Source organism: Andrographis paniculata, unplaced genomic scaffold (genome assembly GCF_009805555.1).
Source record: "Andrographis paniculata isolate CXL003 unplaced genomic scaffold, ASM980555v1 Contig58END, whole genome shotgun sequence".
In the NCBI taxonomy this organism is placed as follows: domain Eukaryota; kingdom Viridiplantae; phylum Streptophyta; class Magnoliopsida; order Lamiales; family Acanthaceae; genus Andrographis; species Andrographis paniculata.
Genome location: NW_026137593.1, coordinates 945,042 through 1,076,391, shown reverse-complemented (window position 1 = coordinate 1,076,391; position 131,350 = coordinate 945,042). Strand labels below are relative to the sequence as shown.

General features: G+C 35.6%; 8 protein-coding genes, 1 long non-coding RNA gene and 1 other non-coding gene across 15 annotated transcripts; 3 read left to right on the top strand and 7 right to left on the bottom strand.

Annotated features, from left to right (window-relative positions):
* Positions 1-36,632: 36,632 nt before the first annotated feature.
* LOC127257732 (uncharacterized) lies at positions 36,633-40,131 on the bottom strand. The gene is made up of 4 exons (XM_051284193.1): positions 39,976-40,131; positions 39,346-39,886; positions 37,007-39,081; positions 36,633-36,928 (listed from the first exon to the last, which is right to left on the bottom strand). The coding sequence occupies exons 2-3, from the start codon at positions 39,881-39,883 to the stop codon at positions 38,957-38,959; spliced, it is 663 nt and encodes a 220-aa protein (XP_051140150.1). The 5' UTR covers positions 39,884-39,886; positions 39,976-40,131; the 3' UTR covers positions 36,633-36,928; positions 37,007-38,956.
* Positions 40,132-44,370: 4,239 nt separating this feature from the next.
* On the bottom strand, positions 44,371-46,568 carry LOC127257751 (uncharacterized). 3 transcript variants are annotated; one of them, XR_007840078.1, is made up of 2 exons: positions 46,243-46,568; positions 44,371-46,127 (listed from the first exon to the last, which is right to left on the bottom strand). XR_007840078.1 is itself a non-coding variant. In XM_051284214.1 (2 exons), the coding sequence occupies exons 1-2, from the start codon at positions 45,798-45,800 to the stop codon at positions 44,623-44,625; spliced, it is 405 nt and encodes a 134-aa protein (XP_051140171.1). In that variant the 5' UTR covers positions 45,801-46,559; the 3' UTR covers positions 44,371-44,622. The 3 variants fall into 3 exon arrangements, 1 of the variants encoding a protein (XP_051140171.1); XR_007840077.1 differs by having other exon boundaries at positions 44,371-44,905; XM_051284214.1 differs by having other exon boundaries at positions 44,371-44,905; positions 45,679-46,559.
* A 7,693-nt stretch (positions 46,569-54,261) lies between these two features.
* Positions 54,262-55,202, bottom strand: LOC127257630 (uncharacterized). Its single transcript, XM_051284065.1, has 3 exons — positions 54,954-55,202; positions 54,764-54,845; positions 54,262-54,425 (listed from the first exon to the last, which is right to left on the bottom strand). The coding sequence occupies exons 1-3, from the start codon at positions 55,200-55,202 to the stop codon at positions 54,262-54,264; spliced, it is 495 nt and encodes a 164-aa protein (XP_051140022.1).
* Positions 55,203-56,985: 1,783 nt separating this feature from the next.
* Positions 56,986-57,092, top strand: LOC127257766 (small nucleolar RNA R71). The gene has a single exon (XR_007840111.1). It is a non-coding gene; the product is annotated as a small nucleolar RNA R71 (small nucleolar RNA).
* A 20,467-nt stretch (positions 57,093-77,559) lies between these two features.
* On the bottom strand, positions 77,560-81,061 carry LOC127257682 (uncharacterized). Of its 2 annotated transcripts, XR_007840059.1 has the most exons (5): positions 79,297-81,058; positions 79,057-79,199; positions 78,922-78,996; positions 78,773-78,850; positions 77,560-78,708 (listed from the first exon to the last, which is right to left on the bottom strand). XR_007840059.1 is itself a non-coding variant. In XM_051284144.1 (4 exons), the coding sequence occupies exons 2-4, from the start codon at positions 79,006-79,008 to the stop codon at positions 78,448-78,450; spliced, it is 426 nt and encodes a 141-aa protein (XP_051140101.1). In that variant the 5' UTR covers positions 79,009-79,199; positions 80,621-81,061; the 3' UTR covers positions 77,560-78,447. The 2 variants fall into 2 exon arrangements, 1 of the variants encoding a protein (XP_051140101.1); XM_051284144.1 differs by having other exon boundaries at positions 78,922-79,199; positions 80,621-81,061.
* A 4,186-nt stretch (positions 81,062-85,247) lies between these two features.
* On the top strand, positions 85,248-87,903 carry LOC127257629 (uncharacterized). The gene is made up of 6 exons (XM_051284064.1): positions 85,248-85,480; positions 85,584-86,784; positions 86,867-87,000; positions 87,082-87,157; positions 87,252-87,748; positions 87,886-87,903. The coding sequence occupies exons 2-6, from the start codon at positions 85,731-85,733 to the stop codon at positions 87,901-87,903; spliced, it is 1,779 nt and encodes a 592-aa protein (XP_051140021.1). The 5' UTR covers positions 85,248-85,480; positions 85,584-85,730.
* Positions 87,901-88,728, top strand: LOC127257734 (stress protein DDR48-like). The gene is made up of 2 exons (XM_051284194.1): positions 87,901-88,519; positions 88,612-88,728. Exon 1 carries the CDS (start codon positions 87,920-87,922, stop codon positions 88,514-88,516), a length of 597 nt encoding a protein of 198 aa, XP_051140151.1. The 5' UTR covers positions 87,901-87,919; the 3' UTR covers positions 88,517-88,519; positions 88,612-88,728.
* A 1,167-nt stretch (positions 88,729-89,895) lies between these two features.
* Positions 89,896-99,243, bottom strand: LOC127257666 (nuclear pore complex protein NUP133). 2 transcript variants are annotated; one of them, XM_051284126.1, is made up of 8 exons: positions 98,953-99,243; positions 97,246-97,370; positions 95,398-97,155; positions 94,436-95,151; positions 93,946-94,098; positions 93,432-93,762; positions 93,187-93,254; positions 89,896-90,584 (listed from the first exon to the last, which is right to left on the bottom strand). In XM_051284126.1, the coding sequence occupies exons 1-8, from the start codon at positions 99,105-99,107 to the stop codon at positions 90,045-90,047; spliced, it is 3,846 nt and encodes a 1,281-aa protein (XP_051140083.1). In that variant the 5' UTR covers positions 99,108-99,243; the 3' UTR covers positions 89,896-90,044. The 2 variants fall into 2 exon arrangements, with proteins under 2 accessions (XP_051140083.1, XP_051140084.1); XM_051284127.1 differs by lacking the exons at positions 97,246-97,370; positions 98,953-99,243 and having other exon boundaries at positions 95,398-96,665; positions 96,751-96,854.
* A 12,424-nt stretch (positions 99,244-111,667) lies between these two features.
* Positions 111,668-115,905, bottom strand: LOC127257684 (uncharacterized). The gene is made up of 4 exons (XM_051284149.1): positions 113,185-115,905; positions 112,538-113,112; positions 112,333-112,458; positions 111,668-112,258 (listed from the first exon to the last, which is right to left on the bottom strand). The coding sequence occupies exons 1-4, from the start codon at positions 113,447-113,449 to the stop codon at positions 112,190-112,192; spliced, it is 1,035 nt and encodes a 344-aa protein (XP_051140106.1). The 5' UTR covers positions 113,450-115,905; the 3' UTR covers positions 111,668-112,189.
* Positions 115,906-118,713: 2,808 nt separating this feature from the next.
* LOC127257752 (uncharacterized) lies at positions 118,714-122,834 on the bottom strand. 2 transcript variants are annotated; one of them, XR_007840079.1, is made up of 2 exons: positions 122,514-122,834; positions 118,714-122,436 (listed from the first exon to the last, which is right to left on the bottom strand). It is a non-coding gene; the product is annotated as an uncharacterized LOC127257752 (long non-coding RNA). The 2 variants fall into 2 exon arrangements; XR_007840080.1 differs by having other exon boundaries at positions 122,519-122,834.
* Between the last annotated feature and the right edge of the window lie 8,516 nt (positions 122,835-131,350).

Below are 131,350 nucleotides of genomic sequence, written 5' to 3'. Positions count from 1 at the left end.
TTGCTCGCAAGGCATCCATTTCCTCATGCATGGCGTTCACCTAATGAGGAATTTTAAGAGCAGATTTGATTCTCCGAGGTTCAGAGATGGCAGTGAGAGCCGAATATAGAGGATTGGAATCAACAAGAGCAATGCCGGTAGGATAACGAGGTTTGAATATACCTGACTAAACCCATGTTCGCATCGGGTGAGTACGGATAGGAGGGACAATATTAGCCATGGTAAGTGGAGCCAAAGGTAGCGGCGGAGAAGGAGGCGGATCAGCTGGAGTCGACGTTGGAGAAAAAAGCTCTTGGTGGTGCGTAGGCAACCGAGGAGCAAGCGGCTCTGGCAACTCAGGTAGGCAAACATGACACGGCTCAGTTGGCAGATGATGTGGCAGTGGCAAGTGAACCGAGACAGATGGGCCATCTGAAAATTCGGACATGGATAGACGAGAGATATTTTTGAAGATGCTGGATTTTGAGAATGGAAAGCAGGATACATCGAATTTTGCATGGCGAGTGATGAAAATTCAAGTGGAGGTAGGATCAAAACATTGAAAACCTTTATGGCTTGTGTTGTATTAAAAAAAATACATGAAAAACTTCGCGGTTCAAACTTTTTCTTGGCATAGTCCCGGAGACAAGGATAAACACGACAACCAAAAATATGAAAGGAAGCATAAGAGGGAGGACGCCCAAAAATAATCTCAAAGGGATACCGAGCCAAGAATGATAGTAGGAAGACGATTAATAGTGTAAACAACCGTACTAAAAGCTTCCACCCAGAAATGCAACGGAACAAAAGAATGAAAGAGCAAAGCAAGACCTATCTCAGTGATATGCCGGTGTTTACATTCAGCTCTGCCATTTTGAGAGAGGGTGTAAGGAGAAGACATAAGGTGATGAATGCCACATCTTACAAAGTGAGATTGTAGGCGATGGTTTTCAAACTCTGTGCCACCATCACTCTGAAACTTTTTAATCCGACGAGATAATTGATTTTCAACAAAAGATTGAAAACGTAAAAACACATCAACAAATTCAGACTTTGTGCGTAAAGGGTAGAGCCAAGAAAATCGGGAATGGTCATCCACAAAAACAACATAGTATCAAAAACCAGAAAGTGAAGTGATGGGTGCAGGACCCCATAAATTACAATGGATCAAGTCCAGAACAGCAGCCCGACTGCTATTTGTAGGAAAGGGTAACCGGGAACTTTTAGCTAATTGGCACGAGTCACATAATCCAGGCGTAGGAAATAAAGAAGTAACATAAAATCTAATTACAGAAGGTGCCACATGGCCAAGACGAGAATGCCATAGTTCAAAGCTAGCATGCAACTTTTTATTATGAATTATCGCAGAAAATGCAGCAGCTTGTGAATCCAGCCAATAAAGTCCATGGTCATGGTTTCCTGTCGCGAGGAGTTGACCTGTATCCTGATTCTGAATTTGAAATGTGGAGTCAGTGAAAAGTACTTGAACTGGACTGTCTCGAGTTAGCTTGCTAACAGACAATAAATTTTTAGTGATGCCAGGCACGACAAGAACATGATGCAAATTAAGATCGGGAGAAAGATGTAAGGAGTCAGTATGACAAATGGAGAGACTTGCACCATTACCAACAGTTACGCAATCAGTTCCAAAATAGGGGAATGCGGTGTCAAGTTGGGTGACATCGGAGGTAATGTGAGCTGACGCCCCGGTATCCAGATACCAGTCCGAAACAGCCGGTGCAGAGAGAGAACATCCAACCGAGAAGGCTTCAGTAAGGTTTTCTGCGGAGGACGGCCTGCAGGAGCCATCAAAGAGCTTAGGACAATCAAAAACATCACTACCAATGTGCCTTGAAGTTTCTCAACAAAAGTAACGCCATTATCCGAAGTTGCGACGACCCCGACCACTACCGATCCGTCTGCCACGACCCCGACTGTTAGACGATCGACCTCGTCCACCATTGGTGGTAGTAGTAGCGTGCCTCTATCCTTGATTAATTATAGAGAAGGCAGAAGCCTGCAAGGAGGATGAATCATCAATAGATCACTGAAAAAGTTCATGGCTTTGTACCCGAGCCAAAAGAGTTGTAAAATCAGGAAGTGGATCTTGAGCAACCTGGGCGGTGGTAAAGCGGGAGAAGGTTGCGCCGAGACCCCGCAGAAACCAGTGAGACTTGTCAAACCCGTCAATTGGTCGCCCTATAGCCGCGAGTTGATCACACAGGGATTTAAAGTGTCGACCATATTTGGCCACCGTAAAACTGCCGCGCTTTGCAGACCAAAGATCATCTTTGAGGCTGATTTCACGAGCCTTAGAGTCGTAACTATACGCCCGAGAAAGGGCCTCCCAAACATCCCTAGACGTTTTGCATCCGATCACGATGGCCATCGAGTCCTCGGTAAGTGTGGAGATGAGAAACAACTTCAAGAGTTGATCACGGTAGTGCCAATGTGTGTACGCAGGATTGGGTTGTTGGCCATTAGCGGTGGTGATATTGGCGGAAGGTGGTGAAGAAAAGCCATTGACGAGAGACAAAAAATTTTGACTGGCGAGGAGGGGCTCGATCTGGGCATGGCAGAGTAAATAATTGGTAGAGGTTAATTTGATAGTTACCATGTGAATCATAGTAGAGAGGGGAAGAGTAGGAGGATCTTGTTTTGCCATAGAAAATGAGGAAGGGATGCAACAGCAAGACGGTGGTGAACAAAGAGAAATGAAGGTTTCACACATAATTAGCTGATACCATGTGAAGGTTGGAATAATATGATTTATTTCCGATTGAAGAGAATTACATCATAGGATTATATAGAATGATAAGAGTAATCTATAAAATAGACTAGGGAAGGTAAGTAATGACAAGAGTAATCTATGAAAGACAATTAAGAAGTTAAGTATAGAAGATGTATAATTAATTTGCATAATTATCGCTAACACATTCTACATTAATTCAGTTCCTTGCTTTTTGTTAATCGGATAACCTAGTTTTTTGTTTTTTAAATTTTTTAATAAAAATATAAATAATTAAATCCTTAATTTGTAGTAGACGTTTGATAATTAAAAAAAATCATATAGAAGAATGAGAAATATGAAAAATGTGTTGAACAAATAATTTGTTAGTAGATCTGAGAAGTGACGAAATTTAAAACAAAACCAAAAAAATAAATTGTTATCACCTAAAATTAATCACGGATAGCAAGCTCAACATAAAGTTACAGCCCACGCAAGACTCACAGGCGTAATGAATAGTTGGAACCACCCGAGCGTAGTAAGCTTAGATGTGCTCCCAAACAGAATGCGTAGGCCCCCAGACATATGCGGATAGTGTTCTCACCAATGCAGAAGTCGTTCGAACTGATGCAAAAGTCGCAAGCTAATGCAAAAGTTGTTTGAACGGATACATAAATTGCCCGGACTGATGCATAAATTGCCCGGACGTGACGTAAAGTCGTCTAGACTAATGCAGAAATTGTCTTGAATGTTGCAGGAGTTGTCTAAACTGATGCAGAAAACGCCCGGACTGATGCAAAAATTGTCAGAATTGATGTAGAGGTCGCCAAAACAGATACAGAAGGCACCTGGGCTGATGGAGAAATCACCCGAACAAATGCAGGTGGCGCTTGGATCGATGCAGAAGTTGTTTAGAGTATTGCAAAAGTCCTTTTCACCGATGCTAAAATTGTCCGGGCTGATGCAGAAGCTTTCGGGATAGACGGAGTGGCGCCGGGATAGGTGTACATGCAGTGTCAGTTGATTGCAGAATGATGGACGTATGTTTCAAGAGGTTTGGGTGCGTATTTCAGGAGATTTGGGCATAATCAGAAATATTTACGAAGATCTAGGCGTATTTTAAGAAGGTGGGGCATTGCCGGATATATTTTAGATAGTCCGGCGCTATCAGATTTAATAGTAATTTAAATAATTTAACTTGTATTTATTTATGTATCGAAGAGTTGCATCTATTCGCATTGTTAATAGAGTAGAGGGTTGCATTGATTTGCACGCATCGTTTAGATTTTATAAATAGAAATTGTAATCATTGTAAAAACTCAGAAATATCTCAATCAAATTTATTATTTCCTTTTATTTTTTGCAATTTATTTTTTATTTCTCGCATTTTCTTCTTTTTCCCTAGTTCTCTACTATCAAACGTTTGGACACTGCATTTTGGTATATTTAATCACTCTATCTTCAAGAAAAAAGCTCTTGGTTATCATCATATTTAAATGAAATCTGAACCTCATGTAGACGCAATTTTTTTGGTAGCAGTTCGGCCCGCCACCGATTGCCAAGAAGTAGAAATTTTAGAGAAATTTCATAGAAGAATTTTTTAGAAAAAATTTTTGTAGCAGAAAAATTACGTATGTGAGAAATTTTCGATATCAATTGAAAAGAATTCGAATTAAAATTTAATGAGGAGGTTGTTTTGTATATGTAAATTATTTGAGGAAGAAGTTAAATTTAAGATAACTTAAATTTGATAACCGGCTCCACTTTATTTTATGCACTTTGCATTCCTTTGCAACTATTTTCATGAAATTACTTGAATTTCAATGTTATTGAGCTCAACTCACGAGTCCAAAGCCCATGTTTTGATTAATAATTATGAGCTAGCCCAACTTAATACCACACTAAGCCCAAACCAAACTCAATCCAATTTATATCTTATTTGGTCCATTTATTGTTATTGAGATCAAAACATAAGGGTAAGTTTGTTCGTATTTTTCTGGTTGACACAATTTTTCATATTATTATTTTCTTCCCCTTTCACATATTAATCTAACAAAACGTAAATTGAATAAATGAAAAGTATAAATTTATAAAAACTTGTATTTATCTTAGTTTTTTACAATGATTACATACTTATTTATATAATATAAACGAATTGTCAATCAATGCAATTCTATACTCTACTGATAATGCAAAAACGTGCAACACTTTCAATAAAAAAAATAAGATAATTATTTTTTAAGTTATTTTTTAATTATATCTAAATTTGGAAATCAATTAAATCATGTACAATATTGAAATCTATACTCACGTTCTCCAATAAATTTATCTTGCCACATCATTTTATTGATTTATTAAAAAAAATAATAATTTCATCAATACATAATATAAATAAATTATATAAAAATGAGAGTGTGTTTCTTTAGGCCGGTTTGGAAAAAATTGGATTTGAGTTTGGTTTTTATTTGAATTTTAAGATAATTTTGAATTTCTTTGTTTCTTTTCTGTTTAGGTTTGATTTGGGTTTTGGAAATTTTGATATGTATTAATTTGATAGGTAATGAATATAATAATATAAATGTGTATTAAATTTAATTGATAAAATTAATAATTGTATGATTTGATTATGAATTTATATTATATTCAACATATATATTTTAAAATTTTTATTTATTTGTATTATAAAAAATTTTATTCTCTATAAAATCATATATATATATTTTAAACTATAATTATTATAAATATTAAACAAATTATTATTAATTTTTTTTTTTTAGAAAAAACAAACAAACCCAAACAATCAACTAATGGTGTGTTGGTTTGTAGGATTTAAACAAAATCCAACTATTAATCCAAAATTTTCCCCCGAAAACATCAAATCAAACATTTATTTTTTATTTTTTATATTATATTAAAAATCAATTTTACATTCAAAACATCAGCACCTATTTATATCACATCATACAACTATTCAAATTCAAAATTTTTACTGTTCAAATCCCAACTCAAAATGCAAGCCCCAAACAAACACATCCTTAACTAGCTGACGCCCTATTTGTCAGAAGCTGTAGGAGAAAACTGGGTTTGGCACAATTTCTTGGACTAACAGTACACGTATAGTAAAATTATCCGAATCCAGACAACGATTCCTGCAGAAAGACTGTTCTTATTTTATTTTATTTTTTAATGTGTTTTTGCTTGATATATAAATACACCTAGGATTAGGCGCATATTTCCAGACCTAATAACTCACCATTGAATTTGCTCTCAATTTTCTAAATAAGATTTATATAATAATTTTAATATGGAGAAAACAACAGTCTCTTTTAATAAAATACGTTTGGATTCATTTCTAAAATATTTGTTATAGTCATCTTCCTTATTATTTTTATAATTTACTTTTTTCACTTTTTCCTTTTACAATACCGTATGTTTCATAAAAAATAATGCAGTTATTATATATTTATTATATTTTATAAGAACTCAATAGCTTCGAGAAAAAAGATTACTATCTTAATTAGTTAACTATTATTCAAAATTTTAAAAATTAAAAATTTATCAACAACTTATTTATACAAATACAATGCAAATTTATTTCAAAATATTATATTTATCTACATACTTTTTAATAATTTAGTTTTATCTAATTATATATATATATATGATTTTAATATATAGATTTTTTTTAAAAAAATTATATAAAAATTCAACGAAATGACCAATGAACACATAGTTTCTTTCAATCATTTAATTTTTCAAATGCCCCATTAATTTCAAAAATTCAAATAATTTTAATAATTCAAAATTACTAAAAAAATTATATAACATTATCACAATTTATATAAATATGTTGGAATTAGAATATATTATTAATAATAAATAGTAGTATTATTTATATATTAGATAATATAAATATCGTATATATATAATATTTAGCGACGAAAGTGTCTCGTATTTTGGATTTTTTTTTTTTAATACTTGGATGTGGGACTCACATCCAATAATATATAATTAAATTTTATTTTATTTGATTTAATTTTTTTAGCTTCATTTATTTTATTAATTTTTTATGTAGAGGGTCCCACCATTTAATAATAATATTTATAATTTATTTATAATTTAATTTAATTTTTTGATATGATTATGTTTAATTAGTTAATAATAATACGGTCCTGGCTACGGTGTTTTCTTCTTCTGTAAACACGAGAATTTACGTAGACACGGATATAAATAATAAATAATTAAAAATGTATTAATAAAAATAATTATTCTATAATAAAAATAATTTATTATATTTCTATTGATAATGTAGACACAGGTATAATTAGTAAATAATAAAAATATATTCGTGGAAATAATTATAGTATAATAAAAATAATTTAAAATTAAAATTAAAATAAGTATTTAGTCTAATTAAAATTTAAGAAAAATGATAAATTATAAATTTTAAAATGACATTAAAATATATAATTCTTTTCCGAAAAAAATAAAATGACAGAATAAGTAGGACAATCGAAATTAAAGTGCACAAGGTAAATGAGACAAAAAGAGTATTATTTTATTATATTTTTTATATAAGAAATATTATTAGTAGTTTAAATTAGAAATTAAATATAATTAGAAATATAGAATATGTATTTGAATATTTTAAATATTATAACTCAATAAAAATATACTATACTATCATTTTATAATAAAATTCATATAGTACAAATGAATAAATATAAATAATTAATAAAAACTAATTTTTATTAAAGATAAATGGTTTTAATTGTAAAATATTTATTTATTTATATGTAGAATAGAAATAAAAGAATTTTAAGAAGATTCCATGATACAAGATGTTATATATTATAACGTCAATTAAATTGATTTATATTTGTTAAATATATATTAAATTAGTAAATAAATATAGAAAAATTTCATTTGTTATAAAATAGATAAAATAGAAATGATATTATTTGTATATAGCAGATATAATAAAATTTAATTTTTTTTGTATAGGATCCACTTTTCATCCTTCTTTTTTTTTTTATTATTATGGTGTGGGACTAAATTTTCATTTTAATTATTTTATATGTCTATTTAAAAAAAAAAAATTGCATGTGGATCTTATATCATTTTTCATTCTAATCATTTAATGATATTTCACTTTTAATACTATGTGATACTCGAGGCGGTGAAAATCACATCAAAGAAAAAAAAATCATATTATTTTTTAAAATGTGGGTCGCGATAGTATTTATTATATTCATTTCGTCCTATAAATGATAGTTTGTTTAGGCATTGAGACTAAGAAATAATGAAATTTTAATATTAAAGTGATGTATGTAAAAAATAAAGTGATAGTAATATGATAAATTTATTAAAATGATTGATAAAAAATAGTTGAATAATTTTTTAAACAATAACAATTTAGTTATTATTTGTTAAAATAAGGATAATAAAATTATTTATTATAAATGGATTGTATATAAGTTTCGCAGACAAAAAAAATAAAATAAAAATGAATGGTCATATAATTTTGACGGACAAATAGAGTATTGTGTTATATATTATTTGTTTGATATTCTTTTGTATATCAAATTTTAAATTAAAATAATTATTAAATTTGATATGAATAAAATACAAGTGATATTTTGAAATGAAAAATATATATATTATATAAAAATAAATTTATATTTTTTTTGAAAAAATTTCTTTTATATTTTAATATTGTCTCTGTCTGTTATAATGTTATAATAAGTGTAAAAATGAGAATATATGAGATGTGAGGCATAAATAAATGAAATGTGTGATATTTATATGTGAGACGAAAGAAATAGTAATTTTTTATACTTTTATATATATATATATATATTATTTTGTCACCATATTTCTTTTTATCGAAATTGCTATAATATTTTAATGTATTGATGTAAATAAAAACAAATTTTCTAATATTTGCAATATGTAATAAAGTTACACTTAGTAAAAGAATTTTATATTTTATACTTGACCGTTGAATTAATTATAAAATTGTTAGCTTTCAAAGCAATAAGATGAGTATGTGTTATTCTTAACGAACAATAAAAATAGATTGTTGAAAATAAAATAAACAAATATTCCATAATTTTGATACATTGTTATTTATTTCTATCATTTAAATAAAAATTTAGAAAAATATAAAAAATAAAAATATTATTGTCAAAATTTTTTTTTTATTGCAATTATAAATTGTAAAAAAAAATTAAAATTTTATATGCAATCAAATTTAGATAGATTGCTACTATATACTATTCAATTAAAAATATAAATAATTTATTTTATTTTAATAATTTAATTGCAAAGGAATAATATACATACAAATTATTTATTTGAATTTTGAATATTATTTTTAACATCAATTAATTTACACGTTATTATTATTTTTATCCATCTTCTTAATATATTTGTCTATTTAAGATTTTCTTTTATATATACTTGCAAAACAAAAAAAAGTAAAAAATAAATATAATTTTATATATGTTAATGCTATCATATATATCAACATTTATTATTATTATTATTAAAATTTATATTTTATGATAAAATTTATTAACTTTTACTCCGTTCATCTCAGCTAATTTGTTCACTTTAATTGGGCACAAAATTTTAAATATTGAGTAATTAAGAAGTGTATTAGTAAAAATAGTTATAAATTAAAATTAAGATAATTAAATAATTTAATTATAAATTATTATTTTAAAATATGCTTAAAATATATAATTATATATATTTTTTAAAAAAGACAAATTAGATAGAAGAGACCAAAATAAAAATGATGTACAATTTCTATGAAAACGAGAAATATTTTAATAACAATAATTAATTTAACAATTTAATAAAATCTATAATCACGCTGTGCATAACGCGGCACTCCACTAGTATATAAATAAATTGGAATGAATTTAATAAAATAGTAAAAGTAAGGTAATGATTACAACATATGTTAAAAGAAATAACTTAAATATTGATGTGGATATGATATAGATGAAAAAGATAAATGAGATAATGAGATAAAAGTAATCACTACAATTGTAATACCCCCGAAGTTAAATAGTGATATGAGTCGGGGAGGATGAAATACCCCCGAGATCGAATAAGAGGTTAAATGGATTGAATAAACTATTTATGTCAACAATGTTTACATTGTTTTTCGAAAGCGCTACAGAAAGAATTTTAGAGTTAAGCATGCTTACTCTAAGGTAATTTGAAGATAGGTGACCCCCTGAGAAGTCTATCAAGTGCGCGTGAGTGAGGACAGAAGTGCACTGGAAGAACTTGTGTTGAGGATAGGTGACCCCCTGGGAAGTCTCTCAGGTGCGCGTGAGTGAGGACAGAAGCGCACTGTAAGAACTTGTGTTGACCTATAGAGCTAATCTTGTCTAGGCGCCTTCTGCATCAGTTTGGGCTCCATCTATCTGGGTGTCTTCTGCATCTGTTGGGCGCCTCACCCTGGATTCTATCCGGACACCCCTACATCCAGTCTAGGCACCCTTGCATTTTGAGTCGTGCTAAGTCGTGATTAATTTTAGGTGATAACATAGGACCCTCTCTTGTCCTATGGTTGAACCTGTTGCAGTTATGAGAAAAAATCCTAAAATCTCAGAAGTCATCGCAAGTTATGGTTTTGACCATAGAAGAAAAATTATTGTTAGACCATTACTTGACCGTGGCCTCAATTTAGTATGTAGCAATCCAAATAATGGATGGGGATACAAATTTGATAGTGTCATCCAGCCTTTCATATAAATTCTGGATTGCTATCGATATGTTAGCTTTTATTTATTGGGGTCGGCCCCATGTCAGGCCGAACATCTCATTTTGTTGGTTTGATTTTGCATCTTCTGTTATGTAATTTTGGATAAATTTCTTAAATGGGTACTACCCCTAATCTCTAGTTTTTGTATCTTTTAGCTGCAGAAATTTTTGAATACCTTGTAAAACTGGAAATCATCTTATCTATCATGCATGATTATGGGCTTCAATATCTCACTGTTCATTTGCAAACATCTAAATTGTTGAATAAACTAACTATATATTGTATAATGTATTTTATCCCTGTATCTTAGACTTAATTAAAGCCACGACCAGTTAGGATATAGTTTAGATGACAAACACGATAATGATGATTTTAAACTTACAAAACACCTAAAATCAATGCGGAAATAGATACATCAAAGCTGATTGTGATCTCGAGTCTAAATAAACAGTTGGTGTGAGATCCGACACATATTCTATGTAGTAGTACATCCTTGTCGGTTTCATAAGAAAGATTTGCGACTAATGAAAAGTATTTGGCCATGTTTTAGATACTTGTTACTCTTGTTAGGGAGGTACACAACGTCGGTTTTCCCCTTATATTGTAAAGATTTTGTGTTAGTTATGAATACAAAATATGTGTCTTGCATAGACATAAATGTCATTTGTTTCTAAACAATGTGAATAATCTTATTCTTCTTCTAAAACGAAGTATACCCGTGGAAATAATATGCATAATGGTTTTTTTATTGTGTGTTAATTTCACATAGTGTTGATCCTAGAATTTATAGTGTCAACAGAAATCACTTATGATAAATTAATGAAGGAACTAATTCAAAGGCTTATGCTGCAGTTTCAGTCCCTTCATCAGCATATAATACTAAAAGTGATATATATGGATATTGTGAACTAGTGCGTGTTTAACTTTTGTAGTAGTTTGTGTTATTTTTACTGAAAATTAGTGCATATTTAACTTGTGATTTTTTTTATATAGGATACTAAATTGTAGAGACAAAGGCGTGCAGTGTGAATTCAGGATAAATAGACTTGAGTTAACGGAAGGTCTGATTCATTTTTAATGCATTTTCACTGTGCAAAGCTTCTAAGTAGTCTATGTTTTATCGGGTGGTGGTGCAGTTAAGTGTTGTGTGCATTCCCGCAAATCTGAAATATTTTGTGGACATCAAATTTGAGGATTTTTCATATTCGTATAAAAGGGTAAGGAAAAATTTAGAATAGTTAGAAATTTTCCTTGACACAAGTAGGGTATGGATAACTCTTGTTGCTCTAGTGTTTAGAGATGACGGATCAAAATTTTTGGCGTAGCGTAGAAATCATTCAATTCTCATTAAATTGCATCCATAAAAGGTTTTGAAGTGGAGATGATAGCCGATTTTAAACCATGAGGCTTAATGTTTTGATGAATTTTATGTTTTACTTATACTTGTAGTACATGGGAAAATTGAAAAAACTATCCCTCATTATCAATTTTGTCCTATATTTATCTTGCTGGCAAAATATATCCCACATGTTTGCAAAAGTTGCTATTATATCCTTTGGCTGCGCGTACCCGTGCGTGACCGCACATGGTGTGAACGCCACGCGCGACTAAAGGACATAAATAGCGACTTTTGCAAATATGTAAGATATATTTTGCCAGCGAGATAAATACAGGACAAAAGTGATAATGGGGTATACATGAGAGATATTTTTTGCAATTTTCTCTGTAGTAAATGGAATTGTAGAGACATAAATGCGGTTTTTTAAAGCCGATGCTATAACTTTCTTCTTTTAAATTGAGGGTGCACGCCCGTATCAAGACTTAAACATTAGGTGTTTGAATGCATGTTTATGTTGATGGAATTACATGTATATTGCCTTTTTAGATGGATAGGAGTTGGATAGACGATGCAAACCATATCTCGGCTCAATATTTGGATGGGGTCAGGGCTTTCTTAGATTTTGCATTCAAAGATAGGAATTCTGATGCTTCCATCTATTGTCCCTGTAGGTCTTGTGGAAATCGCATAACAAAATCTCATAGGGATATCTTGCTCCCTTTGTATTTGCTATGGATTTGACCAATCCTACAAGGTCTGGACTTGTCATGGGGAAGGAGAGGCGAACTATGCGGCTGCAAAAGACAATGTTCCAATGCGTTGGGAGGATGAACTAGAACTTTTGTTGCGAGAGAGCGCAACTACAGAGCACACTGGGCCCGGGGCCCAGTAACAACAAACCTCTTAATGATGAGGAAGATTAACATATACATCATGGAAGTAAGGGGTACATACAAATGTTAGAAGATGTACAGAAAGAGCTTATACCATGGTGCAAGAAAATGAGCAGACTCTTGTTTATCACTTGACTTTTGCACTTGAAGGTTTTGAGCTGCTGGTCTAATAACTCTATTGACTTTATGTTAGAGTTGTTAAGGGATGCATTGCCAGATGATATTGTCCTCCTGAAGAACTTCTACGAGGCTAACAAGATCACGAAGGACTTGGGTTCACATGCAAGACTATCCATGCATGCATCAACAATTGCATGTTGTTTATCGGGGAAGATGTTCACCGTAATGCCTGTGTTGTGTGTGGGGAAAAGAGATTCACACAGGGTAAAGATAGATCCCCCGTGAAGAGGTTGAGGTACTTTCCGTTGATTCCCCGATTGCAGATATGGTTCTTATCTTCCAAAACTGCATCTTCTATGCGATGGCATGCCGAAGGGCGTGTTGATGATGACAAGATGCGTCACCCAACAGATAGTCCTGTGTGGAAGGGGTTTGATCATTGGTACCCCACGTTTGATGAGGATATTCACAACGTATGCCTGGGGTTGGCCACTGACGGTTTCAACCCCTTCGGAAAATATGAGCGTCAGCTACAGTATTTGGCCCGTAGTATTTGTGATATATAATCTACCTCCATAGCTATGCATGAATCAACCATCGTTCATCTTTTCTAGAATTATAGATGGTCCGTATGGCCTGGGAGATCGGATTGACATCTTCCTTCAACCTTTGATAGGTGAGTTGAAGGAGCTTTGGTATGACGGTGTTCGGACATACGATGCGAGGAGCAAGGAAGACTTCCAGATGCGAGCTGCATTGTTGTGTACCATCAATGATTTTCTTAGTTATGGGATGTTTTCAGGGTGGCCGACTCATGGGGCGAATGCATGTCCTGTTTGTGGTTTGAAAACTCATTCAAGGTATCTAAAAAATGGCCACAAATATAGCTATTTTGAGCATCGAAGGTTCCTACCGAGTGGGCATAGAATGTGCTATGATAAGCATGCATTCGACGGTATGATTGGACTTTGAGACAAAGCCGTCTCGCTTGACTTCCAATGAACTGCTCCAGCAGCTTCAGGATGTGTGAACTGAGTACCGTAAGGTTGATCTGATTCAGAAGGTTGTTGCACAGAGATCCTGAAAGCGTCGCCAGGAGGTAGATGTGTACCAACGTAGATGGAAAAAAAAGTGCATTATGTTCAAGCTCTCTTATTGGGCTGAGAATGAAGTACGTCACAACCTCGACTTGATGCACATTGAAAAGAATATGTGTGAGAATATATTGTATACATCTTTGAGGACTAAAGGATAATCTCAACACGAGGAAAGACTTGAAGTTACTGAAAATGCGCAATTCTTTGCACCTGGTCTACGGCCTGATGGGTTCTATATACTTGCTTGCTTCTATGTACACTTTGAGTAACTCGGAAAAACAAATCTTCCTATATGTGCTGAAGGATCTACGACCACCTCATGGATTCAGTTCAAACTTATCGCGTCGTATTAGGGTACAACAACTACTATGGGGTCTTAAGAGCCACGACTGCCACATTCTTATGCAATGAATTCTGCCTATTGCTGCCCGACGGTATACCCTTGTAACGCAATTATATTACTTAAACCGAGTCATGCTTCCTCTGAACATAATTAAAGGTGCCACTTTATCACTTCTTACAAGTGTCTTCCCAAAAATGTTGTGCTCGTGTTGATTGAACTTTGTAACTTTTTCAATTTTGTGTGCTCAACTAGCAACACAGTTCGTGAGGTGGAGTGAATCCAGGAAAGAATTTCATTGACACTATGCCACCTTGAAAAGCTATTCCCACTTTTATTCTTCGATATGATGGAGCATCTGCCAATCCACTTGGCTGATGAGGCAATGGTCAATGGTCCTGTGCAGAACCGGTGGATGTATCCCATTGAGAGGTACCTTGGTACTCTGAAGAGGTACGTACGGAATCGGGCACAACCTGAGGGTTCTATTGCACGTGGATACCTTATGAAAGAGTGTGTGACCTTCTGCTCAAGATATCTCGGGGATATAGAGACCAAAGAGAACTGGGGTGTTCAAGGTGATGAAGAAGGGACACAACACAGGAAATGATTATTTAGTTCTAGGTCTAACCTTGATTAAAATACGATGTGTCAGATTCATGATTATATCCTAGGAAATGTAGATGCAATAAGTCCAATATGAAGGTTATTTCACTTCAATTTCACAATATTTGTATGCATTTTTTATTAATGTTCAATATATTCCACTTTTCTTTTTGCACCGTACGATTCACGTTGATAGTATTAGGTGCAGTCGAGTTCGCACACCTCCATATGAGGTGCAACGGCAACACAAAAAACAATTTGTGTTATGGTTTCAATCATATGTGAGTATTTTTTACCAGTTACCCTATATAGGAACACCTCAAAAACGATATCGAAACCATGAGTGTTCATGAACTACTTTACGTCAAATGTAGGAGATGACCCAACGCATAATGATGTGTGCCCAATCTCGAATTGGATACGTGCATTGGCCCATGGACCATCATGTAGTGCAACACGGTACTCCTCGTGCATTATTTCTGGAATACGCTATCGGGATGCGGTAAAGAAAAAACAATGTGCATATGTTATGGTTACGGCAGATACAGTGAGTTACGCCTCCGCTAGGGAACATAACCCACGAGAAGGTTTTGTGGCATATTACGGGATTGTTACAGACATTGTGGAGGTGTACTATCGCAATCTACAAAAGTACCTCATTTTAAAATGTGACTGGGTGGATCCGGAGAGAGGTGTTAAAGAAGACGAGTTCAAGTACAAGCTTGTGAACTTCAAGCATCTGATGTACCCTAAGAACTTGCCCACGGATGAGCCATTTGCCTTGGCAACCCAAGCCAATCAAGTTTGGTACATTGCAAACCCGGTTCAGGAGGACTGGAGTGTTGTTGTTCCGGTGACTCGGAGAGACACGTATGATGTATATAGTACAATCGATTAAAGATTCAGTACTAGGTTCGCTTTAGATGACGGAGGCAATGTCAAAGGAGCTGCCGACTATTGGCTAAAGGAAGACGTTGAGGGTCAGCTAGTAGATGGAATGACACAGATTGATAATGCAGAGACTTCAGCTCGGCATTCGGAGGAAACCTCTGAAGATGAATATGCTTAGTGGTGAAGGAAGAAAGCATGCATTTTTAATTGTATATAAATATTGCTTAGTGAACGGGCATTTTGATGGTGTGACAACCACACTTCCTTTTTGAGTTCCAGCATCATAATAAATTTCGCATCTCAACAGATGATGCTTTTTCGTAAGGGTGTATGATTGAAGTACGTATTTGGTAACAACTGTGAGTCAATCATCTCATTTAATCAACTATGTTTTCTATTGTTGTATGTTCTTGCACTTTACATGCATTACTGGTGTTAGTATGTTGTGACTTCTTTCTTGTTTCGCACAGCTCCCTAATGTTTATATGTTGCAGGTTATGGCAAATTCTCAACGAGGTGCCATAGGAGGGTCCCAGGATCCGGCTGGCTTGCCCGTAAGACGTGTTACCCGGGCATCTGCATGCAACATCCCCGTAGATGGAACTCATGCAGCTAGCAGGAACCCATCATCTATGCGGAAAACTGCGAATAAAATGACAAAACAAAAGAGAACGCGGGTCTCACCATTGCTCCGGCAAGTTCGCTCCATCACATTAGAGTGGGAGAAATGGGGCAATATACATGGTCACACCAAATCAATGAAATCATCCACTCGACAGACAGTGCTTCAAGATTCGCAAGGGCCTGCAGAGGTAACGTTGCTCTTTTGCGTAGATTGGTTCTTAATTGTCATTGACGTAAGTCCTTAATGTGCTGACAATATTAAACCCAATAGGAACATAATGCTAGGGATATCCCCGCTTCCCTTGAACCAAATGCACCCATGCAGGATGAGGATGATACAATACCCCCTACACAAGTAGATAACGAAACAATCCTACCAACGCAAGACATGGAGACTGCAAATAGTGATATGCCGTTCTTGCGTGAGGAATTAGGGCCCGACATTGCAACCATGGAAGACACAGAGGCGGGCGATATGGCACACTTGTATGGGATAACATCAGATAGCGATTCGGAAATCATCCTTCAAAGATTATGTCTTGCATTAAGTAATTACGAAGGTGCCACACACGCTCCTTATAATAACATGTAATCTCTTTTTTGTATTAGTTGGTTCCTCAAAGAAGAAATAGGGAAGGGGGCAGCGAGAATGCCACATGGATGGGGAAAAGCATTGTTAGACCTGATGGCAAAAGCATTGTTAGACCCGACATAAATGAGTACAAGACCGCTATTGGGGTCATTGCGCGCAATAGAGCTCGACTTCCTCTGCATTACCCGACATCTGCTGAAATACCGGAGACAAAGAGACAGGGTGCATGGATGGAGGTTCAGGTGATGCAACTTCAAGCTAACCTTCTTATCCAATTTGTATGCTTTCAACTCTTCTGCAAACTCTGTTGTATGTTGGCACCCGTGTGCTTATATTATCTCGTACCGGAGAGAAGAAAGTTATTTCTAAGGTACTTCTACTCTACCCCCGCACCAGGTTCGTGGCATCGTGCCTTAAATTTTTTCTTTTAAATTTTTCAATATGATGTTCATACCGCATTGTCGATGTTGTGACCGTACAAGTCTCATAGTGCAGATGATTATGGTTTTATTGAGTATGGGCATATTTAATTTGACATATGTGGCAGTTAGAATATTATGTATATGTAGGCTTTTAATGTAGGGACAATGGCTATGTTGGTGTTATGCCGATTCTGTGCTGATCTTATATTTTTTATCATTCACATGACATTGTTTATGGCTATACTGTTATTATATTATTTAGGTGCACACTACAGTCCCAAAACTGATGAATGGTTGCTTTATTTATTGAGTATTTTTGTAGCCCCGACCTGCCTACAATAGGTTTTTATGTGATGAGGATCACTAACATATAATTTGATTTATCAGTGGTCGATACTTTGAACTTGAACTCATCTGCGGGGGGTCTGCTCATATTTAGTGCATAAATGATAATTAATCTCCAATGGCATGATACTACGACACATGCATGGAGCAGTCCTATTTGGGGGTAACCATAAGGATTTATTAATTATTGAAATTATTATTTCAATATTGTACATGATCTACTGCTTTCCGTAGGTTTTATTGCTAGATGACTGGTTTATAGTTCGATTCATGGGTCAAATACCAGGTATTGTAATACATGTCCGAATGTACATACTCGTGGTATATGAGTTGGGAAATATACACTTCAAATGAGTTATGACATGTTATACATACAATTTGATCATGTGTTGGTATATATGGTGAACTAAATGCTTTTAAATTGCTCTTGTGAATGTTGTAGGTGACACATTTTCCCTAGTCAAGGCGTTCGTTACATCCGCCTCAGTCCCGGACACACCCCTTATTTTGCCAACAATTGCTGGGGCGACTACCTTTCGCGAGGTTGTCGGTGAAGATCCTATTGAGTGAAACTACAAGGGCGTATGGATCTACTTTCACGGATTGACTTTCAAAATTAAAAGAAATATTACTTAAACTAAACCTTCTTCTGTTGGTAATTGCAACTCATGCGCCACCCCTGAAGCATATCGACCAATTCCTTTATGTTTTGCCTCTATTTGCCTTATCAATTGCATAGACATTTGGAGTTATCAATTACTAACCTCCTTCTGTAGGTTGTTATGGCTATGTAAAATACCTATGGAATAGATGCATAGAAATTTGGATTTATCTTTTATGTGGTGAGAATTGTTGCTATGGATTGATGGATTTACACACTTGCTTATTACTATGTTGGATGTTTGAAATGTTTGCGTTTTACGGAACATAATGTCGAAGTGGAGATGTTGCTAGGCTTGTTTGATGGGTTACTTTATTTTGTTGTTGGGTCATGGACATCGACTAGTAAATACTGTTAAGTTAATATCCTATGCTGGGATTTCCTTATAGAGTTTATTGTTTGCAATTATGGCCGATCGTGGTATTTATAGCATGGTTGTATACAAAATTTCCTTTGGTATAAGAAAGATCACAACAGATTAATTTGTTACGCACAATTTCAACTGTACCAAAACTACTATTTTTTATGAGACGCTATTTTTTCGTAACAAAAGGAAGAAATGACGTAACAAAATGTTGTTTTGGATGTTTGTTGTTATGACCAGTTCTGTAACCATAAGAATGGATAGTTTTGTTAAGGTTTCAATGACGTAACAAAAAAATGAAATGACGTAAGAAAAAATGGTTTTTGGACGTAACAAATATAAATGGATAATTTTGTTACGGCCGGTTTCGTGACCATAAGAAAATATATTGTTTATTACAGAAAGTGTACTCTGACAAGCGGTCATAGTAAATTTTTTGGTAACGCGAGGAACTTTTGTAACAAATATCATGGCTAAAAGTCCTGCCACACCCATGGAAAGCTCGACTTTTTATTACGAGAGAATATTCGTAAAAAATATCGTAACAAAACCCTTGCCATAAGAAGCATTGACTGAGAGTAATAGTTACGAAAATGTGCGTGGAAAATACGTAGATTGCACGAAAATTGACTTTTTGTTACGAATTTCCGGCCGTAGCAGAAAACTCTTTTTCTGGTAGTGCAAACGTCTTCTGAATTTGTCAGGCGCCTGTTGCATCTATCTGGGCGCCGTTGCATTCTATCCAGGCGTCCCTGCAACCAATTCGTGTGCCCCAACCTTCTAATATGGAACAACATTGTCTGTATGCTTGAACAAACTTCCCAGTGGATCACCCATCTCGGGTATCACACCACTCTTGGGAGGGGAACCCCACTAGGTATGCTCAAATATTTATTATTTAATTGTCTCAAAGCTCATTACGCCCAGGTGGTTTAAATCATTCTCGTGCGAGGCTTTGACTTTGTGTTGAGTCGTGCTATGTCGGAATTAATTTTAGGTGATAACACTTTCCAAATTATTCTCCATTCCAACAATTTAGTTTCCTTCATTTGTTGCGTTCTATTTCTTTTTAATTTCACCCTGTCACTTCGCATTAGTTCGGCATGGTTCCAGATTATTTCTTGAGAAATCTGATGAATCTGTTGATTTTTTATCGGCTCGACTTTCTAAGTTGTCGAAAAATAATTCGAATGACAACAATAAATAAATTTATATTTCATATTTTAAATTTATTATTTATAATTACTATATTAAATAAATTCATATTGATTTATTTACCAAAATTTCTAAGTTTATTACTATTATATATAATACTCTCTCCCTCTTACCTACCGTGTCCATGTTACCATTTTCGTCCATCCCACTTATTTTGTCACTTTCTATTTTTGGCAAAAAAACTACACACTTTAAACATTAATTAAAAATCCTAGTTTAAACATAATTATACCTATTTACTATACCTACCCATATTTTTCATTTCTCTTACTACTACGTACTCACTTATAGACTCTCATCCCGATCTATTCTTTCTCTTTCTCTAATTGAGAAAACCTTACCATCGACTTCCATGCCCTTGTCTGCCGATGTTGTCACACCATTGTGTGCCATCGATCTTTGTTCTGATTCCGAGGGATCGACACCCTATCCCCACCATGGTTTTTCGCAGCTCTAATTATGGGGGCATTGTGTTGTCACACCATTGTGTGCCATCGATCTTTGTTCTGATTCCGAGGGATCGACACCCTATCCCCACCATGGTTTTTCGCAGCTCTAATTGTGGGGGCATTGAGTGTACCACCCCCAGTTGGCTCATGCTGGAAATGCGACCGCCACACTGCATCATGAGGTCGTCACCTCCTACTTCGAGCCCCACAATACAGTATTAAGGCTAAAATTAACCATAAAAGCGCATTATTATATAACAAAATCTGATTTATGAATATTTACAAAAATACACTCCTAAACAAGAGGTTTTTTCGGTTAAAAATTTACATATAATACAATAGATGTAAGTTCACTCACTCAGTCCGTCTTTCTATATCCTAAGACATCCCCTGTCCCGGAGATGCCATGCATACCTGAACCAAATAATTTTCTTAAAAGCATTCTCGAATTAAATACATTTTAAAAACTAACGTGAAATATGTCATGTCATACCTTTTAAAATAAAGTCTAATTTCCGTCAATCATAAAATACGTGTCATGTCATGCCAATAGTGAAATGATGCAACAAATATCAAACTCGACAACAATGCACATGCACATATATATATACATCCGCCGAAGTGAGCACCCGACATAGCCTCGGCTTCATAATAATAGGCTCACTGTGTCTGTCTAAGTGAGCAGCCGGAATAACCTCGGCCCCGTAATAACAAACTCACTAGACCATCATCAATAAATAGCCGAAAAGTCATCGGCTCAAGGAAGGACTTGATAAACCCATAATAATATAACGGTAATCCGGTCACTTTCATATACCCACCATACGACTCCCACAATCAATACATGGATAGCCGAACGTTGTCGTCATTAACCACAAGACGCCCCCTAGTATGTGATAGCAAAGATAGGACCCCCTCTGACTAGTCCTATCCCGTTTAGTGTAGTAGAATCCGTGCAACCTGGAATCACCCAAGAGAAAACCCGGAAACTCTACTCCTCCTCGCGCGCCCTTAAGGGATCACATTTGGAGTTTGGCATATGATCCTAAAATACCGGTAGACCTCACTAGTAGCTACTCCAATGAGTGAAACAACACCAAACACGAATGATTAGACCAAATACGTCTCAATAAACAGGCAGGTGGATTAGACTGCCATTTTCAATTCAGGTCGGATCGATACAAAATTCTCAGAGTATAATGCTAGGACTACGAATAGACTATTAGCTAAAGCAGCTAGTCGAATAAATAGCCAAATATTCAGTTATGAATTTTTGAAGAATTTCTAATTTAATATTCCCAATATCTAAATTCATATTAAAATTCATAATTAAACTCTACGTATACAAATAATACAATACCCAACTCAGAATCGAAATCGAACAACTAAATCTTTTTCTATCCTTTTTTCCTTTTTTTTCTTTTCTTTCCTCCCTGACGTTGCTTCTGCCTTTCCTTCGCAAATGGGTTTGCTTTGTTGTTTTCTTTTATATATAATTATATTATTATGATTATATATTATATTATTATCATTAATTGCTTCTGCCTTTCCTTCGCAAATGGGTTTGCTTTGTTGTTTTCTTTTATATATAATTATATTATTATTATATATTATATTATTATTATTAACGGTATTGTTATTATTATTATAAGAATTATCTTCGTCATCATCACCTTTAATATTATTATTATATTATTATATTTAATATATTTTATATTTATCTTTATCGATATTTATTCGTTTAACAGTCTCTATAATGATAATTAATATACAAAATAGGAATAAAATTTATTTCAGAATACTAATTTCTTGATCCCAAAATATTATAAAAATATTTATTTGCTCTGATAATATTATTATATATACTTTGAAATCGGGGCATTACATTGGGGTTTACGATTTAGGGTTTAAGGTCCAACAACGCCCTATTTTCTGGTCCTTATTTTGTAGACAACAATTCGGTAATTTTCTCCGGCTAGAAGCTTGGTGCATGTGAAGGGGACAGATGGTGGGTGCTGAACACGAAAAATCCCTTTAATCTTAGATTAGATCTCGATGTTGGTCCTCCAATTTTTGAAATCATGCCTGCAACTGGTCCCCGTCCTCGGAGTTCGCCGGTAAAAGAAGGGGGCCTGAAAGGCGGCGTCAATGTCCCTACCGGAGCTGGCGATATTTGTTTTGTGCTTGACTTTGTCCCTGACTTAGAGGATGAGGGCAAGCACGATTACAATGTGGAACCTACCACTTACCTATTCTGATCGCCCTTATGAACACGTCCCTTTAGAGGACATTAGTGAGATCTAAACCAAACTTTTCTCATATTTGTGGGTTGTTGGATTAAAATTTGAGTATATTGAAATTCTTGCCTGATTGTTAGGGCTTGGTTTTGTTCTCAATTGGCTTTGATTAGAATTTTCGATTTTTTCACATGTTCATTAATGCCTTAACTGCCCTGTTATTGTCAATTGCCCTGATTTCGAACATTCTACGTGTTTTGTTACTATCGGATTGGATTGTGGACAGTAATTCTTTTACATATACTCAAACTAAATATGTTCATTTATGAACTCGATTTCTTAAGCATGAACTCGAGTTAAATTGTGACAACAAACATTTCGTGGCTTGCATTTCATCATATAACATTCACGTTATGTGGCTAAGTACATATTGGATTATCATTTCAAAAATCATTCTTACCAAACATTTACAAAAGAACTTGCTTTGATCTATTTTCACAGGTGTACAAACCTTTAGGTATTTACAAAAAGTTTTTTCATTCATATATTGTTATATCTAATAACCTAGGTCATAAATAACCTTTTTTCAATTCCATTTATAGTAATTTTCAATTAAATATTGAATGCATTCGTGCATTAATTGCATTAGAACAATTAGTTGATTTAGGAGATTCCCAACTCTCAACAAGCTCGCTTTTTTCATATATGGGAGCTTGTATGAGTTTTTGTAACACCCCCAGTTGGCTCATACTGGAAATGCTGCCGCCACACTGCATCATGAGGTCGTCACCTCCTATTTCGGGCCCCACAATACAGTGTTAAGGCTAAAATTTATCATAAAAGTGCATTATTATATAACAAAATCTGATTTATGAATATTTACAAAATACACTCCTAAACAAGAGGTTTTTCAGGTTAAAAATTTACATATAATACAATAGATGTAAGTTCACTCACTCAGCCCGTCTTTCTATATCCCGAGACGTTCCCTATCCCGGAGGTGCCATGCATACCTGAACCAAATATTTTTCTTAAAAGCAGTCTAGAATTAAATCTATTTTAAGAACTAACGTGAAATATATCATGTAATGTCTTTTAAAATAAAGTCTAATTTCCGTCAATCATAAAATACGTGTCATGTCATGCCAATAGTGAAATGATGCAACAAAGATATCAAACTCGACAACAATGCACATACACATATATATACATCTGCCGAAGTGAGCAGCCGGAATAACCTCAGCTCCATAATAATAGGCTCACTACATCTGTCTAAGTGAGCAGCCGAAATAACCTCGGCCCCGTAATAACAAGCTTACTAGACCATCATCAATAAATAGCCGGAAAATCCTCGGCTCAAGGAATGACCTGATAAACCCATAATAATATAACGGTCATCCGGTCACTTCCATATACCCACCATACGACTCCCACAATCAATACATGGATAGCTGAACGTTGTCGCCATTAACCACAAGACGCCCCATAGTTTGTGATATCGAAGATAGGACCCCCACTGACTAGCCCTATCCCGTGTAATGTAGTAGAATCCGTGCAACCTGGAATCACCCAAGGGAAACCCGAAAACTCTACTCCTCCTCGCGCGCCCTAACGGGATCACGTTTAGAGTTTGTCATATGATCCTAAACTACATGTAGACCTCATCAGTGATCAGTACAATGAGTGGAACAACACCTAACACAAATTATTAGACCAAATACGTCTCAACTACCATGGGTGTAATCCCTGAATGACCGTGCGACTAAGTCACCCAGTTGTCTGACTACTATCGTCCACTATCGCGAAAGTGTTACGGTACATCGGGGTCGAATATCCTAACCCCAGATGATGCCCTCGCCTAGCACTACCGCACACGGCGACTAAACGATAGATCCATAAAACATATCCGATAAACCGTGCAATATGTGTGCAACATGTCAAATAAGTGAATTTACCGAAAAGGGCTGGTGAGACAACTCACCTCTCCTCATTTTCATAAATTCACAAAACACGATCAAATACGTATATTAAATATCATAAAATGCGAAGTCTTACACATGCATACACACACATATATAGATATACATTCACTGACAAAATGATTCACATAATATCACATTAGCATATTAATCATAATCACATGCAACATGCATACCTAATTTCTTAAAATTAGATTTAATTTCCTAATGCTGCTTACCTCTTATCGACACTCCCTAACTTTTGCAATCTCATCCAAATCTCCTTCAACCTATACTTGTCCCATTATTTACTCAAATCAAGTGAGCTATATGCTTATTCATAGGAGCTACCCGTTTATTCAAAAGTTAATTTCTATAATTAGCTCGTTGGGTTTCAAACTTTTATATTGAGTAGAATACGATATTCTAGTTATAAAACTCTTATACCTCAAAATATTTATATTGCCTGATTATTAAAAAAAAATACTTAAATATATGAATAAACAGGCAGGTGCAGTACACTACCATTTTCAATTCAGCTCGAATCGATATAAAATTCTCAGAATATAACGCTAGTACTACGAATAGGTTATTAGCTAAAAAAATTAGTCGATTTAATTTGTTTGGTTGTTTATTTGTTTTTATTTTAATTATATTTATACATTCGCTTTTATAAAATTTTAAAGTAATAAAATATAATTTGAATTTATTTATTTGATAGAATCTACTTCTACTGTATATATTTACACTAGAATTGGATCAGCCATGTCTCCAGCTTGATTTTCTTTGTTTTTCTTTTTTTTTTTAATCCAATTTTTTATGTGGGCCCCACCAATTAAAGTAATAATAATAATAATAATAATAATAATAATAATAATAATAATAAAAGAATGGGAAGGAAGGTGCCTACTTTTATATTTAAGACAAAATTGTCCATAACTCTCTTGTGGTTTCGAAACTCAACGTAAATTTCCTCTCTACTTTAAAAATTGTATGACGCCCCCTTATAATTTAGAAAATGTTGCATAAAACTACTTTGTGGTTTCAAAACTCAGCATAAATTCTCATTTTACTTTAAAAAATTGCATGACGCTCCCTTATACTTTCAAAAATATTGCATAAAACCCCCCTGCCATGCAAAACATATAGATAGGAAATCATCTTCTTATCACACGAGGAAAGTTTCATGGTGATGGAGTTTCATGCAACATTTTTTAAAGTACAAGGAGGTACCATGCAATTTGTAAAGTACAGGGAGATTTTACGCTGAATTTTGAAACCACAGGTGAGTTATAAGCAATTTTACCTATATTTAATTGACAAAATTGTTGATAACTCGTTATGATTTCGAAATTTAGCATAAATTTCTCTTTTTACTTTAAAAATTGCATGGCGCCCCTTTATACTTTAAAAAATATTGCATTTAACTCATGTATGTTTCAAAATTCAGCGTAAATCTCCACTTTATTTTAAATAATTGCATAGTGCCCTCTTATACTTTCAAAAATATTATCTCTGTCATGCAAAATATATAGATAGAAAATCATCTTTTTATCACACAAGAAATATTACATGGTGGCGGGATTTCATGCAACGTTTTTGAAAATGTAAGAGGATGGCATGCAATTTTCAAAGTAGAGAGAAATTTTACACTGAATTTCAAAACCATAAGAGAGTTATAAGAAATTTTACCTATTTAATTTTATAAATCTAATTTATTATTATATAATTTTTTTTATTTATATTTAATTTAAATATAATTATTTATTATATATATTATACCAATTCTCTTTCATTCTAACAAAAATTAGGGTGTATTTATTTTGTAAAATAATTTGAAGAAAATACTTTTTTTATATAAATTATAAAGAATTATGTAAAATAATAATAATAATGAATGTGTCTAATATATTATTTTTTAAAAATATATGTATAATAAAAAAGTAAAAAAAAAAATACATCCTTAATCATTATATTCAACATAAATAGATAATATATAACTTTAAGAAATAATAATAATAAAAAATACTTAACATAATTTTAATAGAAAAAAACAAATTATTAAAAAAAAAATGGAAAGATAGAAATAATAAGTTAGAATATTTTTTTATATAAATAGTAACGTTGGTATTTTAAAATTTTTAAAATTTTATCTCAATAAAAGATCAAATTATAGATAATAAAATTTTATAATTAATTTAAAATTAATTTTATAACAAATGAAAAGTTTTAAATATAAATAAAAATATTTGTTTATTAAGAAGAGATAGAAAGTTTTGAAATGAGACATAAATGTAGAATCATGGTCACAAGTCCAACCCTTACACCACCCGGTCATCCGTTACGGAACATAATATTTTGGTTTTGTATTTTAATTTTGATATATATTAACTACTTGAGCTAAAATATTTGGTAAAATAGTTATTCGATATTAGTTATTTATACTTAAAATGACAATTAAGACTATTTTATATTTTATTTTTAAAATGATTAGTTGCATTCTTTTGGTGTATAAAATTGTTATTATTAGTTATTAAAAATTATAATTTTTTTTAATCAAAATATTTATTTTTACTATTTTTAAAATATTTTTAGAGAAAATAAATGTATTTTTATTTAAAAAATATGATTAATTTTTTCATTAAAAATAGTGTAAAATATAAAAGAACAATTTGTTCGTATATTTATTTTGTTATTAGGGTAATAGTTATTATTTTTTTATTAAAATTATAATTTAAATAAATTATTTTAATATAATCATCTTTAATATAAAAATATATATAAATAAAAAATAATAATTTTATTTTAACACACTTAGAAATTTTATAAATAATATTAAAAATAATAATATTAATTAGTGTAAACTTATAGAGCTAAATTTTAAGTCATAGGAAAAAATAATTAATAAATACTATAATATAATTAATATGCGTTAAATTAAATGAATGTTTAATTATTAAAGAAAAAAAATAAAAATAAAAAAATTATAAAAAATAAGTTCTTTAGGTTCAAAAATTTACTTTTTTCGAAATATTAATTTATCAAACATTTAAATTAATTCTTAGACAAGTCAAATAACTAAAATTTTTCAAAAAGTTTAAAAGTTAATTGAAAAATTATTTTCAAACACTTATATGCATTGAATATTATTTTATTATCAATTAATGTAAATATTACTCGAATTTTGTATAATTGGTACACATAATACTCCCTCTATCCTAGAAAAATAGTTGTATCGGGGTTACACAATTTAAGAAATATCGATATTATATTGGTAGTTGGTAAAAGTTACGAATAAAAACCTTTTTGTAATTGTGAGTGTAGTTATATAAAAGACAATGAAATTTATGTAATAATAACGAAAATGTAACGAAGGTTTTATTATAATATGTTTATTTATAGAAATAAGACTATTGTTTTAAGACAAACGAAAATAGAAAAGTAAGACTAATATTTTATGACGGAATAAAATTTAAATGGTATAAATATATATCGAAATATATATGTGATTCTTACAATTTTTAATTATAACAACATTTTATTAAACAACTTTTACAAATTTTAATTATACAAAATTTAATTAAAATTGATTTGAAATTTTCAAATTTTATTTGAGTGCCAAATAAATAATATTATTTTAAATGAAAGTGAAACATATATATATATATAATAAGTTACGTGGATATATAATAAAAACTTCCATTCCAATATTGTAAAAATTAATGAATAAGTTAAAAATAATAAAAAATAATTATTGTGTGTTGAAATAAAAATAATAACAATATTAATAGATTTTTTTTTATTACAAATAGATTATATATATATAAATTTAGTAAATAATAATAGAAAATTTAACATAATTTTTTTTTAAAAAATCATATTATTAAAAAATGACATCGGATTAATTGGGTCATATCAATATAAACATATATTATACACAATATAATATATTTATAATATTTTATTATAACACAACATATATTTTATTATAATACAATATATATTGTGATATGTAAAAATATATTATATAATATTTTATTACATATGTTGATTGGATAAAATCTGTAATTCAATCAGCATTGGATCCTACAAATTTTAGTAAATAATATTTCATCTGTCTTACTTTTTTAGTCAAGTATTTCTATTTTCGCATGTCTCATTTTATTTGTCTTTTTTTATAGTAAATATAATTATACACTTTAATCATATTTTATAATTTTTTAAATTTTAATGATACTATTTAATTATTTTAATTTTAATTTATAATTATTTTTATTATACCATAATTATTTTTATTAGTATACTTCTTAATTTATTACTAATTATATTTTACACCTAAATTCATATATTTACAGTAAATCGTATAAAAAAGTGGAACAAAGAAAGTATTATATAAAGAGCCAAAAATGTATATAATTGAATTAAAATTAAAATAGTACTCCCTCCGTCCCAGATACCGTGTATGCTACACTGTAGATACGGTATTTTAGGAGGGGTGTAACTAGTAGATAATTAAGAATGTATTAGTGAAAATAATTATCTTATAATATAAATAATTATAAATTAAGATTAAGATAACTAATTAGTTTAATTAAAATTAAAAAAATAAAATTTAAAAATTTAAAATGAGATTAAAGTGTGTAATCATTTTTAAAAAAAGAAAGTGACATGATATGTGGGACGGACAGAAACGGCAACGTGGACATGGTATTTGGGACGGAGGGAGTAATAACAAAATAGGAGTAACATGCTAACAAATTTTGGGTTTAGAATAAAAAACAAATCAATTGATTTGTTTATCCAATCGAAATTTTATACATAAATATGACATGAATTTTTAGCAAAATTATTCGATTAAAACAAGAAATGAGTTGCACGTAGAAGAATATAATTGAAACATAAATATTGATTTGAAAAGTATTAAGAGAAAAAGGAACGCTACCGACTTTATGAATTGTTCAAACAATTAAATTTATATTTCAATAATATTTTTTTAATATATTAATTTATTTATACCATTTTTATATTTAAAATTTATATACTTGTTATTTTAAATAATAACATTTAATATTAACAATTCTATAATTGTATAAATATTTTTTAAAAATATATATTAATACAATATTTTGTAAAAAAAAATAATAAAATAATTAATTTATGCTTTGGGTTGTGCAGATTGCACAGCTCCCACTAGTAAAATAATAAAATATTTATAAAATATACTTGAACGGATACTAATACTCCATTTGTCAGCTAATTTTAGCAACTTTGACCGGAGTTGGCACATAAATTAAGAAAAATATTAAAAAAAATGATAAAAGTATAAAAATAGGTGATGATATTTTATGAAAATTTAAAAAAAATGAAGAGATAATGTGAATAATAATACTTCTTCCGTTTACTTACATAGTTTATTTTTACTGTTGGCGCGGTGTTTAAAAAATAATAGTATTTTAATTATAGTGAGTAGTTAAAAGTAGTGTAATGACATTTTTGCCCTTACTTTTTGTGTAAAAGTAATGATGTGATGTAAAGTAAGGGTATTTGTGGAAAAAAGTAGGATATTTAATGAAATGTTAACTTTGTAATTGGACGTCCCAAAATAGAAATATGTAAACATTGTAAGTGGACTGAAGAAGTATGTAATAATAATAGTGACATATTTTATAAATAATGGTTGAATAGATATTAATATAATTAAATATTACTCCCTCCGTCCCACATACCATAGTATGTCCTTGTTGCCGTTTCTGTCCGTCCCACATTTCATGTCACTTTTCTTTTTTGAAAAATGATTACACACTTTAATCTTATTTTAAACTTTTTATTTTTTTATTAATTTTAATTAAACTAATTAGTTATCTTAATCTTAATTTATAATTATTTATATTATAAATAATTATTTTCCCTAATAAATTTTTAATTATCTACTAATTACACTCATCCTAAAATATCGTGTCTACAATCTAGCAGACACTGTATATGAGACGGAAGGAGTAATATTTTGACTTTGTTAAAATTAATAATAAGATAAATTTATTTAGTTGGGGATTTGAATTATAAAATTATTAATTCAAATGGTTGTTTTATATGATATAATTAATATAATATTTTTAATAAAAAAGTAATTTTTAATATAATATAAAAATAAAAAATATGTATATTATTTGAGGTTTTTGAAAAAAAAGTTTTATAAATAGCATAAATAAAACAACAACACCTACATTTTAGCTTTCAAGTATTATTTAATATTATAAAATATATATTTAAATATCATTTACTCATTTGCATATCTTTCAAGTATTATTTAATATTATAAAATATATATTTAAATATCATTTACTCATTTGTATATAATTGAACATTGCATTATTATTGTTACGCACAAAAAATAATAATAATAATAATAATAATAATAATAATAAGGTATCCAGAGTCAGTCGGTGGGTTCTCAGTCGGTTGGTTCTCAATCAGATAAGCAAGTCAGATGGTCCGCGGTCGGGCAAGCAGGTCGGATTATCCGCAGTCGGATAAATGGGTCGGTTGATACAAAGGTTGGCTGCTATGGGGGTCGGTCGAAAAAGGAAGTCGGGCGAAGAAAGGTCTGTTGATAGGTCAGACGATTGAAGAGACCAAATAGTGGTCGTTTGATGGGGCGACCAGTGAGTCTTTTGATCTGGCGACCAATTATGTATCTAGATTGGTCGGTTGGTCGGTCGTTGGGTTATGCGGTTGGCGAGGCGGTTAGAGGCAGTTCTGAGTTCTGTAACTGGTGGGAACGGTTGGTGAAACAGTGCGACGGTTCTGAACGTTTTCTTCAAAGAATATTTAAGGATTTGGATCATCATTTGGCAAGACATCTTCAATCAACTTCAACAAAGCAAAGTCAGATTTGGGGATCACCACTTTAAATTTCAGTCTTTTATTTTCTATATCTTTGAATTTTACTTTATTTTTGTTGAAAAATTACATCAACAAATTGGCGACCACAGTGGGAGAAAATTGCTGATCCATATGGCAAATTTTCAATTCCACAGTACAGCCGTTGGCTTTATCACGGCAGAAGAAGCTTCCCAACTACGGGCCGAATTGACAGCAGGTTTTCGGCAAATGTATGACCAGCAGATAGCAAATCTGCAGGCAATACATGACGCAATGCAAAACTTGATGGAGCAATCAAAATTCATGTTGAATTCGGTTCCTGCACCGCCAGAAATGTCATGCCCCCAAACGGACAACGCCATTCCTGAGCATATACCCAGTCAGACAGACTGGAGACAGGACCAAACAGGAGGACAGGCCCGACCAGGGACGACTGAATGGACGGAGACAGGTCGGCAGGATCACGACGCCTGGACGGACCATGGTCGGAAAGACCACACCGACTGGACGGACCATGGTCGGGAAGACCACACCGACTGGACGGACCATGGTCGGGAGGACCACACCGAATGGACGGACCGTAGTCGGGACAACCACACCGACTGGATGGACAAAGGTCGGGAGGACCACGCCGACTGGACGAATACAGATCGGGAAGACCACGTCGACTGGACGGACAAAAATCGGGAGGACTACGTAACCTGGACGGATACAGGTCAGGAGGACCCCGCCGAATGGACGGATACAGGTCAGGAGGACCCCGCCGAATGGACGGACACGGGTCAGGTCGCCGACCATAACTTTTCAGGCGAGCAAAAGAATGACAGAACAACAGTGGCCGAAAGGAGGAATAAGTCGGACGGGAGTCTGAATACAATGGTAGTGCAAGATCGACCAACGTCCAGGCCAGCACCAGTCCGCGATAAATGGAGGTCGGGTCCAACGTAGCCTCAAAGGATGGAGGTCGGATCTGAGGCTGACGTAGCCTCGGATGCTAACCTACTAACTCCTAAAACATCATAAGAAATGATGCTTAGGAGTCTTGAGGAGGAGGCATGTTGTTACGCACAAAAAATAATAATAATAATAATAATAATAATAATAATAATAATAATAATAATAATAATAATAATAAGGTATCCAGAGTCAGTCGGTGGGTTCTCAGTCGGTTGGTTCTCAATCAGATAAGCAAGTCAGATGGTCCGCGGTCGGGCAAGCAGGTCGGATTATCCGCAGTCGGATAAATGGGTCGGTTGATACAAAGGTTGGCTGCTATGGGGGTCGGTCGAAAAAGGAAGTCGGGCGAAGAAAGGTCTGTTGATAGGTCAGACGATTGAAGAGACCAAATAGTGGTCGTTTGATGGGGCGACCAGTGAGTCTTTCGATCTGGCGACCAATTATGTATCTAGATTGGTCGGTTGGTCGGTCGTTGGGTTATGCGGTTGGCGAGGCGGTTAGAGGCAGTTCTGAGTTCTGTAACTAGTGGGAACGGTTGGTGAAACAGTGCGACGGTTCTGAACGTTTTCTTCAAAGAATATTTAAGGATTTGGATCATCATTTGGCAAGACATCTTCAATCAACTTCAACAAAGCAAAGTCAGATTTGGGGATCACCACTTTAAATTTCAGTCTTTTATTTTCTATATCTTTGAATTTTACTTTATTTTTGTTGAAAAATTACATCAACAATTATATATACATGTATCACAATAATTGCTTAATCATTATTTAAAACCCCATTAAACTTCTAACCGTTCATTTAGATCCAAACCATATATATTATAATTCCAAACAAAACAACCATCTCTTCACAAAGTTTCATAAGTAACAAAAGGTTAGTAAATTGTTTCATATTACATTATTTTGTAATACTAAATTTTCTTGAAAATTTTATGTCAAAATTATTAGCTTACAGTAATAATAATAATAACACTTGCACCAATAATGATATTCGTTAACGAACTATCTTAAATTAATTAATAAGTTGTACAAAATAGAACTCATTAGAAATCATTGAACAAATGGCTTCAAATGACATTTTTTGGTTGATTTAGCCGTAAATAAATAATGTAATTGTATATGATAATAAAATAAATAAAATGGCTTATTAGCTCAATTGGTCAGAGCGTTGGTCTTGTAAGTCAAAGATTTTGTATCATGTCCACGATATTTATTTTATTATATTGATAAAGAAATTGGATTAGCTAAATAATGTGATATATTATTTTGAATTAAGTAATAGTATTGTTTTGTCAAAATATTTTGTAATTTTTATATTGCATTCTATATAGTGTTCGAAAGATTCAACTATTTACTCTCTTTTTTTCATTTCAAAATATTTTTTTTTTCACTTTTTATTTTTTTATAATACATGCGCTCTGAATAAATTTTTGGCCGAAAATAATAGGCCGAAAAGTAGACAAACGCTTGTTATTATTCATTGTTGACAACTTATTTATACATACTTTGAGTGCTGGACAAATTAAACGGTAATTCTATTTATTACATTCATTTCATGGAATAGACAATGGTGATTTAATGTGATTGATTTTCTAGAATTCTATACTGAGTTGTGTGTGTGTATATATATATATATATGCATAGTATGTTCTACTAATATATATCCAGTTATAGATATTTATACTTATTTATTGAAAGATATAATTATTTTATTTTGTTTTAGAATATTGCATTAGATATGTGTCAAGAATGGTTTTAGACCTCGGGGTTATGTGTTTAATTTGTGGATCAGGTGTTGATTGCACTTTATTGGTAAACACAACAAGGATAGATAAAATTGTAAAATTATAATAATTGTAGATGTAAGGGTGCAAATCCAAGTCCCATATTGGAAGTTGTGAAGAAAAATTACACACCTTATAAGTCTCAAGTGAACTCCACTAGTACGAGGTATTTTGGAGAATATCCAAAAACAAATCCGTGCGAGCTCAACCCAAAGTGGACAATATCATACTAGTGTTAAGCTGACCCAGTCCCAACACTAATAAATAATATTTCCTGGTTGTTAGCAAGAAAAATTAATTTTGAGTTTTAAATTATCGTCCAACTGATTTAAAAGGATTTTGGTATAATTTGATACAAAATCCCGGCCGTATATGACAAATTAAGGGAAAGTAAGCTGAAAAAATTAATTTTATGAGAAAATAACTGAAATGAGATAGATTGTCTTCAATTGGCTATTATAAAAAAATTATAGAAAAAATCATAATTCGTTCAATTCAAATTCACGTTTTTCATTTTTGATCCTACTAAAAAACTATTACTATCAAACTTAATCTCATACAAAATATAAATTATCATTTTTGATCCCACCATTCAAATCTCAATGAACTTTGTTGTTGTGACTGTAATGGACGATGACAATGGCGTCTGAATCAAATCGAACATGACCGTGTTATAGAAAATACGGTTGTGTTCGATCCTACAACATACCCATAAGTCAACATGGGCGTGTTCCAATAAACAAACCGTGTTCGACTTCAACACACATCTGTTTGCAGGGTCGTGTTCTAAACACGGGCGTGTGTTGTGCACATACGCTCATGTTCCACCTCATATAACCTCATAACTTGAAAACACATCCGTTTTCAGTGGGTGTGTTTCGAACATGGGTGTTTTACATGTGAACACACCGTCCTTGAAGATGCAGACCCATCTAAAACACTCTGGTTTTGAGTAAAAACAACTTAATGGTTTATAATTAGGTTTTAATTATATGTTCATTATATATTTTAAATTACAACAACATATCAAATACAAATAACAAACATATATTGTATTTAATTAAAAAGTCGGTTTACATCGACTACATATTTTATATAGTTTTCAATTATTTGTTTTTATATCTAATCGATGTAAACTAACTTTTTATTTAACTACAATGTGTTTATTATTCATATTTAATGTTTTTTTTTTTTGTAATTGAAAATATATAATGATCATATAATTATAATTTAATTAAATTGTTTTTACTTAAAATCAGAGTGTTTAGATGAATTTGCATCTTTGAACACGGGCGTGCTCACTTGTAAAATGCCCGTGTTCGAACACACCACTGAAAATGGGTGTGTTGTCAGGTCTTGTGGCCGTATGAGGTCGAACACGGGCGTGTGCGCACAAAATATGCCCATGTTTAGAACACGATCCCAAAACTGGTGTGTTTTGAGGTTGAACAGGGCGTGTTTTATTGGAACACGCCCATATTGACTTGTGGATGTGTTGTACGATCGAACACGGTTGTATTTTCTGTAACACACGCGTGTTCGATCTGACTCAGAAGCCACCATCAGTGTCCATTACAACCACGTCGGTAAAATCCGTTGAAATTTGAACGATAGGATTAAAACTGATAAGTTATATTTTGTATGGGGCTAAGTTTGATAATATTTTTTGAGTGAGATCAAAAATTAAAAAAAGTGATTTTGAATGGGACTAATTATATTTTTGTTCAAAAAATTAAAATCCTATGGTATTGTTGGTGTACAAAAATTATTTTGGCGGACAATTGCCTTCAATTATCGGATTTGTCTGCTTTGAAATAACGTGTTATTTAAATTTTTATTTAAATAATATTTTGATGTGATATTTTTCTTAAAAAATGTATTTTTATTAAAACCTATATAAAATGAGTATGTTGGATTGTTTGTGATTCAAAGGGCCAAAAGAAGATAAAGCCCATATTTTTAAGTTTGGTGGAATGCTTTTATTTGGTAGAAGAAAGTTGAGCAATTATAAAGTGATTAAACTATGATGATGATTGATTATTACGATGGAGTTTGAAGGAAGGATTGATCAAATTGAATACACATATCCGATCAAACAAAAAATTTTGTTGATTTATTTTTCTTTCCTTTTTGCTTTAATATGATTTTTGTTTTATTTACATTTTGCAAAATAAAATTAGTGTTTGAATATTTACGGAAAATAGAAATGATATATTTATCAAAAAAAAAAAAAGTTTCAATGTGCATATATATGGACATATATATATGTGTGTGGACCTAAAATGACAATATATAAAAAATATGCTAACATCCCCCTCTAACTCAAGATGGTAAAGTAAAAACCAACTTGAGTTTGCTCAACAATGTGGAGAACCAGCCTGGGAAGAGGGACTTGGTGAAGATATCCGTAGTCTGATCCTCGGAAGAGACAGAAGATAGATAAACAGTGCCTGCAAGAACATGCTGACGAACAAAGTGACAATCAATCTCATTATGCTTGGTGCGCTCGTGAAAGACATCATTATGAGAGATCTGAATTGCGCTCGTGCTGTCACAATGGAGGGAAGTGGAAGAAGGCTGAGGAACCCTGAGATTAGAAAGAAGCCGACGAAGCCAAAGGAGCTCTAAAGTCGAATCCACAAGAGCACGATACTCAGACTCTGCACTGGAGCGAAAAACGAGAGTTTGTTTCTTACTGCCCCAATAAATAAGGGAACTCCCAAGGAAAAAACAATAACCTGTGATAGAGTGATGATTAGTCGGATCACTTGCCCAATCAGCATCAGAGAAACCTACAAAACCAATGGAGAGTCAGCAGAAAAATGAAGATCATGTAGGAGCGTTCCCTTGATATAATGAAGGATGCGCAATACAACAACATAGTGAACTGTCCGGGGATTAGTCATGAACTGAGCAACAGCATGAACCGCATGAGCTATGTCAGGGCGAGTGACCGTCAAGTATATCAGGGATCCTACTAACTGCCGATAGCGGGACGGATCCTCTAGTGGAGTGCCGTCGAAAGGAGCAAGTCGGCAGTTCCCCTCGAGAGGGGTGGATGCAATCTGGCTATCAGTCAGACCTGAATGAGATATGAGATTAGATGCATATTTTTCCTGATATATATATATGCCATCTGGAGCGTCAGAAATCTCAAGTCCGAGAAAATAGCGGAGCTGACCAAGACTCTTCATGTCAAAGTGTTGATGAAGGTAGGTCTATAGATCAGATATACCAGAAGTTTCATCGACGGTAATAACCATGTCATCCACATACAACAAGAGAATGATGATCCCGGCAAGAGAACAACAAATAAAGAGAGCAGAGTCATAGGGAGATGCAGAAAAACCATACTGAAGGAACGTAGCACTAAACTTGGCGAACAAGCTCGGGGCGCCTGCTTTAGTCTATAAAGGATACGGCACAGTTGACATACCTTCCTTGAAAAATCTGAGCCAGGTGGAGGGGTCTTGTAGACTTCCTCAGGCAAATCTTCATGAAGAAACGCATTCTTCACATCCAACTGTAATAATTGCCTACGTCGAACAACGGCAACAGCAAGAAGACAATGGACAGATGCCAAACGAGAAACTAGAGCAAATTTCTCCTCATAATCAATACCATACTCCTACAAAAAACTCCTGGCTACAAGCCTTGAGCGCTACACCCACTTGCAGCTAATAGGTTTCTTACCAAGAGCGAGATCAACGATATCCCACGTGCCGGTCTTCTTAAGAGCCTGCAATTCCTCAGACATAGCGTCGCGCCACAAGGGATCACAGTTCGCCTCCAGAAAGGTCCTGGGCTCATGGTGAGATAAAATGACAGAAAAACAATGATAATCAAGTAGATGAGAGGGAGGACGACTTACATGGGTGGATCCCCAATCAGTGGCGGTAGGAACTGAAATTTCCGGAGGATCGGGCACATGCTCAGGAGGGTCAGCTGGTGAGGAAGGATCAACATCAGACAGACCAGCAGGAATGGATGGGGGTTCGGGACTTACAGAAGGAGGAGATGAATCCATAACAAAGAACGGGGACTCTGACTCAAAGGGAATGGAAAATTTAGACTCAAAGGAAAAGAACTTGTGCTCCCAAAAGGTAACATCCCGAGAGATACACAGACGATTCAACACAGGATCCCAACATCGATAACCTTTATGTTCTATCCTATACCCAAGAAAACAACACAGGCGGGTGCGTGGTTCTAATTTGTTACATTCATGAGGAGGAAAATGAACAAAGCTGACTTAACCAAAATGATGAAGATGAGAGTAATTAGGTACCTGGCGGAAGAGCCTCTCAAAAGGTGTGGTATCCTAAAGGACAAATGAGGGTAAGAAGTTAATATTATAAACAGCAATAAAAACAGCCTCACCCTAAAACCGATATGGACAACTGACAGATAACAACATAGCTCGAACTGTGTCTAAAATATGACGATGCTTGCACTCTGCCCTACCATTTTGTTGAGATGTATAGGGACAGGAACGTTGGACAAGAGTACCTTGGGTGGACAGAAAACTAAAAGAGGCAGAATTATTATATTCGAGGGCATTGTCAGTGTGAAGAGTCTTAATAGGAAACGAGAACTGAGTTTGCACCATTTTAGCGAATGCAGAGTAAATGGAGGCAAGTTCAGACCGCTTACGCATAAAGTAAATCCAAGTAAAGCGAGAGTAATCATCAATAAAAAACACAAGTAGCAAAACCCAGTAAGAGTAGCAACAAGAGAGGGCCCCCAAATGTCAGAATAGGCGGCCTATCTTGCGACCCGTCCCAAGTATCTAACCCGTCTGCGTGTCTTGAACCTGCACACCAAAAGAAGAAAAAATTACAGTAAAATTCTGCTCAACCAACTGACCGACAGACGCAAGGTTTAGGGCTAATTTGGAATGACATAAACATCATCGAGGTAGGGGGGACAATATATGGCTAGTATGGGTAATGCACATTGAGGTGCCATCAGGAAAGTATATGAGGGGATGAGGTGTCGGGTTGGGAGGAATGTAAAAGGTGAGGGTCAGGTGTCATGCGGTTACAACAGACAAAATCAATATGCCATGTGTTATTACCTGATGTCGAGGCTAATGAAGGATGAATTGATAAAACCGGAGTGGGCATGTGACGTAGGTCCTCAAGAGTGGGAGGCCGTTGAGGTGACTGTGATACGCTAGTGGCAGCAGCAATGACAGAGGAAAAACTGGAAGAGGACTGACCAGTCTTGGGATTCGTAGGACAATGCGAACGGATGTGGCCTTTCTGATGATAGAAGTGACACTCAACTTTAGGGCAATAGATATAAAGATGATCAGCATTCGGGCAACTGCGACATTTATCAGACTGAGGTGGTCGGGCATCCTTGCAATTATCTCTGCGATGAGGAGTAGAAGAGGGAACTGCTAAGGCCGAATCAATGGTAAGAGCCTTGAGCATCTTGAGGCAGGTGTCCTCAAACAAAATCTCCTTTATCGTTGTCTCGAAGGAAGGCAAGGGATGACGATGAAGCAAGGAAGCACGCATAGACTCATATTCTGCACCAAACTTCATCAAGAGCTGAATCAACCAAAAGTGCTTAATCTGTATGTCTGCCTCATCAATGCAATCCCACATAGACTGTATAGTAAAGAGGAACTCATTCATATCTTGGAGCGAGTCATGTATCAATGCATTCAATGACCCTATAAGCTGATAATAATGCATACCTCCAGTGGCCTGATATCGATGCTGCAAATAATCCCAAGCTTTCTTGGCAGTGTCCATGCGGCAAAGTTGAATCTGAATGGGCTTGGAAGAGGTATTCCGAATCCAAGTAAGAATAATGTTGTTCTTACTATCCCACTAATCCAAGGAATTCCGATAGTCCGTGAGATCCTTATTGTTGAGGGGCTCCGTAGAAGTGACAACAGGAGCAATCAGTGCAGAAAAGTCGCCAGTAACATTGCGCCATAATCTTTTACCAATCAAGAAACTCTTCATGGATTCAGCCTACAAATCATAATTATCATCAAAAAGAATAACAGTAATCCCGGATGCGTCTATGCGATCCATATTAAGAGCCATACTATGAAGCGAGAAAATCAAGAATAGTATAGCGCACGCAAAAGAATCGTGTAGAAAATCAGACTGGGCAAGACAACTTAGTAATAGTCGCAAAATAAATTCAAGTTAGATGGAAAACCCGACCATACCAGGATATCGGGGACCGAAGTAGGAGACGGCGGCCGGAAACCGCCGGACGGGGCAGGAAGGCGGAGGTTGTGGAGGGATACGACGTCGATTTGCATTGGAGGTGCGTGCGGCTGCCATGCGCCGGCATTGGCGGCGAAAGCAATGAGGATTAGTAGCTATGTCTATCCTAGAAGAAAAATAGGCTCTAGTACCATATTTGAATATTTGCGAAAAATAAAAATTGTATATTTACCAAAAAAGAGAGTTTCAATGTGCATATATATGTGGGCTCCAAATGACAATATATAAAAACTATGCTAACAATTAGAATTTAGGTTTCTTGTAATTGACATATTTTACCCACTACAATTTTTTAGCATGCATTATTCCTTCAATTGATTTATATTATTTTTTTTAAAAAAATAGTTGTATACTACCGGAGACTTTTATCTAGTTGCCTAAGCATCTACCATTCCTCCCGAACAATAAAAATTAATTTTGAGACCAATACAATTGACACATTAGACCTAATGGGACTCAACAACATATGCAATTATTGTCGGAGAAAGTGATCAAAATTGGTGAATGGAGAAAAGAACGGCGACAAGCTGCTGGATGCCCTACAAGAGCTGTCCCTTCTAAACAATCTACATTAAGAAGGCGTCAGTTTATATAGAGAGAGCAGCCTTCTTCCTAGCAGATGGCGACTGTCGAAGATATCATCGAGATGCAAGCCGACCTTCAAGACTCATGTATTACATCTGTGTCAGTTGGCTGTCATCTTTCGGATGATCATCCATAATGAAATATCCATTGGTATAAGAAGTCAAGACAATATCAAGCGCAAAATGTGAATCTGTGGCAGCCTTAAGTGATGTCCATTCCATTGCATCATTTGAATGTCAAATCCAATGCCATTAAACCCTTTTCTTTTTTCAATCACCAGCATCTTCGGAACGACAACATTACACTTTGAACAAGTAAAAATGCTTCAGCAGAATTTTTGAATGGTTTAGCAATTTTTTTGTCTCATAAAAACCACCACATAATGGACTCGGGGGCAAGCAATAAATACAGTCTCGTATAGCACCAACCCTTATCGTTGACAGGTGTGGTATTTAGTTGGTATTCAGAACTACCACTGAACTCTATACAATCATGAAAAGATATGAAGAAGGCATTTCTTGATCGATTTTAAACCCCTCCATTTGAAGTTATGCTTTATGTAATGAATGTAATGCAAAATTTGATAAATTGGCAGCCGAGTACATTGAGTGCTTTCAAGAAATGAAGAGTCTAGCTGCAATGTTTAAGACTCGGATACTCAAGCAACGCATATAGAAGTGGAAACATGCACCCGCAACTCACAAAAAGTTGGCCTTTCCGGAGTTTAGTGATTTTCAACAATTGGTGGTTTGTGTTGTTCGCACCGAGTATGATTAAGGGACGGCAGACTGCTTAAGCTAATCGATTGAGGCTAGTGAATCAATCAATTTTTATAAATAATGATGATAATTCCTCTGAAATAGCTGTTGAAGACACTAAATAGCCCGAGTTGTGTTCTGCCGAGCTATTGCAAAGTAAAATATATGTGCCTGGCCAGTCGCGTGGTCCATCAAATAATTCACCTACTCTGTGATAATAAATTAATGTAATATAGAGGAGACTATCATCTCCACAGGGATTGTGTGATTCACTCTTTTATATTCTAATGCAATGAATGAAAATGGAGAATTTTCTCTTATTATCTAATAAAGACAAAATAAAAACACAATTAAATTAACAGAGAACTGACTATCAAGGGGATGGCTGACTCAAGAGGTGATGCAGTTATGACACTTTTATTTTTATCATCAATTCAATAAAGTTAATTCTTACTATTAAATTATCAATAAATTGGTTATATTTATCAACAAGCTCTGACAACCAGTTTTTTCTTACAGTGTAAGTAGTTAAGGTACGCCCGTAAACTACCCCGAATTAAGCTAATAAACCTAGGTAGGCCCATTGAAAATATTTTTTAATCGCATTATAATCTAGTAAAACCCAATTCAAAATAATTACTACCTAAGAGCAGCAATTATATTTGATTGCCTAACCCCCGGAAAGGAACTATCCGACCTGGTTGACACCTATTCAAGTGCGACTACAATTACGGATATCCTACCTAAATTGACTTTAGATTATCAAACCAATTTAAATATCGTACCAAAATACCCAATCAATCTAACAATCACAAACACTATTATCAGAATTAGATCAATATTAATAATAAAAAAGAACTTTTATAAAGAAAGTCAAGAATCTCCAAAACACAAGAACCAAAACATTATCATCCCTCAAACTAGAACGGTATCTACTCCATAATCAAATAGAAAATAACAATGAAGAAAGATAAAGTCATAGTTTGAAGGGAAATCTTCTCTATCGATTTGCTCATGCGCGATCTATAAATCTCTCAGTCTCATGCTCCTGCACATGTCTGCATTGCTTTTGGCCGTCCTACCTTTGTCTACGTGTAACTCCCTCTTTTTTCTTTTAATTTTGCCATATTTTTGTAGTAGTTGAGCTTTTAGGCCTTCAATTAAATTCTCATGTCAGAAGGGTGGGGTCAGTTATAGTTATGACTAACTTGATTGTCCAAGGTGATTTGTTTTCCCCAAAATTCACCAATTTTGCATTTTCTCTCCTGCATGTTGAAAGTGAACAATACTCACAAAAATTAGGTAGAATCCAATCAAAACAAACCAAATAACGGATATGATATGAACATAAAACATATGTGATTTCAAGCTATCAATTCTCCCCTCACCTAAATCATACTTTCCCTCAAGCATACTATCAAGCAAAAAAACTCAAGTATATAACATTCTCGCAAACGTCATATCCATCATATTTCAAACAGAGCACCACCGAATTCGAAGTTCACCAAAGTTAAGCACCCTCACCAAATGATATATATGAATGTGTATATGCTCACTCGCAAGTGTTTCCGTTATCAACTCTCAATGCACATTGAAACAAGAATAATCCCATAGGCTTGCTCAAAAACCACACCTTGCTCACTAAGAATGAAAATTCCAACACCTATAATCAAAGGGTCTTTATTCAATGTTGTAACGGAGCCATGGTTGGGGTAGGAAAAATGTATGAAAAAGCTAATGGAATCGAGGGAATTCACTACGAATCACTGTATGAATTAATTAAGCAAACAAACATACCTTCAAAAATAACTACTATACTCAAAACTCAGAACGACAACCGACAATTCAACTTCAATGGACTATCAATGCAAAATAAAAACCAAAACCTCATAATCCACCCCCTTATATATATTATTATTTTCTTTTGAGGCTGTTTTTCTTTTGAATTTTTTCTATTTTTTAGGCCGTTTTTTTTAGGAAGGTGGCAAATAATAAATAAAATAATATATATACAAAACAAGACTGCAACTTCGTACACTTCTCAAATTTCTCTCTAGTTATTCCCAAGTGCAACAAAATTAATTAATATAGTCAAACATAGAAATAATTCCCTAACTACCATAGGTTTCAAAATAATGTTTGGTTTAAGAAATAAAAGGGTTAACTGGCTAAGGATTTATCGTGATTAAAGAACAAAATAAGTCAATAAGCTCAATCACGGTTCACTAATGGTTAATTTTTTTTTGGTAGTAGGTTAAAACTTAAGGCCAAACGGTTCACCTAATTCCCTTATCCTTTTATTCGCATCGAAATCCCACAAAAAACAAACTCAGCATGCATTAGAGAACAAATTTTAGAATTTTAAGTATAACATGCTTCACATATCGAAAAAAAGCTGAGCATATTCTAAATTGTATGACTATGTAAAAATAGGCTCAAAAGCTCATGCAAGGGTTATTTGGTGGTCAACCTAGTTTAATAAAATGATGCTAAGGACAACATAGGTCATTCCAAATACAAAAACGTCACATAAGAAGGATCATAAAGCAAGACAGCAAATGTAAGATAGAGTTAAGGAAGCATCAAAGAGATAATAAGAAACTATCAAAAAAATGTAATCCCCCCTCCCCACACCTAGTTCATGCATTGTCCCTAATGCAATAAAAAAATAAAGAGAAATGGATTACAATGCTTCTCCGGTTTGAAGTACCGAAGTCAAGCGGTGCGAAAAATGAGGGAATGTAGCAATAGCTTCATCTAAGAAAGGGTTGTAGTCACTTCAGTGCGAAAGGCGGCATACTTAGCCAGAAAGGCCGCAATTTCTGTTTGTTGGTGCTCGAGCGCATCTTGCAATTGATCAAATTGCACTTGGAAGTAGTGATGAGAGAATGCAGGTGGATTGGGATCAAAAAAAGGGAGGTCTAGAGAAGCTTGAGATTCGTGGACTAGTGTGCCAACTAAGAACCGATTCCCGTTATGGTTTGTAACCAGTTTCATTGCCTTGAGACAAGGAAAGTCCAAGGGCGTCATCGTGTAGGACCTGTGAAGAGAAAAAGAACTAAGATAGTCAATATAAACATCTGAATAAGAACAAGGTTAAGGGTGAGGTGTGTCATGTAAGATCCGTGAATGAGGTTGCCGCTTTTAGTATGAAACACACGAGAAAATATGTCGTCTAGCCAAAAGCAAAGATTGATACGGATCCCTCGACTCATGGCCCATAACATATATAATTCAACCTTAAAAATCACACCTGCACTATCCTGTCTACCAAGTAAGTTATAGGCAATAAAATTTATGCATGAGCTGTAAGGTAGGAAGTTTGATAGATGAGGAACGAGCATCTCGTGGATGAAAATGGGAGGCGTGGCAACTAATTTCATGCCAAAAGTCATACAACTACTAGAAAATGGTTCAGCATAATCACACAAACTACGGGAGTACTCGGCACTTTGAGAATCTAGTTCAGAAACAACTCCTAATGCTATACCAAATTCAGTTATAGACTGATGAAAACTCGTCCCCATTAAGCGAAACTGGATGACATTATGGGTAAAAAGATAAAATGCATCAGGCAAAGTGAATTGGAATGTAGAAAAGAACTTATAGACTAACTCAGTGATTGCTGGTAAATGTAAAGTAGCAAAAAAGGTCCAACCAATATTGGAAAGATACGCGTTTACCCCTGGTCGTGACCTGAAGTTCATCTAAGGTCGGTTTGTGAAAGAATTTACCAATAATAATCTTCTGACATGGTTCTAAGCATTGGTCATTACGATGGCAGTCCTGGGGGGTCAGTGAAATCCAAATTACCTTATATAACTGAAATGGAGGTGAGTTGAGTGGTTGTGCGTTGTGCACGATGGCCCGTCGAAGAGGTGCCACCCATTGGAATACGTGGCACAACAGGACGTGGAATGAAAGGTTGCCTGCATTTCTTTTTGCTAATACCTTTTTGATTGAGTAGCCTTGATGCAGCTTGTAGTAGGAACTCGAACTTTACCCATGAATTTTGCAAACAAAATAGCTAACCGCACAATAGACTATAACCAAACCGAGGAAATATCTAAACACCCAAAATCGGAAAGTATCCAGATGTATCACACAGAAAATATCAATTTCAGAGCATCAAGAACACGAGTATAACATTCCATCCCAAAAATTGAACCAAGATTGCGCATACTACGTCTAACACCTCAATATCGCCATCACGGAAGGAAAAATTGACGCCAAGTTCACACCAAATTCCTAGATTCGAATGACTGAAGTTCAACAATGAAAATTGTAATGGAAAATTTCAGAATAGTAATAACCCAATTATCAATATATAATACCAAAATTGAAAGTATTGGGAATGTAGGAATGAAGAAATACTACCGAACCGGAGAGGTGAAGATTGTGAAGGAGGTGTGGCGACTTTCGCAGCCATTCAACCCTACCCATATCGTGCAGGAGCGGTGGCTAGAGGCGGCGGCAAAATTTTTGGCGGTTGATGCAGGCTGGCGGATGACTGGAGGAGAAAGAGAAGAAAAAGAAGAAGAAGGAAGATGGCGACGGTTGGAGGAGCGGCGGTTGTCGTTTGAATGCGCAGAGGCCGCAGACCTAGGCAGAGGTGAACCGGTCTAGTGCGAAGAGAAAATGAGAGAGAGTAGAAAGAGTGAGAAAGGGGGAGGAAGGTGGGTCTAGGTAGGGTTAAATTGGAAATTGAAATTTAATTTGGATTAAAGAGGGGAGGAAAATCAGTATGCAACATGGTATTTAGTCATGAGTATGATTAAATACTATGTATTATTCTAGAATTGGGTAGGGTTTGGGATGGTGGGGTGAAAAAAAAAAAAAACAGTATGGGAGGTGTCAATAGTCATGACCATGACTGAAAGTTACCTCTTGATCTGAATTTTTTTGGAGGAAGAAAATCATAAAGATTGATCAGAAGACCTTATCTCCATCACGCTATATCAAGAGCTAGTAATATTTCCTAAAAAACCTTCACAAAATTAAACAAAATAATCAAAATCAGTATGCAACATGGCATTTAGTCATGATTATGACTAAATACTATGTGTTATTTTGGAATTGGGTAGGGTTTGGGATGGTTAGGTGAAAAAAAAACATTATGGGAGGTGTTTAGGGTTTAGGGTCAATTAATCATGACTATAAATGGCTTAATACAATATCCATTGACCACAAACTTTTTCTTCATCTTTAAACTCTGAATATCCACTGCACCAGAAGAAAAGATTTTAGTAACGATAAATGGCCCTGTCCACCTAGAGCGCAGTTTTTTACGGAAAAGCTTGAGACAAGAATGATATAACAAGACGTTTTGCCCAATTATAAATTTTTTTTCTAGAAATATGATGATCATGAAAGGTTTTGATCTTCTCATTATAGAGCATCGAGTTCTCGTACACTTCCTGTCGAATTTCCTCTACCTCTTGAATTTGCATCTTCCGATGGAATCCGACTTCTTGAAGATGCATATTGCACTTTTTCACTGCCCAAAATGCCTTGAATTGAATTTCCATAGGTAAGTGGCAAGGCTTTCCATACAACAATCGAAATGGTGACATCCTTATTGGTGTCTTGTACGTTGTTGGGTATGCCCACGAAGTATCATTGTGTTTCAAACTCCAATATTTTATGTTCGGTTGAACTATTTTTTTCAAGATAGACTTGATTTCATTATTGAAAATTTTTTCTTGTCCATTCTTCTGAGGATGGTACGAGGTTGATACCTTATAAAGTATGCGATACTTTCTAAATAATGCAACCATGGTTTTGTTGCAGAAGTGAGTCCTCTGTCACTCACAATTGCTTTCAGCATTCAAAAATGAGAGAAGATATTGGACTTAATAAATTATGCAACTACCTTAGAATCATTAGTTTGGGTGGCACTCGCTTCCACCCATTTCGAAAAATAATCAACGGCGAAAACAATAGAAGCAACCATATGAATTAGAAAAAGGCCCCCATAAAATCTATACCCTAAACATCAAATACTTTAACAAAAATCATCGGCAATTGAGGCACACTACCAAAAAAATGATCTTTCACCACGGCTCGAGGGTTCGTAACAATAACGTCGTAACAAATAGTGATTTTAGTTATGACAATATCCATGGCAAAAAATCATCCTCCTGGTCAATGTTTTAGGTTCAGTAATTACGCAGAAAATTACATAACAAATACAGAGTTCGTGAACTTTGTTCAAAATAACATTAGTTATGATTTTTTTTGTAACAACTAGTATTTAATTTTTTTTTAATTTAAACTAAATATTTACAGTACAAAAAAATAAGGGTAAAAATGCAATTGTGCTTTGACCCAAGAGAACACGCCAGAGCCAGGGTATTATACATCTCTTCCAACACTTAGAGAAATTAGACGAAATTAGGGCATTATATTTTCCTCCCCTCCAATGCCGTGATCCACTTTCTTTTTTCTTACGCCGACGTGACGCGCTTATGGTGGGATCGATGAGGTAGTCCGGCGCCGGAGTCCAGGTATTGATTTTAAGTTTTCTCCAGTAGTATTTCATGTCGATCGATGGTTCTTCATATCTTCCTCTGTATGGAGAAATCGAATTGAGAAGTCCTAATATTCAGCTTCTTCCTCAGGTTGATACGGAGCTCTGATTTGGGGAGCATCTTCAGGCACGGACAAATTTCTTCTGCATCGTTCCGCATCGTTACATTTTGTGTGTTACATAGCTATTGAGCCCGATTTCGGTTGTTCTTTTTGGGTAAACATCGCTCTTTCATGATATCTTGTGCAACTCTCACATTTCACAAGGGTGTGGGGTAGGTTTTCAAATATATGAAATTTTAGTTTTCATATTAGCAATTCCAGTGCGGGCTGCCCTCCCTTTTGTGCAACTTACTTTTTTATTCTAAATTTTATATGGGTCTGTTATGAAAATGATTTTCAATGTGTGACTTTATGAATAAATGAATTTTAGAACATAGATAACTCAGCATTTTCATCACCACATTCTTGAATTATGATTTTGCAAATCGTTGATAAGAATTATGTGTATGTACTAAATCTGTGATTGAAGTGGTAGTGCAATACCGTTCCAATGGAGTGTATGTGATTGAAGTAGCAGTGCAATTCCGTTCCAATGGAGTGTATTTGTGATTCAGGCATTTATGAATTTGATTTTGTACATTGTAAACAATTCACATTATCTATTTGGGGCTGTGTAACAATGTCGGCGATCATAAACGAAACCATAGTTTGATGTAAGTGTTGCTCTACACTTAAAAAATTTTTGAAACAGTGTTTGAGTACTCACAGCAGAAAAGAAAACCATGAGGAAACTTATTATTAGTATTTTCATGGTCTTTTCTTTCATTAGATACTCCTGCGAATTTCTTCACAGTTTTGTGAAGATAATAATATTTTAGCTGATGCATTGCTCTATATATTATAAATCTTTGACAGGTTTTATATCTTTTGTTATCGTAAAGTTTTTCTTGTGCATCTGTGGCTATTTTTTCCTGTACATGTCATGTAAGAAATATTGAATTACTTAGTATAGAGGAATAATAATACATAAGCACAAGGAAAGAACATAAAGCTGTATGTGTTTGAGGGCAAGAATATGGATTTTTTCCTTTCTTGCCTTAAAAACAAAACATATTCTGAATATACATATCTTTAAAAAGGCATCTTCTTAATATATATGAGTGTGTGTGTGTTTTTCCGCCTGTCTTTCTGTTTGTCTTTCTCCCTGTCGTGAGTTAGTTTGTTCAATATTTATTGTAATTTGACTTATTACTCATCTTATCTTCAAGTGAATTTTAGTTAGAATGGACAGCTGGTACATCAACTTTATATTATCTGAGGGGAAAGTAAAAGTTATATGTGAAAAGAGAATACATGCACATGTGTAGATACAATATGTTAAAAATCATACACTGATTTGTGAAACTGAATGGCAGCTTATGTTGGGAAAATGTCCAACTCCCTAACAGCTTTGCATATATTATAATATTAATATATAACTTTATAACGATGATATATAAGAATTTAATCTTATTTATGCCTTGTTGTGCAATTTCAGCCCCTCCATCATTATATAATACAAAAGTGATAATATGGTTTTTGTTCAATCCCAAAAGTGAGACTGCATATTGTGACTTAGTGTATGTTTATAGTATTGTTGTAGTTAATATAGAAATCACATTTTGGTTGCCGTAGCTTAAATTAAAGATGACCACAAAAAATAGAAAGCCATAGGTATGCAATTAAGGAGACAAACATTAAGATTTCAATTATTTATAGTAATGGTTTGAATGTGAACATATATATATGTATGTATAAATATTAATTAGATGATGATGAATAGTTATAATTAATCGTTTGTGGATATATTCAAAAACAGAGGTTGAGGTTGAGGTTGAGGTTGAGGTTGAGTTTAAGATAGGATTATTTATTTGTTTATTTATGCAATAGGAGAATTTTATAAGCAATCAGCTGCATCCCATCACGTCCTGGAGCAAGAAGTAGGCCATGTTGTGGAAATGTGAAAGAGATCGAGGTAATTTTATCTATCTCAGACTTCAGCCTCAATCTCAGCTTTAATTATTATTATTATTATTATTATTATTATTATTATTATTATTATTATTATTATTATTATTCCAAGTAGCCAATTTTGTATTACTTGTTTGCATCCCTGTAAATTGTGACATCAATCCCTTTTTTTTATTTTCAATCCTCAACTAAGTGTATTTTTCATATTATAGTAAACTCATAAAATATGAGTATGTTGCAAAAATAAAAGTGCAACTTGTAATATAAGTTGTTTCTTGCGGCATTCCATTAAAATTTTTCATGTTGCATACCTTTTTTTTTTTTTTTTTGTCTTTTTACTTTAATTTGAAGTTCACAGTTTGTTCATTGTAAAGAGAGATCAACATGATTTGTTATACTTTCCTTCTGGATCGTATGTTACTGATAAATAATCAAAGTTGCCAACATCTAGAATTTTTGCACATTTTTAAGTCCAATGTCAAATTTCTGAATGTTCTTCATGCTATTGATGTATTGATCCATATGCTAAAATTTATTATCTACCAAAGCTATAGCAAGTGAAGAATGGAAAATCTGATGGATTGCACCTTTACGCATTGGACTTGGTCTCTACTCATTATCAACTATTTGTGTCTGATTTTACTTGTTTCTACAGGTCTTTAATCAATGTCTATAAGGATAGGTCTCTAATTTTTTATTAGGTTTGCCATCTAAAGATCTTCCTTGTCTTCAAGCTAGCTATGTGAAAATTTTATGCTTTTTGAGTTTAATTTCAACTATCAATTATCATGTGATCAAATTTTGATGGTGTATTACAATACATGTGATTCAAATCCATCAAGGCTGATGTGTATGCATTCATGTACAAAAACTTCGGAGCAGTTATTGGCCTATCTGTAATTAGTCGTAATTTATGTACTTTTCACAATTGAATTCCAATGCTTTTGATGGCTAACGAATTCACTATGATCTGCATATTCTTGATAGGCCATAGCTCGTATTGATATGGGCTCTGAGATTCTCAGGCCTGTGTCTGAATCACCTTTTACGGTACGATGTCGTCAAACCCTAAATTTAACTAGTAATCAATGAAGTGTCAACTTTAGGCTAATCTTCTTGGCCAACTATGTTTTCAACTCTTCTGCAATCTCTATTTTAGGTCGGCACCTGTGTGCTTATATTATCTCGCACTAGAGAGAAGAAAGTTGTTGCTGAGGGACTTCTGCTCTGCCCCCCTACACCAGGTTTGTGGCATTGTGCCTTGAGTTTTTTCTTTTAAATCCTTCAATATGATGTTCATACTGCATCATCGATATTGTGACAGTTCAGATCTTATGGTTTTATTAATCATGGTTTTATTTAGTCTGGGCATATTCAACTTGACATATGTGGCAGTTAGAATATTAATGAAATTATTATTTTAATATTGTACATGATATATTGTTTTACTTAGGTTTGATTGGTGGATGGTTGGTTTATAGTTCGAGTTGCAATCACATTGGAAATTAGAAAGTAGTGTGATTTGGTGCCTAATTCATGGGTTGAATAACATGTATTGTAGTAAATGTCCGAATTTACATACTCGTGCTATATGAGTTACGAAGTTTACACTTCAAATGTGTTATGGCATGTTATACATACAGTGTGATCGTGTGTTGATATATACGGTGAACTACATACTCAAAACTGCACTTTTTGAATATTGTAGGTGACACACTTTCCATTGTCAAGGTCTTCGTTACGTCAGCCTCAGTCCCGGAGACACCCCTTATTTTACCAACAATTGCAACTACTATTTGCGAGGTTGTCGGTGAAGACACTAATGAGTGGAACTACAAGGACGTATGGATCTACTTTCATTTCTTTCATGTATTGTGTTCCAAAACTTAAAAGAAATATTACTAAAACTAAACCTAAATTTGTTGGCAATTGCAGCTCATGCGCCACCCCTGAAGCATTTCAACCGATTCCTTAATGTTTTGCCCCTATTTGCCTTATCGATTGCATATCGTAGCAATGTTTGGATGGTAGGTTGTTATGGCTATGTGAATTACCTATGGATTAGATGCATAGACATTTGGAGTTATCTTTTGTGCGGTGAGAATTGTGGTTATGGATTAATGGATATCCCTACTTGCTTATTACTAGCTTGGATGTTTGAAATACTTGTGTTTTGTGGAACATAATATCCAAGTGGAGATATGGCTAGGCTTGTTTGATGGGATATTTTATTTTTTTGTTAGGTGATGAACATCGATTTGTAAGTATTGTTATGTTACTATCCTATGTTGGGATTCCCTTATAGTGTTTATTGTTTATAATTATGGTCGATCGTGATATTTATAGCATGGTTGTATACAAAATATGTTTCGGTATAAGAGAGATTACAACAGGTCAATTTGTTACACACAATTTCAATTGCATCACAACCACTATTTTTTATGAGACACTATTTTTCCATAACAAAAGGATAAAATGTTGTAACAAAATGTTATTTCTGGATGTTTGTTACGACCATTTTCGTGACCATAAGTAAGGATAATTTTTTTAAGGGTTTAGTGACGTAACAAAATGATGCAATGATGTAACAAAAAGATGAAATGACGTAACAAAGAGTGGTTCTTGGATGTTTGTTGTTACGGCCAGTTTCTTGATCATAAGAAAATATATTTTTTATTACAGGTGCAGTGACATAAAAAAAAAAACTGTAATAGAAAGCATACTCTGACAAGCGGTCATAGTAATGTTTTGGGTAACGTGAGGAACTTCTGTAACAAATATCGTGACAAAAGGTCCTGCCACACGCGCGAAAAGCTCGACTTATGATTACGAGAGAAAATTCGTAACAAACATCGTAACAAAAATCCTGCCATAGGGAGCGTTGACCGACAATAATAGTTATGAAAGTTACGTGGCAAAAAACATTCGTTACGCAAGTATACATTACGGATAAAAGTCGTCACTAAGGCGTAGCAAACACGCAAATTGCACGAAAAGTGGCTTTTTGTTACGATCTTCCAGTTGTAGTATAAAACTATTTTTTTGGTAGTGGCATTTGATTACGAGAGAAAGGTTACTTGTTTGTTGATATCTATGACAAGACTTACATAACTCAAATGCGTCCTTGAAGAGAGTAGGCCAGTAAAGTCCACTTTCTATCACCTTTCTAGCTGGTTTTTGAGATTCAAAGTGTCCACCACATGCCATAGAATGACAAAAGGTCAAAATATACTGAAATTCACTTTCATTAACGCACCTTTGAATGATTTGATCAGAACATCGCTTCCAAAGATAAGGTCATCCCAAATGTAGTATTTTGCATTACTTTGGAGCTTATCCCTTTTTGCCTTTTCCCAACCTACAGGAAACTTACTGCTGGTGACTAAATAATTAACAATATCAACATATCAAGGGAGTTAGTTGCATTGGAAAGAAGTTGTTCACCAGGAAAGGACTCTCGAACAGGAATTGCATCTGACTCCACGGGTATGTGACTCACATGATCAGCCACCAAATTCTCAGTTCCTTTTTTTTCATGAATTTCTATGTCAAATTCTTGCAAAGGAGCACCCATCAAATTACTTGAGGTTTGGCCTCTATTTTTGCCATCAAGTAGTGTAGAGCTGCATGATTAGAGTAAACAAATACTTTAGAGCCTAGAAGATAAGATCTAAATTTATGAGAAGCAAAAACAACAACAAACATCTCTTTCTTCATGGTGGAGTAATTTAATTAAGTGCCATTCAATGCTCGTGAAGCATAGTAGATGACATGAGAAGCTTTCCCAACTCATTGTCCTAGAAAAGTCCCCATTGCAGTATCACTTGCATTACACATCAGCTCGAATGGCAAGTCCTAGTTTGGAGGTTGGATAATTGGTGGGGTTGTCAGACGCTCCTTCAATGCTTCAAATGCCTTCTTGTAATCATCATTGAACTCATATGCCACATCTTTCTGTAGGAGGTGAAACACTGGTGCTCCAATCTTGAAGAAGTCCATGATAAAGCGCCGGTAAAAACCTGCATGTCCTAGAAAACCGCATAGCTCTCACACAAAAGTAGAATAAGGTAAAGCAGTGATTAGCTCTACTTTAGATTTATCTACTTTTATACCCTCAGGTGACACTTTATGGCCTAAAACAATTCCTTGTTTTACCATCAAGTGACATTCTCTTAATTAAGCACAAGGTTAGTTTCAATGCATCATTTCAGGATTAGAGTCTAATTTCCTAGACATGCATCAAAACTATATCCATATACACTAAAGTCGTCCATAAAAACTTTAATGATTTGCTCAATATACTAAGAGAAAATACTCACCATACATCTTTGGAATATAGCAGGGGCATTATACAAACCTAAAGGCATCATTCTGTAGGCAAAAAATCCAAATGGACAAATGAATGATGTTTTCTCATAGTCATCGGGTGCTATCGCTATCTGAAAATAACCTGAAAATTCATCTAAAAAGGAGTAATAGGTGCGACCAGCTAGTCTTTCAATCATTTGGCCAATATAAGGAAGGAGAAAATGATCCTTTTTTGTTACCTCATTGAGCTTATGATAATCTATGCATTGGCGCCATCCAGTTTGCTTTCGAACTGAGAGCTTTTCACCTACTCCAACTTTCTTGGGAACTACTTCGACTCGGCTCACCCATTTACTATCGGAGATAGGGTAGATGATACCAACATCAAGTAGTTTCAACACATCTTTCTTGACTACCTCAGCCATAATCAGGTTTAACTTTCTTTGAGCTTGTCTCACCGGTTTGGAATCCTCCTCAAGTGTGATCATGTGCGTACGAAATGAGGGATTAATACCTTTTATGTTACTCATTGTTCATCTAATGACGGTCTTGTGATCTTTAAAAACCTTAATTAGCTTCTCTTCTTGTTCTTGTGTCAATTTTAAGAATATGATCACCAGTAGAGTAGTTTTTTTTCTCTCAACTAAACATACTTCAGAGTCTCAGGTGGAGGCTTTAATTCCAATTTTGGTGCCTGTATCAAAGATGGTAATAAACACTTATTAGATTCATGTAAGAATACTTCATACCTTGGTGGCCCTTTCGGAATTGAGTTAAACTCCTTGAGATTTTTTTTTATTCTCTTGTCTATGACTATCTCTCCCATACGTTCTTCCTCCATATGTCCCATCAATACGATCTTCAATTCATCGGAATCACTTAATTCAAATACTTTATGCACCCAAGGATCCAAAATATAAAAGTTAATAAGAAAAATTAGGTCATTCACTTAAACTAGTACATCCTTTACCATACCGTCAGAATAGGCATTAGTTTGATCAAAAAGCTAAATAATAATACCTATTTCTTTCAAGGGTCCTATATTCAAAGAGTCATGTAGTGATCGTGGCATAACATTGATATCGGCGCGCAGGTCTAACATAGCCTTAGCCACTTCTACTTTTCCAATTTTGCAAGGGATAGAAAACATACCTGGATGACCTATTTTAGGTGGTACTTTTCTTTTCAGAACAGCAGAGACATTCTCACCCACTATAATGTTGCTCATCCCCTCGCAATTTTCTCTTCTTGGTACATAGTTCTTTAAAAAACTTTGCGTACTTGGGGATTTTTTTGATAGTCACTAAAAATTCCTTTCGTTTCTTTTCCTTATGTGGCTTCTTCAATCTATCAGGAAAATGAGGCAATTTAGTTTCAGTAGAAAGAAAAGATTTAGGATGTACCTTTTCGTGGAATTCAATTTCCTTTTAAATCTCCATTTCAATATGATCTTCATTCTGTTCCTTTTAGATAGGAGGTGGACTATCCAATTCCTTACTACTACGAAGGGTTATAGCATCACATTCTTTGGATTTTTCTCTGGATGCGCAGGCCACTTTTCTCTTTGACGTAACTATTTTACCTCCTCTGATACTTGACTAATCTGACTTCGTAGCTCGTCAATAGTTGATTTCATCTCTTATTGGAACTGTTGGGTAGTAGTGGCCATAGACTTCACCAAGTCTTCCAAAGACGGATTAGAATTGCTTGTGGGTGCTTGGGGCGGCTGCTTCTCATAAAGACGAAGCTGTTGTATTTGGTGTGTAGCTTCGAATGGTTAAGGACTATGACTCTGCTGTGCATTTCTATAGCACGGTTCGGATGATCTTTCCAGCTTAAATTATAGGTGTTGGAGTACGGATTGTACACTGAGGTCTTTTCACACCATAGCTTGCAATGCTTACATCCATTGCATAGCCTTCTTGGAGGATCGGCCATGCATCTGTAGGATGACCTGCACTTGTGCATATTTCACATGCCTTGACTTGGACACTCAGGTTAGATTTTTCTACGACGATCTTGCGAACAAAGCTTGTCAACTCAGAAAGTTGTTTCTGCATCAATTGGATAGAGTGGTCTTTACTGTTTCCGCTTGTCTGTCCAACATCCCTCGAACCAAACTACTACGTGTTCTCAGCCACCCGAGCAATAAGATCCCAGGCTTGTGTTGGCGTCTTATTCACTAGATCTCAACCACTTACAACATCGATGATGTTCTTGTTCATCAGTGACAAACCATCATAGAAGTATTGAATCAATAATTGTGGAAAAAATTGATGTTGTGGACATTTAATGATAAACTTATTCCATCGCTCCCAATATTCATGGAGCGTTTCATCTGATTTTTGTTTGATGCCACATATCTCCTTCCTTAGAATCGAAGCTCTGGAAGCTGTAAAGTATTTCTTTAAGAATTTATTCTTCATGTCATTCCATGTGTTGATTCTTCTAGGTGGGAGATAGAAGATCCAATCATTTGTAGCATCTTTGAGTGAGAACGGGAAGGCTTTGAGTTTGATTTGTTCGTCACTAACACCTGGTGGTTTCATGCTAGAATACACCATGTCAAACTCGTTCAAGTGTTTGTGAAGTTCTTCGTCTTCAAGTCCATGAAAGAAGGCATTGAATGAACTAAGCCATATTTCAATTTATAAGAAATTGTGTTATTCAGAGTTGGAAAATCAATGCATAAGGGCTACTGCGTCAAGCTAAGAGCAGCCAACTTCTTTAAAATGTGGTTATCCTCAGCCATGACAGTTTATTGATCACTTTCAGAGAAGCTAGAGCTAGAGATTTTAAGGCTCAAAGAATCAGCCAGCTTTGCAACTTGAGCAGCTTTTCGTTGTCTGGCTAGCTTTCATAGCTTTCGCTCAACCTTCTCTATCTCAAGATTGAATATCAGTTCACCTGTACGAGAAGAACGGAGCATAAATAGGAGGATATAGGAAAATAAAGCAAATAAAAACATAAAAAGTAAAACAAAGCGCCAATCCCCGACAACAACGCCAAAAATTGGCAGGTTGCACGGTCAATCAAATAATTCATCTACTCTGTGATTATAAATTAATGTAATACAGGGGAGGGGATTGTTTCCACAAGGATTTTGAGATTCACTCTTTTGTATTCTAATGCAATGAATTACAATGGGCCTTTTTCTCTTGCTATCTAATGAAGACATAATAAAAAAAACAATAAAATCAAGGGAGAAATGGCTATCGAGGGGATCCTGGCTCAAGGGGCGATGTAGATATGGAACTTGTGTTCTTATCAACAATTCAATAAAGTTGGTTCTTATTAAACTATCAATGAATTGGTTATAGTTATCAACAAGCTCTGACAATTACTTTTTTCTTACAGTGTAGGTAATTAAGGTACTCATGTTAACTACCCTTAATTAAGCTAATAAACCTAAGTACGCCCATAGGAAATATTGTCTAATCACAATCTAATCTAGAAAAATCCAATTCAAAACAATTACTACATAAGAGGAGCAATTAGATTTGATTGTCTAACCCCCGGGAAGGAATTATTCAACCTGGTTGTCACAAATTCAAGTCGAATATAATTACGGATATCCTACCTGAATTGACTTTAGATTATCAAGATAAATTTAAATATCGATACTAAAATATCCAATCAATCTAACAATCACAAACACTATTATCAAGATTATACAAATATTGATAATAAAAAGAACTTCTATAAAAGAAAGTCAAGAATCTCCAAAACACAATAACCAAGACATGATCATTCCTCAAACTAGAAAAATGTTTACTCCATAATCAAATAGCAAAGAACAATAAAGAAAGATAAAGTCATAGTCTGAAGGGAAATCTTCTCTGTCTATTCGCTCATGCGCGATCTATGAATCTGTCAGTCTCCTGCTCCTGCCCGTGTCTGCACTACTTCTGGTTGTCCTCCCTCAATATGTGTGTAACTACCTATTTTTTCTTTTAATTTTGCCCTATTTTTGTAGTAGTTGCGTTTTTGGGCCTTCAATTAAAATTCCATGTCAGAATGGTGGGGTTAGTCATGGTCATAACTAACTTGATTGTCCAATGCTGATTTTTTTTCCTAAATTCACCAATATTTTTCTCTCATGTATGTCGGAAATAAACAATACGTACTGTGAAATTAGTTAGAATCCAATCAAAAATCAATCAAATATCGTATATGATACGAACATAAAAACACACGTAATTTTGAGCTATCAGTGTCCTACATTACCACCAGGCAAAGGAAAGAAAGTTAACTCGAAATTCGCTTAGGTTATACTGGGATTAGTTTAAAAGATAAGCATAAATCAAAAGAAGAAGCACAAACATAAGTCAAATTTTATCGTTCGATAAATTTTTATAAAAACAACTTTTCGAAGAAAAATTGTTTGAATGTAATAAAGTTAAAAGTGCTTTTAAATGGTGAAAATTACTCAAAAAGATATTTTGTTAATATAATTGTATTTTTTGAATAAAAATTTTATAATTTATTTTAAATTTTATTATTTATATTTAAAAATTTTAAATTATATAGTATAAAAAATATATGTTTTTTAATGTGGTAATATATATTTTAAAATTTTACTTTAAAGATAATATACAAATTTAAAAAAAAATTACAATTCAAAGTTAAATTATTTGTACTTTTATAATTTATTATTATATTTAATAATTTCAAGTTTTTAGTATAATTAAACATTTATATTTTTAATTTTGATATATGAATTTAATTGAAGTAAAATGTATATAAAATAACAATAAAAATATAATTATATTTTTAGATTTTAATTACAATATACAATAATTATTTTTATATTATATTATAGTTTTATTGTTATTATTATTATTATTATTATTATTATTATTATTATTATTATTATTATTATTATGTTTATGTTTATTACTAGGGATAACATACGTAATTTTAACTGAAAAATCGTTTTGCTTATTTCAGAAGCTATTACTAACGTGCTTATGAAAAAAAAATTGTACTTTCTAACTTCAAAAGCTGCTTCTACAAAAGTTAATACAATGGTCATGAAGATTGACATTGAGAAAGGTAACACCTCCTGAAAGATCATCTACGCCTAACTTCAATGTTCATGAAGATTGACACCGAGAAAGGTAACAACTCCTACAATTTCACTACTGGTGATTGGATAGACATTTTTTTTTCATGTCATGAGGAAACCTCTAGTTTTATAGTCGTCATGAGGAATACAAAGGTTATTCCAGAGCTAAATACCTTCCCTTGAATAGAAATGAGACATCATCAAAGGGAAAGATTGACTCAAAAATTGCAAACTGATTTTTTGTAGAAATAACTAGATGACAAACCAAAAAAAGTTAGCACCAAAAAACTCAGGAAGATCTTGAATCCACAACCCACACCATGGCTTGGTAGTATGGTGCTGGAAAGGGAGTTAGCAGGTTGTGGCTGCAAAGAACCTGATTGCTAGTGAAAAAATGGTACGAACAACCCCGATTGAGGTTTAAAATCAACTGGTTGTGTCCCTTGGGTGCTCTATATTATCTTGTTGATTTGCATCCATTATCTTTTGTGCTAAAATATGACATTTAAGAAGATGTATAGTGTGTTCTCGTATTTACAAACTTCGAAAAAAGCCTTGGGTTGAGCGGTGGACAACCCAAGTGACTATTCAATGATGATGATTGAGTAGGAAGATACTAGAGGATTTGAACAATTATTTCTGCCAATACAAAGAAGAATACCAATATTTTAGGTGCAAGACCCATTATTGGAAGTGAACATTAGCACCTTAGAAAAGCCGAGAACAACTTGGTAAGCGCACTATTTTCTGATTGTGACCATTCAAGGATAGAGGATTTGATTCACCGATATCTTGATAGCTTCACATATGACTATTTCGAGATGTCGGGGCAGGCTAGGGAGTTTTTTTAGCATCAATTGTCAATAAAAAATAGGTTATTGACCTTACAAGTAGCGACCTAGAAGGTATAATCCTTAGTTTCTTCCAGCAATCAAGTTGAAAATAGAAAAATTATTGAGAGCGTAACTTTTCATACCATCTGTTATTGAAAATGGGTATCAAATATTGTTCCGGTAAAAAACAATTCCATGTGTGATTGTGCATATGTTTTATAGATCTCAATCTAGCAATGCCAAAAGTCGTTACATTATGCCAGTCGACGACATATTAATCAATTCAACGGTGAGGCATGGGATATTATCTTTTATGAATGGGTACTTGAGTTAAAATCATAGTTTCTTGGACAATGAAAATACCAGGAATATGGAATTCTTATATCAAGGGGCAGCTAGGCTTTTTGATTTGTTTGTTATACAAATGTGCCAGTTCGATTTTTTATAATCTCATTGGTGGATGCATGGTGGTTTCTATTAATGATGTGGTGGTGAAATTTGAGGGGTTCGAGACTCATTTGAAACATCTCAAACAATCAGCCCTAGCCTGTGAATGAGGTTCCATCTATTGAAAGAGAATCTAGATGAATGCTTATTCGGTATTTTGACGGGAAATAAGACTAAAGCTATCATCAAAACAGTCTTTTTGAGATCTATCAAGAAGTTTTTGAGTTTGATAGGGAAAATAAAATTTTGAAGCTGATTTACTGTGAACTTGGATGTAAAGATGAATAATTTTTTATTCTTCTAAAAAGGGAATTTCATTGAATTTGCTTGGGGAGCTGAACAACAACTAGTATTCAACATAGTGAAGATGGTTTTGATGCTATTAAGAAAGAGCAGGGCTTTAAAATTTTATATGGCAACATCCAATTTAATCATCAATAGCATACTAGTGAGAGACAATGAAGAGGTAAATGAACAAACGTTATACATTTAAGAAAAACATTGAATTATATGGAAGGGAGGTACTCTAGTATATAAATATTAGGTTATCCATCATACTATATGTGTAGCAAACTTGAGTATTATTTTATCCCGCATGATGCTTATTTATTTTTAAAAGTGAATTTAATTAAGTTTATATTGAATTGTTTGGTTATTAAAGGTCTTCTTGTGAATGACTTTTTAAGTTGATGCCTTTTGACTTGATTTGGAAATACATGCTTAAAGGTCGTCAAGGGATAGGTCATTGTTGATTTTCTTAGTGATCATTCTAGCTTCAAATCAATATTAGATGATGGTGCACTATTTTTGTGAGGGCAACCCCTTGGGTTTTTAATTTGACGGGTCAAGTACTCATACATCTGCAGACATCGGCATTGTAATATCCAATCCATATGGTATAATTTTGAGACATTCCTTTTGTTTTCCACAAGAAAGTACAAATAATCAAGCTGAATGTGAAACTCTTATTTTTGGATAATATTTCTTTTTGAAATTTATGGGGCAAGACATATCATGATTTGAGGTGATTCTCAATTGGTTATTAGCCAACTTACTGGTGATATTATCAATGTCGAGAAATGTTACATTTGTAATTAATGTTATATGATCATTATGTGGTTGTTCTGAAATGCTTCTCATCAAATGCCACTATTGATAAGACAAATTTTTGGATCAGATTCCCGGGATTAAACTTAACCTTCTGTGATGAAACCATTCTCATGTGTCTTGCCTCAATTATAGTAAAATCGGTTAAGATTGACATGAACACGGTCAACATTTTGCATGGTTGTTTCGCACACATTTGAGTCAAAATAGATTGTTCAATCCCTATCATAGCCCAAACTTGTGTTGAGTCCATTGGTAGAAAATCGAATACAAAGGACTTCACATCATTTGTTTGTGGTGTGGTCTATATGGTCACACTCATACATAGTTTCGAAAACTAAGAAGTAATGCTCTCAAAAGAAGCAACCCAATCTGGATCACACACCAGAAGCCGCTCATCATTTCAAAACTTTGATAAATAAATGACAATGAAAGAAATCCTAGATACAGTCTACGAGGACTGGCTAATAGTGCAAAGGAAAGAAAGACTCACTAAAAATTTTTTGAAAGTAAATACAACGTCTTCTTATCCCATCCTTCAACGATCTAAGATGGAATCCCTCATCAAGAAACCCTAGACTACCACATAGGCCATCTATACCACTGCCAAAGAAGTGGACAATTTACAGGCCTCCAATAATCAACATGAGAAGTTTCTGATTATTCTAATTGTGGGACTTACCTATCAATAAAAACCAAGAAGCGCAGACTTAATTCTACAATTAATTCTAATACACAGGACTATTTCACATGGATGTGAAAAATGACAAATCATTGGAAATTTTAACATTCAATATATTTGATGTCTTAAAGGACCCCGAAAAGAAGACAACGGTACAATTATCTGTCAACATGAGAATGATCACATGACGAATAACTGTAACACCCAAAAAGTTCCATGGAAATGCCATGCGCCAACACCGAAACAACAACAATACATATGAACATGTCATGCCTCGATGTCAAGGCTAAAACATAATAAAATTGAGTATCAATATTTTTCTTTGAGAAAGTCATAAAATATTTTAACCAATACCCATAAGTACTTTAGAATATGCAATTGTAGAAATTTATTACACATATTCAAAATTCTCAATGTATCTCAAAAGTTTGAAATCATAATTTTGGACAATATCCAATCCAAAAGGTCATGCTTGCTTGATAAAAGCTGCGTCTCTATGATGCATCAAGTGGACGAAGGTCTAGAATTCAACTCTGTATGGAAAAAAAAATAGTAACATCAGTAAAAGTTGAGTAAAGGATTAAATATACAATGCATCAAATAAATTACCAATAATATAAACGGTAGCCAAGCAACTTGCATGTTTTAATTCAATAGTTTTGTGAAAAATCATGATGTAAGGAAACATGGGAGAATATTTTCAATTTGAGATGACATGAACTTGAGAGAAATACTTGCGAAGTATCTTAAGATAATGGAACTAGAAACATATAGAAATCACTTAACCAAATCTACTTAGATGAATTCGAAAAAAAAATAATAATTACGCTTTTAGGTAGACCTAACATGCTTGCAAAAAAAAATTCCAATCTTCAAATTTTTGGCAACGTTTCCGGCGCATCAGTTTTAAGGATGTATTTGAGTAGGATGTATTTGAGTAGGATGTCAAGATTTATGATAATTATTAGGTCCCAATAGTGAAATCTAAGTACTAATTACATTTTGTTTGCTTTGTAAAGGACCAAGAAAGAAAAAGCGTTTCACGACTTAGTGCCTGTGTCAAAGGAATTTAGAAAGGAATGAAAGAAAACAATCCATGGTAGATGAATTGAATGGTGAGATTCCTCAGGTGCTACATGTCCCTCAATTGGAAGATGTGACCAAACCGTCTGTGGTTAATGTTATTTTGTAATACCCTCGGAGTTGGGCCGGTGCTAAGACAAACTCCCGTGGATGAGCCCATGCCAGGCCATCCGAGGTTGAATATAGGTTAATGGATTGAATAGACTACTCATGTCAACATTGTGCACATTCCTTTATGGAAGCCTTACTGAAAGAACTCTGAGTTAACCGTGCTTGCTCTAGAGTAATTTGAGGATGAGTGACTTTCTGGGAAATCTCCCAAGGTGCACGTGAGTGAGGACAAAAGAGTAATTAGAGTCTATGAAATATATTTTAGGGCAAAGTACACGTGGTAGAGGTCGTGGGCAAAGTTTCATGAGTGGCCCAGGGGTTGGCTTTAGGACTAGCTTTACCCCGGAGACTGAGGGGTTTGGAGATTTGACTAAGGGGTTGGGTTCAGACCAGATAGCTGGAAATGAGGTCCCTCCACCACCACCGCCACCGGCAGCGACTGAGGCTCACTCTGAGATGCCAGCTGGGGAGAGAGTACCCCCGACTATTGAGTCTACGCGAGCAAAATTCTCTTTTAAGACAATAGCAGACTCAACCAGCTACTACAACGGTTCGTTAAAAGCATAATTTTGAGGCTTATCATGAGGACTATTTGGACAAGGCCCATAAGCATAGGTCTCCACAGTATGCTGGGCAGGAGGAATCGGCTATTTTGGAGTCATAGTTTGCTTTCTTTGATAAGATGTTTCACACAATTAGATGCTTTGAGACACACAAAGTAGGGGTGGCTACCTACTCCTTGATGGGTGCTGCTGATGAGTGGTGGCGCAATACTCGCCCTGAGAGCGAGGCCTTTGAGAGATATACTTGGGATGGTCTGAAGACTGACATGACTAGGGTGTTCTACCCTAACTTTCTACGATCTGAGAAAAAGTTTAAGTTTCAGAGATTGGTCCAAGGAGGTAAGACATTGACAGAGTACTATAGCAGATTTCGTGATATGCCGAGTCAAGTGGAGAAATTTGAGGATGGATGTAATGGGGAGATATGAACAGCTTTGGCTAGTGGGAGAGCACCCACCCTCACTGAGTCCTACAATCAGGCGGTATACATGGAGCGAGCACTGAGGGACTGAGAGAGGGCGAGAGCCTTCAAAAGAAGAGGACCAGAGATGGGCTTTAGGCCCAGTGGATAGAGGGATCAACCCCCATTCCAAAATATGGGAGGATAGAGGATGGATACCAGAGGCCCGGGAGGCCACTTTGAAAGAGGACATGGGGGAGTTGGACAGTGCCCAAGATGGTTGAAACAACATCCGGGTCACTTGTGCGATGGTAGGCCGAAGACGTGCTACAAATTGTGGACAGCCGGGGCATTTGAAGAGTCAGTGTGCCCAAATCCCCTATACTTCTAGAACTGCGTCAAACTCTTTCGTGGTTTCATACACTTTGCATCTAACCCCCTCGGTGGTCCCTATTTAACAGTATTTGACCTAAATGCGCCCAAACTACGAATAAATTTTTGAATTTCTAAACCCTTAAAATTACAAATATATTCATTTTTTTAATATTTAGCCTAAAAAAATAGTAAATATACTCAAAAATAGTTATTTTTCTCAGGTTTTAATAGTTTATTTTTACTATTTTTTTAGGCTAAATATAATAAAAATTGATATATTTGTAATTTTAGGGGTTTAAAAATTGAGACTCTAAAATTTATTCGCAGTTTGGGTGCATTTAGTTCAAATACCGTTAAATAAGGACCGCCAAGGGGGTTAGATGCAGAGTTTATGAAACCACGAGGGAGTTTGACGCAGTTTTAGAAGTATAGGGGATTTGGCGCAATTTCGTGAAACCACTGGTGGATTCTGTGCAATTTAATCTTAATTTAAAGTACTAATCAAAGTTTTGGTCTTTAAAATACAGTTTAGGGATGTTAGCTTTGATTTGGCACTAGTTTCATAATGTTTCGGCTACCGATGATTTTATGGTGAATTTTATAAGATTTGCGCTGAATTCGAGTAAATTGATTGATCGTATTTCATAATTAGGTGAAATCCGATCGAACCAAGTTCCACAAGTCAGTGGTAGTTGAGTTGGTTAGCTTCCTCTAAGTAAGGTAAGGGGTTAAATATCGCATGTCCGATGGGTCTTCTGATTTTCGCTTGATTGATAGACTATAAGAATAAAATTTATGTCAATGAGAAGTGATCTGAAAACTTGATGAGCATATTGTTTATGTATAGCCGAATTATTATGAGTTGGGATTTCTTGAATAATGATTATGTGCACGTATGATTATGTAGTATACTATGCGTGATTGTTGATTTGCAAATTAGCAAAGTCGGTGCTAGGCTACCTAATGAGATGAATGGATTGGGCTGGTGTTAGGCCAACTCCTACATATTAATGAGCCGGTGCTAGGCCATCCAGTTGATTGAAAGTGGGTTGGGCCGTTGTTAGGCCAACTCCTATGTATTGATAAGCCGGTGCTAGGCCATCCCATTGATTGAAAGTGGGTTGGGCCGGTATTAGGCCAACTCCTAAATATTGATGAGCCGGTGTTAGGTTATCCAATTGATTGAGAATGGGTTAGGTCGGTGCTAGACCAACTCATGTACATTGATGAGCCGATGTTAGGCCATTCGATTGATTGAGACAGGATTGCGCCGGTGTTTGGCCAACTTTTGTACATTTATGAATGCCGGTGCTAGGCATGCTTTGACTTTTAACGATTGTAATATAATGTGATAAGTTTTGGTTTATGCATATTTAATTCCATACTCAGCTTTTGTTGATGTTACTATTTTTCTCTGTGCAGTGCCGAATTCAAGACCTTTGTCCACTTGATGCATCATTGGAGTGGAACTTTTATTGAACATTCATGAACTTTTGGATTAGATATTATCCAAATTTAGGGTTACACATTCTCTACTTTTGAGATACACTAAGAATTTTAAATTTGTGTAATGACATTCTAAGAGTTTCATGATTTAGCGTAAATAAAAAATTTTACATTCGTCGTTATAATATTTTAGCCTTAGCATCATGGCGCGTCATGTTTTTTATGGTGTTGTTCTGATGGTTGTATGTAACACTTCAAGACTTTTATTTGGGGTGTTACATATATTGGTATTAGAGCCGACTTGCGACAGCCCACAGCCGTTGATCGAACTAGTGACGGGCCTAGCAGTTGATGATCCTTGGGGTGCAATGTAGACGTTGCATTCTTAAGTGCGGGAGGATATAATACCCCCAAAGTTTGGCCGGTTCTAGGCCAACTCCCGTGTATGAGCCGGTGCTAGGCCATCTCAGGTTGAATATAGGTTAAATGGATTGAATAGACTACTCATGTCAACAATGTGCACATTCTTTTTGGGAAGCCTTACTGAAAGAACTCTAGAGTTAAGCGTGCTTGCTCTAGAGAATTTGAGGATAGGTAATGACATGTGGGGCCAGTCTACGATCCCGACACGCTCGGCTTTGCATGGCTTGCGGGCCGAGGTGTCACATATTCTAATTCATACACTGCAAACAGTACAATAAGGGATGAATGAATTAAGAGATTATGTTCATAGAATAGAACAAGTGTAAGTTCTGCAGAACCACTCGTTAACAGAGCTAGAAATTCTCAAGCGTCGTGAGACAATGTACCGATGGATGCACTCTATGAGGCGTTGCTTGACGCAACCCTGGTCCTCAATGATGTGGCCAAAATTCACAGGAACTTCAAATTCAAGCCAACTCTGATCTCTTTGGTCAGTCAAGACTCATTCAGTAGATTGGAGAAAAAGAGTCCCTATGATCATCTCAAAAGCTTCACCAGAGTTTGTTCAATTTTCAAATTGAATGAAGTATCGGAGGATAAGGCTAAGCTTACCTTATTTCATTTTTCACTCCATGGCGAAGCTTGCAAATGGATAAACTCTGTGCCAACACCATCAACTTTTGCTGACCAGATTCAACATTTTTTGTTCCACGTCTATCCCAGAAAGATCATGCAACAAACACTTAAAATCTCTCAATTTAAACAAGCAAAAATGAGACTCTACGTCAATCTTGGTCACATTTTAAAACCATGCTCCACAACTGCCCACATCATGACTCCCAAACCATCTTCAGATTTAGACTTCTTGTACTGGGGTGGACGTTCATATAAGAGTCGCGTTGGACTCAGTTGTTGGCCACTCTTTAATGAGTAGAAGTGCGGCGAAAGCATGGGAAATTATTGAGAAAATATTTGCCAGTAGGAGCAACTGGCCAAAACCAAGTCACCCAACGAGGAAAGGATTATACGAGGTACCAAATATGATTGCCAAAAACCCAGATTTGACTATCTCAAAATGCAGGTCAAAGAACTAACAAAATTAGAAAAAAAAAAAAAAAGAAACAGCTCAATCTGTAGAAAGACCAAGTGACGGAAGTCGCAAACTCGGAGCAATTGGAAGATGAAGAAGGCAAACCAAAAGTATCAAATGGATGCGAACAAAAGGTCAAAACTGTATGCTTTACGGGGGTAGCAAATAAACAACCTCCCTTTCAGCAAAGAAGGCCACAACATCATAATTTTCAGTAGCACACCCATCCGCAGTACCACCATCAACAACCTCACCATCAAGGGCAATTATCGTACGCTCAATGAGAACCTTATCCGCCACACCATCATTATCTAGCACATCCATAACAACATCCGCAACCCTCATACCATAATCCTTATCAAATCAGCAATACCATGCGCAACGACCCTGTACTTCGTCCATGCGATCCCTAGCTGAACTGGAAGAGATAATGAAAAGGAAAATACAGGATAGCATTCAGTTCCAATAGAAATTGGCCACCAAAATCAAGTTACTAGAAAAGCAACTGGGTCAAATCATCAGGAAATTAAAAGTCAAAATACCAGATCATTTGCCCAGCATTGTGGACAAAAATCCCAAGAAAGCAAAGGCAATCAAAACGATAAGTGGCCAACAACTTCTTGACCCATATCAAAGTAAATATTTTTCCTATACTTTTTTTATCATAATGCATTCTTCTATTACACGGACAAATTGCGAACATGTAAGGGACAAGCAATCGGAAGGAGAAAAAGACAAGGTCGTAAATTCGCAAGCATCCTCTAATATGATTTTGCAAATTCAGTGCCCTCATCCACTCAACAAAAGAAAACAAACAAGTTCATTAATTTTCTAAAATGTTTCAACAAGTATACATCACTATTTCTTTTGCCGATGCATTATTGCAGATGCGAGTGTACTCTAAACTTTTTTTAAGATATTTTGGAAAAAAGATGCGCACTATCTAAGGACGAGGCAAAATTCCTATTAACATAAACATATAGTACGATCTTTAAAGGAGAACTACCTACAAAAATTGGAGACCCTGGGAGCTTCATCATCGAATGTACATTAGGAAACCTAGAACCTAAAAAGGTATTATGTGACTGAGCAGTAAACATCAATCAACTATCATATTCTTTGTACAAAAAATTAGGGTTATATAAACTAAAACCTTGTAGAATTGTTATTCAATTGGCTTATAGAACTTTTAGAATTTTGACATGAATTATAATTGATGTTTTAGTACAAGTGTATGAGTTTATTTTCCAGTAGATTTTCTTGTAATGGAAATAATTGACGACAAGAATACTCCGCTCATATTAGGGAGACCATTTCTTGCCACTATGCAAGAAAATATCAATATCACTGAAGGCGAACTGAAATTGCATCTTGGCGAGGCAAAGTCACATTTTTAATGTAAGATGCTATGCTACATTCGTAAGATGGCAACAATGACTTTGATCCATTAGAAATAAATTGTATAACTACAACCGATTATGATTTATAAGCAACGTATTTCAGGAACTTGAATGCGATCAACCTCAACTAATGGAAATATTTGAGGCTTCTAAAAATGATCGCGATTCAAACCCTCGTGAGCAATCCCATAAAAATCCAAAGATTCTAATTAAAAACCAAAATTCGAGTTCAAAAAGCTACATGATCATTTGAAGAATGCATGTTTGGGAGAAGGGAATGAACATCCAGTAGTCATCTTCAGTAGTTTATGCGATGATCAAGAGAAGTAGCTACTCTAAATTTTGAGAAAATACAAAGAAGTCATTACATGGTCAATTAACAACATCAAGGGAAAAAGTCCCATGGTTTGCATGCATAGTATTTACTTGGAGAAAAATGCAAAACCATGTCACCAACCACAATGCCGTCTTAATAAAAATATGCAAGAGGTTGTAAAGTAATGGGTAAGAGAACTTTTCCATGCAAGTATTATTATAAAATTTCTAATAGTGAATGGGTGAGCCCCACCCAAGTGGTTTCGAAAAAATGAGGATTTGTATAAAAATCAAATGGAAAAAGAGAAGTGTTTATGACAAGGTTAGTTACTAGATGATGAGTTTGTATTGTTATAGGAAGCTAAATGCGGTTACGTTCAAAGATCTTTTTGCACTACCATTTATGGACCAATTTTTAGAAAAGCTAAGTGGTCATGAGTTCTACTGCTTCTTGGATGGTTACTCTGGATACCATCAAATCCCAATTAATCTTGCTGATGTTGAAAAAACTATTTCCACATGCCCCTATGGAACCTTTGCATATCGAATAATACCATTTGGATTATGCAATGCGTCTGCGAGATTCATGCGTTGAAGTATGTATATAATAAAGCATTCTCTGCATGCCTCGCAAATGTAGAAGAGATGTATTTTTGCTATGTTTAAGTCAAATTTGGTCTTGAATTGGGAGAAATATCATTGCATAGTCACCGAGGAAATTGTTTTAGGCCATAAAATATGCATCGCAGATGTACATATAGATAAGTCAAAAGTAAGTATTCTTGAGAAGATGCCAGCTCCGAATTTTGAAAAAGCTTCAAGAAGTTTTCTATGTCATGTTGGGACTTATCAAAGATTTATTAAGGACTTTAGCAAGATTTCGCAACCCATTACTGCTTTATTTTGTAAAGATGCTCCTTTTTCTATGGCGGACAAGTGTGAGGAGGCGTTCTAGTGCCTCAAGGATAGATTGATTTCCTCACCAATTGTCTAAGCGCCTGATTGGAGTCAACCTTTTGAGCTTATGTGCAATGTGAGTTATAGAGCAGTAGAAGCTGTGCTAGGGAAACAATTGGAGCATAAGCACCATGTTATTCATTATTCGAGTAAAAATATGGATGGTGCTCAACGTGTTTACACTACAACAGATAAACAACTTTTGGCAATTGTCTTCGTGTTTAAAAAGTTTAGACCTTATTTGATTTGGATTTAAGACAATTGTATATACTAACCATGAAATGCTCAAATATCTAATGGGCAAAGAGGATTCTAAAACGCGTTTGATCCAATGGGTGCTATTATTGCAAGAATTTGATATTGAAATCAAAGACAGAACAATAAATGATAATGAAGTAGTAAATCACCTTAGTTGGCTACCATCAGAAGTATCACCATCAGGTATAAATAAATGTTTTTCTGATGAGAAGTTGTATGTTTTGCAAGGTACTACACCCTGGTTCATGGATTATGCCAATTTCCATGCCAATAGTATTATTCCTTCTCATCTGAATCACAAATGGGGGAAAGAAATTTCTGAGTCTTTTCAATCGCTACTTTTCAGATGAACCATATATGTTTCGCTTTGACGAGGATGAAATTATTAGGGGATGCATATCCGAATTTCAGATACGAAGCATTCTCCACGAGTGTCACGACTCATTTGTGGATGGCCATTTTGCGAGCCAATGAACTGTTGCTAAAGTACTCTGATTTGGATTCTACTGGTCAATGATACACTTAGATGCTCAGACATTTATCAGTCAATGATGTGAAGAAAAATTAGGAATCCACTTATGTTTAATAAAATATTTTTGGTGTAGAAATTCTCAAATTTTGGATCTTCCACGGTGCAAACTTCCTGAGAAACAAAGCCATAGGCACTCTTATCCTAAAGCCTAGAATTAGACCAATGAAATTTTATTTGCTAGTAAAACAGTGCTTCTGAATTAATCTCATTTTTTTCATAATTTTCATTTTTCTTTATTGCTTATTGGTTCTATTTCTTTTTATCAAGAAATCGAAGAAGCCAGACATGGGTTTTCTCAAGTATGCTCTTATGGTACCCAATTGCGCTAAGAAATTCTACGATGCGAGTAGGAATTCAAATCTCTTAGGCATGTAGGTGCACTATTCCATGGTGAGGATTGTAGCTTTTGATAAAATTTACCTCAGGAAGTCATCGAAGCTAAGATTTTGTGATGTCTTATATCATTTTGATCGAGTGACAACTTTATTTCCTTCATTTTCCTTTGATCAAGAAGTGCAACGAATTGATTGTTGAAAAAATGTGTGCCTTCATCGCTAATAAAAGTTTTGGGGACACTTTATTGGCATGAAAATTTTATTGATTATAGTTTTGATTGACTTTGTTCAGGGACAAACAAATGCTAGTGTGACGAGGTTTGATAACACTAATTTTGAACATATTTTACCAATAACTTCTATAAGCACGTATCGTGATTTTAGACTAAATTTGCTATGATTCGTGCCAAAATTCCTTGGTACATGTGTGTTGAGTCTTTCTTGTGCGAATTAATATGCATTCGTATTTTGAGATGTCTCATAAGCAAAAATAGATATATCAGGCATTTTGGAAAGAAGGGCGCATGCGAAAATGGAGAATGTGAGTCAGGATATTTATTGCCTGGTCGCGATTTGAGATAAAAAAAATGATTTGTAAAATAGGGCAAGACCATATATCAGTCTATAGAAAGAGACTGAATTGACAAAGATCCAAGTTTCAATCCTTGTCAAAAGCCATCCTGGCTGTCGATTAAGAATTAGCATCTACAGGGTAGGGATTTGATTCGTCAGCTGTCAATGGAAAGCGTCACTTTCTAAAAGCTTGGCCGATGCTTAAAAATAGAACTCAACTCATAGCTCATTTATCAAAATTTTACAATCTGAACTTCACATTTCATTGGAAAATAGCTCAAGTTGTAAGGAGCTCTGGACATTAGAAGCTGGAAGCACTTGAGACAGAAGTCGCGTGCTCGCCACCCATCTAATTTAAATTCCGCACTTAAATAGATTTACAAGCTTTGTAGTGTAATGTGTATGTTAAATTTGCAGGTAAATCACAATGTTACATTTTTAGTGTAATCGCAACATTGAACTCAATTAAATTCTAAGTAATGAAGTTTCATGGTTTCTTCATCACATTCTCATTCTTGGATGACATGAACTTGAGATAAATACTCACGAAGTATCTTAAGATAAATACATATGTAAGTCACATAAAAAAATCTATTTAGATGAACCCGAAAGGAAATCATCCTGCTAGGTAGACCTAAGATGCTCACGAAAGCAGTTCTTTGAATACAATTTGACTTAGAAAAATAATAAAAGGTAGGTAGCAAATTGACTATTTTATTAATCAATCATGAGTATCGATGAGAATAGCTTGCAGGATAGTGAAGTATGAGTCTAGAAATAGATCATTAGCTCAATACTCAATGATCAATTTAACTTGCCGGAGTAAATATAAATTAAAAATCCTAGAATCAAGAGGTACCTTAACAAGTAAATATCCCTTGTGATCACTTTCACGCAACATTATAACGCATTATAACACATTCATTATCATCCACTTGGCGCACACCTCCTCATTTTTTTCGCCCCAATCCATTCATTATATATTAATACATATTTTGTTAACACCTCAAAAATTTCATTCCATCATCTTCATAATCACTCTTGCATTACACTACACTCATCTTTCACTACTTAACTTTGCACTTAGTTCTGAACTTCAATAGTGTAGAATTACATTCAAGTCAACTTGAGTCATATGCTCGCATTCATTCTCACCCAAATTTTCTCTTACACTTATGCTCTGAGTTCGATCCGGCACTCACCGGTCAATATGAGAAAAATCTATTATTTGATGAAAATATTTTGAGCTACAACACGACACTATAGAACATGAGAAATTCATGTTTATAATCCAAAACCAAATTCAAAGCATCAACACCCAAACTAAAGCTTTTGTATGTGTTTTCTCTAACAAAATCATTTATGCAATGACATGAGGATCATTGGCATGCGAATGACAATGATATGTACCGCTTGTGTGATATAGAAGTGTGGAAACATATAGATGTGATATACCCATCATTTGGAATGAAGCCTATGAATGTGTATTAGGTCCTTGCATGGATGGGTTTTAGCCCTTCGGACAGTCAGGGAGTCAATACTCATCTTAGCCCATAGTTTTCACCCCGTGCAGTCTCCCACCGAACATGTGCTTAAAAGTTAAAACTTTTTTTTATATCTTTGTGGCACTGAGCACTAAAAACCTTAAATAGAAAATTGATATATACTTGCAACATTTGATCAAGAAGTTCAAACGTCTATCGAACAATAGAGTTGAAACATTCAATGCTTCTCGTAACGAATTTTTTCTAATGAAAAAAAAAAAAACACTATTGTGGACTGTAGGTGATCAATTTTCCATTTTTCTCATATTTTTTTCGTTATCAATTTGCTATAAATAATTATACCTTTTCTAATAGGCAACATTCCTATTTACTCGATGGATGTTTGGATGGAAGACGTCTATGAAGACCGCGATGCTAGGATCAAAATGTAGCTTTCAATCTCCTGGATGACTATAAGCAGTTTTTATTTGATATTGTACACATCCAAAATTGATTAGGCCGGCCCAGTACAGGCACAGTCCAGGATGGAGGTTCGCGTCCCAGCAAAAGGAATCCAAAGCTGGCCAGATCATTGTGCAACCCAAAGACCAAGGTAGCAGTGCCCAAGTGGACCAGCCCACCTTATTCTTAGCAGTCGGAAGCCCAAAGGCGATGGGGCCCAATTGGATCGGCCCAGCGCCCAGCCTGTGCAGCTACCAGCAGAAGATCAGCCCCTGTATTGGATAAGTAAATGTCAAGGAAGCTGTTGAAAATAAGGTTGGAGTTGTTGAGGATAATTAGGGATAAAGTTTTATCCAAATAATTCAAAAAATAACAAACAATATTAAATATCGAAGCAAATCAGAAGACGCCAGATTCGATCATCACTTATTCATCTTCTTCATAATTTTTCTCTGCGATTTTCATTACTGTAATTTTTTCAGTTTTTTACAGTTTTCTTCCATTAATTTCAATTTAATTTTCAGCTTCTTTCTTGTTTATGTTACCTTATTTTTACATTAATTATTCGGATATCACGAGAAAGCCCGGATCCTTTATTGACGAGGCCGGGGAAACCTTCGAACAAATCGATTCCGAAAGGCTTTTCCAATTAAGCCGTCGGTGGTGATTTTTTTATGACAACAAAATTGGCACGCTTGGTGGGACACCGACGTTAGCATCTCCTCCGGTGTTAATGCCACCGATCAGCGGAAGAGGATTGAAGCTATACATAGCCGCGGCTGATGATACAATAGGTTGTCTCCTTGCCCAAGATGACAACGAAGGTCGGGAACATGTTATTTATTATCTTAGTAAGACCTTAAATGAAGCCGAAACTCATTATCCGTGCATTGAAAACTCTGTTTATCCTTATATAATGCATGCATGAAATTAGAGTATTACTTGATGCTGGTCGAAACTAAAGTCGTATGTAAAGTCGACCTTTTAAGCTATTTATTAAACAGGCCGGTCCTCCGAGGTTGTTTATTTAAATGGGCATTAAAATTGACATCATTTCCATTGGTGTATCAATTTAAGACTGTCAAAGGATAGGCCATTGCGGATTTCTTGGTCGAATATCCAAGGATGGTTCAGGTCACCCCTTTCGACTACGTAGGGTTAGAACCTTGGCTGGTGGCTTTTGATGGATCCAGAACCGCGGGAGCAACCGGAGTAGGCATAATAATATCCAGCCCGGAGGGAGAGGTGTGGCGCTTCGCTCATCAACTTCTACAAGGTGTCACCAACAAGCAAGCCGAATACGAAGCGCTGCTATTGGCATTGCGATTCTTAGTCATAAAGGAGATCGGGAAGGCCGTCATCCGAGGGGATTCTCAGCTGGTTATTCGAAAGGCTATCAAGAAATTCAAGTGTAAAGACCCCCGGCTTCAGGACCTTCTCCGAGCAGCTCACGACCTTCTTCAGCAGCTTACAGACGTGACATTAGAAGATATACCCCATGAAGAGAATTCAAAGGCAAACTACTTGGCGCAGTGGACTTCCGGATTTAAAAAAGGGGAAATACCGCAAAGGTTCGAATGTTTATAGACTGCACTAGATCCAGATTGTGAACCCCTTTGCTAGAAGGTCTAACAAACCCCGGGAAGGTCGCTTCAAAAGCAGTGCAACATCAGCTTTTGAAATACACTCAAATCGATGGGAAGCTATACCAACGGAGGTCCGATGGGACTTTGCCATGCTGCCTGGGCCACAGGGATGCTAGGAAGGTTATGACCGAGGTCCACGAAGGTGTTGGAGGTGCATAGGGTTGGACCCGCTATGAAGTGGACAATACTCCGTTACGGTTATTTTTTGCCACAAATCTCGCAGGACTGTGTGGATTATGCACAGGGATGCCCAGCGTGTCAACACCATGGACACTTCGACGAGTCCCTGTGGAGGAGCTCCATTCAATTATTAATCCTTGGCCCTTCCATGGATGGGAAATGGATATAATTGGCAAGATCCACCCATCATCTTCCAAATGACACTCTTTTATTCTCGTAGCAACAGACTACTTTACGAAATGGGTGGAAGTTGTACCGCTTGCCAAGGTACAACATATCCATATTATATGTTTCATTAAGAATAATATTATTCATAGCTTTGGCATTCCAAAGACAATAACCACCGATCAAGGCACTGTATTTACAAATGCGAAGGTCAAGGCATTACAGCCCAGTATGGGATCCAACTACTCCACTCTTCTCCTTAATATCCTCAGGCTAATGAATAGGCCGAGGCGATAAATAAAGTTTTGATTTCGATTATCAAGAGAGAGTTGGAGGACAATCTAAGAGATTGGCACGATACCTTGGAGGGGGCACTATGGGCATACAGGAACGCTAAATCCTCTGTAATCGGTAGCACCCTTTACCGGTTAACTTACGGTCATAACGCCGTGTTTCCATTGGAAATTACAGTACCTTCGCTCCGGATCTTGAAAGTGAATGGACTATCGTGGAAGAGCATGATCAAGCCTTACTCCAGGAGCTCGACGCTTTGCCGGAATAGAGGTTACAGGCACTTGAGCGTACTCGATATCAAAAGAAAAGGGTAGAGTCGACCTTCCAGAAGCACGTCAGGCCTCAGACCTTCCAGGAAGGCGACATGGTCTGGAAGGTCATCCTCCCGGAAGGTCCAAAGGATGCAAGACTTGAGAAATGGTCACCCCACATGGGAGGGGCCGTTTATTATATCGGCCAAGACAACTAGCGGTGCATAGGGAAGGAGTTAAGCACGTTCATTAATGGAAAATATTTAAAGAGATTTTATCCATCTCTTTGGGAACTGGAAAAAGAAGGATGCACTTAATTAAGAGTGTTGAAGACACGAATGATTAGAACTAAAGGAATAGTCAAATAAAAGGAAAAGGTACACCACAAATTGGTCATTACCATCAAAACAAGATATACGAGGCACTATTTAATATTCATGGACACAGTTCACCGTGCCCATTTGCAAGTTATCGCAAAAGGGACAAAAAGACCAGCCAAAATAAGTCACGCGGAGTACTGTCCAATAACGAGGCAATATACTAGCCGATAGGAGGATGGTCTGAACCCACATCACGATTAATATTAACATCCACAAGCCCGGTATCATCAACAGAAGTGCCCTTAGCCGGCGGCTTGGGCACTGCATCTGTGGTGCATGGCTCCCCAACAGTAGTGACCGACGTCGGGGAGTGCGGGTCGGCCGGCTCCGGATATTCGGAGCGCGAAGAAGTCCACTAGGCCATCATATCAGGCCATGCCAAATGCAGCTCTTCCAGTCCTCTCTCGGCTCATTGGAAATTCTTCTCAAAGATGATTTTCTGCCCACGAAGCCCTAAAAAGGGCTCATCCAAAGCCCGCGCCTGATTGTACTGCTCCAACCTCCAGAAGGCCCTAGCGGCAGGGCTCGCCGCTACCCGATCCAACTCCGGTGGGATCTCCTTCAAGCGTCTCTGAATCCGACTCAGTTCGGCCCACAAAGCTGCCTCCTCAGTACATAGGCCCTCTATGTAAGTTGTCTCATCCTTGGCTCACTATTTTTCATCTAAGAAGTTATGGGCGCAGGTCGCTTTCTCCGCCTCCAGGGCCGCTAGCTCTTTGAGTTTGCTGTCGTTGGCGTTACGAAAGCCCTACATCATCTTTAGTCCTCCGGAAGCCTCCCTTAAACAATCAGCGAGATCCTCCAGCTGCCTTCTACGATCTGAATGCAAGGGCAGAGTGGTAGCCATAGCTAAAATGGATACCTGTAAGGAGTCTAGAGTCCCCGAATCCTCTGGTAGAGAGGATTTATGAGAGGCAAAAGGGTATCGATCCAACTCGCCGGTAACCGAAAGGAAAAGGGTATCCTCATCAAGTTCCGGAGCAAAGTATGCTTCCACGTCGGGGGGGATTGAGACTGGAACAGGGGGACGATCTGAGATGCGGACGCCTTGGTGCAATCAGGATTATTTGGAGTAAGGGAACAAGTCTGTACTGATTCAACTGTTGTTTCCGGAGTAATCTTTCCTTGAGAAACCTGCGCGATCAAACCAATCAAAGCAAGCCCCAAAAGTGAATCCATGACTAACAACAACCAGCACCTGAAAAGAAGACGGCGAAGATATGGACTGTTCTGCCAACCGAGCAGTGGGTTCATGAGTGACTTCCATTTGGGAAACCTGTCCGGAGAAGACCAGTCAGGGTATATCATGCGGTTAAAAGTTAAACTAAGATGTACGTATATGCATACCTGAATGGCGGACAGCAACGGAGTTGTTTTCCTGGCCGAAGAAACGAAAGAGTAGATGGTTTTCTTGGGAGGGGCCTGCACAATCATATAAAATGAGAACCCACCCCATGATTAACGGTTCGCTTCAAGAGTTACCTGAGATGAAGGTGGCGACAAAGTTGGTTGTTTGGCAGGCCGTTTGGACCGTAACTTGGGCACGGCAGGTTTCGAACTCAACCTCCGAGAGCGTCAAACTGTGGAAGATGACGTGGGTCGGACACTCGACATAGAAGGCATACCTGCATTATAAGAGAAAATAGTCACATGATTACGACCCACCATATCGCATGGCAGATGTTATAGATTTTCTGTAGATGGAGGTGCAGAAATCTCTACCCCGTCAAAAATGGCATCAAGCGAATCCTCATCACTCAAATGCTCGTCAACCAGCCTAACTAAGGACAATCGTAGAACATTCAGGTCCATATGGGCAAGGAAACTGATCCATCATCGATCGAAAGAAGGTAAGGTATTCGGATTTAGAGGATGGAACGAATAAGGAAGGTTCTCCAGCTCGCTAATATAAGTCCGCTAGGCATCGACGGCTGCCAGCTCTACACTTTGATTCCGTTTGAGATGGGGCGGTAAGAGGAACCCCTTGAGTCAATCCGAATTGTCAAGCACAATATTGAGGCTGATAAATCTCCCCAATTAAAGGATTGTACCAAGACCCTACGACTAAGCCTCCGACTAAGACACGGGCAGTTAGGCATTTATTTCAGTAGGTTGCACGGAGGGTGTTGTCAGCAGCAGAATTGTCGCCGCTGGAAACAGTTGGCCAATCAGGACCAGCAGGGTGGCCGACTAGATGACAGAAGTCAACTGAAGGCCGATCAGTCTCACGCAAGATGGAATATGTTACGGAATGAAGGTTACCTTTAAAAGTATGATACAACGCTAAGTATGAACCCAATACAGTGAGTTGGCTAAATGGGGGGGGTCAGGACACGGGCTAATTAAACCAGGAAAGTATAGCCGTGGCCACAATTCAAGGAACCATAAGGGGCCGGCCCCTATCGGTTTGCGAGAAGTCAAGGCAGAGAGCTTCCATAGGAAATCATTTATACCATGGTACAACATGCCCAAAAAATATGAAGCTAAATCAAGTTCAGCACCAGAAATGATGGCATTCAGTAATAGTTTGGCCTCCCTAACTACTCCCTTCTACGCACAACAAGTGAAGTACTTGCTAAACCAATACACGAGGAATGCATTGTTCTCGGAAAATTCGACACCCCCAGATAGCTTATTGGAAGCGAGGAATTGGCTCACAGTAGTGTTACTATAGTATGCCATAGGAATGAATAAGTGATCCGATTTACAAAACAGAGATAGATGGGGCTCTATTCCTTTCGATGGTAGCTCTAAGATAGCCACTACGTCTAACACAGTGAGGGTTAAGATCCCAAAGGAAAATACAAAGGCGTTAATGTTAGAACTCCAGAAACATAACAAAGCCTTAGTCATAAGAGTGTCGCAGGGAACGGAATCAGCACATAGAGACAACATGTCCCTAATCCCCCAAGTTTGCCACCACGCATCAAAAGAAGGTCCTAATCTATCATACACAATTTAAATTTCAGAGTATCGCTAGGCAGGCGAAAAATGCTAGAAGGAAAACTAGTGAAGTTAAACCAAGGTTGAGATAGCGAAAGTGTACCCCCTCCGAAGATATTATCGAAACCCTCGGATACACCTTTATTGTCCCCAGCGAACGGTGAGAGTATAAGTCAACTAGCAGCAGAGGGGCTCCCGTTTAAGCCCTAGACATTGGAGCCCCCCTCCCCCGTGGTGCAAGAACCTTGACCCGCTGCCGTGAAGCGCCAAGAACCGCTAGTCGCCACCGCGGATCGCCTAGAATCACCGAAACCATCGCCGAACCACTACGAGAATGTGGGCCTTGAGGTCGCCGCAGTTTGTTATGGAGGCACGGGACCCAATTTCGCCGGCAGAAAGAAAAGAAGAAAGGAACGGTGGGTGCTTGTAGAGGAGAAGAGAAAGAGAGGTGAGGGTTTTCATGTTCGATCGAGAAGAGAGAAAGTTGATTACCTCGAAGATAAAGCGAAGGTGAAGGGACTGAAGAGTAATAATTGACAGAGGACAACGGTGACGTGATAGATACCCGCGTGAAGAAGCCGTTTTTCTTTTAAAAAAAAAAATTCAGCCTGGACAAGATTATTCGTACTTTTGTCCAAATAATTTTGTGAGGACATTTGTACACATTCAAATTTGATTGGGCCGGCCCACTACAGGCACAATTCAAGGTGAAGGTTCGCGGCCCATCAGAAGGAACCCAAAGCTGCTGAGAACATTGTGCAGCCTAAAGACCAAGGTAGCAATGCCCAAGTAAACCGGCCCAGCTTATTCCTAGCAGCCGGAGGCCCAAAGGCGATGCGGCCCAACGCCCAGCCTGTGCAGCTTCCCGCAGAAGATCAGCCCATGGATTAGATAAAAAGGTGTCATGGAAGCTGTTGAAAATGAGGTTGGAGTTATTAAGGATAATTAAGGATAAAGTTATATCTAAATAATTCAAAAAATAACAAACAATATTAAAGATCAGGAGCATATCAGAAGATGCCAGATTCGATCATCACTTATTCATCTTCTTCATAATTTTTCTCTGCGATTTTCATTACTGTAATTTTTTCAAATTTTTACAGTTTTCTTCCATTAATTCCAATTTAATTTTCAACTTCTTTCTTGTTTATTTTACCTTCTTTTTACATTAATTATTCGGATATCGCGAAATATCCCAGATCCTTTCTTGAGGAAGCCAGGGAACCCTTTGAACAAATCGATTCCGACAAACTTTTCCGATTAAGCCGTCGGGGGCAATTTTTTTACGACAACAGATACACATTCTAAATTTTTTCCCTATAGCCACCCATATTATTACAACAAAATAAATTTCAAGAAAGAGATAATCGATACAATGCCACATCCACATGTAAAATCAAATAGACCTAGCTATCAAAACAGATTAACGGGACAGAGTAGCCCACTATCCGTCAATAACCCACAAATAAGCAGGTTGTTTGCAGGCCAACCCACAGCAAGACAAACTAAAATTCAGTTAGCCCAACCTAACCTACCGGCGGGTGGCGAGCTAATCTAGTTAACCCACAAGCTTTTTAATAATATTAAACAAATATATTTTATTATAAATATTTTTATAATTAATATACCAAAAAAGATTAAAAATATTTTTATAGTAAAGTTTAAATAATAAATGTTTCAAAATAAGTAACTAATATAAAAAATTCTAAATTCTAATTATTATTAGTTAGTGTATTTAAAAATTTGATAATAAAAAATATTTTAAAAATAAATAATAATTAATTTAGGAATTTTTCAATAGATTCTAGAATAAAAAAATTAGAAAACAATAAAATGAAATACGAACGGAACAAACGATGAAAATTAAAATCGAACCAAATAAGAGAGTGACACTTATAAGAGAGTTAGAAAACAACAATGACATAGACAATATTGATTAATTGGTTTATGTTAACGATAATATAAATAATTTGTCTGTTCACTTTGTATTTTTAAATGCACGTGGTTTTTATATTAAATATGGAGAATCTTATAAATAATATAAAAAATAATATTTTGTGTTAAATGTTGACTTTTTATAAGTGAATAAAAGATATATTATGTATATTATGTAAGAGTGTGTAAATAATACTTCCTCCGTCCCAACTCAAAATATTTTTTTATTATTTTTGTTTGTCTCGTTTAAAAATATTAATTTCCTACTTTAGTATAAGTAATCATAAACTGATACCAAAACACTCTTAACTTTTACTTAAATTATAAGGATATCATTATACATACAATTACTTTATATATAAATGAGCAAAAATGTCAAAATCTCTTACACACTTTCAGTAACCAATAAAATAATATTATTTCTTAATCTACTACAAAATCTGAAATTGATACTTTCATCTGGGACGGAGGGAGTATATTTTTTCTAATTATTTATCGGGAATTATGCGACCGAGAAAATATTGGGTGAAAAAACCAGTACTTTCTCCGTCTCTACTAAAAATATCTTTTCTTAGTAAATTAATAAATAATAATATGATACTTATTTAAAAAGTTCATAAAATGATTTTGATATTTTCATTCTTTGTACATTAATTATATGCATAATAATATATTTATAATTTATGTAAAAATAAAAAATACTTAAGTATTAATATTTGATTACTTTTATTATAATATAAAATTGATATTTATGAATGTGAGAAACAAAAAATAGTAAAAAAAAAAATACATTTAATTGAGATGAGAAAGTACTAATTATTATAATTACTTACTGGCTAACCGTCCTACTGCGGGCTAACTCACTCCTAGCCCAAGGCTCACATGGGTTGGCGCGTTTAGGTCTGCATTTTAACGAACTTAAAATTATAACCCAACATTTTTTAGAAGTGAGGCGGGGCAGGCCAACCCGACGGATTCAATCCATTTTGATGGCTTCAAAATCAAGTGAAGTATAGATTCATGCGATAGATAATTATGAATTTCTGAAAGTAACTACATTCGACTCCACTTAAATTAATAAAAAAGCCTATCCATGTTTGTAGGTGGCGAAAAGGAAGCATCTTTTGGGACTTATCATACTAGAAGTATTTATTGATTCGACAATTTCGATATTATGCATATTGAGAACAATGTGTTTGAAAATGTCTTCAATATTGTTATGGAAGTAAAAAGTAAGACTAAGTATAATGCAAAGGCATTGACAGGCATGATGCTATTTTGTGCTAGAAAATATTTTAAATTTGATATGACCCAACAATACTATCCATACATTAGATAAAACATGTTCGAAAAAAGTTGTTAAGTTGGATTGAACACTTGAAAATCTCATATGGATATATGCCCAACTTAGGCTGATAAATTAACATGATGACTATTATGTTTTCATGCAACGACTCATTCCAATATAATTAAATTTCATGAGCAAGTTCCTTCATGATTTAAGTTGTGAGTGATATGATATGGAGTTGTTGCTGTCTAAAATATCGATATATAATCCTATGCAAGCAAGTTGAAGACGATATTTATTCCGAAATTCTCCAATAACATGTCGTATATGGTACCATAGGAGCATGGTTCGCCGGATCGGCCGAGTCCGGTCCGACTCGGCCGATCCGGAACCAGGACCGTTCCGGTTCGTCAAAAATATCCGATATTTGCCCAAAATTTTCCCATCCATTCATATCTTATCTATAAAACCCATTATAAATCTTATTCTTACCGATTTTCTACTTTTTATTCATATTATTCGAACAATTCATCTCAATTCGATCAGATCGGAGAAGAAAACATTTACTAGTGCGCTGAAGAAGAATCGTGGAGGAAAGACCTCTGTTCTGCGTTCGCGTCTGAAGAAGAATTGTGGGGGAGGGGAAGAAGAAGTGGGAGGATTCTGCGTTCGCGTCGGTGAAGAAAATCGTGGGGGAGGGGAAGTTGTTCGTGTCTGAACGAAATCGTGGGGGAGGGGGAAAGTTCTGCGTTCTGGGTTCTGCGTTCTGGGGGAGGGGAAGAGTTCTGGGTTCTGCGTTCTGGGGGAGGGGAAGAAAGGAGGAAGGTAAATTTAATTATTATATTATTTTAATTAATTTAAATATTTATAAATTTGAATTATTTTTTATTAATTTGTTTATTTAATTTATAGGTTTAATTATTTTAGATTTAATTATTTAGAATAATTTGTTTAATTTATTGATAAATTTAGTTTAATTGTGTTGGATTGTATTTAATTTTTATTTAATCTATATAAATTGAGTTCATTAAAATTAATATTTTAGAATAACTTATAATCTTATTATTTAAAATTAATATTATTTTAGACAAAATTTGTATTAATTGTAAATTTATTGTAAAAAATTAATATTTTAACTATATTTTTTATATAAACAAATTAGTTATCTACTTAAATTTTTGTATAAGTTTGATTTATTAATAAACTAATATATAATTTGTCTATTTAATTAATGAATTACTATTTATAAATATTTTAACAATTGTATTATTCAATTACAGAGTTTGTGTAAAATGGCACCGCACAGAGATATTGGTTGGGATCATGCTACTCCTATCAGCAATGATAGAAAACAAGCAAAATGCAATTATTGTGGTAAAATTGTTCACGGCAGAATTACTAGGATGAAACAACATATAGCACATGTTACAGGTCAAGTTGAAGCATGCACGAGAGCTCCAAAAGAAATAAGAGAGTTATTAAAAAAACACTTGATCCAAGGAAAAAATATGCGAGCAGCACATAAAAAAAAGTTAGAAGCATTGCAAAATTCCATTCGTTTGGAAGATGATTCTGATGAGGAAGAAGATGAAGTTTTTGAAATAAATGAAGATGAGATAGATGCTCTTGAAAGAAAACACTTAAAAAGAGCAATGGCTGAAAGCAGAAATATGGAATTTATGGAGCAGCAGCGTAGACATTCTGTTTCCGGAGATCTACCAAGCTTGACTTTTAAAGCCGGTATATTTATTAAATTTATAAAATATATTTAAATATTAGTATATTTTTTTTGAGATAACAACCATATATGATCATATGCTTTTTTTTTTTTTTATCTTTGTAGGAGGAAGCAGCTCGAATACAAAAGGAAGTAAAAGAAATTTTTTCGAAAGCTCTATGAAAAAGACAGAAGGTTTGCATCAAAAAAAACTTGATCCATACATGTTTCAATCGAAGAATAAGTCTTTGAAAAATATGTTTTCAAAAGATAATGCAAAAAAAAGTGGGTAGAGCAATTTCGAAATTTTTTCATTTTAATGCAATACCATTTCACGCTGCCGATAGTGGTCCTTACTACCAAACGATGATTGACACGATTGCATCGGTTGGACCTGGAGTTAAAGGACCTACTGGTAAACAAATTGGTGGTGAATATTTAAACGAGGAGATGCAAGAAGTTGTACAGTATGTTGATTCTTTAAAGCAGAAATGGAAAACATACGGATGTACAATTATGTGTGATGGTTGGAGTACTCGTACAAAACATCCAATCATAAATTTTATGGTGTACTGTGATAGAGATATGATATATCACAGTTCGGTTGATTGTACAAATAAGGCGAAGACTGCGGACTTTGTCTACACCCTAATGGATAAGGTGGTGGAATCAGTAGGGGTTGACAATATTGTACAAATTGTAACTGATAGTGAAGCTAGTATGAAGGCGGCTGGGAAAAAACTGATGAGGAAAAGGAAGCACATTTTTTGGTCTCCATGCGCAGCGCATTGCATTGATTTGATGTTAGAAGACATCGGAGATATATTGTCAGTGAAAGATACGATAAAAGAAGCCAGAAGAATTACAGGATTTATATACAACAGTGATAAAGTGGTTAATTTGATGAAAACATATACGAATGGCCGAGATCTGTTGCGACCAGGCATAACAAGATTTGCAACCGAGTTTGTAGCAATGGAAAGTCTTCTGAGATATGCAACCGATTTGAAAAGAATGTGTACTTCTAGAGAATGGGTTGAGTACAATAATACCTCGAGGAGAAGACATGAAGCCGGAGATATATCAGACTTGATTTTGAATGAAAGATTTTGGAAACGGATACGCCGAGTCTGTGGGGTCATGGAACCCTTAGTGAAGGTTTTAAAAGTAGTTGATCAAGATAAAAAACCTACACTACCTATCATTTATGAGGCAATGGATAGGGCAAAAATGGCAATAAAAACCGCGGTGAAAGATTTTCAACAATATTGGGATATCATCGATGAAAGATGGTATAATCAATTGCATCAAGATTTGCATGCAGCAGGTAACTATTCTTGTTATTTTTTTGTTTTTATATTGTGCTAATCGTTTGTTTTATTTTTTAATTTTATATACATTTCATGCAGCTTATTTTTTAAATCCTGGTCTTCAATACTCCGGCACTTGTGAATTTGATTCATCGGAGGTTCGAAAAGGAGTAAAAGAAGTTATCAAAAGACTCGAGCCAGATTTGGATATACAAGTAAAGGCTATGAATGAGGTAAATTATGTGAAATTTATAAATAATATATAAATATATATATATTAATTTCTAATAATTTTACTATTATATTGTCTATAGATAAACATATTTGTTAACAAAATTGGAGAGTTTGGAAGTGCACTTGCTATTAGAGCTGTATCTACATCTTTACCAGGTATGTATTATGAAATTTATCATTTAATTATATTTTTAAATATACTTGTTATAAAATGTTGCATTATTAATAATTTTTTATTTATTTTTAATAGCTGACTGGTGGAATATGTACGGTGATGAAGCTCCTAATTTAAGAAAAATTGCATTAAAAGTTTTGAGTCAAACTTGCACATCATCGGGTTGTGAGCGGAATTGGAGTACGTGGGCTTTGATCCATACTAAACTTCGGAATAGATTAGCTATTGAGAAACTGCATAAGCTAGTCTATGTCCACTACAACATGCGTCTTCGGGTAAAAAATTTTATGCAAAGGACAGACACAGACGATTTTTATGACCCAATTGATTTGAATCATATTTTTGATGAAAATGATATTTTAGATGAATGGGTTAGAGAAAATGAATCTCCACTTATTCGTGATAGTGATTTGAATTGGTTGGATGAGGCTATTGAAGAAAGTGGAGATCGAGGTCAAAGTGAGCATAATGATCATGACAGTGATATGCTTTTATCTCAATTTATAGCTGATGGAAAAAAGAAGGCGAAAGAGAAAAAATCAGAAAACAAAAATACGGCCAAGAATAAAAAAGCAATCATATTGGAATCTTCATCTTCATCGACTAATGGTGAAGATAAGAATAATAACAATGATGATGATGATGATGATGATGATGATGATGATGATGATGATGATGATGGTGGTGGTGGTGGTGGTGGTGGTGGTAGTGGAAGCTACAGGGATAGCCGATACTCAAGTGATATGGGATGGGCTCAAGGAAATGAAAATTATTATGCTACCCAAGACACTGATCATGGATATCGTCCTGGTATAGAAGCTCAAAGAGATTTTCTAAATAGTTTAACAGAATTTTCAAGTGAAGCCGATGCTTCAAATTTTTCAGATACTAGGAGATATTCTGGAGTTCACGAACATATGCAAGACTTGAATATAGGTTATTCCTATGGAGATTCTTCTCATAGCTCGAGTAATAGATTGGGGAGACAGGAGTGGGACCAACCAAATGCATATCATAATCCCTATTACTCAGGATACGGTTTATCTAATCTACCCAGACATCTTCAGGATTCAGCCAATCTTCCTATATTTGGATCCAACCAACCAGTTGGAACATATTACGGAGGGATTACATCTGGTTCGGGTAGTATTGATGATCGTAGACAAAATTATGGTTCATCAAGCAGAAGCAATGATAATAGAGAATATCGAGGTTTTGATGTATATGGAAGGGGTTCATTCAGAGAAAATCAATATGGTTCGAACATCTCTCCTTATCCAAGCAATATGAATCCAGATGAAAATGATTTTGAACCTCCACGACATTCCACATGGTATTGAATGGTAAGTATAAATATTTAGTATAAACGTAGTTTGAACATTTTATAAAATTTTATTTGTATTTTTTTCTAATTATTTTTATTTATATAATGCAGATGATAAAGATGAAATCTTGACATTGACGGACACAAGGTACATCATTTTGTTATTAAAATAAATTTATTAGTATAATGACAATATGCAAAACATAAAATTTAGCATTTACATTTATATATATATATCCGCTAATTTAGTTGAAATATTATTCATTTTAAATTTTGATCTATTATAAATTATAATATATTTTTTCAATAATATATATTTTTAAATTAATTATATTTATAATTTGATGTATTTTAATTAATTATTTATTATTTTTTTGAAAAAATATAAATTTTATATAAAAAAATCATATAGGCCGATATTTGACCGATACGCCGCGACCGATACGCCGCGACGTATCTGGAACGGTAAAGGCCGATCCGCGACGCCGATCCGCGACGGCGAACCATGCATAGGAGACATGAATTGGGGGTCTAAGTCAATTATATTGGATGTAAACATCATTCATTATTTATAATTGACATATATAGCATTTACTATTTGTTTTCCTAAATTCTTCAATCGTATCAAAGCTATGGTTAAAAATAAAAATACAACTTGAAAGATCCGATCCATCTTCAAGATTACAGTTGCCTAACTCAGTTGCAAGGCTGAGTAGGAAATAAAATAGTGCGGAAAAAAAATTGCAATGACTCGATGTGCCTAAAATTCTCTTCATTTCATAAGATCATCTGTAATCCATAATTTCATTTTTACACAAGTTAAATACATTTTATTATTTTTGTAGAATTTGCTATAGGTATTCATGTTCAACCATACCATCTATCTTTATTTATTATTTTTATAACTTTTTGAGTTTACAAATAATACATTATATTTTACTATTTTTACATATTTAACTAAAATAATTTATAATATACAATAATAAATATTGTAATAACTGAAATTTAATATAAATTATATATAATTATTTTTTTATCATAATTAACTATAAATATCAATAAACATTAATTAAATCAACAAATACTATAAATATCAATTACAAAATCAAAATATAAATATATAAAAATAAATTAGTATATAAATTATTATAACAAAACTAATAAAACAATATGATAAAGGGGATAAAAATATAATTTTTAAACAAATTTAAAATATAAATATAAGTATAAATATTAAAATTAATAATTACCCTCCCCATTCAGGAGGGTGAAATAACTACTTGGGTGACTCACCCTGCAAATTTGAAGGAATTTCTCGGCGGTTGGAGATGGTCTCAGCTTTACTCATTTTCTCTTAATTTCAATGCTGGCATTGCTTCGTTGTGATGGCCCTCATGCTTTTAATGTTTCTCATAGCATTTTTGAAGATGCATTTAGGAATATGCATGTATGCATTACAGAAATATGCTCCTCCATTTTCTCTCTAAATCAACAAATATATATACTTCAAAAACACATCCACTCTCATTCATAAGACTCTCTTTTCAGTCGTCCATGGGAGTTGCTCCAGTCCCGAGCACAATCGCTGTTAGCATCAACTTGCCCGCATCGGGGAAGTCCTTGTGCTGCATCAGGACACCTTCCACCGAAGAACCTGTATTTGCGTCCTTCAAATTTGGATCATGTTCATGTTCATGTTCGCAAAGTCTCAGTGGCAGCACTTCATCAAATCTACCTTCAAAAGTTTTGGCATCAGGTCCATAACATTTGTTGGAAGACCGGAAGAGGACGGTGTCCTTGAGGACCTCAAACATCATCTCATCACTCCATCCCTCGGCAAGTGATGTTTGGTGCAGCTCTTCCCAGTCGTCTTGATTCGCAGCATTCCTCCAGCATTCTTCCAGTAGGCTGATGTTGCTTCTAATGAATGAGGCGCCTGTGCCCGAGAAGAGGTCAAAGGCTCGTAATGAGAGCTCCCGCGTTTGAAGCTTGAGACACAGTTCAATGAGGTCTATTACTGGGAGAAGCTTATGTTGGATTGACTGTTTTTCTTCTCCATCGGGGATAAGCGTCATTATTTCTTCCTGCAAGAGGTACAGGTCAGAGGAGAGTTTCAAATTAAAGATTTATCTCGGGAGGCAAACAACCATCAACACACTCTATATGTAATAGGTTAAACTGAATAAGCCTACAGGTCGAGATTTCTGAATAGATATAATGAATGAAACCAACTATTGCCTTGGCACGAGCGGGACAATACATATGGTTCTGAATTGTTTTGTTTTGTTTTATGTCTATTGAAATCAAAACTACTCAATTGAAACAAGAAAATGAACCAAAAGATACAATTCATCTCATATATCTAACGATTTCAAAAGAACTATGTATTTGGTCTATCTGACAGAATTTATAACGCCTTTCATTTCTGTACTTTCTTAATCGTTGATTTAGTCTATGCATGGCGAAAGGGAGCATTGGAAAGGTCCTAGTTCTTGAATATTCAAACAATATAAGCTGAATTCTGGGAAATCTAACTTGTTTTGTTGTTTATATTAAGCCAGGGTTGAGGTTCTTCAAAATAGTGAATGACTCTAAGAAGACAAAAGTGCTCAAATAAATGAATTTCTAGCTTTTTGAGCTCGAGAACTCAAAAACTGGAATCCAAATTGCTAGCATAAAATTTTAAAAACTAAACTTGAAACTTGATAGCTGCTGAGCCTTCTTAATGAGTGGAAAGATTTGGAAGGTTTTCTTGATTTTGTCAGCACACATATTTTAGAAAATAAATCATGGAAAACGTTGCCAAATCTCTGAGGAAAAACATTTAGGGTATCCTAATTTCTCAAAAATCTTTCATCACTAGCAACCTTGGGGAAGGGCCCATTTTTATCCTACAAAACTATACAAAATATGAACTTCGAAGATGCAGTTAGTATCCTCATCAAGACCATTTTTTTCTTTTTAATTATACCAAACAAAGAGTACAACAATGGGAAGTTGGAGCCTCCTAACACAATGTCACCAAACAGGGCCACATATAGGGGAGCTCTATAAAATGAAAAGTATTATAGGCAGGAGAGCTTCTCGCTACCTGGAGCACTGCGGTTAGAAAAGGCCCACAAGATAATGTCCACTTCTATTTATTGGAAAGAGACTAATTGTAATATCCCGTAAAAATACTCGCCAGAACTTGTCGGAGTTCGACGCCGGAGTTGGAAAATATTATTGGCCTAATTTATTTTGAACTTTTGATGTAAGAAATTAAGAAATTGGCTTTAAATTATGAGTAAAATTGAGTTTAGGGTAAAATAAATAATAAACTAGATTTAGTTTATCCGTATCTATTGATTTAGATATCTTTATCCGTAGTTTGTTAAGATATATCATATCCAAGTGTGAATTTGAAAAGATATAGCGTATCCGTAGTTTGTTAAGATATAGCATATCCAGGTTAGAGTGTCTATATATATAGAGGATGAGTCCAAGTCTTTTATGTTTAATAAAATAAAAAGAAAATAAAAAATATAAAAAGAAAAGAACAGAGGCAGCAGTGCAGCACGCCGCCAGCCAGCCAACCCTTTTCTTACAACCTTTTTGTAGGTGATCATGTTTCTATTATACCTAAATGATGCATCCACGTCATGTCATATGATCCATCGGGGAGAACTATAACTACTTTATCTTCTAAAATGTTTTTTAAATCCATTATTAATGTTCAAGAACTATTTCCAACTTATGTTTTTTACTCGAACTTTATTTATTTAAATGATAAACTAATGGGCTTTAATTCTAAATCTCTAAATAGTTGTTTTGTAATAGTTATTTTAGCCTTCGCGCCTCAACGTAAGGCTAATTGATTGATGAACGAACCCTACGGTGTGGCGTGGCGATAACGTTCCGGTTTGAGCCGACCGGGTTGTTACATTAATGGGCATCTAGAAATGGAGTGGTGCAGCAAATTTATACCAATATTAAATTTTCACAGAGCTGAGCCACCTCGGATCCAATCTAAAGCAATTTTGAATCACTCAACGATTTCTAAGAAGTGTCCGACTTTCCCAATCAATAACTAGTTTCCATAACACATCTTTTCACTATTAGCTAGTTTCAGACACAAACTGACTAAACCAATCTACAAAGGTTTCATTGTAACACATCAGCAGTACACTTAGCTGCTGCAAACAGAAATACATTGGAAATGCTCCAATGCGAAACATAAAGCAGTTATCATGCATAACATAACCACACCATAAGAAAACATCTATTCAAACCCCTTCAAATTTGCATTAGGCTAAAAGCACAGACCATTTCTTATAACAATTTGAAAAAGGGGTAAAAAGAAAAATGAATTATAGCACTTCAGTCAACTAGGTATCATCCCAGAGCCAAATGAGGTGCAATATCCAAAAATATATATATATACTCAATCATTGAAGTTCTTGCCAGAGAGACAACTTCAATTAGCCAATAAAATTCTAGCACGTAATTTTTGTATCCTTCCACATTAAAATCCTTAAGCCAAAACACAAATAACATTCCAAATCTGCTTCATTTACTCCTTTCAGTGTTTTCTTTTTCCACCCAAAATATTCAAAACAGATACAGCATCAACAATTTTTCAGCTGTTGGCATTGAGATGTGACTATGAAAGGGATAAATTGACTAAAATGAGGTTGAGCAACATACCTGCAGCTTTAGAATGTTTAGATCAGCCTCAATCCGCTTCATCTTTAGCTCATAGCTGATGTCTTTTCCTGCATCCATTTCAGAGAGCTACAACATTACTTAAGGTTCAAACAAGAGGATGACATGATGCAAATGTTGTACAGGTCATTTGTCTTAACGAAGTTCTGAAAATGCAACTCCACTCAATTCATTTTCTGGATCCCTGAAATAAGGCTGTATCATGGTATTACAGAAAGAGCTGGTACCTGCCATTGTTGATATTTTTGCGAGATTCAGAAAATGCTTTCTTCTGGCCAATGTTAATGTAGTTCTTGAGCCATTGGATTCAATCTCGTTTGAGGAAATAGACCTACCATCCTTGGAAAGAGACAATGAATGTAGAGTTTCAGCAGCCGTGGAAAACCGATGAAGGAAAACTTCATGAAGCCAGAGAAGATCAGGATGCTGCGTCAGAAAGGCAGCTAGTTCATCCTGAAACTCTTCACCAAGTCTCATAAGCTTGGAGAACTGTTTGGTTTCATAGAGTTGTTTGAAGACAAAACAACTAAAGCCTCCTTTAGGCCCCATGCTTTCATGCTACAAAATAAAAGCATTTTAGATTTCAAGGAAGAAAAAATAAATATACAGTTTCTTCAGAATATTTCAGGAAGAAGAAGAGATAATAATAATAATAATAATAATAAATAACCATAAAGAATTCATAGAGCAGCAGTGGGCAACTCTCAACATGACAGACATCTTAAAATTTCTAATCCATACCATGAGGCTGCGAAGAAGTTCTGAGTCATTGAGATCACTGCATATACCCCACATAGTTTGATAGCCTTCATGTCTTCTTGCAATAGACAATAGCTTTGAAGAGAATGTCATCAGAAGATCCTTATCTTGATCTTTGTTTTCTTTAGTTAAATCCTGCAGGCGCAAACATGAACATTAATGGAGTTTATCCCAATAACTTTTTTCCTAGGCTGTAGTGAGCTGATAGGTCTCATTAAGCAGCAATAATTTCTAATATTCAGCTATTAACATTACAGTACATTTATTCTGATGTAAAATTCATACCAATTATTATATAAGAAATGTTAATGCTTTAGAAATTATTAGTTTTGCAGATTATAAGCATTAGATGGCTCAGCAGATGAATACACTACAACAGAGTTTTATGGTACACAGTTATCCATGAAGTGTGAGATAAAAGTATTTAATATATAACATGGAATCCACCAGGAATTCCATCAGAAAGACAAACCTGTAGTTTAGCTGTGCCAAATTTTCTCGCTTGCTGAAAAAGAGAATCAAGAAGGGTATCTCTCCTTTTCCAATATTCATCCAATAGAGTCCTATGTTCTTCCTTCCGTTCGACCTTTCCAGAAATGGCATTCGAATATGACTCAAGTAATACTTCACAGAGCACTTGAAGATTTAAGTAGAAATCAAATCTTGCTGAATCATCAAGGCGATTTGTTTCCTTGAGCAACTCAAGCATGAATGCAGCAAGACTCCACAATCCATTCCACACAATAGATTTGGAATACCAAGGAGTCAAGCCCTCAGGCGGAGGATACCACAACTGATGTCCACTCCTATATTGCATAGCCGAACGAAAAATAATAACACAAACATTTGAAAGTTCGGAAGCTCTTTGAAACTGGACGAGAATAGGCATCTCTCCACTAATAACATATTCCAGTTGTCTGTCTAAACAATGAAACAGTTCCTCAAGATCCGAAACTCGACTATAGAATACTTCAGCATTATCCCTATCCATAAGAAGAACGGTGTTCCGGCGGGCTTTCTCACCAACTAGCTGGATAAGGTCCCAGAGAGCTCCAGAAGCCCGACTATCTGAATCATGGTAGTAACCAAGTCCAGCTGTACTTGTGTGAGCCATGCTTTGCAGCTCTCTTAATTGCATCATGCCCGCAAGTTTTTCTCCGTGTTCCATGATAATTTGCAAAGATTGTCCTGGATCAAGAAATAATGTTTCAGAAATGTAAGGAATTAAGGATTGAAGTACTTAAGGGCAACGAGATTCACAACATTTAATCAGTTCATCAATGATCTCTGAAAGGAATATTATTAGAACCAGTTCCAGAAAACAGGCAATGAACATTTTGGAGAATAAAATTTTTCAGAAATGAGATAGAAGAACTGCAACAACATAAAATACACGCACAAAAGAGTGAAGATTGAGGGGAAGACTCATAATACTTTGTTGGGAACACAATTCTTCATGGCACTTAGACAATGCAAGGAACTCCAGATACTTTTGATGCTTCTGCTGCTTCTCAACAAGTTGCGTGGACACAACAGAGAAAACAATCTCAGGACCTCTTGTTGCTGTCCAATGTTTGGCTAAAGTATCAATGATTGATTTGCTTGTCCTGGAAAATACATTGATTTCCCCTTCTCTTTCAAATGCCCTTGAATTTTTTAATTTTTCAAGCACACCTTCAACCTTCCCAGACAAGAGGAAATCATGAAATAGCTGACTTAGTAAAGCTTCCGACTCTTCATCTTGAGCACCTCGACGAGTCACTCCAGTGAAGCCTGCTCTTGGCTTATCGCCCACATCCCAAGCTTCTGAAGTGGCTCTCCTCATAGCAATATTTCCAGCAACTGAGAAGTTCCGTTTCTCCTCCTGCAAGGATCCATCATTCGAACTCCCTTTACGCGATAAGCTCCGTTCAGGAGGTTCAACTCCACCAAGTAAAACAGCCCTCTCAGGTATGGCCCAAACTCCAGCTTTCTCAGTGAGTACAATCCACGCTCCATCACCACTGTCATCCATCGAAGGTAATACTGAAGCATCCAGAACTTTTCCAGCATCATGAGGCAGATCAAACTGATAGAGCTTGGTGGAGTTTCTCCAATAATGGGAGACTGTTGCAGTACCATCACCAGAGAGTATAATAGCAGAACCAGCTGGCTTCCCCCCAACCTTTAATCTCATGGAGAACAAAAACTCCTCATCCTCAACTCTTGCTTTAGGAATGATAACTTGGATAGGCGCTTTTTTCTCCAATATGTTTTCCCCCTTTGACTTCGCTACATCCACTCCAGATTTATATTGCATGGTCAGGAGAGAGTACTCAGTGTAACTTGAACTGGTGATCCGATCCTTGCAAAAGATAGCAATAAGAATAGTTAATACTTTCCCATCGACATCGACATCTAGATCAAGAGGCCAAATTTTCTTTTGTCCAGCAAGATCCTTCTGGATACCCAAATCACCATCAGAGCTAATAATCTTATGACACCAAATCTTTGTCACGTCAAATTCAAAACCAAGTTTTACTGCAAAGCACTGTATCCCTTGATCAGTTAAAAGGAGAAACTGTTTTGTAGAGTCATCCAATGAATGTCTATGAGTGTGCCATATCAACAATCTTGGATCTCCATTTTTGTTAAGAGGGTAATTTCCATCTCCTTGGATACCAGAAGGGCTGCACATGAATCTCCAAAGAACACCATTAGCACTGCATGCAAGAACAATACAGCTATTGTTGGTGGCAGGAATTGCTGTAGCAATCAAAGAGGTTATAGAACATGATTTAGCCATACCAATATCTTCATTGGCCATGGGGGCCTTTGCATTTTGATGCAAGTAAGTTGCCTCTAATTCAGAAAAATTAACAGAGACTGGGGAGATTTTGCCAGCATTACCAATATCTGGCCAGAAAATTAGAGTGCGAGTATTTTTTTTATACATAACAATCCCAGTAGAACTGCCTGGTTGAACAACTTTTCTACTAGCTTTTGTGGAACTAGCCCAATCAACAACACAGACTAACCAATTATTGGCATGAACCGTGTCTCCGTTTTCTGACATAAAGGAAGAAATGTCAAGGGCAACACATTTTTTTGAAGCAGCAGCTGACAAGAAATTCCAGACAAAGAGTCTGTTTCCACATATAATCCATGCAAGAGATGTTTCCTTGTCCATTCCCCCAGAGACAGATGAATCCGCTGTTAAATGAACTTAAGTTTAATAATCTTTACAAAAATAGAATAAATGCAACCATTTTGCAAATTCTGAGATAAATTTGTTGGACCAACCAGGAACACAATTCTGCACTGCCATAATTTGTGCATCACGCACAACTTGAGGGAACTCGCCAACATATACAGGTTGAACAGCATCTACCCCATCTTCTATTTCAGTTCTCTTTGCCTGTGGGATCCTGTGTATTTTAAGAACAAATTCCTACATCAGTGTCTGAATACCAAGCATTTAATCTGTTAACTACTAAAAGTATCACTTTATCCATCTTTCATGTACGTTATTGACCTAAAATAACAAATCAATACTGATCACAAATTAAATCAAGACATAGATGAAGTTTCTCATTTTTATTTGATTTTCAATGTTCCTCCACCTAGGCAGGAGTACGTTAAAAACAAACTCTTATCTCACTGTCTAACAAAATGTTCATATCCCTTATAGCTCTATGAGTTACTTTCAGTTTTCACTCATGTGTTCAATTGATCTAAGATAACATAACATCAACCATATAATCAGACAGATTTCACTTCTCATTTTCTTCTAAATTTCAATATCTATGCTCCGGTCAAGCATTTCTTAAAGATTCAAAGTAGTGAATGAATTTTCTCATCAAATAATGAATTTAAGTGGTATTATGGTCCTGTAACACTCATTGCACATGTTTGAGGCAGTACAATAAATATGAAGAACCTCAACGGGAAGAGTTAATTTGGTTTCTCATAAGGAAAACCATAAATAGTTACCACATTGTATCATCATATTGTATGTGGTACAGAACATGGCACACTGTAGCTAATGACATTGGTCTAGCTTTCTTAAGTACCAATCTAGTGCCATTCTTACATTGTAATTACATAGTGTGTCAAATACCCAACTATAAGTATATTGCATAAAGTGTTTCATTCCGTGTTCTTTATTATTATCTCCAAGATTAGGTTTACAATTTCCATTTACTTAATTAGAGAAATACAGGTTGAAAAGTTCATCTATGTTGCTGCTGAGCATGTGAAATTTGTTGCTAGTTTATTTTATGAAAACAATTAGTACAGAAAAATTAATAATGAGTATAGTCATTCCATGTGCCATGACAACTATATTTCATTTTCTCTTCTCATATATCTATCCATGGAGATTTGGTCACATTCACACAACTGCACATTTTTCTACATAAGGAACAATACAGATAGTTAAAACATCCATTAACCCGTTAAACAGGAAAACTGAACAAAATAAATGGTTGAAGTGCTGATACAATCTTTATAGCATAGCCCCATTAGCCAAATGATCACCTAATTTCTAGAGACAGTTATCTGATACTAAGCACTGTTCGGCTGTTAACTCCACATGACTTTCAACAGCAAGCGACTTTGCAGACGTCACAAACATATTATTCCAGAGAAAATTATGAACAGCTAAGGCCAAATCAAACAAGATCAATTGACAATCAATGTGCCTGAGTTGAGAATTAGAAAACTCGGCCCCAGAGCAGTAGCAGATATAGTACAAAACATCAAATCAACTAAAGTTAGGAACAGCAAAAAAGGCTATATATGAACTAGAGGCCGCCCCGCCAAAGTTCCACCATCCCCCGGTTTAGGAAAAACCCCTAATCCTACATCTCAGTTCCAATGATAACCACAAACCCACCAAGTGGCAAATAATAATAAAACTGTGCAGACACCCTACTAAATTACAACAGACAACATGTAGAGCACCAAAAAAATGTATAAATAAAATAAGGCGCGTTGTAGAAACAGTACCTGGAGAGAACGGAAAGGCGAGAGGTCCAGGGGGCTGGGGTGCCTGTGGCCGGCCGATTGGGGACGGTAGGACTGGAAATGAAGCTCTCGTCCATCTGGTCTGCGGCATTTTTACGGGCAGTGAAGGTGGATTTCCTGGAGGGGGGCGAAAACATTGTCGGGAAATTTGGAATTTCTGTCGGATCGTATCGTCAGAAATGGGTTTAGGGGTTTTGGAGAAGAACAGCGTGAACGGAATTGGGAAAATGGCGCTGCTAGGGTTTCAAATTTTGTAAATTACATTCCAACTTATATTCGAGTTTTGTTATTTTAATATTTTAAATCAAAATTAATATACTCCTTTCTCAAAAATAACATTTGGATTCCCGCAAAGGAACTTAGTGGGTCGAATAAAAAATTAGGTAAGGCCATCCACAACACATAAACCCATCCAGGGTTTCTTCCCATTCTCTCTCATGTGCCACGTCAGTTTCTCTCTGCCACGTCACGAAGAACTCCAACTATATTTTACATTCACATCAAAGAACCCTTTAAAATCTTTACTTTTTCCACCTCATTAAATATTTTATCTATTTATAAAATAAACTTATATTTTTTCATTATATTTTATTCTTATAATATTTAATTAAAATAAAATAATTATTTAGCATAAATAAATAAAATAAATAAAAATAATAATTCCACACCCACATACTAATTAAAAATTCAAACTTAAATTTAATAAAAAATACATAATATTACAATATATTTTTCAAATAAATTAATTAGTCGATTGACCAAATTTCTCCCAAATGTGTTCAACTAAATCCGCTTTGAGCTGGTGGTGTGTTTCTCTAGCTCGGAGTCGCATTCTGTTCCGTAGGTATTGATCCATAGTTGCATGTCTCGTATTGTTGTATGACCAATTCGAGTTATCATTTGTCTCCACTTGATCATATTGAGATGTATCGTAATAATGCACATAAGTGTCCCTTTCATCTTCTACAATCATATTATGTAATATGATGCATGCTCTCATTATTTTACCTATGGAACATATGGCAGCAGTCAAGGAGCAAAGATTGAAGCAACAACCCGAAAAAATAGAAGCACTTTTGAAAGCTAAAAGGATAGAAAAAACGGCAAGAAAATTTGATCGGGAAGTTAAACAGTTAGAACTTGCTAAGACGAAGATGGAAATGCTCATGATGATAATGGCCAAAGGGGATAATCTGACGGAATTTGAAGAACAGTTGAAACAAAGGTTGGCACGCGAATGTTTTCCGTAAGTTTGCATTTAAATTTATTGGTATTTATTTCATGTATTTTTAATTATTATATGTATTGTCTGTAATTTTAATTAAGTCGTGTAGGTTTGCATTTAAATTTATGAATATTTTTATGTATTTTCAATTAATATTTGTAGTGTGTATAATTTAATTAAGTCATGTAAATTTAATTTTAAATTTATGAATATTTTTATGTATTTTTATTTATTATTTGTATTGCATGTAATTTTAATTAAACAAATGTTATAATTGAATTAATAGATATTTAATTAAATATTTTACAAAAATATGCATTAAAAAGTTACATAAAATATAAAAATATTATATTAAAAATTATAGTTATTAACAATATTATTTTAATAAAAAAATAAATATTAAATAAAACTCATATAATAAAATTTAAATCTAATATTTTAATAAAACAAATTATTATAAATATAAATAAAAAAGTATATATTATAAATATTATTTTTAATATTTATTGAATAAAAAAGTGGACCATGGCCCACAAAAATTGGAAGAAACGGTACACTCGCAATGTACCGTTCCTTATGTTAATTGGTGTTTTAATTTTTTTTTTATTTAATAAATGATGACGTGGGAGGCGCTTCTCAACAAGCGTCTCCCGTTGTGGATGCCCTAATGCACCAGCAAGGGAATTTAGGTGAGGTCAAAATAAGTAAAGATTTAGTGATGCAGAAAGTGTATATTTATTTATTTTTATTTGAATAATACTCCCTCCTAGAAGTAAATATTAAACGATTAAATTGTCCTTATTACTATTTGTTACATACAAAAAATAATAATAATAATAATAATAATGACAGTAGGATTTTGAATATAAGCCAAACGGTCCAAAAGTCAGGCGAAGAAGAAATATCGGCAGACACGGAGGTCGGACATAATAAGGTCGGGCAAAGAAAGATGATTCGGCAGACATGGAGGTCGGATAAGATAAGGTCAGACATGGAGGTCGGACATAATAAGGTCGGGCTCTGAGGTCGGACACGATAAGGTCGGGCACGGAGGTCGGATATGATAAGGTCGGACATGATAAGGCTGGGCACGGAGGTCGGACAAGATAAGATCAGACACGGAGGAAATAGTATGCATCCAGGTCGGACGGCATATAGGTCGGGCGAAATGAAGTCGGACGAAGAGATGATCGATACGGAGGTCGGTCAAAAGAGGAAGTCGGTCGAAGAAAGACGAGACGGCCGATGCGGAGGTCAGTCAAAAAGAGGTCGGACGAATGGTTGTTTAGCCGATTGAAGGGACCAGATGTTGGTAGCTTGATTGGGCGACCAATGAGTCGTTTGGTCTAGCGACCAATTAGTATCTGGATTGGTCGGTTGGCCTGCGGTCCGTCTAAGGAGTCAGGGGTTATTTTGGGCGGTTGAGTAGCCGGTCGGGCCAGCCTCCCATTTAAGGCGGTAAGGTGTTCAGAGGCGGTCGGCCGAGCCAGTTGAGTGCTGTAACTGACGCGAGCGGTTGGTGAGTCGGTTAACACACGTGTCGACAGAGGAGGACCTTGTGGGCGGTTGACAGTGGCAACGGTTCAAACCATTTCTTTAAAGGTGTTATTTAAGGATTCGAGTCTGTTCTGAAAAATCATCATCAATCAACATCAAATTCAAGAGAATTGTTTTTGGGATCACCACTTTACTTTTTCAGTGTGTAGTTTTTATTTCTCTTATTTTACTTGCGTATCCTACAGTGCCTAGTGATTCCTAATTTCAGCCATTTATTTTATCAAATTCGAAGATAATCTCTATTTTCGGATTTTACTTTTTATTGTTGAAAAATTGCATCAACAGTATTGTATAGTATAAAAGTAATGACATTATTAAAGGAAATAGAAAATAAGAAATAGATATATTGTTATGGGACAGACAAAAATAAAAAAATTAATAAATTATTAAAGAAGGGAGAGAGTATTATAGAATAAAATGTATTAATTATTTTTAATTTTGAAAATATTGCAGGATATGTTCTCTCACACAACATAACATTAAACTCATACATTATTCATAAATTTTTTAATCTATTTATTTATTTATTGTTTATAATTAATTTTCAATTTGTTCTTTTACTATTTTTAACCAAAATCAATACTATTAACTTGACACAATTTTTAATAAAAATATATTATTATTTTTTACAAAATATCTTATCAAAATACTATAGAAATAAAACTCAAATCAAACACCTTATTTCAATTCAATTTCAAACGAGAACACAAACTTTAAAATTCTCCTACTTACTGAAAAATTTTACAACTCACTCTCTAGATAAAAATATATTGACTACATTCTTTTACTCTACAAAAATCAATATAATTGACTTTCTACTTACAATTTAAGGTTTCTTCACTTATCACTTTTATGTGAAATGAATTTTTACTTACAATTTAAGGTTTCTTTACTAATCACTTTTAAGTGAAATAAATTTTTATAAATATTATTAAAGAATACAATATATGTATACTAATACAACATATATATAATATATTTTTCTTTATTTACATAAAATTTATCAACTAAATACAAAATATTATTTTTTATATATCAATACAATTATTTATAATATAAAAAATTACTTACCTCCGAGACTAGTGATAAACCCTTATTTTATCAATAGTTTAATATTCTCGATTGTATTCTATTTATATTTTTTAAGCACATATTTCCTCAAAATAATACTCCCTCCGTCCCAGATACCGTATCTGCTACACTGTAGACACGGTATTTTAGGAGGGGTGTAATTAGTAGATAATTAATAATATATTAGTGAAAATAATTATCCTATAATATAAATTAAGATTAATATAACTAATTTGTTTAATTAAAATTGAAAAAAAAATTAAAAAATTTAAAATGAAATTAAAGTGTGTAATCATTTTTAAAAAAAGGAAAGTGACATGATATGTGGGACGGACAGAAAGGGCAATGTGAACATAGTATCTAGGACAGAGGGAGTAATAATATCATATACATTTATTGTTTTTATATTATTTACTTAATTCTCTATATCTCACAGATAAAATATTATTTGAAACTAATTTACAAAACAACACACCCTCCTATTTTTATGTAGATATTTACAAAACTAATTTAACAGTAATTTCTTTTTTTTTTTAAATGTTACATTAATTTTTAATGCTTTAAATAAGTTTCTATCTACACAAAGTAACAAGTTGAATTTTTTTAAAATTTTTATTTAAAATTGAATAGTAATTGGAGTATTAATTTAAATAATATTTTACTATAATATTTTGTCAGAAAATAATAAATTTTAATTAAAAATTGTTACGTATGAAATTTATAGTTAGGTTAAAAAGCTCACGCTTACAATTCGGTCTGTTAGACTAATTAAGGGGTATTTCAAGATAATTGGGTAAATTGGACGTATTTCTAGGGAAGTAAGTCTGCGGGTCGGAAGGTCCGCAGGTCGGATGGTCCATAGGGAAGTAAGTCTGCGGGTCGGAAAGTCCGCAGGTCGGATGGGTCTGCGAGTCGGACAGTCTACAAGTCGGAAGGTCAGCGGGTTGGATGGTCTGCAAGTCGGAAGGTCTGCGGCCGGGCCAACAAGTCGGAAGGTCTGCGGTCGGGCCAACAAGTCGGAAGGTCTGCGGTCGGACCAACAAGTCAGATGGTCTGCAAATCGGAAGGTTTGCGGTCGAACCAACAAGTCGGAAGGTCTGCGGTCGGACTAACAAGTCGGTTGGTCTGCGGTCGGATAGGTAAGTCGGTTGGTTTGCAGTCGGATAGACAAGTCAGTTGGTTCGCGGTCGGACAGGCAAGTCGGTTGGTTTGCGGTCGGATAGGCAAGTCGGTTGATCAGCAGTTGGATGAGCGAAGTGTTGGTTGTTGTGGAGGTCAGATGCTGCGGAGAGCGAGTGAGAATAATAGCTTGGTCGGTTGAGAACATGTGTCAGCAAAAGAGGAGTTAGCAGACGGTTGAGAGAAGGCATTGTAACCGTTCAGGCGACGGTTCAAAGTACTGTTTCTGAAGAATATTTAAGGATTGGGATCTGCAACTGACAAGGCATCTTCAATCATCTTCAAACGACAGCAAAGTCAGTGATTCGGGGATCATCTTTTAAATTTTTTCAGTCTTTTAATTTCCAGTTTATTTCTGCATCGTACAGTGTTTAGAGATTCATAATCTTAGGCACTAAATATATCAAATTCGAAGATAATTTCCTATTTTCGGATTTTACTTTTTTATTGTTGAAAAAATAAATCAACAAATTGGCGACCACAGTGGGAGAAAGGCAAGATTGCTGATCCTACAACAGAGAATTTCATACGACTGAGGTCCGGCCGAATTATCAGAAAGATCAGCATGACAGGCTCACAACCTCAATCATCATCAGCACCGGTGGGAGAACCACCTGTCATGCCAAATCCAGGGGAGATTCCCCAACCACCTACCGATTGGTTGTCTTATGTTCAACAATTGAACAATCAGCAAATTTTGGCTATGCAGAATATGTTGCGCGAGCAACAGAACATCATGTTGCACGAACAACAGAATCTCATGCAGAACATGTTAGATCAAGCAAATTTCGCAGGGCCATCATATGTTAACAGTACATTGCCAAGCGCTACAACGTTCAACCGAACAGACAGGGGAAAGACTCCTCTAACTTTCCCTAATAATGTTCCTTTGGGGCCAAGAGTTGACAATTTGCAGCCAAACGTTGTCAGGGAAGAGAGGCAAGAAGCACATATTCAGGATCCTATCTTTATCCCTGATCATCAAAACCCCCGTGTGGATCCTGAAGAGATTGCACAAGTATTGAGGGTGCATTTCGGCTTGAACAGCAAAGTTGGGGGAAGTTGGAAATAATCTTTTTTATAAACTGCAATTATTTGGGTTATCTCTCACCAGAACAGCTTTCTCATGGTTTGTGAACCTGCCACCTGGGCAAATACAAACTTGGGAAGGTTTGGAAATGGTGTTCCATGCTAGATTCTTCAATCCTTTACCAATTGTTTCTCTTACCGATTTATTGGAATTGAAGCAATATCCAGAAGAGTCAGCCTCACAGTTTATTGAAATGGTGCGTTTGATGAAAGGATGTTGTCCTACTATAATCAATGAAAAAGAAATGACCAATTTAGTGGTCAGAAATATGCATGGCCGCCTAAGAGAGGCACTCACTGCCCACGATGTGGAAGATTTGTCAAGCCTCGCGTCCAAGGCTGGACGTTTAGAGTCTCTTTTCAGAGAAAAGGATCATAATTGCAGGCGTAGTAAAGTTCAGCATATGGCGAGTATGGAAACAAAAGCATATGACTTTGATTATGATCAGACAGAAGAAATGGCGGCCGAAATCATTTCAGGAAAGCCTTATGTGTGCTCTAAGTTAAAGCCAGTGCCAGGAACTGAAGGAAAAGAGCAACCTACATTTGACAATTCAAAGATTGATGAAATTTTTTATATTTTGCTAACTGACGGCCAGATTCAAATTCCAAAAGGGCAAAGGTTGGCTACTAAGGAAGAGATCAAAGGAAGACCATATTGTAAGTGGCATAACTCTTTTACGCACAATACAAGTCAATGCACTCATTTTCGAAATGAGATCCAAAAGGCCATTAAGGCAGGTCAACTCAAATATATTACTTTGGGTGTAGAGCAACAACCTTTTCCAAAAGTAACCACAACAATGGTTAATATACAAGCAAGTCCTAGATCGGGAAAAGGAAACTCATCAAACAGTGGCCGACCAGAAGAAAAACTCAAAGTGTGTGAAAAAATAGTAGCTGAAAAATGGGATAACCAAGATGGTTCTTTTAATGTGGAGTTAAAGGAGCAAGTTTTGGTTCGGGACCACCCGACTAGAAGGACGGGTTTGGTCGGAAGCAAATGGGCTCGAAATAAAAAGCCTTTACCAATTGATGTGGATCCTCGTTTTCCAGGTATGAATCGTACTCAGATTCAGAATGCCAAGCGCAGGTATGCTGCAAGGTACAGGGATAAGGTCTCTTCATCGAAGCAGCCAAATGATGTGCAAAATGCTAATAATTCTCCGGAAGGAGGTCGGTCCATACGGGTCGCCTCATCGAAGCAGCCGAACGGCATCCGAGGCACTGCTAAATATACTGAAGGAGGTCGGTCCATTAGGGTCGTCTCATTTGAGCAGCTGAATGATGTGCAAGGTGCTATTGAGTCTCTGGAAGGGGGTCGGTCCAGAGGGGTCACCTCGTCAAAGCAGCCGACCAATATGCGAGGTGCTACTAGTTATCATGAGGGAGGTCGGTCCATACAAAAAAAGGGTAAAGGGGTACCAGATGAGAGAATTGAAGGTTTCATATGTCAGTATTGTGAGCGGATTAACATCAATCCATCTCTGGATAAGTTTCGTTTGCAATCTATGACAGTTCAACCTGAAATTGATACCAGGGACGAAATTCAGGAAGCTGATTCAAGGTCTGTCAAATCTCGACTAGGGCCGCGAGTTCCCTGCCGAATGACAGGAATTAATCGGATTGAAGAAGAACCCTTGTGGGCAAGTCTGGTGGGTGATTATATAGAAGAGCCAGAATGGGCAAAGATTTCAGATCCTGATTTTCAGTCAGAGGTTCCTCCAATAGTCTTCCCTCCCATTCCAGAAGGCACAGCGTCTCATTTAAAGCCTCTATATGTTAATGCTCATATCTTCAGGAAACCAATCACGAAGGTTTTTATAGACAACGAAGCCATCTTCAATGTGATGCCATTAAAGACTCTCAAGAAGTTAGGGAAGGGAATTCACGATTTATCTCACGTGGATTTTGAGATGACTAGCTTCACAGGGCAGCCGACCAGACCAGAAGGTATGATGGTCGCCTCAATTGAAGTCGGTCCTAAAAAGATTTCTTCTGTTTTCTTTGTGGTGGATGCGGATACTATATACTTAATCCTACTTGGACGAGACTGGATTCATGCATCTAAATGTGTACCATCAACACTGCATCAATAATTAATGTTCTGGGAAGGCAATCAGGTCTTCAAAATGGAAGCAAATGACAACCCTTTCGGAGCATCAGAACAAGTTGAAGAATCAGTTTTTTATTCCGGACATATACCCCAAATGTCTCAGTTTTTTATGGCTAATGAATACCCAAAGAAGGGTTTTTAATTCATCAGCCATAATTCAATGTTCTTTTAAAAAGAACAGTTTTACTGTATGGCTCTTGAGGAAGCCAAACATCCTTTGTATAATATATCTTTATGGAAGGTGCAAATTTACAAGATTGTAGTGTACTTATTAATCAATTTTATTTAGACCAGCTTTTGAAAAAAGTAGAAAAAATAAAAAAGACTCATGATGTTTATTTCCAAGAAGATGAACAATTTCGTTGGCCTGATTTATTAGAAAAGACAGAACCAGCTTTTTCAGCATAAGATCCTTTACTGGAATTTAATTTAAACCGACCTGGTTCCAAAGATAATCAGGATGAGTGGTTATTTGTCTGAAGAGCAACAAATATTGATGCTCAAAGTTATAAGAAACAATATTGATTGTTTAGCTTGGGATTATTCGGAGATGCCTAGTTTAGAGCGGAGTCTGATAGAGCATCGATTGCCTATTAAAAAAGGTCTTAAGCCTTACAAGCAACCTCCAAGGCGTATGAGTCCTGATTTGATGCCTCAAATTAAAGAGGAAATTCAGAAACTTCTTAAAGTAGGTTTTATCCGGCGTTGCCGTTATGCAGATTGATTGACAAATATTGTACCCGTGGTTAAAAAGAATGGAAAGATCAGGATATGCATTGATTTCAGGGACGTTAATATGGCTACTCCTAAAGATGAATATGTGATGCCTATGGCTGACATGCTAATTGATTCAACAGCAGGACACAAAATTCTCAGTTTGATGGATAGTTATGCAGGATATAACCAAATCTTTTTGGCAGAAGAAGACATTCATAAAACAGCATTCAGATGTCCAGGAGCCTTAGGTATTTATGAGTGGACGGTTATGCCTTTTGGTTTGAAGAATGCAGGGGCGACTTATCAGAGGGCCATGAATTCAATTTTTCATGATCTCATTGGTAAATCTATGGAAGTATATATAGATGATGTTATCGTCAAATCTTCCAGTTTTGAGGAAAATTTGAGGGATCTTAAAGATGCTTTCAGTTGGATGAAGAAGTACAAGTTGAAGATGAATCCGACTAAGTGTGCTTTCGGTATCTCAGCCGGGAGCTTCTTGGGATTTTTGGTTCATGAGAGAGGAATTGAGATCGATGCTAATAAAGCCAAAGCAATTCTTTCCAGCCGACCACCCAAGACGGTTAAGGAAATACAAAGTCTTTGGGGAAGATAAATTATCTCAGACGATTTATTTCCAATGCTGCTGTCAAGGTCAGGCCAATCACTAAATTATTGAAGGCAGGAGGAAGTGCTTTTGAGTGGGGACCAGGCCAACAGACAACTTTAGAAGCTATAAGCTTAACCACCTGTGTTGATGCCTCCCAAGGAAGGTCGGCCTCTCAAACTTTATTCGGAAAATACGTATGAAGTGGTCAGTTGTTTATTAGCACAAGATGGAGATGATGGAAAGGAGAGGGCAATTTATTACTTGAGCAAGACCCTCACAGGACCAGAATTAAATTATATAATGCCATAAAAGATGTGTTATTCTTTGGTATTTGCATGCACAAAACTTGAGCATTATATGTTGCCCAGGAGAATTGAGGTTATTTCAAAGATTGATCTCATCAAGTTAATTTTGCAAAGACCTACTATGCAGGGCAGACTTATGAAGTGGGCCATTAAATTAGCCCATTTTGATTTGTATCATTCTTCTTTGAGGGTGGTGAAAGGCCAAGCAATAGCAGATTTTTTGGCAGACTTCGCAGGTTATGAGCAGGAACCGACCGGATACATGTCTTAATGTAAGTACCCGAAATTGGTTAATGTTTTTTGATAGTTCTACTTCAGGAAACAGATCGGGTGCAAGTGTTTTGTTGGAGGGACCAGATGGTCAAAGGGTCAAGTTGCAGTTGCAATTAGAAGCCATGACCCATAATTCAGCAGAATGTGAGGCTTTAATCTTGGGATTGGAAGCCTTAATAGCCAGAAAAGTTCAATCTGTGATTATAAGAGGGGATTCTCAGTTGGTAATTAACCAAGTAAACAAACAATATGTTTGCAATTATCCCCATCTACGCAGATACAGGGATGTGGTAAGTCGGTTGCTATCAAAGATCTCCGAAGTGATAATTGAGTTCATCCCTAGAAAGGAAAATCAATTTGCAGACGAGTTAGCTCAAAAAGCTTGTAAGGGAATCCCAAAAGATATATGTGCAGAGGTCGGCCCTGAAACAGAAGCTGGAACCGACTGGAGAACAGAAATCATCATGTATCTGCAAGACCCAGGAGCGAATGTACCGATTGGAATATGGCTGAAAGCGTTGCGATTCCAATTGATAGAGGGAGTGTTATACAAAAGAACATTCGAAGGATTACTTTTGAAATGTTTGGGGTCCAAACAGGCTTTGGAGGTCATGACAGAAGTACACAGTGGTATTTGTGGAGCTCATCAGGCAGGTTTGAATATGAGATGGGCTATTCATCGTTTGGGTTTCTTTTGGCCAAAGATTTTCGAATATTGCATACAATTCGCCAAAGGCTGCCAAGAATGTCAGAAGCATGGGCAGTTGAATCACTTGCCAGTCACGGAATTGTAAGCTATGGTAAAACCATGGCCCTTTAAATCTTGGGCTATGGATATCATTGGTAAAATTCATCCTCCCTCGTCCAAACATCATTGCTTTATTTTGGTTGCAATAGATTATTTCACCAAATAGGTTGAGGCGGTTGCTTTAAAAAATGTGGATCAGAAGGAGATGATGGATTTTGTGCTGAATCAGATCATATATAGGTATGGTATTCCTCATTCAATAACAACCGACCAAGGTTTGGTCTTTACTGGCGAGAAGTTTTTAAGTTTCTTGGCAGAGTTTGGTATTCATCTGAATCATTCTTCGCCTTATTATCCCCAAGCTAATGGGCAGGCAAAAGCAGCTAACAAGATTATTATTGGGATTATAAAGAAAACGATTGAAAAGAACACAAGAAAATGACATTTGTTGTTATCTCGAGCCTTATGGGCACATAGGAATAACAGAAATTCTGCCACAGGAGTTTCACCATATCAGCTCACCTTTGGACAAGATGCTGTGATGCCGGCCGAAGTTCAAGTTTCATCTGGACGTACAAACCTTACTACTGATGAATTTACTGAGGAATATCAACAAATTATGTTGCAGCAATTGGAAAATTTGGATGTCAATCGACTTTATGCAATTGATCAAATTGTGAAGCAGAATGAAATCAGGGCTAAGACTTATGGAAGGAAAGTTTTTTATAGAACATTCAAAGAAGGAGATCTGGTTTGGAAAACTATCCTTCCTACATATAAGAAGATTGATCAATTAGGGAAGTGGTCTCCGAATTGGGAAGGACCGTTTATCATTCAAAAGGAGATCAGAAATGGTGTCTTTATTATTATAAATCAAGAAGGTAAGAGGGTACATGATTGTATTAATGCTAAGTATCTGAAGAGGTATTATCCTACCTTTTTAGATAACAAGAAAGCATGAAATAGTAATTTTATTCAGAACCCGATTACCAAGGGTTCGGACCCAAAAAGGGTTCACTCATTATCAGATGTTGAGTCATGCAGAGGGTTACTTTCTTCTGAGTCAGAATCTTCATTCCAGTGATTAGGGATTAGTTCTGGTTCTTCATCAATAAGGTCCTCTAAGTCGGGTCGGTACTTTTTCCATTGATCTTGCATCTTCTCTGGATCATAGTCAGTGCGAGCTTTCATGTCTGTCACGGCTTGACGCTCACGATCAACAAGAGTGCGTAATCTCGAAGAGACTGCGCGCTGATTGGAGAAAGTATGATCCCAGCCAAGGTCTGGGAGTATGGCTGTCACATGGTGTTCAATCAAATCCATGTGAAGATCAATGTCGGGAAGACGATTTTGTATATCCCGAAGGGTTTCATATCCTTCCAGCATGTTTTCCATCAGGCGAATAACACGATGAATGGTTTTTCTGTCTCGTTTGGAAAATCTGAATTTGAAATCTAATTGCTTGAGTATGCATAGCAAGTCCTCGGCATGGCCTCCAACTGGATAGTTACCCACGAAGAAGGGTTGAATAACGCCTTGCCAGTTATTTACAGGAACATGAGGACGATTGTGTGGCATTTTAATCAATATTTCAGGCGTGCCAAAATTTCAATTTGTGGTTAAGCATTTGTTTGTTGATTCGCAAGGGACTGCAAGTGTTTAAAAAGGATATGAGTTAGATATGTTCCATGGAAGGTCGAAATTTTGGAAAGTGATCCTTAACAATAAGAGGAAAAAAAAATTTATCTATTAAGTCAAGGTTTCCAAAATTTTACAGAAAAGATTTTAAAATGGTTTTAATCTGAGACCATTTGTCCTCTGTCTTGGAAAGTCACCTGGTGTTAGCAGTTGACTGGTATTGCCTTATGAATTGAGATCAGGCATGCACCTTCAGTTCTTGGTCCAAGTCGGCTTCATTTTTCTTGTACTGATCAATCAGGCGCCACTCGTTGCTTATGTGGCCTTCCAGAACATATTTTTCTTGATGAAGTTTTCTCAATTCTGCCTCTTTCTGTTGAATTGATTCTTCTATCTGTGTTTTGGCGTTAGAGAGGCTTTTCAGTCTTCCAGTCGCTTGTTGAATTGATTCCTTGGGTTTAGTCAAGGAAGCCTCCAGACTTATTTGATCCAAGTCGGGTAAGGATGCTCTGACTGTCACGATTTGAGCAAATAAAATGTCATTTCGAAGTTCGGATAGTCACTCCATCAGACGGTGGAGAATGGGGGCGGCAGGCGATTCTGACGAAATTTGAAATAGAAGGCCACCAATGGCTTGAAGAAGACCTTCAAGAAAGTTTGATCCCAGGTCGGGGAAATGTCGATCAACAGCCTATGCAATTATAGTTCGGGCGTCCCTCGGAATTGGCACAGCCGACAAAGGGGCTAGATCAGGACATCCCTAGAAGAATGGATGTTTATTTCAGATTACATGAAGCACAAATATCGAGAAATAGTTGTGAAAGTTGTACTTACTTCTGGACGGATCGTGGTCGCAGAAGGTGCCAGGACTGTTATAGGTCTGGAAGGATGGGCGACTGGTATTTCAATGGCCGACTCATCGGCTGCTTCAAATGGACGCTGTGGTATGGATCTGGGTCCCTGAATGATGGAGATATAGTGTGTTAATATAATGTAAACACTATTTCATAATTTGGAAAAGGGAGTTTCAAGTGTCTACCAGGTTAACAGAGGTCTCTGAATCAGAGGAGGGGATTTCTTGTAACTCTTGTAAAAGACCACTCCGTTGGGCAACTGCGGGTTCTTCTTCCCGTCTGTCTGCTTCTGGAGGAGGGTCGGCTGCCCTCAGGTCGGCTGCTCTTTGGTCGGTTGCCCTCAAGTCGGCTGCTCTTTGGTCGGCTGCGTCTAGGGCGGCTGCAGCCGGTTCGTCGGGAGCGATACGGATGGCCGTATCAGAGACATCTCTGTCAATTGGGGGGACTGCCGCAAAAGAAACTGCAGCAGAGGCGACAACACCAGAGGCGACTGAGGCGGAGGCGGATGCAGGTGTGGCCATTGGCTCCATGTTAGGAAGAGAGGGGTCTGAAGCGACATAAGGCAACCTACCCATCTGTGAGGCAGTTGCCTCACTGTTGGATAAAGTCCCTGTTGTTGTCAGTTCGGCTGGTGAAGGCGTTTGCAGTGCGGCCCGTCGTTTGGTCGGGGGTTCAAGTTCGTGAAGCTGGTCGGTTGGTGACTCTGGTGATTTGTTTGGGTTTGAAGCAGCCTGGACGGTCGCTCTGGCCAGGGTCGGACCTAAACATAAGAATGATGACTAATGAAATGTTAAGGAAATAGTCAGATTAAATTAGGATTATGGGAGCATACCTGGTCGAGGTCGGGTCTTTACGGGTGACCGACCTGATGAACGGTCTCTCAAAGTCCGTTGATTTTCTTCAGGGAAGGGGATAGCTTGAGTCTGAGAAGCTCTTCTTTTCCTCGGTGGGGTGCATGATCCAGTGCCTGGGGTGACCACTTTTCCTCGGGTGTTGGTCAAATGGGCCGCCCCTAAAACCAAGGCAGGCTGTGGTAGGAGAATGCTCAGTAGGCGATCCTTGTCAAGAGCAATTAAGCCCAGGTGACCGACCACCATTCGCGGAAGGATTCAATTGAAGCTGGAGAAGATCGGAAAGGAATGTAGGAGTTGGAAGTTATGTAATCGGTAAGTTGGGATACATAAGGAGCGATTAATTCAGGGATGACTCCCGTCCAGACTTTGAATTATTAGATGTGGACAGGCGATGGGGCCAGGTAAGCCTTGTTGGCATCCGAATTGGCGTGCCAAAAACTGAGACTGATAGCTGAATGTATAAAACGCTTTGTGGCCTTTCTTATCAAATTTCTTACTGGCAAATAAAGACCTGGGTTTGAGAGAAGCATCCCAGGAGAAGGAATAAGTTGGATGAGGAAGTCGGTTTGGTTCGGACAAAGGTGAAGATATAGGGAATGGCCAGAAGAGGTCGGATGCATAACCGACATACCTTCTATGCATGTAAAATCGGGAGTTACTACGGTCATCAGCTAGAATGGCAGTTATGATAGGGTCGGATGCTTGGAGGTTGTTGCGACCTAAACAAAGTCGGTTAAGGGCTATTCCCAGAGATTTTTCAGGTGGGGGAGTGACAGGGGGTTGCCCGAGTTGGAACACTTCGGGGAAATAGAGACGGAACCACAATTCCAAGAACCAAAAAGGGCCCGACGCGGCGGTATCTAATTTTTTGCCATCTTTATCTATAAGACGGGTGCTAACCCTGGATAGCCCTTCAAAAAGATTGGCAAGGAAGAGAGTGCCCAAAGAAAAGAAACGACCTAAAGCTATATGTATAGCCAGGTCAAGATGAGAGGGAAGGACACATTTCGAAGGAGAAATTACGATATACATACAGAGCCAAAAAAACAGGAAAGCTGTATGCTCACGGTCGGTCACAGGGGTCCCGTTTGCTCCTTGTTGGTCGGTTAAAAATTTGGTCCAGCCCCATTCCTTTACGCCACTCAGAGACCAACCCAAATGGTCTGTGCTGGGCTCTTGTCCATCTAGGGCGCCCATTACAGGGTCTTCTCCCACAATTGGCAGATGTGCGATCATGGCCACATCCATGAGTGTGGGGCCGATAGGGGCTGTAGGAAGAAGGAAAACGCCCATCTCCGAGTGCTAGAACGCTGACATCGCTAAAAGAACTTTCTCATGTAAATGACATGGGAGAGTAGACAGAAGTATTGCCTGGTCGATTTGTTGGCGTTTCCATTGATCGTGAAAACGTTCTACTACCCTTTTGTACCAGGTGCAGTAGGGATCTTTGGGATCCGTTAGGTGCGTTTTGATATTGTCATAGAGACGGATAGCGTTGTAGTTGGGATTATTGACAACGAGTGGATTTCCTGCTTCCAAGACCTCTCTCATTCGGTTGGCGTCTTCAGGAGTGGTGCAGTATGGGCGAATAGTAGGAGTGAGCATTTTCGACGCAACAAAAGTTGTTTCCGGAACTGATCCGTCGAAGGGAAGTGCCGGTATGTATTGATTTGCCATGATTTGGAGTTGCAGAGATTGAGAGCAGCAAAAGCCAGTAGTGAAGATGGAGAGTTTTGTGGCACACAAGGTGTTGCAGTAAATGGTTGCAGTTGCAGAAGCGGTTCCACAGAAGGGGTGTTGTTCTATACAGATTGCGAACTTCCAAACGGCGATTGAGAAATGTCGTTTGAAAGTCCGATGGCGGCGGGCAAGTTGTTACGTATGAAATTTATAATTAGGTTAAAAAGCCCAAGTTAGATGAAGATGTGGGCCTACAATTGGGTCTGTTAGACTAATTAAGGGGTATTTCAAGATAATTGGGTAAATTGGATGTATTTCTAGGGAAGTAAGTCTGCGGGTCGGATGGTCCGCAGGTCGGATGGTCCATAGGGAAGTAAGTCTGCGGATCAGAAAGTCCGCAGGTCGGATGGTCTGCGAGTCGGACAGTCTACATGTCGGAAGGTCAGCAGGTCGGATAGTCTGCAAGTCGGAAAGTTTGCGGTCGGGCCAACAAGTCGGAAGGTCTGAGGTCGGGCCAATAAGTCGGAAGGTCTGCGGTCGGACCAACAAGTCGGATGGTCTGCAAGTCGGAAGGTTTGCGGTCGGACCAACAAGTCGGAAGGTCTGCGGTCGGACTAACAAGTCAGTTGGTATGTGGTCGGATAGGTAAGTCGGTTGGTTTGCAGTCGGATTGACAAGTCGGTTGGTTCGCGGTCGGACAAGCAAGTCTGTTGGTTTGCGGTCGGATAGAAAAGTTGGTTGATCAGCAGTTGGATGAGCGAAGTGTTGGTTGTTGTGGAGGTCGGATGCTGCGGAGAGCGAGTGAGAATAATAGCTTGCTCGGTTGAGAACACGTGTCAGCAAAAGAAGAGTTAGCAGACGGTTGAGAGGAGGCGTTGTAATCGTTCAGGTGACGGTTCCAAGTACTGTTTCTGAAGAATATTTAAGGATTGAGATCTGCAACTGACAAGACATCTTCAATCATCTTCAAACGACAGCAAAGTTAGTGATTCGGGATCATCTTTTAAATTTTTTCAGTCTTTTAATTTCTAGTTTATTTATGTATCGTACAATGTTTAGAGATTCATAGTCTCAGGCACTAAATATATCAAATTCGAAGATAATTTTCTATTTTCGGATTTTACTTTTTTATTGTTGAAAAAATACATCAACAAAAATAATATGAGTAAATAGTAAAAAAAAATATTTAAATGGTGCGTTTGGCAATTAGCTGATAACTTTTAGCTGTTAGCTGATTCAATTAGTTGTTAGTTGTTAGCTGATTTAATTAGTTGGTTTGACTAGCTGATTCAATTAGCGGTTTGTTATAAAGTGTTTGGTAAAACAACTGTTTGACATTAGTTGTTTATACATAAAATGACTATTAAGAACATTTATATGTTATTTTTTTAAATATTTAATTTTGTTCATTTTGATTTGAAATTTATGATAATTTTTTTTATTAATTATTGAAAATTATAAAAATATTATAAAATATTTATTTTTATTTTTATTATTTAAATTTGAGAAAATTTTTATTACTAAAAAATAATAATTTTTTATTGAAATTATGTAAAATATAAAATAATAAATCTTTCATATATATATTTTTATTATGCTAATTATTGTTTTAATATATATATATAAATTAATAACCTTAATTTTTTCTATTGATTTAGTTATAAAAATTTATATATTTTACAAATAAAATAACTTATATGTAATAATTAATTATATTAATTATTTTAAATTTATAAAAATAAAAATATAATTTAATAAATTAAATATATTAAAAATAATTAATAAATACTGCTATAAAAATATATTTATATGTATAAAATAAATAATTAAGTTTTAAAGGTAAATAAGGAATAACAAAAATTAAAATGAAAAAGCTCTTTCAAAACGCTGGGTAGACGAGCTTTTCAGAAATTAGCTTTTTGGGTCCAAAAAATTCTTTCAAAAAGCTAATTTACCAAACACCTAAATTAGCCTTTTGACCGGTCAAATAGCTAAAAGCTGTTCAATAAGCTAAAAGCTCTTCAAAAAGCTGTTTCCCAAACACCCTCGAAATGAAAAACAAGCACACCTTTAATTTTACCTTACTTCTTTATGTTTATTTTTATTTTTATCTTATTTTATCTCTCATCTTCACGTGAATCCAACCTCTACTACCAAAAAAAATATTGATTTGCAAGGAAAAAATTTCTTAGATATCAAATTATTTTCCTCGCAAAATGCATTAGCGAAAGAAGTTGCGAAGAAATAAACGTCATCATTATACATGTGCTCACTAATTTAGATATGAGGAAATATTCCTTCGCAAATATTTGCGATGAAATTTTATGAGGGAAGTATTCCTTCGAAAATATTTGCGAGGAAATTTGCGAGGAATATTACTTTGAAAAATTCGCCCTAAACATATTATTTCATTGCTTGCAAGAGAATTAAATTCCTCCTAAAATCCACTTTTGTGAAGAAATAAATTCTCTCGCAAACCCAATTATCAAATTTTCCTAATAATTTATTTCGAACTTCTACACTTTTTCCAAACAAATACAAACTAATAAAGATTCATTTCAAATTCGTACAATTGTTCCAAACAATTACAAACTAACAATATAAAAAATCATTATAACAACAATTCAACCAGTAAATATTGTGTAAAACAAAAATCAACTTCGTCTCCAATACTATACGATAATATAAAATAAACCAGCCATATCATTAATTCAGATAATGCCAAGAGCAAATGAAATATAAAACAATCATGCATCACACGATCGGAGGAGCACGATATCGCCATCCAGGTCATAACGGTCTAAGTAAGCCCAAATCTTCATCAGTTGTTTCATGATAGTCATATTTTGTTCCCTCGAAGTCCGTCGTTGCTCCATATTCATTACGTGTTCCTATTTGTAGGCTCAGTTGTAGGGGTGTGACCATTGCTACTGAACGACGATTATTCAGTAGGCATTGTCGATGCCAACGATTAGAGCTGTTAACGAGCCGAGCTGAGCCGAACCAAATTTGAAGTGTTCGTTAATGTTCGTGAACAAGGCTTGTGTTCGTTTGTTAAGTTTTCGAGCTCGTTCGTAGTGTTTGAGCTCAACTCGTTAAAAAATTTTGTTGTTTGAGCTCGTGTTCTTGTTCAGCTCGTTTAGGCTTGATTGAGCTCGTTCGAGCTCGTTGGTCTTATTTTTTACAATTTATATATAAATTAAAAAAGAAAATTTAAATTTTTTGATTTATATATTTTAAATTAATGTTTTATTTATTTATAAATTATAATTTTATATGTATATATTATTTAAACGAATGTTCGCAAACAAAGCTTGGGCTCGTTCGTTAACTAAACGAGCCTAATTATATTGTTCGACTCGGCTCGTTAACGTTCGTAAATGAGCTTTAACCGAGCCGAATCGAGTCGAACCGAGCCGAGTTCACGAACGGCTCGGTTCGTTTAACAGCTCTATCAACGACCCCAATCCGAATATACCATTTTTCTTCTCACAAGGGACTAAGCTCATAAACGCGTCATCCCTGCTATAGTCATTATCCCCGAGCTAAGAGATCCCCTCTTCTATATGCTTCATGCCAGCTTGAAAATACCAATATATTAATGAATGTTACATAATACTTTTGAGTTGTGCTTAAAAATATATGATTTTCATATCACTACTCGGGTAGTCTTCGTGTTGCACTATAATTTTTTTATCATGTTTTCTCATGTGAGCTCACTCGTATATCTCTCATTTCTCAAGAATTTGCATTGCATACTGAATATCAAATTGAAAGTTAGCTGCCCAAATACAAATTGAAGACACGTTTATCCTCAACTCACAACATAAGCCAACAAAAACAAAGACAAGAAGACTACATACCAAAAACAACGTTAAGACACAAATATAATGAAACAAAACACAACAAACAAATAATCACTCCATCCATATCCATCAATAATTAAGCAAGCATGCAACATAATTTAGTAGAATTCAAAATGCATATTTGTATGTATATGTACTATAAAACGAACCATATTAGAGTAGAATTTGAATTTGAACTCAAATTTATTCACCTGGATTGGGATTGATTGACCTTTCAAGTACAATTTCTTCGACATTATAATAATCCACAGTTGGGTATATAATAAACTGAAAGTAAAGTAAATCAAGTGCTAATGGAATCAAGTATTACATAGATAGATAAAATTATATCAAAGACAACAAATTAAATGAGAAGGAAAAGGGAGTGGATTTTCTTTAACTAAAGTGAAACATATATAGCAAGTAATGCACTCTTGCACACCCAAAGGCAAACTCAAAATAGTCAATGATACTTTGACACAACACTTTGGGAATGTTTTCACTTTATACAAGTTACTGTAATCCAAATAATGCATGAAAAGTGAGTAAATATTGCACAAGCATGAAAAATGTGCCATACCAAAGCACCACTAATATGCAAAAAGACAAAGCTAGAAGGATTTAGCAAGAAAGGCTCTTTATTGGAACCCATAACTAGAGACAAAAAGATTAGTTACTAAAGAGAGTTAAAATTGGGGAAGTGAATTGGGGGTGGGGGATAAGTCTATAAATAAAATAAAAAGAAATAATATCATACAGACAAAATAATACGTGAGCCCCTTTAACTTCCATATGTTGTATAAAATTCACTAAAAACACCTACAATGCAAGAATCCACCATAATTGATGCAACTTTGAATTAAATGATTCACATGGTCAACTATAAAAATTAGCTCAGCAAATCATTTAAACTAGCTTACTTGAGAAATAAAATACCAGATGAAATATTGTCACGCAATACAAAATTTCTTTATGATATGTTTACATTGGTCAATGAGATCATCTCAAAATAGTTTAGAGGATCATATTGAAAAAATATTTCAATTGTAAGATAAGTAACATTATATCATGATATATATCCTTCAAATATGATCACGAATTGAGATTGTTCATGTTTTCTCAAAAGGCCTTCATTTGATATATTAATTTTTTTAAACGTATTTTTTTGCACCATATTTTCTCTTGTCACATTTGAAAATAATAAGGTAATCTACAACTGATCAAACAAAACTAAAATAAAGTTATTATAAGAGCTTAATTCTATAGTGCCCAAAATGTTGCACCAGTCAATTAATTTCTGTCTAACATAAATATGTGCTAAAACACAATGAGGTGAATCCATGACTCTAGAGTCTGAAGTTGAAACTAACGAGAAAAAGTTAATGCAGGGTAAGTAAATTTAGGAAAAATGCATAAATTAAATGAAAAAAGAACACATTGTGTTCTCGTAGTTTGGGAATCATATTCTGAAATGGTTTGTAGCTTTGTATTATAAGAGACCTTGTATTTAAATAGCTTTACACATCAAGTAGTTTGGGCTATTGTAATTATTATGATTGGTTTCCTAAGAACCTACGGAAGCTAAACTTATCCCATTTATCTAAGCAGTTCGCTTCCTGTGAATTTTTTAGACAAAAAAAATAAAAATAAAAATACTATGCATGAATAGTTCTCAACTTGTCATTGTTAGAAAAACAGGGAAATCTTGCCCATATAACAAATAGCAGGAAGAGAAAGAACAAAATATAGAATGTCTGAGATTAAAATAGTGACAAGACAAATTCTTCCATTTTTTTTTCTTTAAATCTTGATGGTTTAAAAACATGAAGAACTACGTCACAAGCATTCCAGTGACAATTCATAATCTAGAGTTCCATCATGGTAGCAGGGCCGTACATATTTTAATAACCATGTTCCATTTGACGTTGAATATCAACAATAGAAATTAAAGATTTGTGTCTATCATAAACTTATTGTTTAGTTTGCTTGAATTACAAAGTTGCATAGGCTTTGAAGCCAATCAAACACATCAGTTTAAAGGCTTCATATTGGAAATGCTAGCGCTATGTGAGGATGAGCCGGAGGGGCATAACTTATGAATCCATATGAAATTGACAAGACTGAAATATTGAATTACAAAAAGTACATAATCAAACATAAACCAATCAGAACTATAAAGAAAAGAAGAAAAAGGCCAACAACCCCAACTTATGAACCTAAGCATAAAGAATAGTATCCCCTGACAAACTCACCATTAATGAATTACCTAATAATTTTCAACCAACATATAAAATTCATCCCCATCTAGAGTATAATTCCTACCTACCTCAAAACAAATAAAAAAATCAATATTTCACAGGTCTCCCTTCTATTCCAGACTATAAAACCTACTAGTAATGCACACCAAAGAAACAAAGGAATGACTTTCCATTTCATTAGGTTTTAAACACGTATTTGTAGAGGTTCTTTCCTCCATAAACCATTATGTGTGCTCTAGGTATGATGGTCATCATCGGACTTCAATCAATATGCAAAATGACAAAGTGGACTGAACACAAACCCAATCTCGACAAAGTAAAAAAATATTTACATGATCAAGAAGAAATGAAACTTGTAATTTAAAATCAAACTATAATTTTGCATTATTTATCTTACTTACAAGTGAGGACCTTTATATAACAAGAAACAAGTTACGATTCAAGAAAAATTTGGAACTTGCATAAATGAAAACATAATTTGATGCATTTCTTGCTAATTTCCACAACATATTATTAAGCAACAATTCATTACTACTTACAATGAATTATTTTCCCATAGAAGGAATTAAAACTCCATTCCATTAATAGAATTAATTTCAAAAAGGAATCTCCCGTTCATGCCGCACTTGGCACCATGAAATTATACGCACACACATAGGTGTATATATATTTATATATATAATTGTTCTATTAAATTAAAACAACGCACATATATATGCATTATTAAAAGAACTTGTAGCAGTAAATTATAAGAACAAGAGTAGACAGAGCCAAGGATGGGGAGTAAATGAGAATTTCAGACAACGATGAAATATAGAGGAAGAGGAAGAATCAACAGTCCTATGGAGCTACCAAGGGAAGGGAGGAGAGGACACAAGTTCCAGGAAAAGGGAGAGGAATTTCGACTTACTTGAACTTGAGTGAGACACCGGAAAAGATGACGGCAGTCGCAGCATGGTTAGTGGAAGATGACACCAATGAAAGTTAGAGACGACGCTGTTGGAGGAGGCGACAACGGCAGCTGAAACGATAGGTGAATGACAACAATGATGTGCAAGGACTCGATTATAGGTGAGAGCATATACAATAGCTTATTTGTAGAAGCCCTTTTCCTCATATTTTGATGGCTTTTCATTACCCATTCTAAAAATTGCATTTCTAGTGACTGTGTTTTAGATCCAATAATTTTGATTAACAATCAAGTGCCACTTCGTGCAGGCGAGGCACAATCGACTGCAACCTCTCTTCTCTCTCCTTTCTTCCCACTGGTTTTCTCTTATTCTCCCAACCCATTCCATCCTTGTAGATGAAAACTGCTCTCCTCCCTCTTCTTCTAATTTTACCAAGACGCCCCTCAAATTCTTGCAATTTCCAGTGACCGATTCCTCGAATGGCGATAGAGATGAAGGTATAATAACGGTTAGGGTCATCTTGTTCCTTGCAATTGCTAGAATTTCTTGTTTTTAGAGGTGTCCAAATAGAAGGAAAAAAAAAAGAGAAAGAGAGGCAAATCGACAATAATACCTTACCGGTGATTGATTGGAATTGGAGAAAGTTTCTCCGTCCCCCACTATGTCCCGATGCTGGCAGCCGCGATTTCAATGGAGATTTAGGGTTTATACGGGGAAGATTGGGTGAAAATTTGTGTGAAAAGGGCGAGAGAAAAACAATTGAATAGATGAAAAAGGTCACTATGGATACTTAATTTTCAAAATCGATTGGGTCAAAAATAACTTCGACACGTATGTGCTAGTTACGCAATGGAGGAATTTATGGTGACGAGCTGTTGTGTGTGCTCTCGTGAGGAATCAATATTGGACGAGTGAAGAGTTGTGAAATTGAATTTGGGATATTGTACTAAGGTTAAGATATATTTTAGTTTTGTGTAAAATAAAAAATAATGTCCTTTTGTGAGGAAATATAAATTCTTCACAAATTTCCTTTATATTTGTGAGGGATTATAAAATTCCTCACAAATTATACTTTTTAATTGAAAATGAAACAATTCTCTAACAAAATATCTTCTCTGCAACAGTATTTGTGAGAAATAAAATCCTCTCAATAATCCTTCGCTATTTGGTTCTTTTTTGTAGTACTCGATGGTATGATAATAATTTTGAACAAGTTTCCCTAAATTCAATATATATGTATGTTTACGTTTGGTGATTAAAGTTTATAGTATTAATTTTTCCATTATATCATACGTTTACTATGTATTACTATAATCCATAATAAAGTAAAGTTCTATGCTTTTGTTTATTAGTGCAATATCCCCTAAATTAAGAAAATTAGCTTAAATCACTTCATGGTTTAAAGAAATTGCACGCATCCCCACCATTGCTAAAAAAAAAATTCACTCGGACCGTTACGAGTGATAATATATCTAGAAAAATAAAATTTCATTCTTGTTGTACCTTTATGATCATCAATATCCTTGCCATGACTATTATCACTATACCCAAGTAGTCTTCCATCACCTCCCAAATGATAAACAAGTCCATAATTGATCGTCCCAACAATATACCTCATAATCTGTTTGAGCGCCTTAAAGTGACTTTCTTTTGGCGATTCCATGTACCTACTCACAACTCCAACTGAGTATCCGAGATCTGGTCTAGTATGAGTGAGATATCTAAGGCTCCCAATTAGACGGCGATATTCAGTTGTAGGTACACCTTCTTCATCCTTTGACAAACTTAATTTTGGTTCCATTGGATATTTTGAGAGATTACAACATTCCATTCCTGCTGTGTGCAGAATTTTCTTTTCATACCCTCACTACCAAAAAACTGGGCTTTCATTACGGAAGGAAGATTCGTAACAATATCGTCGTAATAAAAGGTGGTTTTTGTTATGAATTTTATCGTGACAAAAGGAATTTTTATTAGTCAACGTCTTTTTTTAGTTATTACTATAAATGTTTCGTAACAATTACAAATATGACAAAAAATATCGTAAATACAATAATTACGACTTTATTCTGTACAAATGGAAATGTATTTTTTATAATTTTTTAATAAAAAATAAAAAATTAAAAAAATAACCAAACTTCAAATATTGAAAATAATATTTAACAAATTGAATGTAAAATAAATATAAATAAAAATTTATTATTAATTAATTATATAAAAAAATTATTACAATATATAATAAATAAGTAAAAACATATTGCACTACCTACCAGCCGCCCTCCCCCTATTTTTAACAAATTGAATGTAAAATAAATATAAATAAAGATTTATTATTAATTAATTATATTTATAAAATTTACTAAGGGTGTGTTTGGTTGGAGGATTGCATTTTGGATTTGGATTTTGGAGAATTTTGAAGTATGGATTTTTAAGTTGTGTTTGTTTGAGAGTTTGTTCCGGAGCTGCCTAGAAGATAAAAGCCCTAGCAGCCTTGCTCTTCTTATCATCCACAGCCACTCCGGCCGGTGGTTCGATGAACTCTCAAATCCCTTGAGCATCCATGATGGCTTCCATCTTAATTTGCCAGGTAGTATAATTCGTCGAGGTTAACATAGGACATTGGAAAGGGAGAACGCTGCCTTCTTTACCTTGTTGTGACGCTATCGACATGTCTTTAAATTTGAGATATTTGGGCATCAACTTGGCTCTGATAGTGTTGCAACTAGAATTGACAAAATTCAGAAAAAAAAATTGGGGCATACGAAAAATTAAAAAAAAAGGAGAAGAAGAAAAATTTCTCTCTTGTCTTCTTGCTACACGATGAAAACTGCATAAATAACTTACATACTTCAAACAAGAAACTGATCCACTTAAAAACTTTTTTTTAAAAAAATGTGCAATACCTATTTTAATGTAAACTAAAATACTAGATATATATTCCAGCACATTAGAATTATTTCTAATACATTCGACTTCACAATAGCCCATGCCAAGGGTTCAAAGGTTTTGGAGCCATGATCAAGACGACTTTTTACAAAAAAATGCACCAACCAGATGTTTAGAAAAGCATCATGTTCCGTCTGGGTAGACTCTTGGGATAAGCAATACGTCTCCTTATATGTTCCCCAAAAGCGAGTGTTAGCCCAAACAAGTGACTCGAAAGTCCAGTAATGTCAGCCACATCTACAAGAGTGATACGTAGGATCCCCATAGGAAGATAAAACACATTTATTTGCAAGTTCCAAGAGAATAGGAATACGCAAAGATGACGAGGTTTGGTCTAAAAAAAATGGTGGGACAAAAATTCTAAATAAATAGACAAATAAATAAATAAATAATGAGAGATATGTGTTTACCATGAAAACTTGACATCCGGTCCTGTCGTAATGGCGATCAACTTTGATGGAAAGGATAACCGCGTATATTGCTGAGAGTGTAGGGGGATCGAATCAAGACGACCTCCTGATACGTCGGGGACACACTTCGCACCTTGAAAAGGGGAAAATATACGGTGAAAAGGACGTACCATGGGGGCATTAGTAGAAGGACGTGTTTTTAGAACCAAATCATCGTAAAAAAAAGAACCGTCAGAATTAGAATCAATGCCGTCATCACTAACAACGGTAGGGGAGCTCTTGGACTGTTGGTAGCTATGATCGATAGTAGACGGTTCAGTAGAAGGTCGCGCAGATGGACTACGGATGTCCGCCTGAGTTGCAGTCAGTTCAATCAAGGGTTGGTTAGATTTATCAGCCACCGTTTTGAGACAAGATGATTCAACGTCATCGCCATCTAAAGAAAATGGTGTGTGACGAAATCAAGATGAAGATATAGGTGTCATGGCCTGCTGAATCTTGATTTTAAATAAAATATTAGATTATATTTCCAATACCTGCTGAATCTTGATTTTAAATACAATATTAGATTATATTTCCATTATTGAAATCTAAAATATCTATTATTGATATTTTGAATTTTGCTAACAAAATATCAGAATTTGTTACCAAGATTTTCAAAGATTATTTACTTTGGGAAATATATTTTTAAGAAAATCTTAAATTTTGATATAGTTAAGAGAAGTAAAATAAAATTAAGTTTTTAGATTATTGATATGTCGAAGGATTGCGTCCGTTTATTCCATTAGTCGGTTAGAAATGATGCGTCGATTCTCGAACATCATTTAGATTTTATAAATAGAGTTAATGTATTTAGTATAAACTCATATTCCAACATTTCAATCAAAGTTATATTTCTTTTTATTCATGTAATTGTACTTAATTTTTCATATTCCCTTCTATTTCCTAATTTTTTAACTATCAAGCGCCTGACACTCTGCATTACCAAAAAAATGGCTACTTGTAGCGGCTAAAAAAAGGCTAAAATTGGACATTTTTCATTATAAAAGGCTATTTGTAACAAAATTGTACCGGATTTTGACTGGTGCATATACTCGAGCTACAAAAAGTCTTTGTACCGATATTTCCCGTAACAAAAAGTAGGCGGTCAACGCACGTGCAAAATTTTTTTGTAACGATATTCGTAACGGTACCAATATTTTATTTATTTATTTGTAACAAAATTTTCTCCTAATAAAAAAATCATTATAATAATTGTTCATGCATTTGTAAGGACTTTTATTACGGTCTTAAATTTGTTACAATACGTTGGATATCAGAAAAATATTTTGAACGACATTGATATTTCTTGTACCGATATTTGTACCAGCAACAATTTGCCAAAAAAAGGGTATCCATATTTTTTCATTAATAACAAAAAAATTAATACCGAAATCAGAAAACCTGTACGATGCGAGAAAATAGTATGAAATGACATTATAAAATATAAAAATATTACAATAAATTTGCATCCCCATCGGTTGCACAACTAAACACTGTTTGAAAACATACCTATTTTCCAAAATCTGTCAAACACATACAATTAAAAAATAAAGCATAGAATAAACATAAAAAATTCCAGTAAATATGCAATGAGATGAACTAATGGAAAGGACTCTCTCATTATCAATCCACAAAATAAGTCAGTCATCATACAATTACGTGCAATGTTGCATCGTCTCATGCAGCATCAAAGTGAACATGTACGCTTAGTTATCATTTGAATAGAAATTTTCAACATATGGTAACAAATAATAATAATAATAATAAATATAAATACACTAAGGGTGTATTTGATTGTGAGATTTTATTCCCCATTTTATTATTTATTGTTTTTTTTTCAAAAATATCAAGTATTATGTATCATTATACTAAAATACAAAACGTTATTATGCAACTTACCTATAACATTCATAGTACCTATTCATTTTGTATTTTTTAAAACATAATTTTTTATAAATATTTTTAACAAATACAATATATATGTATATTAACATAATATATAATATGTTGCTTCTGTTACGGTGCTGATGCTTAAATCAGCAGCACCGTGCTCATTAAATATACACTATTAGATCTATTTAATTTAATATTTAATGGTTAAAAACAAATAGGGTTAATTTAGTAATTTTACCATATAATTTTAAGGGTGTTTTATATTAAAATATTTTAGGGTTTTGTTGGGCCTATAGATGGGTTCTCACATTTGGGCCCGCGGATAAACCCAAAAAGAAAGTGGGTTTTCAAACACCCATTGAGGGAAGCTGTCAGCCAGTCAGTAGCTCACCTGGTCGGATGGCCAATCGATAACCTGGTCAATCAGTAGCCCGTATGGTAGGCTAGTTTGTCTGCAGCCTGTCTGGTCGGCTGGACAATCAGTAGCCTGTCTGGTCGGCTAGTTTGTCCGCAGTTTGTCTGGTCGGCTGGATAATCAGTAGCCTGTCTGGTCGGCTGGTCTATCCACAGTCTGTCTGGTCGGCTGGTCGGTTGGTAGCATTGAATGCAACCGAAGAATGGTTCTTCAGGCGGTTGCAACCGCGACGTGGTTTTTGTTAGTTACAACCATGAGATGGTTCCTCAGGACAGTTACAACCGACTGCGCACACGATCCGATAACTGACTTGGAGGGCATATAACAGGCAATTTGCGTCCGGCAAAGGACATCTTCAATCAGCATCAATTTCAAAAAAAATTGCCTTGGGGATCATCCTTTTATTTTTTAGTATCTGTTACTTTTATTTTTATTTTTCTTACACTCTGTACGGTATTTAGGGATTTACAATTCCAAATATTATTGTAGTCAAATTCGAAATTAATTTCTAGATTTTACTTTTTATTGTTGAAACATCGCATCAACAATTTGGCGACCACTGTGGGAGTCGAGGCAAGATTGCTGATCCTACGTCAGACGGAAATTTCATACGACTAAGATCCGGCCGAATCATCGGAAGGATCCATATAGCAGGTTCACAGCCTCAAGTCTCTTCCACCACAACCGGGGAAACAACATTACCTTCCATGGTTAACACGGGAGAATTCCCCCAAGCACCCATTGACTGGGTGACATATGTTCAGTAGTTGAATAATCAGCAGACACAGACCATGCAGGCAATGTTGCGAGAGCAACAGAATTTAATGCAAAATATATTGGATAAACGTTGGCAAGGGTGACTCTTCAACCCACTCAAACACCACCAGCAGCGTCACCATCCAGATTACAGACAAACTTTTCTGGGCCATCTTACGTAGACAATACCATCTCACGTGCTGCTATTAGAGGGGATAGAGGGAAAACGCCCCTGACATACCCAAACACAATCCTATTGGGTGCCAGAGGAATTGATCAAGCAATGTTCGAGAGGGACGAAAGGATGGGAGGACAGGCCCATAATCCTATTCCGGTTTTTTTATCATAATCCACCCAGGGTGGACCCAGAAGATATTGCTCAAGTGCTACAAGTGCATTTTGGCATGAATCCTCAAACGGTGAATAGGCCAACATACCAAAGGCCCTTTTTCAGAGAGGGTTATCAACGAACACCCTCTCCCGAGAAATTATAGGCCGTCAGATTTCCACGCCTTCTCGGGAGAAGACGGTTCATCAACTATTGAGCATGTAGATCGTTTCACGGCTCAATTGGGGGAAGTCGGTAATAATCATTTTTATAAGTTACAATTGTTTGGACTATCCTTAACTAGAACAACATTTTCTTGGTTCGCTAACCTTCTGGCCGGACAAATCCAAACCTGGGAAGGTTTGGAAGCAACATTTCTCGCTAGATTCTTTAATCCTCTTCCGATGGTGTCGCTTACAACTTTGTTGGAGATTAAGCAGATGCCAAAAGAAATAGCGTACCAGTTCATCGAACGAATTCGTCTGATGAAAGGGCATTGTCCAACCGTGATTGAAGAAAGTGAGATGACCAATTTAGTGGTCAGGAATATGCATTCGTGGCTACGAAAAGCTCTAACAGCACATGATGTTGGAGATTTAGCCAGTTTGGCGGCTAAAGCTGGTCGTTTGGAGTCCTTGTTCAGGGAAAAGGATCAGAATTACCGGCGACATAAAGCGCAGCAAATGGCTAGTGTGGAAACGGAAGTTTATTTGTCAGATGTCAAACAGGCCAAGAATGTGGAGGAGATGGCAACAGAGATCGTACATGGGAAACCATATGTATGTCCCAACTTGAAACCGATTCCCGGGATGGAAGAAAAGGATCAACCTACCTTCGATGCATCTAATGCAGATGAAATATTCGACATTCTCCTGGCCGATGGGCAAATTCGAATTCTGAAAGGACAACATTTAGAAACCAAAGAAGAAATAAAAGGGAGGCCCTATTTTAAATGACATAACTCTTTTACTCACTACACCAGTTAGTGCACGCATTTCCGAAAGGAAATTCAAAGGGCCATTAAGGCCGGACGCTTCAAGTATGGCACAATGGGACTGGAGCAACAACCCTGTCCAAAGAAAACTACTGCTGTGATTTATGTTCGTCCTTCACAGGACCGTTGGATGGAAGATGATGAAGACACAAAGAGAAGGGAACGGAAGCCCAAGGAGAGGATAGAAGAATTGAATGACAAGTTCAAAGTTTGTGGAAGCCGGGTTGCAGAGAAATGGGATAACACTGATGGCACCTTTGAAGTAAACGTAAAGGATTAGGCAGTGGTTCGTGATCGACCGACCCGTAGACCACGGCAGGTGCATGACGGATGGAACATGAATCGAAAGCCACTTCCGTTTGATATAGATCCGCGGTTTCCAAGTATGAATCGAACACAAATTCGTAATGCCAAACACAGGTATGCTGCTCATCACGGGAAACAACCACGTAAGGAATGACCGAAACCATCAGAACCCTCGCCAGGACGAGGAGGTCAAGAAGGCTTTCTGCTCAGGCAAAGAGGGGAAGAAAGACACGTTAAGAAGGCCCGGTGTTTTCATTGTCAATTTTGTAAGAATCATCCAACGTGGTGTTTGGTTCGTTTTCTCAAGATGAGATGAAGGGATTACGTAAAGGGATTCGAAACACGGGAGGAATATATAGTACGTCATTTCAGGTTGGGATGACTGGCATGCGTCGGTTCAAAGAGGAAGAATGGGCAAGCTTGAGTGATGGTTATATGGAAGAACCAGAATGGGCGCAGATAGCGATGGGTCCCAATTCGGTGCCAGAACTACCCCCGCCAATGATCTTCCCGCCTTTGCCCGAAGGTGCGATCCCTCATTTGAAGTCGTTATACGTAAGTGCTCATATTTGTGGAAAGCCAATTAACAAAGTTTTTATTGACAATGGAGCTATTTTCAATGTCATGCCTCTGAGAACCCTCAAGAGGCTTGGAAAAGGAATTGGAGATCTGTCTCCGGTAGACATTGAAATGACCAGCTTTCTAGGGCAACCGACCAAGGCAGAAAGCATGTTGGTCGCTCCTATTGAAGTAGGGGCAAATGTAATTTCTACAGTGCTCTTTGTGGTAGATGCAAAAACTACTTATTCAGTGCTGTTAGGACGGGACTGGATTTACGCTTCCAAATGCGTTCCCTTGTCACTCTATCAGCAAATAATGTTCTGGGAAGGGGATCAGGTCTACAAGTTAGATTCTAATCAAAGCCCCATTGACGCTACAGAAATCGTGGAAGATTCGGTGTTGTATTCCGAGTACGTTCCCCTTATCTCTCAAACAACTATGTTTGATCAGGAAAATCTATGGAAGAGTTGCAGGCTCACCACATAGGGTTATGTGTTTCAATAAGAAACATTCTTTGTATTTTGTGGCTCTGATGTTTAGCCCGACTTCTTAAATTTTCTATCTTACTTTTATGGAAGAATTAAACACTTGTGATGTTTTAATTAAACAATTTTATTGAAACCAAATAATGGTTAATTACTTAGCAATGGGGGTGGAATAGTTGTGCCACTGAAGGCAAATGTTTTCATTGGCCAGACCTTCTGGAGAAAACAGAATGGTTCGAATAAGTAGCTTATTGTCCAAAGAACAGCAGGAGCAGATGATAGCGCAAATACGGAAGAATATGGAATGTCTGGCA

Coding starts and splice junctions, on each gene's coding strand:
- LOC127257732 (XM_051284193.1), bottom strand. CDS start 39,883: ATGTGGGATTGCATTGATGAGGCAGACATACAGATTAAGCACTTTTGG. Junction 39,082..39,345: donor TTCATTAGCCTCGACATCAG/GTAATAACACAT, acceptor TTTGGTGTGCAG/GTTCAAGACACGCAGACGGG.
- LOC127257751 (XM_051284214.1), bottom strand. CDS start 45,800: ATGCAGGCAACCTTTCATTCCACGTCCTGTTGTGCCACGTATTCCAAT. Junction 44,906..45,678: donor CTCCATTTCAGTTATATAAG/GTAATTTGGATT, acceptor TTCTCTTCACAG/GTCCTACACGATGACGCCCT.
- LOC127257630 (XM_051284065.1), bottom strand. CDS start 55,202: ATGATCACACTTGAGGAGGATTCCAAACCGGTGAGACAAGCTCAAAGA. Junction 54,846..54,953: donor ATTATCATAAGCTCAATGAG/GTAACAAAAAAG, acceptor GGTTATTTTCAG/ATAGCGATAGCACCCGATGA. Junction 54,426..54,763: donor CTACAGAATGATGCCTTTAG/GTTTGTATAATG, acceptor TAGGACATGCAG/GTTTTTACCGGCGCTTTATC.
- LOC127257682 (XM_051284144.1), bottom strand. CDS start 79,008: ATGATTGTGCAGGCCCCTCCCAAGAAAACCATCTACTCTTTCGTTTCT. Junction 78,851..78,921: donor CGTTGCTGTCCGCCATTCAG/GTATGCATATAC, acceptor TTCTCCGGACAG/GTTTCCCAAATGGAAGTCAC. Junction 78,709..78,772: donor CTTCGCCGTCTTCTTTTCAG/GTGCTGGTTGTT, acceptor TTGATCGCGCAG/GTTTCTCAAGGAAAGATTAC.
- LOC127257629 (XM_051284064.1), top strand. CDS start 85,731: ATGCAAAAAAAAGTGGGTAGAGCAATTTCGAAATTTTTTCATTTTAAT. Junction 86,785..86,866: donor TCAAGATTTGCATGCAGCAG/GTAACTATTCTT, acceptor CATTTCATGCAG/CTTATTTTTTAAATCCTGGT. Junction 87,158..87,251: donor TGTATCTACATCTTTACCAG/GTATGTATTATG, acceptor TATTTTTAATAG/CTGACTGGTGGAATATGTAC.
- LOC127257734 (XM_051284194.1), top strand. CDS start 87,920: ATGGGATGGGCTCAAGGAAATGAAAATTATTATGCTACCCAAGACACT.
- LOC127257666 (XM_051284126.1), bottom strand. CDS start 99,107: ATGTTTTCGCCCCCCTCCAGGAAATCCACCTTCACTGCCCGTAAAAAT. Junction 97,371..98,952: donor CGCCTTTCCGTTCTCTCCAG/GTACTGTTTCTA, acceptor TAAAATACACAG/GATCCCACAGGCAAAGAGAA. Junction 97,156..97,245: donor AGTGCAGAATTGTGTTCCTG/GTTGGTCCAACA, acceptor TTCATTTAACAG/CGGATTCATCTGTCTCTGGG.
- LOC127257684 (XM_051284149.1), bottom strand. CDS start 113,449: ATGGTGGTCGGTCACCTGGGCTTAATTGCTCTTGACAAGGATCGCCTA. Junction 112,459..112,537: donor CAGAGACCTCTGTTAACCTG/GTAGACACTTGA, acceptor TCCATCATTCAG/GGACCCAGATCCATACCACA. Junction 112,259..112,332: donor CGACCACGATCCGTCCAGAA/GTAAGTACAACT, acceptor CCATTCTTCTAG/GGATGTCCTGATCTAGCCCC.